This window comes from Oncorhynchus mykiss, chromosome 3 (assembly GCF_057628025.1).
Source record: "Oncorhynchus mykiss isolate SJ-2025 chromosome 3, ASM5762802v1, whole genome shotgun sequence".
In the NCBI taxonomy this organism is placed as follows: Eukaryota; Metazoa; Chordata; class Actinopteri; order Salmoniformes; family Salmonidae; genus Oncorhynchus; species Oncorhynchus mykiss.
The window spans coordinates 61,242,386-61,360,480 of record NC_143024.1 but is presented as its reverse complement, the minus strand read 5'-3'; the positions used below and the strand labels follow the sequence as shown (position 1 = coordinate 61,360,480).

Below are 118,095 nucleotides of genomic sequence, written 5' to 3'. Positions count from 1 at the left end.
CAGTAGTAGTAGGAAATATTGATCTGTAAAGGGACGATCCCATGTGACCATCGTGGCGAGACCTGCCGTATCAGTCATAAATATAGTACGATCATTCAACACTCAATGACTGATATTTCCATCTAAATCATTTACCCAGTAGTGCTCCCTAGTCACTCAGCAGACTTCACGGAGTGCACAAACAGTGGGGACCTTAGCAGTTTGTAAAACTGGTTCTGGTCGATCTCCTTGTGACATTTGATGTAAACTACTGATATTTGGGAGGTGTTTTCTAAAATCAAAATATTTATAGGATACTTTTTTGGCTATGAATTACAACTGGACATTTGGCAGGTTTCCAAAAACAATACAGACCTGGGAGTTTTTGCTAGTAAACAAACACTGTATAGTCCATAGCATCAAAACATGATTAAAACTATAATCTTTATATGATGGATGGTCAGTCCTTGCATCCGAAGCTCTGTCTATGAATTTGAGAATGTTTATATATCTGCAGAACCATCCCTCAACTGTTATCCAAAAGTAATGGGGAACGACCACATTTTAAAGCCAGACATTTGTGGTGTGCAACCTTGCCTGATGACCAAGGTTGGATGGAAATCGGCTACAGTGGTGCCTTGACTCCTGTCACCAGAGAGCTGGTATCAGTCAGCTGTTGGGGTTGATAGGGAGAGGAGGTCAACCAAAGGGGAATATAAGTGTGAATGTAACAGAGGTCATGCTCTGGATTGTCTGTCACCTTAATGACGATGAAAAACCTTACCTGAGACCTAAAGGCAGCTATTTCCTCTGGAAAGGAAGCTACTGTAGCTCGGATATGCGCAGACTTTGGAATAGGCTACAAAGCCATTATGACTATGGGGGTTCGATTGCAGTAGATTATACAAACACACAAAATACAAAGCAATGCAGACAAGCGATAAACAGCACAGGAGCTGTGAAGGCCAGTCACTACAGTGACAGCACTGCAGCAAAATGAGTGGGAGGAAACAGTCAAATGCTTTTATATCCACTTTAAGAATATACCTGCAGTCTGCCCATGGGAGTGGAATAGTCGGGGTTGGAATTGCACACTGGTAGCTGTGGATCACAGGACAATTATGGTGCTATTCAATTGGCAACCCGAGAGAGATTCCGGGTTTTGTAATTTTGCAAAAATCACTCATTAACATTGATTTGAGTGAACCAGAGCACTCTGGTTGCCAACCATCTCTCTGATTGATTTGGAGAACCTCTTGCACTCTGTGCTCAGACATTCAGATGGAAATGAGCCATAGGAGCCCTACGGTAGCTAGCTGCGGGCTCTGTCACTCTCATTCAACACACTGACTACAACACCGAAAAAGCAACTCAAGCCCAATTGGGTCTATGGTTTGGCAGCAGGGGAACGTTCCACACTCCTGCAGATTTCTCCCATATACAATATGCAAAGTCCAGACGGTGTGTGTGTGTGTGTGCTATACCCAGGGAGTCAAGAGGCAGCAGCTGCTGGAGACAGATGTGCCAAACAGCATGATTTAAATGGCCAGTCAGCACATCAGGGGAATTCTGTGCTGCAGGATATTGGTTTGTTATGCAGGGAGGGGTATAGTGTGACATTTGAAGCTCCATACGTTGAAGTCATGTAACAGGAAGCGAAGACAGATTGGGAATAACATTCACTTATGCCTGCTCTAGTGTACTTTGGCTGCTATATTGGCCACAGAATGTATTTTTTTTCCAGTTCAAATACAGTTAAACTTTTATTACATAGATTGTTTCTTGTCTTTCCCTTTAGAGTTTTCTTTCCCTTTAGAGACATGGGAATGTAAAAGTAATGGCTATCTTATCTTGCCTCACTAGCTGTGGCAGTATTTTCCTGAATCCACTATGTGTTTGTTAACAAGACTGTAATACATGTTTGAAAGTGCCATCCGATTACTGCTTTTAGTCCATAATGACCTCACTGAATTGGGAATAAAAACAATGTAGGAAACACAGTATACATTGTTTAAAAGCTACTATTTTGACATGCGATTATCATCACAGTGCTGATTTTATTTAGGAAAATGTCTGCTCTCACCTTTTGTTCACAGCCATTTACTTTTCTGTCAGAAGATGGCAGCATTCAGCGCGCATCCTGTCCAGTAGCATCATGACATCCTTTCATTTCCAACTTTTGAATACTGTATACTTATCCAACTGCGCACAGGCCACAGCTCACATACCACTGTCAAGTTTGATCCACTGTTATAGAGATTGGGTCTATCTGCGGTGGTGACAAACCACAGTTTGTGTTTGTAAACTGTAATTGCCATCATCTGAAGAGAAGTCTGCTGCCATCACCATAGTTACACCCTCTCTTCTGGAGGTGGAATTTGGAATTGGTCAGCAGGATGGGGTCATATGAGCTTCTCCTGCTCAGGCTCAGGCATGCAGTGCCTGGACACAGCACACATTCCGCTAATACTGCATACCGCCAGCTGCAACATGCCACCATATGAAAGACACACCCTGCCAATTAACACTACGCCACACTCCCTATAGGCTAAGAATTAGTGGCCACTGTCGACAAGTTTTTTTATTTTCAATAAGACATTTATCCACATTGTTACATATTATATAGTATGTTTACAATACAGTATAGACAGAGTCATGTAAACAATGGCTTAATGAAAAACCCATGGATAACATAGTGAACTGCTGAGGACATACTGCGTTCAGAATTAATAGAATATATGATTTGATTAATGGAATGTAACATTAAAGTCTCAAAATATGGTACATATTTCCAGTCATGGAGTCAAAAATGGAAATCTGGATGAGGTCTGTGAAGTTTGACTGATGGAATATAATATACTTTCGGGCAGATATGAAACATTGAGGAAAATAATCAGTAAACACTTCAGAGATTTGATCTGTGAAGACCTCAGAGATTTGTATTACATGACTAGGAACTTTAACAGAAAACAGGCCATTTCAAAAATCGGTGGTGCTGGCATGGAAAGTAGTTAACTCAAGAGGGCCTCTGCTCAATGGGCTACGTTTACACAGGCAGTCCAATTGTGATTTTTTTTTTTTACTAATTTGTCTTTTGACCAATCAGATCAGCTCTGAAAAATATCTGAAGTGATTGGTCAAAAGACCAATTAGTTGAAAAAATATCAGAAATGGGCTGCCTGTGTAAATGGCACCAAAGACAAGGATTGAGGCATATCTGGTTTCTTTTTTTTGCCATAAGACTACATTATTGGCCTCCAGAGTGGCACAGTGATCTAAGGCAGTGCAAGCTGTGCCACTAGAGATCCTGGTTCGAGTCCAGGCTCTGTCGTAGCTGGCCGCGACCGGGCAACCCATGGGGTGGAGCACAATTGGCCCAGCGTCGTTTAGGTTAGGGGTGGGTTTGGCCGGCAGGTATGTTCTTGTCCCATCGTGCACTAGCGACTCCTGTGGCAGGCCGGGCGCAATGCATGCCATCATGGTCGCCAAGTGAATGGTGTTTCCTCCGACACATTGGTGCGGCTGGTTAAGCGGGCATTGTGTCAAGAAGCAGTGTGTCTTGGCTGGGTTGTGTTTCGGGGTACGCATGGCTCTCGACCTTCGCCTCTCCGGAGTCCGTACGGGAGTTGCAGCGATGGGACAAGACTGTAACTACCAATAGGATACCACGAAATTGGGAAGAGCAATTGTCAATTTTTTAAAACAAAATAAACAACAAATATATATATTTTTAAAGGGTCTCTGGATTAACTATCTAATGTTAAATTTGTGCAAGTTTTAAATTGACACAAACTATTCTTTGTTTTCTTTATTAATTTGGTTAGGTCAGGGTGTGACATGGGTGATGTATGTGTTTTTGTACTGTCTAGAGGTTTTGTATGTTTATGGGGGTGTATACTATCTAGGTGTTTATGTATGTCTATGGTTGCCTAGATTGGTTCTTAATTAGAGGCAGCTGTTTATCGTTGTCTCTGATTGGGAACCATATTTAGGCAGCCATCTTCTTTGGGTATTTCGTGGGTTATTGTCTATGTGTTAGTTGCCTGTGTCAGCACTATATATTTAGCTTCAGTTTCTCAGTCACTTTGGATTTTATTTTTTCCTTGTTTTGGAAGAGAACGTGAGCCGGGTGCGCCATTCTCCTTGCGGAGATGGTGCAAAATCCACCAACACGGTCGGTCCCTGGGATTGGGTTGGCCAACACGATTCGGTTTGCTTGGAAGAGAAAAGGAGTTGGAGCCTTTAGGACGGGAAACTTTTGGAAGGATAATATTGATGGGGATTCTAAAGCTGACGGTGAAGGACGTGTTTTGCTTCCAAGGCAACTCGTTGGAGGGAGCATACGACGTGGCACTACATACAGAGGAGAAACACGATGATATCCTGAGAAGAACAAGAGCAGTGGGAGGTGGGAGGCCGATGTGCCACTATGAAATAACAAGCCTGGCGAGGAACAACTTTAGGGTTGTAACTGTCAACATTTACAACCCATACGTTAAGGACGAAGAGGTGAGGGCCTTTCTGGGGAGATACATGGATAACATCTCCTCAGCAAGGCACCTCAAAGACTCCCTTGGGTTTTGGAATGGGAGGAGAGGCTTCCAGGCCCTCCTCAGGGAGGACCCAAAGGGACATGGTGGCTACCTCCATCCTCCTGCTATGTTCTACCTGGGGGCTGACGGGGACGTTGTTTTATGCACGTCAGCCCCCATTTTGCAGGCGCTGTATGGCCTGCGGCCACATCTTCGCCTCGTGCAGCACAAGAAAATGCAGATTTTGTGGATCTGGGGAGCACGAGGCAAACAATTGTGACGAGCCTAAGGCGTGCCACGGATGTGGCTCATCAGCACACCTGTGGCGGGGGTGCCTGGCTCGTCAGAGGTCATACACGTCTGTGGCTGGGGGGGGGAGCAGGAGCGGGGATGGGGGAAGAAGAGGAGGGGGAGGAAACACGCCTCATGACCAAAGTACAGGCCCAGAGGGCTACTAGTATAGTTAGAAAACCAGAGGAAATGGTCAGGGTGACAACTGATCATTTCCAAGGTTTATTTAAGGAAAGGGAAATAGATGTAGAGCAGGGAAATGTGTTTTTAGAACACTTGTCCAGGCGGTTGCCGGAGGACATTAGAGAAGTGATGGAGGCCCAGATCTCACTAATAGAGGTTGAGCGCGCTCTTAGGAGGATGGGAAAAGGGAAGGTGCCTGGGATGGATGGGCTGCCGGCTGAGTTTTAGCTCAAGTTTTGGGGTATACTTGGACCAGTGGTCCTCGAAGTCTTGAAGGCCATCCTTGAGACGGGGGTCCCGGGGGGATCAATGGCTGTTGGTGTGCTGTCACTTTTATATAAGAAGGGGGAAGTAACAGACCTTGGCAACTGGCGGCCGTTGACCATGCTGTGCGTAGATTACAAGCTACTTGCAAAGGTTTTAGCAGACCGGTTGCGCACAGCCCTTCCCTACGTCGTCCATGAGGATCAAACGTGCGGGGTAGAGGGTCACTCTATTAGATGGAACCTACAGTTAATCAGGGACTCCATCGCTTGGGTTGAAGATAGAGGCCTGCCTTTAATGGTAGCAGCGCTAGATCAGGCCTTTGATCGCGTGAATAGATCTTTTCTATTCAGAGTGTTAGGTTGATTAGGATTTGGGGAGAAGTTCATAGGATGGATTCGTACATTATATGTCGGAGCGGGGTGCCGAGTTAGTGTAAATAGTCACTTGGGTGACGTTTTTGACCTCTCTTCTGGGGTCAGGCAGGGGTGCCCACTCTCGGTTCTTCTCTTCGTTCTGTACATGGAGCCTCTGGGGGCTGCCATTAGGGCAGACACAGGGGTGGAAGGCTTGTTGATCCCTGGAAGTGGTGGGCTGCGTGTTAAGATGACGCAGTACGCCGACGACACTTCCTTGCTGCTGTGCAAGGACTCGTGCCTGACAAGGTCCCTTGCCATCATTGGGGATTTCACCCGAGCGTCTGGAGTGGTTCTGAACCATGCAAAGTCTTCCATTAAGTTTTTCGGAAGATGGCGCGGTAGAACGGATGTGCCCGGGGGTTATCTCTCTGTGAGGGGGCCCTGAGGATTCTCAGGGTCCATTTTGAGACCTCCGGCTCAGCGACGCTAAACTGGAACATGGGTATCGCAGTGGTACAGAAGAAGCTAGCGATGTGGAAGGCTAGGTATGTGTCTTTTATGGGCAAGGTCCTGCTCCTAAAGGTGGATGTGTTGCCGTCTCTTTTGTATTTTGCGTACATCTACCCATTGCCGGCTTGTCTGAGGAGGCCTCTAGTGAGGCTTGTGTTTCAGTTCATGTGGGGTGGCAGGTACGAGTGGGTCGCCAGGGCACGCATGCTCTGTCCCATCGGGGAGGGAGGTAGGGGGGTACGACATCTCCCCCTCAAGCTGGACGCAATTTTTGTTTCTTTCTTGTTAACGGAGCTTGCTCATCCAGTGATACACCCGTCCGGTTACCTCCTGCGGGTGTTCTTCTCGTATCAGGCGAGAAGAGTAATGGTGTGGTCTAACACGGGTCCTCGGGCGGAACAGCTGCCGTGGCACTTTGGCCATGCGGCCAAGTGGCTGCGTTCGCACCCTGAGGTTGAAGTTGCCCGAGTAGGTTTAGATCACAGGCACCTGTACGAGGAGGTCAGACAGGCAGGGAGTCCGGCGCCTGTAGTGGGCATCTCGGCAGTGGTCTGGGAGGGAGTGCAGGCGCGGGGCCTGGACAACAGGCTCAAGGACCTGAATTGGTTGAGCCTCCACAAGTGCTTGCCGGTACGTTCCATCATGTACCGGCATAGTTTGGCGCGATCCCCCACCTGTCCAAGATCCTCTTGTGGCAGGGAGGAGACTGTGCGCCATGCCTTTTGGGACTGTGCCTTTGCCGGAGTAGTATGGGCTACGGCACGGGTGTTGTTAGGTTTGGTAAGAGGGGATTTTGTATTGACATGGGCCAGGTTAGAGAGAGGTGTAGGGAGAGCGAGAGGGACGGATAGGGACGGGTTTCTGCTCTGGCTTCTCATGAGTCTCTTCAAACAGGGGCTGTGGGAAGCCAGGCAGAACATGGTGAAGACAGGGAGAGATTGGGGGGTGGAAGGGATAGTGAGGAGGGTGGAAGGAGATTTGAGGGGGAGGATGAAGAGGGAGGAGAGGAAGTGGGGGCAGCATGCTGCCCGGGAGAGGTGGAAGGGGGGTTTAGGGCTGGGTTTCATTTAGATTTGTAAGGGGATAGATTAGGGATGGGTGTCACACCCTGGTCAAAGTATTTTGTGTTTATCTTTATTTATTTGGTCAGGCCAGGGTGTGGCATGGGTTTTTGTATGTGGTGTGTATGTATGGGGATTGTAGCTAGTGGGGTGTTCTAGCTAAGTCTATGGCTGTCTGAAGTGGTTCTCAATCAGAGGCAGGTGTTTATCGTTGTCTCTGATTGGGAACCATATTTAGGCAGCCATATTCTTTGAGTTTGTCGTGGGTGATTGTCCTTAGTGTCCTTGTTCCTGTCTATGTGTTTCCACCAGATAGGCTGTTTAGGTTTTCGTTACGTTCATTACGTCCTTTATTTTGTAGTGTTTGTATTGATTCGTGTTTTACGTTTGTTTATTAAAACATGGATTGCAATCGACACGCTGCATTTTGGTCCGATCCTTGTTCTACCTCTTCATCAGAGGAGGAGATAGAAGAAAACCATTAAAGAATCACCCACCACCAACGGACCAAGCAGCGTGTCAACAGGCAGCAACAGCAGCGTAAAGAGGAATGGACATGGGAGGACGTTTTGGATGGCAAGGGCTGTTACACTTGGGAGGAGATACTGGCTGGAAGAGATCGCCTCCCATGGGAACAGGTGGAGGCACTTAGGAGAGCAGAGGCAGCCGGAGAGAGGAGCCGGCGATATGAGGGAACACGGCTGGCAAGGAAGCCCGAGAGGCAGCCCCAAAAATTTCTTGGGGGGGGGGGCTAACAGGGAGTATGGCTACGCCAGGTAGGAGACCTGGGCAGACTCCCTGTGCTTACCGGGGGACTAGAGAGACCGGACAGGCACCGTGTTATGCAGTGGTGCGCACGGTGTCTCCAGTGCGGGTGCATAGCCCAGTGCGGTATATTCCAGCTCCGCGTGTCGGCCGGGCTAGATTGAGCGTCGAGCCTAATGCCAATGATCCGGCTCTACGCAGCTGGTCCCCAGTGCGTCTCCTTGGGCCGGCTTACATGGCACCAGCCTTGCGCTCGGTGTCTCCGGTTCGCCTGCATAGCCCAGTGCGGGCTATTCCACCTCGCCGCACTGGCAGGGCGACCGTGAGCATTCAACCAGGTAAGGTTGGGCAGGCTCGGTGCTCAAGAGCTCCAGTGCGCCTGCACGGTCCGGTTTTTCCAGTACCACCTCCACACCCCAGCCCTCCGGTAGCAGCTCCCCGCACCAGGCTTCCTGTGCGTGTCCTCGGCCCAGTACCACCAGTGCCAGCACCACGCATCAGGCCTACAGTGCGTCTCGCCTGTCCAGCGCTGCCAGAGCCTTCCTCCTCTTCAGCGCTGTCGGAGTCTCCCGCCTGTTTAGCGCTGTCAGAGCTTTCCGCCTCTACAGCGCTGCCGGAGTCTCCCGCCTGTTTGGAACTGCCAGTCTGCAAGGAGCTGCCAGTCTGCATAGAGCTGCCAGTCTGCATAGAGCTGCCAGTCTGCAAGGAGCTGCCAGTCTGCAAGGAGCTGCCAGTCTGCAAGGAGCCGCCAGAGCTGCCAGTCTGCAGGATGCCGCCAAAGCTGCCAGTTTGCAAGGAGCTGCCAGTCTGCAAGGAGCCGCCAGAGCTGCCAGTTAGCATGGAGCAGCCAGAGCCGCCAGTCAGCATGGAGCAGCCAGGGCCGCCAGTCAGCATGGAGCAGCCAGGGCCGCCAGTCAGCATGGAGCAGCCAGGGCCGCCAGTCAGCATGGAGCAGCCAGGGCCGCCAGTCAGCATGGAGCAGCCAGGGCCGCCAGTCAGCATGGAGCAGCCAGTCAGCATGGAGCAGCCAGAGCTGCCAGTCAGCATGGAGCAGCCAGAGCTGCCAGTCAGCAGGGAGCAGCCAGAGCTGTCAGTCAGCATGGAGCAGCCAGTCAGCATGGAGCAGCCAGAGCTGCCAGTCAGCATGGGGCAGTCAGTCAGCATGGAGCAGCCAGAGCTGCCAGTCAACCAGACTCTTCCAGATCTGCCAGTCGACCAGACTCTTCCAGATCTGCCAGTCGACCAGACTCTTCCAGATCTGCCAGTCGACCAGACTCTTCCAGATCTGCCAGTCGACCAGACTCTTCCAGATCTGCCAGTCGACCAGACTCTTCCAGATCTGCCAGTCGACCAGACTCTTCCAGATTCTCCAGTCAGCCAGGATCTGCTAGATCCAACTACCTGCCTGGGCTTCCTCTCAGTGCTGAGCTTCCTCTCAGTGCTGAGCTTCCTCTCACTCCTGAGCTTCCCCTCAGTCCCGAGCTGCCTCAGTCCCGAGCTGCCCCTCAGTCCCAATCTGCTCCTCAGTCCAGTGGGGTTCTGGGTGAGGACTACTAGGCCATGGTCGGCGGCGAGGGTGGACTATCCAAGGACGCGAGGAGAAGGGACTAAGACATTGATTGAGTGGGGTCCACGTCCCGCGCCGGAGCCGCCACCATGGACAGACGCCCACCCGGACCCTTCCTATTGTTTTGAGGTGCGTTCGGGAGTCCGCACCTTAGGGGGGGGGGGGGGTTCTGTCACACCCTGGTCGAAGTATTTTGTGTTTATCTTTATTTATTTGGTCAGGCCAGGGTGTGGCATGGGTTTTTGTATGTGGTGTGTATTTATGGGGATTGTAGCTAGTGGGGTGTTCTAGCTAAGTCTATGGTTGTCTGAAGTGGTTCTCAATCAGAGGCAGGTGTTTATCGTTGTCTCTGATTGGGAACCATATTTAGGCAGCCATATTCTTTGAGTTTGTCGTGGGTGATTGTCCTTAGTGTCCTTGTTCCTGTCTATGTGTTTCCACCAGATAGGCTGTTTAGGTTTTCGTTACGTTCATTACGTCCTTTATTTTGTAGTGTTTGTATTGATTTGTGTTTTACGTTTGTTTATTAAAACATGGATAGCAATCGACACGCTGCATTTTGGTCCGATCCTTGTTCTACCTCTTCATCAGAGGAGGAGATAGAAGAAAACCATTACAATGGGGAGATAGGGAAAGGTAGTTTGTAGGATGACGGGGGGGCAGGTGATGCTCCCCTGAGGTTTTGTTTTGGGTTTTTTGTTAAGTTAAATTAACATACCATTATTGAAGTATGAATGAAAATTATGAGTTATAAAGAATGAATGGTATTGAACGTAATAAATAATATTTTTTATTTTTAGAAAAAATAAAGCTTTACGTTCGTTTTGTTATTTTGTATAGTTTGTTTAGTGTTCGTCTTCATTAATAAATAGAAGATGTATTCATATCACGCTGCGCCTTGGTCTCCTCCATTCAACGACCATGACACAAAGGTATAAACTAGAGGTGACATGCAGGGATTTGTAGTCTATTATTGTCTAATTAGCATTTTCAAATCTGAGCATAAATAGACTAATATATTGATAAAAGTCACCTTGCCCAAGAGAGATTTGCATGCCCTTATTTGAAGTATTTCTAAAATTCCCTATGGGGAAAATAATTGGTGGAAAAACAATTGGAACCATTTCCCTGTTTGACCGCTAGGTTTTATGGGCATTATGACACCTCTAATACGGTGTATCAAGACTAAGTGGGATGCTTTTTACATTGACGATCTTCTGTAACCTCTTTAGACATCTATCCAACATATTATCCCAACGAATTATACATTTCTGAAATCCTCAAGATGTTTCCTAATCACACAAAAAAAACAAATGTTGATATCATATTCACAGGAGGCATGACACACCCATTTGCGTGCACTGAGTAAAAAACATGTTTTCAGTTTGGATTTGGTAGACAGCAGGATAGATAAACTGGGACACCATTATAGTCCTAATTGTACCCCAATGACAAATCAATTTGTTTGATTAGGAAGCATTGAGGATTTCAGAAATGCATCATGAGTTGGGCTAATATGTTGGATGCAAAAAGTCTCCCACATTTTCTGAATTCACGTTCTTAACTGACTTGCCTAGTTAAATAAAGGTTAAATAAAACTTTTTTTTTTTTTTTAATCCTGTTCCACTTTAGCTACTCCATCATGCTGTTCTATTGAAACATAATATTGGCAACTTCATGTATTTTGATGCACCAATACACAGTATGCACATTTACATCACAATTTCGCACAGTGCATTATTTAATCTGACCTTCTTTTCTTCCTGTTTTGATGTTATGTCACTGATCTTACCATGTGCTTTGCGGGGTGAGCTCCCTGTTTGAAGCTTACTTGGACTGCAACCCTCTTTGATGTCACACAAATGAATGGATGTGATTTTTACAATGTGGTTTCTCTGCAAGGACTTCACAATAGTTGTGATTGCCTCGTCAGACCAAGCTGTCCCCGTTTGTATGATGTTCAAAAGCTCTGACAAAGGCCAAGATAACAATAAACACTTTTCAATGAGAAAACAAAAATCCACTTTGGTTAAGAACATTTAAAAAAACGTTTTTCAAAGATGTAGACTCAGATGCAACAGGCCGACTCGTGATCAAAAACGACCTACCTTTGTAAGTGGTTTGAAATCCGATACAAATCTGATTTAATTAGCACTCAAGTGGTTTTTAGACTGTTATTTGCCTTGTTGCCTACTAGCTACTCTGTTGACAGTTTGACAAAAAAATGTGGTAGCTAACTAGCTTGTTAATTGTTTACAAACAAATTAGTGAATTTGTTATGAAGATAAACTGCTACCTAGCTAGCCAGTTGACTGCTGTGGCTAGCCAAAAAGGACTTGAAAGTTGGATCATCTTATTCTTAGAGGCTTTAAAAGTGTTCTTACACTATTGTTTTCAACATTCAAGGTTTAACTGACGGGGCCACAGTGTCTCAACCCCTCCTGTCTCAGCCTCCAGTTTTTATGCTGCAATAGTTTGTGTCGGGGGGCTAGGGTGAGTCTGTTATATCTGGAGTATTTCTCCTCTCTTTTCCGGTGTCCCGTGTGAATTTAAGTATGCTCTCTCTAATTCTCTCTTTTTCTCTCTCTCTCTCCTTTCTTTCTTTCTTTCTTTCTTTCTTTCTCTCTTTCTCTCAGAGGACCTGAGCCCTAGGACCATGCCTCAGGACTACCTGGCCTGATGACTCCTTGCTGTCCCCAGTCCACCTGGTCGTGCTGCTACACCAGTTTCAACTGGTGCTGCGGCTATGGAACCTGTTCACCAGACGTGCTACCTTGTCCCAAACCTGCTGTTTTCAACTCTCTCTAGAGACAGTAGGAGCGGTAGAGATACTCTGAATGATCGGCTATGAAAAGCCAGCTGACATTTACTCCTGAGGTGCTGACCTGTTGCACCCTCTACAACCACTGTGATTATTATTATTTGACCCTGCTGGTCATCTATGAACATTTGAACATCTTGGCCATGTTCTGTTATAATCTCCACCCGGCACAGCCAACAGTTGACTGGCCACCCCTCATAGACTGCTTCCTCTCTAGGTTTCTCCCTAGGTTCTGGCCTTTCTAGGGAGTTTTTCCTAGCCACCGTGCTTCTACATCTGCATTGCTTGCTGTTTGGGGTTTTAGGCTGGGTTTTCTGTACAGCACTTTGTGATATCAGCTAATGTAAGAAGAGTTTTATAAATTTGATTGATTGAACTGGGAAAAATCCATGGTGGGCAATTGTTGTCACCTTACCTTGCCACATAACTTCTGAGTGATAGGAAGCATGAGCACCACCACCAATCAGCCTACACCACTGCACACATACAGTTGAAGTTGGAAGTTTACATACACTTAGGTTGCAGTCATTAAAACTCATTTTTCAACCACTCCACAAATTTCTTGTTAACAAACTATAGTTTTGGCAAGTCGATTAGGACATCTACTTTGTGCATGACACAAGTAATTTTTACAACATTTGTTTACAGACAGATTATTTCACTGTATCATAATTCCAGTGGGTCGGAAGTTTACATACACTAAGTTGACTGTGCCTTTAAACATCTTGGAAAATTCTTGGAAAACTCCAGAAACAATGTAATGGCTTTAGAACCTTCTGATAGGCTAACTGACAAAATTTGAGTCAATTGGAGGTGTACCTGTGGATGTATTTCAAGGCCTACCTTCAAACTCAGTGCCTCTTTGCTTGACATCATGGGAAAATCAAAAGAAATCAACCAAGACCTCAGAAAAAAATTGTAGACCTTCACAAGTCTGGTTCATCCTTGAGAGCAATTTCCAAACGCCTGACGGTACCGGCCGCCATACCGCTCAGGAAGGAGATGCGTTCTGTCTCCTAGAGATGAACATACTTTGGTGTGAAAAGTGCAAATCAATCCCAGAACAACAGCAAAGGACCTTGTGAAGATGCTGTAGGAAACAGGTACAAAAGTATCTTTATCCACAGTAAAACTAGTCTTATATCGACAACCTGAAAGGCCACTCAGCAAGGAAGAAGCCACTGCTCCAAAACCGCCATAAAAAAGCCAGACTACGGTTTGTAACTGCACATGGGGACAAAGATCGTACTTTTTGGAGAAATGTCCTCTGGTCTGATGAAACAAAAATAGAACTGTTTGGCCATAATGACCATCGTTATGTTTGGAGGAAAAAGGGGGAGGTGTCACACCCTGACCTTAGAGAGCCTGTTTATTTCTCTATATGGTTAGGTCAGGGTGTGATTTGGGTGGGCATTCTAGTTTGTCTGTTCTTTGTTGGCCAGGTATGGTTCCCAATCAGAGGCAGCTGTCTATCGTTGACTCTGATTGGGAATCATACTTAGGCAGCATTTTTTCCACATGTGTTTGTAGGTAATTATTTATGTTCTGTGAGTGTTTGTGTGCCACGGTTGCGTCACGTTCGGTTTACCTGTTTTTTGTGAAGGTGTCACTCCGATTAAAGATGTGGAATTACATGCACATGGAGCAACATCTCAAGACATCAGTCAGGAAGTTAAAGCTAGGTAGCAAATGGGTCTTCCAATGACCCCAAGCATACTTCCAAAGTTGTGGCAAAATGGTTTAAGGACAGCAAAGTCAAAGTATTGGAGTGGCCATCACAAAGACCTGACCTCAATCCTTTTTGAAAATGTGTGGGCAAAACTGAAAAAGCGTGTGCGAGCAAGGAGGCCTACAAACCTGACACAGTTACACCAGCTCTGTCAGGAGGAATGGGCCAAAATTCACCCAACTTATTGTGGGAAGCTTGTGGAAGGCTATCCGAAACATTTGACCCAAGTTAAACAATTTAAAGGCAATGGTAACAAATACTAATTGAGTGTATGTAAACTTCTGACCCACTGGGAATGTGATGAAAGAAATAAAAGATGAAAGAAATCATTCTCTCTACTATTATCCTAACATTTCACATTCTTAAAATAAAGTGGTGATCCTAAATGACCTAAGACAGGGAATTTTTACTAGGATTAAATGTCAGGAATTGTGAAAAACTGAGTTTAAATGTATTTGGCTAAGGTGTATGTAAACTTCTGACCTCAACTGTACCCGTTGTTACAATGACAACTAGCGTAGCCTTGTCAGAAAGTGACTGCCTGTCTGAACACACTCACATCCGATTTGGTCACTTATTTGGTCACTTGTAATTTGGGCAGTCAGCTGTTTGGGCAGTCAGTAGTCCAAAACGGATTTGAGCATTAATGCCTGCAGTATGAACAAGGCTTTAGCCTATAGGAGATTCTGGAGCGGTGCCAAAGACAGTTTTCCACCACCATCAACAAAACATCAAATTATGGAATTTCTTGTGGAAGAACGATGTCGCATTCCTCCAATATAGTTCCAGACACTTGTAGAATCTATTCTAAGGCGCATTGAAGCTGTTCTGGCGGCTTGTGATAGCCCAACTCCCTAATAAGAAACTTTACGTTGGTGTTTATTTTGGCAGTTCCCTGTATATAGGCCTAGTGAAAATTGTGTTGCAGCTGTGCTATGATTCAAACATATATGTTGTGATTCCTGGCCCCTCAGAGGGCTGAACATCTTCATGATATAATGTAAGCTGTTCACATTGTAGTATGATGTTAGAATGTTTTGTTGCCTGTACAATGTCCTGTCTTCTCTTGATTTGGGCCATTGGCCTGTGTGGGCCATTGGCCTGCTGGGATTTTACCCCTGGGAGGTATGCTGTCCCACTGACTGCCTGTATGCCTTTCAGGGCCTAATGGCCCACTGTTGCTCGGAGATAATCCAGTGAGTTTGTAATAGTAAACACGCATGCAGAACACAGGTGCACACACAGCATCATTTCAGATGCTAACTAGCATTCAGGCAGCTGCTTTGTTGCAGCTGGTATGTAGATGCCTTTCAAAGTTTCCTACTACTGAAAAAGGGCTACAACAAAGAGTATTTTTTTTACATGTTTTAAAGGCTCCACACACAGTGGATCTAGACATGAGTTTTCACTGAAAAATAAGCCGAGCGCTAAATGTCAAGGGAAATCAAGTCAGTCATCAATCTGTTTCATAATTCCGATCATTGAAACCTTTAACCCTTCACCTGGTTGAACCCACAACAAATCTCTTGACCACAGTATAATGTATTTATAGAAATCAAATTAACTATTAAACTAGAAGCACATGTGAGTTTCTGCGAGAAGATTCATAAACCCTCATACATCAGATAACTATGTCCCAAATGGAATGTGAGAGCAGATTACTCCCCAGGAAATGCCTGAGGAGCAGAATTTCTCCAGTTAGACTGCAGAGATTGCTTCCCTAAATGTAGCTACTGCTAAACTGTTTGTGTTAATTTCTATTTATGAATATGCTCTGACATGTTGACTGTGATGTAGCCTACTTGAGTAGTTACACAAAGGCTGTATTGAAGTAAACTCAGTTGAATCTGTCTACACCATCAGCTACCTACCATTAGCCACACTCTTTTTATATATGAATAAAAAATATTTATGATTTGCGTAACTTAACATCTACGTTCAGTGCCTTCAGAAAGTATTCAGACCCCTTGACTTTTTCCACATTTTGTTACGTTACAGCCTTATTCCAAAATTGAGTTTTTTTTACATTCTCAGCAATCTACACACAATACCCCATAATGAGTCAGAACAGTTTGTTAGAAATTTTTGCACATTTATAAAAAATAATAATAATTACAACGTATTTACATAAGTATTCAGACCTTTTGCTATGAGACACGAAATTAAGCTCAGGTGCATCCTGTTTCCATTGATCACCCTTGAGATGTTTTTACAACTTGATTGGAGTCCACCTGTAGTAAATTCAATTGATTGGACATGATTTGGAAAGGCACACACCTGTCTATGTAAGGTTCCAACGTTCACAGCAGATACCAAACCATGAGGTCGAAGGAATTGTCCGTAGAGCACGAGACAGGATTGTGTCGAGGCACAAGTCTCGGGAAGGGTACCAAAACATTTCTGCAGCATTGAAGAACACTGTGGCCTCCATCATTCTTAAATGGAAGAAGTTTGGAACCACCAAGACTCTTCCTAGAGCTGGCCTCAACCGGGGGATAATTGTCTTGGTCAGGAGGTGACCAAGAACCCGATGATCACTCTGACAGAGCTCTAGAATTCCTCTGTGGAGATGGTAGAACCTTCCAGAAGGACAACCATCTCTGCAGCACTCCACCAATCAGGCCTTTATTGTAGAGTGACCAGACGGGAAGCCACTTCTCACTAAAAGGCACATGACAGCCCGCTTGGAGTTTTGCCAAATGGCACCTAAAGACACTGCCAAAAGGTGCTTCAACAAAGTACTGATTTAAAAGGTCTGAATACATATGTAAATGTGATATTTCAGTTATTTTATTTAAATTAGCCTGTTTTTGCTTCATCATTATGGGTTATTGTGTGTAGATTTGAGGGGGAAAAAAACGATTTAAAATATTTTAGAATAAGGCTGTAATGTAACAAAATGTTGAAAATTGGGGTCTGAGTACTTTCTGAAGGCACTGTAAGTCATAAAACGTTTGGAGTAGCTCTTCAATCCATTCAATTGGAGTTAAGACATGTTGTTAGACCTACACATTTTTGGAGGGCAATTTTTCTGCAATCTAATGTAGTCTTTGAGTCAGGTACATTTTTCATGTTTCAAACATTTTAAATATGTATGGGTTCACTCCTGGGGTGATTGAGAAAATAACAAAGCTCAACATATGACAAATAGATCGCCATCTGTTTATGCATTAGCTGCCAAGTTTATTTCATTAAATACTGATCAGTAACTTTTGTTTTACACAACGATTTTGGAATGATCACCTAACGAAGTGTCTTCTAAATGCGCTTTGTCCATTATTATCTATGCTTAGTGTGGTCTACTGGTACCGAGACGAGTGTAGGATAGGCAGAAGTTGATGCTCTACAAAGGAACTACTTCTGAATATATCTTGGCTCAGCACAGAAGCCTATTTGCTTTCATGAAAACATTTTCAAGAGGATTCAGATGTCATTAACTTCCACTTATGAACGTTAAGATATCTAGTTAGTCTAGTATATGTGTGGAGACTGCTGAAGGGAGGACGGCTCATAATAATGGCTGGAAGGGAGTCAATGAAATGGTATCATACACATCAAAGACGTGGTTTCCATGTGGTTGATCCGCTCCACTGACTCCATTCCAGCCATTATTATGAGCCGTCCTCCCTCCAGCAGCCTCCACTGTTGTACATTGACTTGCAAAGTGATCAGGGTTAACACATTTGATCAAGTCTGTTCTTTATTGGATTGAACATCTACTTAATCTATCCTATACAATGTATTGATGTCTGAGGGTGGAGTGCAAAGCACTTTTTTCTTAAATCCTATTCACCTCTTCTGTCCCCCTTTCTATTTGATTGGTTGGTATTTTTGAAATCTAGGTCCTCATGCCACCTGGGAAATGTCACTAAACTCTCTTCCAGTGAGTCTGGCTGATCTCAAGAACATCAACAAATCCTGTTAAGGCTATCTTGGTATTTTTAGATTAGAATTAACACATCAAATATGTCTGTCTATAGAGTAGAAGTTAACTATAACTTTTGTGCTACTTCGTGCAGGGCTACTGTCCCTAAAGGAGGGAACCAGTTTAAATGCTGCATGGTAAGTAATTGCTCCATTTTCCATATTAAATCATTACTGTATTCACTCTTATTCCTATAAAAGAATCCAGTCATTGCATTACAATATGTTGTAGTGTTAAATCATAAAATAATATGATTGCCATTGTTTGGATTGTGTGGAAACATTTGGCTGTATTAGCACAATTTACCATATACATTTTTACTCAGATCTCAATGATTAGTCAACTCTGAAGTAATATTCTCTATTTACTAAGTGTTATGGTGTGTTCTTTACAGAGAAGATGAGCTCTCCTTACCTGTGCAAACACCACCAGTGTTGATGTTCTCCTGTAAAACGGCACTCATCATTTTCAGTGTACTTTTCCATCCTCAGTAGGCAAACACTGTTTTCTGAGAGGCTGCATAGTCTGGCCACTACAGAATGACCGAGAGAATGGGACAAAAATCCAAGCAAGCTGGTCCTGGGGCTCTGTTCACAAACACAAACAGAGCCCCAGGACAGCAACACAATTAGACCCAACCAAATCATGAGAAAACAAAAAGATAATTACTTGACACATTTGGCCCTAAACAGAGTACACAGTGGCAGAATACGAGAGAGAGAATTTGCATTAGAGAAACTAGTTTGGCTTCTCTGCAAGGCAGCACCGTTCTTCAGTGAGGTAATATAGTGCCATTTATGTACCTTTTTGAGTTTCTTTACAGGTCAGCTATTCTGGAACAATGTTACACAATCGAATTATGACACATACATCACTGTTCTGCAGTTGTAGGATCGCTAAGATTGATTTATTTAACTAGGCAAATCAGTTAAGAACAAATTCTTATTCACAATGACAGCCAAACCCTCCCCTAACTCAGACGGGACAATGCTGGGCCAATTGTGCGCCGCCCTATGGGACTCCCAATCACGGCTGGTTGTGATACAGCCCAGGATCAAACTCAGGTCTGTAGTGATGCTTAGACCGCTGTGCCATTCGGGAGGCAAAATAGACCAAGTTAAGGTTGGTCGTAAGGTATCTGCGTTGCATCATGCCAAGCCTATTTCACACAAGCTCTTAGACTGTTCACCAAAATCACATCCACTTGTTGGAACATCATATAGCCAGCCATATTGCTGTTGAGACATTTACACCAAAACTATCACTATCAGATAGAGCAGCTGCTGAAGATACCTGTATGTATAGTGATAGCTACCTGATGGGATAGGTTTTGTTTGAGGACATTTGAAATGTTCTTCTTTCATATGCGGCAGAGCGGTGTGTGAGCTTCTCAAGGAAATCTATTCCTCAAATATTTCATGTGTCTGCGCAACCACGCACTCAAGAAGGGATGGGGGTTTGTCGTCCTGGAATGTTTTGGTGTGCGCGCCCCCGATTGTGTCTGATCGTGTGGCGCGCCAGAGGGCGAGGGTACGTACGCGCGGAAGCGCGATTTGTCTGTATCTGGAGTACAAGGAAGGAGGAAAACTGGAAAGGGGAGTGATGGCGGTAACGAAATGACAAGTTCGGGAGTATAAATTACACAAGAGTTGCATTATGAGGAGCCTTCAGCACCTAGGATGAAGAAACAAGTATCGTAAGAGGTAAAATACAACGGAAGTTAATTTGCGTGCGGTAAAGCTCTGAAATGTTTCGCTCACAGTTTACTTGTAATTGTTACAATGAAACTTATCACCACAAAAGACGTTTGGTATCTAACGTGTTTTGCACAGTTAGCTTATTTTTGTGTTTCATCTTTAGCTGACTTATATTGTCAGTGTTTGACCGGCTACGAATTATCATAGGCTCTTAAAAGCCCACTCACGTTCAATAATTAAAGAAGTTGGTGTACGACAATGTAGTGGTGAGGGAAAAGTAATTTGCTTTGAAGCAGCCGGAAGAATGCGATCGCAAGGTATATAGGAAGTTGCTTTGGATAGGCTCGAATAGTACTAACAGCTAGGTTTTGAAAGTGTATTTTCCTCTTGTCTCTGTAGATGACCACCACATTACGCATGATTTAGACTCCCTGACCAAGACGCCGAATAATCTGTGGGATCCATGGCACTGGTCGACTGAGAACAACAATAGGGGAACAAGACACACTCAGAAGTTTAACTTCTATCGCCTCTTCCCAAGATACTCCCAGTAAATATTTGAAAATGATAAAAGCCGAGAGCAAAGGAGAAAGGGCGCTGAGGAGTGCGTCCCCGCATAGAAATGCTTACAAGTCGGACTTCCACGCTATTAAGTGTACTTTTGATGGGACGAAATCGGACGGTGCTGCAAAGTCATATGCAAATGGCTCTAACGACACACAGGAGGACACGAGGGGGAGGCATTTAGGCAATCGGATAAACAAGATAAAGAATATTTTCCTCCAGATGGATGGCCAGCAACAAGAGATTCAAGAGGTGAAAACAACTTTGAAAGCTGATTTGTCCCTGGTCTCCCCACCAAATGTGCCATTTGCAGTCACCACACACAAAACAAGTTTGAGCTGTGCCACTAGCCCAGAATCTCCAAGTCTAGACAAAACCCCCAAGGGAGAAGATGTCGAAGTTGACAAAACAGCTTTGGCAGAGAAGTTCTCTTCGACCAGGAAACTCTTTGAGAAGACTATCAAAGAACAACCCGCAGCGGAGAAGTCTCCCAACAGAGTTGTAAGCCGGGTGCCCCTGGGCAGTGTGTCTGATGGGGGGAAAAGTACCAGGAGATTGTCAGGGTCCACTGAAACTAGCAACATCAAAACAGAGCCTGGTCCCACTCCAGTGACGAGAAGCCAGCCAGATGAGAGGAGCGATACTGAGGAGACTAAACATGTGTCCAGGGTGTCACTGAAAGCTGGACCCATGTCCAGACGGCTAGACAACTTCATTGTGGACAGTGACAACGAGGCAAAAGCCACAGAGATGTTGTCTAAAGTATGCAGTCTCTCAGATCGCTCAATGCCTACATCTCCGACAAGGGACAGTTTTAACAAATCCACCATTCCAACAAATGATGCCACTAACAAACCTACCTCCATAGTTACCGGTGTCATTCTCAAACCAACTTCCCCATTCAATAACACTACTCACAAAACATTCCCAACAACAGCCAATGCCACTCCAAAGCCCATCTCCCCAGAGCCCGTATCCCCAGGTGGCCAAAGCGCTTACAAGCGCTCCCCTTCAACCAGTGACGGTTTCAGTAGACCATCTGTGGGTAGCGATGGAGTAAAACCCTCCAGTCCACCCCCCAGGGATCAAAAACAGCCTACTGTGTTTGCCAATAGCTTTTACAGTAGCAACAGGGCCAAAACCTCCAACAGTGCCAAGAGTGATGGGCATGTGGCACGGAGTCCCACCAGGGAAAAGCCACCTACCCAGGCCTCGTCTCTGGCTGGCATGGTCCGGGCTGAGCTCGTAGTGGTACAGAATGAGTCATCAGAGAGCGAGGAGAACGAAGGGGATAATATTGAAGACGATGTTTTTGAGGAAGTGCATGTTCAACCCCCAAAAGAGATCAAAGTTGAGCTAAAAGAATCGCCACCAAAGGCGATCAGTCAGAAGGATGACCACCATCAGCCAATCTCAGAGAAAGATGACGGCAAGGAGACAGAGATTACACTGGAGAAGGAAGAAGGAAGTCGATTTGAGGAGTCACGGCATGAATTGAAAGAGGAGTGGAGAGAAGACACGAATCCTGTAAATCAAACCGCGGATTACGAGGAGGAAAATGCGGAGGAGGAGGTTGCTGAGGAGGAACAGGGCAGAAGGGGCAAGATTTCCCCAGTGGCATATGGTAGAGAGAACACAGCATTTGTGGATGATGGGGATACTGACCAGACCCTCGAGGAGGAGAATGAAGAGCAGCTCTGTGAGGAGGAGTATGAGGAGGCCCCTGGGCTTTCAGATGATGAGGAGGAACCGGAACCACTGAGGAAGATCAAGTTTTCAACGTCACCGATACGGGTAAGCATGGAGAAGAGGGAATGTTACATTGATAATCTGAAGTGAAGTGAAGTTGATGTTAATTGCTTTCATTTTGGGGTCTTAGAGAATGTGAACCTTACTATATGGTTTCTATTCATGGTAGCTAGCTAGCTTTTGTCTGGCCTAAAAGTTCTGAGAGAGGTCAATTGTACATGTGGTAATATACTGGACAATGTCACAGCTGGCGCCCTTTTGGATCAAATTTATTAACCAAGGAAGTCTGCTTTCGCTCAGGTTGTTGACTTATTTGTGGAGGGCATTCTTTGGTGCCTTGATTGACAGATCACACATAGGAAATGAGTGTCTTTGTTACACATGATGATGTTATGACTGCTGTGGCACTGTATCAGGTGAAGCGTGTCATGGATGAGAACCCAAACTATGGGGTGTTTAAGCTTCTGTAATTACTGAGGCATTGCCTAAAGCTGGTGTGTCTGACGGTCACATATTTCTCTTGTTAACAATGTTGTGGATCTAGGCTAGTAGTAGTGGAGACATTTCCGGATGTTAGTCCAGAATGCTCCACGCTGTATTTATGGAAACATTGTTGACATTACATAAGGGGTCTGTGTGAACCCCAGCTGAATGAGGACAGTCGGGAGGGAACTGGAGTGACGTGGTGGAACCCTGACTTAACTGTACTGTACAGTATAAACAACCTCATCATGGCTCTTCCAGTGACTTGTTGATGGTTGGTTGGAGGCCTATTCTTGGGGAATTATGATTTCCATTCACTGTGAATCAGCCTTTGAACATTAGGATTGGGCAGTATTCAGACTTTCATACTGTTTCTGTACCATACTATATATATACATATATATATATATATCTATAGTACCAGTCAAAAGTTTGGACACCTACTCATTCAAGGGTTTTTCTTTATTTTTATACATTGTAGAATAATAGTAAAGACATCAACACTATGAAATAACACATATGGAAGCATGTAGTAACCAAAAAAGTGTTAAACAAATCAAAATATATTTGATATTCTTCAAAGTAGCCACCCTTTGCCTTGATAACAACTTTGCACACTCTTGGCATTCTCTCAACCAGCTTCACCTGGAATGCTTTTCCAACAGTCTTGAAGGAGTTCCCACATATGCTGAGTACTTGTTGGCTTCTTTTCCTTCACTCTGTGGTCCAACTCATCCCAAACCATCTCAATTGGGTTGAGGTCATGTGATTGGAGGCCAGGTCATCTGATGGAGCAATCCATCACTCTCCTTCTTGGTCAAATAACCCTTACACAGCCTGGAGGTGTGTTGCGTCATTGTCCAGTTGAAAAACAAATGGCAGTCCCACTAAGCGCAAACCAGATGGGATGGCGTTTCGCTGCAGAATGCTGTGGTAGCCATGCTGGTTAAGTGTGCCTTGAATTTTAAATACCTCACAGACAGTGTCACCAGCAAAGCAACCCCACACCATCACACCTCCTCCTCCATGCTTCACGGTGGGAATCACACATGTAGAGATCATCCTGCGTCTCACAAAGACACGGCGGTTGGAAACAAAAATCCCAAATTTGGACTCAAAGGACAGATTTCCACCGGTCTAATGTCCTTTGCTCATGTTTCTTGGCCCAAGCAAGTCTCTTCTTATTGATGTTCTTTAGTAGTGGTTTCTTTGCAGCAGTTCAACCATGAAAGCTTGATTCACGCAGTCTCTGCTGAACAGTTGATGTTGAGATGTGTCTGTTACTTGAACTCTGAAGCATTTTTTTGGGCTGAAATTAACTTATCCTCTGCAGCAGAGGTAACTCTGTGTCTTCCTTTCCTGTGGTGGTCCTCATGAGAGCCAGTTTCATCATAGCGCTTGATGGTTTTTGCGACTGCACTTGAATAAACTTTCAAAGGTCTTGAAATTGACTGACCTCATTTCTTAAAGTAATGATGGACTGTAGTTTCTCTTTACTTATTTGAGCTGTTATTGCCATAATATGGACTATTTTACCAAATAGGGTTATCTTCTGTATACCACCCCTACCTTGTCACAACACAACTGATTGGCTCAAACGCATTAAGGAAAGATTAACTTTTAACAAGGCACACTTGTTAATTGAAATGCATTCCAGGTGACTAGCTCATGTAGCTGGCTGAGAGAATGCCAAGAGCGTGCAAAGCTGTCATCAAGGCAAAGGGTGGCTACTTTTTAAAGAATATAACATACATTTTGAGTTGTTTAACACTTTTTTTGGTTACTATATGTGTTATTTCATAGTTTTGATGTTTTCACTATTATTCTACGTTGTAGAAAATAGTATAAATAAAGAAAAACCCTGGAGTAGGTGTGTTACATTTTTGACTGGTACTGTATGTATGTATTTATTTTTTAATTTACGCACAAGAATTTAGACAATCCAGGAGGGGATTGAATGTCTCTGCTGTAACCAAGAAGCTTCATCTTGACATGTAGCCGCTTAACTAGCAAGTTAGCAAATCAAATGCAAAGCTGGAGCCCTGAGCTGGATATCATTTATTGACACGTGTTGGATTTTAAAAAATGGTTATACTTAACCTATATACCGTAAAAGCAGTGGCGTAGCCCTCGCCACCGCAAGGCGAGGGTGCCCTCAACCCAAATGGTATTGAAAATCATATCGTCAGTATTTCGAAATTCCCCGGTATACGCTATAAACAGTATATCACCCAAGCCTAGTCAACATGTAAGGACTCTTGACCAACAAGACGTGTAGATGTTAATTCAACTCGTATGATCTCATTTTACTGACCGGTGCCAAGTCATTTCATGATAATGGTGGGGATAGTAAAATCAAGAATTCCCTATTTACTCTACCTTTTACGAGCGAGCGGAACTTAAATCCTTTTGGGAACAAACACATTCCTGCCCTCAGAACTCCCTCCTATCTATTGTGTTAATGATCCGCCTGGTCAATATGCTCAGTTCACTGCTGGTGAGTGACTTGAAGATGGTAAGCTAGAGGCTATTCTTATCTGTGCATGGCATTCTCCTTTACCACTGGCACTCATGGGAATGTAGGGCTGGGCGATATATCAAGTTAATTTAAATTTATGTTCATTCCTAATGCCTGTATCGCAGAATAGTATTTTATTTTTATGAGCGTTTATGTACGCTTGTTCTCACGTTGTCTTTTTGGTCTTGTTCGCTCCTTCTGTGCTGTGCACCTTCCCATTTACACCAGAGATCTGTATATATTGACGAGATGCTCATGTCTCCGCCCTAACAATGGGAGTCGTTGTCCCAAAAGCGGGAAGGCAGGTGACAATCTTAGGTTCAAAATAAGAGCATAGAAATGCATTGGGCTTATTTTGGACAGATTTTGGCGAGAGTGAAACCTCTTGCTTCACCTCTTTCACCCAAGCCTCTTCTCCTACCACTCACAACAACAACAGATGGGATATCCCATCTTCCTCTCTGACAAACGGTTTCAACTTGCTATTTGCATTTGAGGTTTGGTCCAACAGAATGGGTCATATGGACACAAACACATGGGAGACATTATTTTTCTGTAATAGATGAAGTTTCGAACCATAACCTTTTTTTAAATGTTTCAACTCCTCATGATTTGAAACAGAGCAGACACTACTGAAACAGATGTACCAATGAACATTCTGGAAAATGAATGCTCAGTTAGTCGCACGCGCATTATGGTACCACGTATCGCTAGCAGATTTTTAGTCAAATAAAGATTGTTATACTAGCTGTGTAATCTGTGTTTTATAAATGTGCAATAAGCGTAAAACAATTTATGTGAGGAATTGGCAACTTGTTCTCATTCTTTAGAAACAAGGCAGGCCATTTGATTTCAACATTTGAACGAACTGGACAGGCTAGCATGCTGTTCAAACAGTTGGAGACAGACAGAAGGTTGTGTTCATAACAATACAACTGTTAGCTGAATTCAGATCCAAATTAGCCAAACTTGAAATATAAATATTAGCTGGCTACTCACTAGCACGTGGACTTGTTTATGAGAATGGTGTTAATTGTCTATAATGCCTGCTACGTTACGTTATTAGTGAATGGTAAAATTTCTAACAAAAAGGGTATTTTTTTATAGACCAACCTGAAAGCTATTTCAGTGATTGTTTGGGGGAAAAACAGCAGATACAACTATTTTGATAAATAATGACATTATTAGTGGGTCTTATGGTTGTGGAATGCGTACACTACCGTTCAAAAGTTTGGGGTCACTTAGAAATGTCCTTGTTTTTGAAAGAAAAGCACTTTTTCCCCCTCCATCCCTCCAAAATTGATCTGAAATATAGTGTAAACGTTGTTAATGTTGTAAATGACTATTGTAGCTGGAAACGGCTGATTTCTAATGGAGTATCTACAGGGGCGTATAGAGGCCCATTATCAGCAACCATCACTCCTGTGTTCTAATGACACGTTGTGTTAGCTAAGTACTATTTAATGAAGCTGCCAATTGAGGACTTGTGAGGTGTCTGTTTCTCAAACTAGACACTAATGTACTTGTCTTCTTGCTCAGTTGTGCACTGGGGCCTCCCACTATTTCTATTCTGAGCCTGTTAGCACTGTTTTGTGAAGGGAGTAGTACACAGTGTTGTACGAGATCTTCCGTTTCTTGGCAATTTCTCACATGGAATAGCCTTCATTTCTCAGAACAAGAATAGACTGACTAGTTTCAGAAGAAAGTTATTTGTTTCTGGCCATTTTGAGCCTGTAATCGAACCCCCAAACATTTGAACGTAGTGTACGTTCAGCCTAATTTCACAAGCTCCGAAATCATTAGATTATTGCTGACTGTTTTTAAATGAAGTGTATTTGACCTTTTAATTGTACAACAAAGCTTATTTAGAGAAAACAAATATATATACAAATCGTGAATTGCCCATAGGTTTGAAAAATATTGAGATAGGGCTGGGCTATATGGCCTAAAACTAATTTGTGAAATGCGTCAAAATGAAGTGGGCTGGGCATGGGGGGTGTTGGGTGATATCTCCCATCAACGCAGCTTATCAACAATTTTGACAGATCAGGGGGAAAAAAATCACTTCAGGGCATTCCACAGCCTATATATTGGACAATGTTTATCCAGGGCCTCATGTGTTATCTCAGGGTGTGGATGGCCCCAATTGGCCTGACATAGGGTCCTAGGGAGGGGGTCCTGTGAGAGGGGGCCAGTAGCTGACATGGAGGACGACACAAACAGTGTGCTGCATCTGTCCTAGGGACGACATAGCAGAGATTAGCCTAGCTTTACACTTCACGTCATTGGGTTACAGTAGCAGTTCACATATTGATAGAGCTCAGTAACAGTGTGAGTGAAGAGAGATACACAAATGTGTTCAGAAATTCAAGCCATTGCAAACTCCATTATCAAACACTGTTTCAGTGAAGAATGCATTACTTCTAAACTCCTGTACAAACGATGGATCGATTTATGATCACCAGTCTTTTTGTCCAGGTAACGCTAAGGTTAAAGGGCGTCTCCTTGTTAGGATGTGACATCTGTTGGTTGACAGTGTTCTTCCCGTGGTTGTGAAATGGTGGATTCTTCGTTTTGGTCTTGCCCTGGCATGTGCTGCTCATCATTCTTCCCTCCTTGTTTCTCAATTCTAACAGGCTGAAGGTAGATAGCATGTCATGTGTCTGGGACAAAGTGTTTACTAGTTATTAATGAAAGATTGTTTTCCGCAAGCTTTTTTGCACCCTTAATTTTTTTAGCCTTCTATACTCCTTAGGTAGGGTGCCATCTGTAAAATGGTGGGTGTCCTATTTTAGATGAGTCATGATTGAACTGCTTCCAGACAGTTTGAAGTGGGCACGGCACTTTAGGTTTTCCTCAAGCATGCACTTCCTGAAAACACTCCACCCTGGAGTATCTCTTAACAACACGAGGATGAGATGCGTCTTCTGCTATGTGTTGACTCGAAAGTGGAATGCTTCCTCTGGTCTTTCCTTTAAACGTCAACGATGATATTGCAAGCAGGGAGGGCTTCTGTTACAATACTTAACAATTTGTTTCCACAATTGTAGCATTACTTGCCTAGAGAGTAAAGTTATGTAAGCGGAGTTCTTTCCCTCTCAAACAGGCCTCTCAGGAGAAAAGACACTCTCCTTTTGCAATAGGAGTAATTTCGGTGACAGGTTGGCCCTTGCTGTTGGTGTTTGAATATCAGTTGAAAAAGGGGATTGACTGTCTAATCACAACTGTTGTCTTTTTCAATTATCTGGAAAGCAGAAAGATTTGCATTTGACAGTTTGGTCTTCAACCGAAGCGTCTTTCCATTTCATTTTCAACACCAGTCTGTCCTCACCTCTAGTGGCACAATACAGAATGATTCTAGTTTACCTCACTAGTAGTGCTTGACTAGGGTATTCAGTCGACAATGCCTCAGACAGTGTGCTGGTTTGAGCTGGCCCTGCCTGGCGTCGTATGGTGGGCCACTCTGGAGCCCTGGCCTGCTATCAGAGGAGAGTTGAAGTGCTTTGTGCTATAGCCTGCAGCAGGATTTAGGTCTTTGTGTGCAACCTGAGCCTGTACAGAGGGGACCTGTCGTCTGAGGAAGAAAGGTCTTCTTTGTCAAGCTGCTGTTGGAGACTCCCATTCTGAACATGTCCCTTGACCGAGGCTCAAAAGACAGTTTGCAGCTGCACATATGGAGAGTTACTGTTTGTTTTTTGCAAATGATGGATTGTAAATTCGTTGAGACTGATTTTCAGACACCTGTACTCCTATCCCATTAGCTCTGTACTTAATCTGCTTGTTCGGCTTTGATGCATCTTTAAAAATAGAGGTTGTGCTTTACGTAAGGAATCTCAACTTAAGTTGACACTTTGTACCCATCAGAGGCTGAGTATTCCGGGCCTCCCGAGTGGCGCAGCGGTCTAAGGCACTGCATCGCAGTGTTGCGGCGTCACTACAGTCTGGGGTCATAACCGTCCGTGACCGGGAATCCCATAGAGCGGCGCACAAATGGCCCTGCGTCGTCTGGGTTAGGGGAGGGTTTGCCCAGGGGTGCTTTACTTGGCTCATCTCGCTCTAGCGACTCCTTGTGTCGGGCCGGGCGCCTGCAGGCTGACCTCGGTCATCAGTTGATCTGTGTTTCCTCTGACCAGTGGTGGGAAAAGTACCTAATTGTCGTCCTTGAGTAACAGTATAGCTACATTTTTTTTTTAATAGAAAGTTACTCAAGTAAAAGTCAGCCAGTAAAATACTACATGAGTAAAAGTCAAAGTATTTGGTTTAAAATATACTTAAGTATCAAAAGTAAATATCAATAAGAAAGAAATTCCTTATATTAAGCAAAGCAGGCGGCAATGTTTTCTTGTTTTTAAAATGTATGGATAGCCAGGGGCACACTCCAGCGCTCAGAAGTTATTTACAAAAGATGCATTTGTGTTTAGTGAGTCCGCCAGGCCAGAGGCAGTAGGGATGACCAGGTGTTCTCTTGATAAGTGCTTGAATTTGACAATTTTCCTGTCCTGCTGAGCACTCAAAATGTAATGAGTACTTTTGGGTGTCAGGGAAAATGTATGGAGTAAAAAGTACAATATATTCTTTAGGAATGTAGTGAAGTAAAAGTTGTCAAAAATATAAATGGTAAGTCGTTTTTTGGGGTATCTGTACTTTAAGTAGTACTTTACACCACTGACTCCGACACATTGTTGTAGCTGGTTTCCGGGTTAAGCGAGTGGGTGTTAAGAAGTGTGGCTTGACGGGTCATGTTTCGGAGGACACATGACTCACCCTTCGCCTCTCCCACAGCCAGTTGTGGAGTTGCAGCGACGAGACCAGATCGCAATCACAAAATTGTGGAGAATAAAGGTGTAAAAAAATGACTAACTATAAAAACAACAACAAAGAAGCTGAGTATTCCAACCTGAAGTGCTATAATGGTTATTTGAAGGTTAGGCTTAATTACAAGGTGACAATTATGTCAAAGTTACGTTGGACCTTTTTTGTCTACTGCCTGCTATACTACCCGGAGACTACCCACTGGCTTGTTGACACGTGCACACTGTCATATTTCTGTATGCCAGATAATATAGGGCAGACCACTTCTGCTCCTTGATTTACTGTAGTCGAAATGTCTGTATTGCCGCAGGTTCCTCAGTCAGCCAATGCATTAATGCAATGGTGGGGGGGAAATATCTTCATGTTAATATTTGGATAACAGAGCACCTAGATGGGGTGTTGGATACGATGTACTGCATTCCCATAGCAGCTGAGTCGGTAGTAGTCTGTTGCTGCAGCAGTCTCAACCTTCTGTACAGGCCTCGTGATAAATGGTCAACATAAACACTGGGGTTATACCTTAGTCTTTTCCACACGTTTTATCTTCAAGATATCTCTTTGCGCAATCGTTTTCGTATCGTTTTATGTCATATTGCGTAGCTTTTATTCTTACTTCAAAGAATGGCTGGGTGATCAATCAAATGAATTTGAATGCATGTTTTGGTGCGCTGTTCCAAATGCCTGTATCGCAAGAATCCTTAACATTCTCATCTGTTGCATCAGACTAATTGCTTTTTAAGGTAACTGGTTGTATGAATTTGGACTCTATCATCTCACAACTGTTCCAGAGTCTGTTTGGAATAGGCTATTTCTTTCTTGACAAGCTGACCAATAGAATAGGTCAACTTTTCTACTACAGGGGATAGTAGGTTGACAAAGGCCAGTGATTTTGCTGTTCGTTACTCGTCTTGCTGGCTGAGAGTTAGCAGTTATTCTAACATCTTCAAAGTGCACATCAGAATTCGGTAAGAAGGACCGCACATCATTCATCCTCGACTTGCATGTTCTGATTATATGAATTGCCCTAATATAAATGTGATTTCTGTCATTCTGAGCACAGTAGGTGGAAGCCCTAATCAGGTTACACAACCTATGCATATGGGTACGGTCAATTTCTCAAATGTCCGGTAAATTAAAATGCTGTTGGTCAAATGTCCGGCGCCATGTTTTCCTAATTGAAACCCAGTCATAGACAGACTTGAAAGCCAGATCGGTGATTATTGCAAAAAAAGCAGGTTAAACTAATTTGATCAAATAAAATGATTAGTGGGTCTTATGGTTTTGGAAGGCATATTTAGCCTTAATATAATTTTACAAGCCATTAATTCATTTGATTATACCTGACTGTATACCTGACTGAAATGCAGTGCATTGACCTTTTTTTAATTGTGCAACAAAGCTTATTTAGATCTTGAATCGCCCATAAATTTAAAAAAAAAATGCAATATGATTTTCAGGACATATCTCCCAGCCCTATTTCAAAGGGCTTTTGAAACATTTGATTGTGTCATAGGCAGAGGTAAGGAAAGGGTTAACTCCTCTGTTCTCCGTACAGTTGGAATTGTGTTTTCTAGGTGTGGCCTAATCTGAAGAAAATTATGGAGTGGTGTGACACACAGAGCTATGTTCAAACTGTGAACCACAGGTCTAACAAACAGCACACCCGGCAATCTGTATCTGCTGACATTCACATTCACCTTGACACCAATGCTATGACCACATGTTGTAGAATTATAGTAGAGAGCGGTAACACTCCCCAGTTCCAGGTGTGTTATTATCCTGTTGTAGATACTGTGTGCAGTACCGAGGTAAGTACACTGTAGTTTATCCAGTTAATTCACTGTCCAGAGAGGCTGACTAAACTATTGTACTGTGCTGCTCATTGCTGTTGAAGTCTGGGTAGACATTTGGAGTTTAGTTTTAGTTTTATTTTTTTATTTTTACAGGGACAGTGCACATTAATCAACGTTTCAGTAAAAGTGCCGGTTTTAGCCAGCCGGCTAATTTTCAACCGCAGTCCCTGGGCAGGTTATTAAAAACAATTACAATATAGACAATAGCAGCATAGAACAAGCAAGACATAGCAACATAGGACAAGCAAGACATAGCATACAGACAGAGCAACATAGGACAAGCAAGACGTAGCATACAGACAGAGCAACATAAAACAAAAAGCAGCAAGACAAAATTCATAAAAGCAACAAAGTGTTTCCACACCTCACAAGCTACAGACAACAGACAACATGGAAAGCGGCAACACACAGCTAGGGAGTTGGGAATGAGTTAATCTTCAGAGAAAAGCAAATTGGCACTGAGTATGGATCAACAATATTGTAGTTACTCCACAATACTAACCTAATTGACATTGTGGAAAGAAGGAAACAATATGTATCCTGTTTGCAACAAGGCACTGAAGTAATACTGCAGTAAATGTGGCAGAGCAATTACCTTTTTGTCCTGAATACAAAGTGCTATGTTTGGGGCAAATCCAATACTATAAGGACAGACGCTGGAGATGAGAAGCAGGTACAGGGAGTGAACATTTAGCCAACGGACAGCGTAAACATAAACAAAAATAATGCTGACACGGGGAACAAACTGAGGAGCAGACAGATGCATAGGGACAATCATCAAAGTAAGGGAGTCCAGGTGAGTCTAATGAGCGCTGATGCGCGTAATGATGGTGACAGGTGTGCGTTATGAAGGGCAGCCTGGTGCTGGAGAGCGGTAGCAGGCATGACAGTACACCCCCACCCGGCGTCCTAACCTGGGCGAGCCTGACGGGCTGGCTGAAGCGTAGAAGCCCGACGAGCCAGCTGAATCGTGGAGCCCGATGAACTGGCTGAGGCATGACGTGGGTTGGGCGCCTGCCGAGCCAACCGAGGCAAGTAAACCGCTCAGGCCAACTGAGGCACCCCCAGTTCCATCGGCGACGGAACCCGGACCCAACTTCACCAACAAAAACAAAAACTCCCTGATGCTTCACATATTGGTGTCAGCATTCTGTAAGGACAGACGCTGGAGATGAGAAGCAGGTACAGGGAGTGAACATTTAATAACCAACAAACGGAACAGAATACGGACAGGGGAAACTTAAACGACAATGCTAACATGGGGAACAAACTGAGGAGCAGACAGATATAGAGGGGCAATCAATAAAGTAAGGGAGTCCAATGAGCGCTGATGCGTGTAGTGATGGTGACAGGTGTGCGTAATGAAGGGCAGCCTGGTGCCCTCGAGCGCTAGAGAGGGAGAGCGGGAATAGGTGTGACAAATACAACACATTACTGAATATGACTATCCATATTTTCAAGCTTAGTGGTGGCTGCATCATGTTATGGGTATTCTTGTAATCATTAAGGACCGGGGAGTTTTTCGGAATTTAAAAAAAAAAAAAATGGATTGGATTGGAGCTAAGCACAGGCAAAATCGTAGAGGAAAACCTGGTTGTCTGCTTTACACCAGACACTGGGAGATTAATTCACCTTTCAGCAGGACAATGAACTAAAACACAAGGCTAGAGTTGCTCTACACTAGAGTTGCTCACCAAGAAGACAGTGAATGTTTCTGAGGGGCCGAGTTAAATCTTGAATTGACTTAAATCCACTTGAAAATCTATGGCAATATCTGAAAATGGTTGTCTAGTAAATGATCAACAACCAATTTGATAGAGCTTGAAATTATTTGAAAATAATAATTGGCAAATGTTGCACAATCCAGCTGTGGAGAGCTCTTACAGATGTACCCAGAAAGACTCTTACAGATGTAATTGCTGCCGATGGTGCTTCTACAAAGTATTGACTCAGGGGTGTGACTCATTATGTAAATTAGATAGATCTGTATTTAATTCAAAATACATTTGCAAAAAGAAATGTAAACATCTTTTCACTTTGTCGTTATGGGGTATTGAGTGTAGCTGGTGAGAAAAACATAACTTTCATGTGTAGTAAGTAAAGGGTTATGAATGCTTTCTGAAGGCACTGTACAGTGTCAATGTTTAGGATCACTATGTTTGATGTACAGTTACCAGATGACATGTCGTCATACCCTGGGTTGTTATGAACAGAATGAATCTATGACTCAGATTGCCAATTATAATGGGCTGTTTTTGGATAGCGTGAACAACAATCGGAATTGTGTGATGGCAGGGATGCAGTGCTGTGTTCCAAATAAAACTACAAGTGTGCTTGCTGTAGTTCCTCAACGGCACAGCTAGGAGAGCTAAAAAAAACACCTTATAGTTGAAGACTCTTCTTTGAGTCATAAAAGTGCATTGAGATTACTGTGCACACTTTGAAAAGGTGTGTGGCCACTTGGAGACACCAGTTAGACCTCACTCAAGCCATGTCATTTTTTGTCTTATGTTGCACCAACCCCACATTTTCCAGGAATGTTCCTATGATTTTACTCAATGTATCCAGTATATTTTCTGACTTGGTTATCCTGTTAGAGCTCTAGGGGCGCTATTTCATTTTTGGATAAAAAACGTTCCCGTTTTAAGCGCGATATTTTGTCACGAAAAGATATTCTTGACAGTTTTGGAAAGAAAACACTCTAAAGTTTCAGAATCTGCAAAGATTTTGTCTGTAAGTGCCCCAGAACTCATTCTACAGGCGAAACCAAGATGATGCATCAACCAGGAATTAGCAGAATTTCTGAAGCTCTGTTTTCCATTGTCTCCTTATATGGCTGTGATTGCGCAAGGAATGAGCCTACACTTTCTGTCGTTCGCCCAAGGTCTTAGCAGCATTGTGACGTATTTGTAGGCATATCATTGGAAGATTGACCATAAGAGACTACATTTTCCAAGTGTCCGCCTGGTGTCCTGCGTCGAATTCGGTGCGCAATTGCCAGCTGCTTCTACTTTACCATTTGATTCAGGGGAGAAAGCATGAGTCCAAGAACGATGTATCAATGAAGAGATATGTGAAAAACACCTTGATGATTGATTCTAAACAACGTTTGCCATGTTTTCAGTCGATATTATGGAGTTAATTTGGAAAAAAGTTCGCGTTTTGAGGACTGAATTTTCAGATTTTTTTTGGTAGCCAAATGTGATGTATAAAACGGAGCTATTTCTAATACACAAGGAATCTTTTTGGAAAAACTGAGCATCTGCTATCTGAGAGTATCCTCATTGAAAACATCAGAAGTTCTTCAAAGGTAAATTATTTTATTTGAAGGCTTTTATGTTTTTGTTAATGTTGCGTGCTGGATGCTAACGCTAATGCTAACGCTAAATGCTAACGCTAAATGCTAACGCTAAATGCTAACGCTAGCTAGCTACTTTTACACAAATGATTGTTTTCCTATGGTTGAGAAGCATATTTTGAAAATCTGAGATGACAGTGTTGTTTACAAAAGGCTAAGCTTGAGAGATGGCATATTTATTTCATTTCATTTGCGATTTTCATAAATAGTTAACGTTGTGTTATGCTAATGAGCTTGCTGATAGATTTACACAATCCTGGATACAGGGTTTTTTTCATAGCTAAACGTGACGCAGAAAACGGAGCGATTTGTCCTAAACAAATAATCTTTCAGGAAAAACTGAACATTTGCTATCTGAGAGTCTCCTCATTGAAAACATCTGAAGTTCTTCAAAGGTAAATGATTTTATTTGAATGCTTTTCTGTTTTTTTGTGTAAATGTTGCCAGCTGAATGCTAATGCTAAATGCTACGTTAGCCATCAATACTGTTACACAAATGCTTGTTTTGCAATGGTTGAGAAGCATATTTTGAGAATCTGAGATGACAGTGTTGTTAACAAAAGGCTAAGCTTGAGAGCTAGCATATTTATTTCATTTCATTTGCGATTTTCATGAATAGTTAACGTTGCGTTATGGTAATGAGCTTGAGTCTGTATTCACGATCCCGGATCCAGGATGGGGAGATCAGAAAGGTTATCAACAAATGCGGCAAAAAGTAGAGTAAATGTAAAATTCTCAAATCAACAGTGTAATGTTTGGATCCAGTCTTCTGTCAGGTGAACTGTCCCCAAACAATTTGATTTGTTGGTTCTAAGCATTAAACTTTCAGGTAGTTCTTTGTTGACTGTTGCTGGGTGCTATCGTCCTCCATCCTCACCGGCCCTAAGAGCTCTCCTAGCCCCTTACACTGTCTGAATTTGTCCTGCTAGGTGACCTAAACTGGGACATGCTTAAACCATCTGACCAAGTCCTAAAGCAATGGGACTCCCTAAATCTTTCTCAGATTATTACCAATCCCACAAGGTATGACTCCAAATACCCAGAAAAGGCTACTCTCCTCAATGTTATCCTCACAAATAATTCTGATAGGTATCAGTCCAGTGGTTTCTCTAATGACCTTAGTGATAACTATTTAACAGCCTGTGTTTGTAATGGCTGCTCAGTGAAACAACCTGTCCTGATTTGTCATTGACACTTGCTAAAAAACGTAATGAACTGGCCTCTGTAAAATGGTATAGAATCAGCTTGAAGACTGTCGTCTGTCGAAGACGCTTGGATCTTCTTTTTTAAATATTTTCAGTGGTATTATTAACAAATACTTACCATAAAGAAAATTCGAATTAAAAACAGGTTCAGCCCCTGATTCGACTGTGATCTTGCAGAGTTACTCCACCTCAACAATTGCATTTGGTGAAAATGCTCAGGCAAATGAGAAATAAGTGCACTCAGGCTATCCGGAAGGCCAAAGTTAGTTACTTTAACTTCTCTGGGATATGTGGGACGTTGGCGTCCCACCTCGCCAACAGCCAGTGAAATTGTAGGGCGCCAAATTCAAAACAAGAGAAATCCCATAATTAAAATTCCTCAAACATACCAGTACTTTACACAATTTTAAAGATAAACTTCTTGTAAAGTTTACTTGATTTCAAGTAGGCTTTATGGCGAAAGCACACAAAGTCAGGTCAGCACCTAGTTACAGAAAACCATATAGTCATTTTCCAGCCAAGGAGAGGGCTCACAAAAATCAGAAATAGCGATTTAAATTAATCACTAACCTTTTGATGATCTTCATCAGATGGCACTCACAGGACTTCATGTTACACAATAAATGTGTGTTTTGTTCGATAAAGTTAAACTTTATGTCCAAAAACCTAATTTGAAATTGGTGTGTTATGATCAGAAATGCATTGTCTCAAACAAACATCCGCTGAAAGTGCAGAGAGCCACATCAAATTACAGAATGACTCATAATAAACATTGATAAAAGATACAAGTGTTATACATGGAAATAACTTTAACTTCTCCTTAATGCAACCGCTATGTCAGATTTCAAAATGGTTTTACGGCGAAAGCACACCTTGCGATTATGTTTGGTCAGCGCTAGTCACAGAAAAACATCCAGCCATTTCCCAAAAAAGGAGAGGTGTCAGAAATGGCGTTATTCACTTACCTATATATTCACTTACTTTTGATGATCTTGATCGGAATACACTCCCAGGAATCCCAGTTCCACAATAAATGTTTGTTTTGTTTGATAAAGTCCTTAATTTATGTCCAAATACCTCCTTTTTGTTAGCGCGTTTAGCCCAGTAATCCAAATGCATAATGCGCGATCACTTGTTCAGACAAAATGTCTATTACAGTTTGTAGAAACATGTCAAGGGATGTATAGAATCAATCTTTAGGATGTTTTTAACATAAATCTTCCAATAATGTTCCAACCGGAGAATTCCTTTGTCTTTAGAAATGCAATGGAATGCAGCAACCTTTCACGGGAACGCGTGTGATCAGCTCATGGCACTCTGCCAGACACCTGGTTGAAACGGCTCTCATTCGCCCCCACTTCACAGTAGAAGCCTCAAACAAGGTTCTAAAGACTGTTGACATCTAGTGGAAGCCTTAGGAAGTGCAATATGATCCCATAGACACTGTATATTCAATAGGCAATGACTTGAAAAACTACAAACCCCAGACTTCCCATTTCCTGGTTGGATTTTTTTCTCAGGTTTTTGCCTGCCATGTGAGTTCTGTTATACTCACAGACATCATCAAACAGTTTTAGAAACTTCAGAGTGTTTTTTATCCAAATTTACTAATTATATGCTTTTGGGCCTGAGTAGCAGGCAGTTTACTCTTGGCACCTTTTTTATCCAAGCTACTCAATACTGTCCCCCAGTCCCAAATAAGTTAAGGAGCAGTGCTCTATCTCTGGGTCCTAACCCCAAGAAGTTCTGGAAAACGGTTCAAGACCTGGAGAATAAACCCTCCTCCTCACAGCTGCCCATGCCCCTTAATGTTGATGACGTGGTTGTTACTGACAAGCACATGGCTGAGCTCTTTAATCACCACTTCATTAAGTCAGGATTCCTATTTGACTCAGCTATGCCTCCTTGCCCGTCCAACATTTAATCTCCCACCCCTTCTAATGCAACTATCGACACTCCTCCCTCTTTTTCCCCTGCCCCGCTACAAAGTTTCTCCCTGCAGGCAGTCAATGAGTCCGAGGTGCTAAAGGAGCTCCTTAACCTCTTGAAACTAACGTACCCAAAGTAAACGGGCTATTTTTCAGGACCAGATAATAGAAAATGCATATAATTGACAGCTTAGGATAGAAAACACTCAAGTTTCCAAAACTGTAAAAATATTGCCTGTGAGTATAACAGAACTGATATTGCAGGCGAAAGCCTGAGAAAAATCCAATCAGGAAGTGACTCTTATTTAGAAACCCCTGCGTTCCTATGCGTCCCTATTGAGCAGTGAAAGGGATATCAACCAGATTCCTTTTTCTATGGCTTCCCTAATGTGTCTAGTGTCACAAGACATAGTTTCACAGTGCAGGACGTTTGGCATTTGCCAGAGAACACCAAGATTGGCAAATTCGCCACTGGCGCCCTGTGCTCTTCACAGATGAAAGCAGGTTCACACTGAGCACGTGACAGACGTGACAGAGTCTGGAGACGCCGTGGAGAACGTTCTGCTGCCTGCAACATCCTCCAGCATGACCGGTTTGGCAGTCATGGTGTGGGGTGGCATTTCTTTGGGGGGCCGCACAGCCCTCCATGTGCTCGCCAGAGGTAGCCTGACTGCCATTAGGTACCGAGATGAGATCCTCAGACCCCTTGTGAGACCATATGCTGGTGCGATTGGCCCTGGGTTCCTCCTAATTTAAGACAATGCTAGACCTCATGTGGCTGGAGTGTGTCAGCAGTTCCTGCAAGAGGAAGGCATTGATGCTATGGACTGGCCCGCCCGTTCCCCAGACCTGAATCCAATTGAGCACATCTGGGACATCATGTCTCGCTCCATCCACCAACGCCACGTTGCACCACAGACTGTCCAGGAGTTGGCGGATGTTTTGGTCCAGGTCTGGGAGGAGATCCCTCAGAAGACCATCCGCCACCTCATTAGGAGCATGCCCAGGCGTTGTAGGGAGGTCATACAGGCACGTGGAGGCCACACACACTACCGAGCCTCATTTTGACTTGTTTTAAGGACATTACATCAGTTGGATCAGCCTGTAGTGTGGTTTTCCACTTTTAATTTTGAGTGTCACTCCAAATACAGACCTCCATGTGTTGATAAATTTGATTTCCATTGATAATTTTTGTGTGATTTTGTTGTCAGCACATTCAACTATGTAAAGAAAAAAGTATTTAATAAGAATATTTCATTCATTCAGATCTAGGATGTGTTATTTTAGTGTTCCCTTTATTTTTTTGAGCAGTGTATTATCGAATAGATATTTGAAAAACACCTTGGATTGATTATAAAAAAATGTTTGCCATGTTTCTGTCGATTTTTTTTATTATGGATCTAATTTGGAATATTTTTCGGCGTTGTCGTGACCGCAATTTCCGGTTGATTTCTCAGCCAAACGTGAAGAACAAACGGAGCTATTTCGGCTACAAAAATAATCTTTATGGAAAAAAGGAACATTTGCTATCTAACTGGGAGTTTTGTGAGTGAAAACATCCGAAGCTCATCAACGGTAAACAATTTAAATTGATTGCTTTTCTGATTTTCGTGACCAAGCAGCCTGCTGCTAGCTAGGCATAATGCTATGCTAGGCTATCGATAAACATACCCAAATGCTTGTCTTGCTTTTGCTGTAAAGCATCATTTCAAAATCTGAGATGACAGGGTGATTAACAAAAGGCTAAGCTGTGTTTCAATATATTTCACTTGTGATTTCATGAATATTAATATTTTCTAGTAATATTTTTTGTCCGTTGCGTTATGCTAATTAGTGTCAGTTGATGACAATTCTCCCGAATCGGGGAGCGGTAGTTCCAAGAGGTTAAACTTGACCCAAAAAAAAACATATTGGTCAGATGTTTTAAAAAAAAATGTATTTAACTTAACCTTTATTTAACTAGGCAAGTCAGTTAACCTTTCTAGCGCAGGCTCGACAACATTCCGCTGAAAAGGCAGTGCACGAAATTCAAAAATGTGACTTTCACACATTAACAAGTCCAATACAGCAAATGAAAGATAAACATCTTGTTAATCTACCCATCATGTCCGATTTCAAAAATGCTTTACAGCAAAAGCACAACATATGATTATGTTAGGTCAGAGTCAAGTCACAAAAACACACACAGCCATTTTCCAGCCAAAGATAGAAGTCACAAAAAGCAGAAATATAGATAAAATTAATTAATCACTAACCTTTGATCTTCATCAGATGACACTCATAGGACATCATGTTACACAATACATGTATGTTTTGTTCGATAATGTGCATATTTATATCCAAAACTCTGTGTACATTGGTGCGTTACGTGCAGTAATGTTTTGATTCCAAACCATCCAGTGATTTTGCAGAAATACTCATAATAAACATTGATAAAAGATGCAAGTATTATTCACAGAATAAAGATAGACTTCTCCTTAATGTAACCGCTGTGTCAGATTTAAAAAAAAACTTTACTGAAAAAGCATAATCTGAGAACGGCGCTCAGAACCCAATCCAGCCAAATAAAATTCTGCCATTTTGGAGTCAACATAAGTTTTTTTTAAACACTAAATATTCACTTACCTTTGATGATATTCATCAGAAGGCACTCCCAGGAATCCCAATTCGACAATAAATGACTGATTTGTTCCATAAAGCCCATCATTTAGCCACTTGTGGTTAGTGTGTTCAGCCCAGTAATCCATCTTCATGAGGTGCGAGCACTTCCTCCAGACAAAACCTCAAAGTTCCGTTACAGTCCGTAGAAACAAGTCAAATGATGTATGGAATCAATCTTTAGGATGTTTTTAACATGAATCATCAATAAGGTTCCAACCGGAGAATTTCATTGTCTGAAGAAAAGCATTGGAGCGAGAGCAAACTCTGTCGGGAGCACGCGTCATGAGACCGAGGCTCTCTGCCAGACCACTCACTCAAAGAGCTCTCATGGACCCCTCCTTTATAGTAGAATCTTCAAACCAGTTTCTAAAGATGGTGACATCTAGTGGAAGCCCTAGGAAGTACAACCTCATCCATATCTGACTTTGATTTCAATAGGCACTGTTTTGAAAATCGATTTCTCACTTCCTGTTTGGATTTCTTCTCAGGTATTTGCCTGCCATATGAGTTCTGTTATACTCACAGACATCATTCAAACAGTTTTAGAAACTTCCGAGTGTTTTCTATCCAATACTAATAATAATATGCATATATTAGCATCTGGGACAGAGTAGGAGGCAGTTCCGTCTGGGCACGCTATTCATCCAAAAGTGAAAATGCTGCTCCCTATCCCAAAAAGGTTAAGAACAAATTCTTATTTACAATGGTGTCCTACCCTGGCCAAACCCAGACGACACTGGACCAATTGTGCGCCACCCTATGGGGCGGCCTGGATTCGAACCAGGTGCTGCAGTGACACATCTTGCACTGAGATGCATTGTCTTAGACCACTGCGCCACTCGGGAGCCCACTTGTTTAGACCCTTTCTTCTTTAAGGTTGCTGCCCCTATCATCGCCAAGCCTATCTCAGACCTTTTTAACCTGTCTCTCCTTTCTGGGGAGATTCCCATTGCTTGGAAGGCAGCCACGTTTCCTCCTTTTATTTAACTGTTAGGCCTATTTCTATTTTGCCCTGTTTATCAAAAGTGTTGGGAAAAACTTGTCTGTAATCAACTGACTAGTTTACTTGATGTCTATAGTATTCTCTGGTATGCAATCTAGTTTCCTCTCAGGTTATGGATGTCACTGCAACGTTAAAGGTCCTCAATGATGTCACCATTGCCCTTAATTCAAACAATGTTCTGCTGCTATTTTTATTGACTTGGCCAAAACTTTTGATACAGTAGACCATTACATTCTTGTGGGCCGGCTAAGGAGTATTGGTGTCTCTAAGGGGTATTTGGCCTGGTTTGCTGACTACCTCAAGAGTGCAGTGTATAAAGTCAGAACATCTGCTGTCTCAGCCACTGCCTGTCACCAAGGGAGCACCCCAAGGCTCGATCCTAGGCCCTACGCTCTTCTCAATTTGCATCAACAACATAGCTCAGGTAGTAGGAAGCCCTCTTCCATTTACATGCAGATGATAGTCATACTCAGCTGGCCCGGACTTTGTGTTAAATGCTTTACAACAAAGCTTTGTAAGAGTTAAACAAGCTTTCTCTGCCCTTCAGAACACCTCCAAAACAATATGGTAAAAATAATTCCCTTCTCCCCACAGGTGTGATTACTACCTCTGAGGGGTTAGAGCTTGAGGTAGTCACCTCATACAAGTACTTGGGAGTATGGATAGACGGTACACTGTCCTTCTCTCAGCACAAATCAAAGCTCCAGGCTAAAGTTAAATGTAGACTTGGTTTCCTCTGTCGTAATCGCTCCTCCTTCACCCCAGCTGCCAAACTAACCCTGATTCAGATGACCATCCTACCCTTGCAAGATTTCGGAGATATAATTTATAGATCGGCAGGTAAGGGTGATCTCGAGCGGCTAGATGTTCTTTACTGTTCGGCCATTGGATTTGCCACCAATGTTCCTTATAGGACACATCACTGCACTCTATACTCCTCTGTAAGCTGGTCATCTTTGTATACTCGTCGCAAGATCCACTAGTTGATGCTTATTTCTAAAACCTGCTTAGGCCTCACTCCGCCCTATCTCAGATATCTACTGCACCCCTCATCCTTCACATACAACAGCCGTTCTGCCAGTCACATTCTGGTCCCAAAGCACACACATTCCTGGGTCGCTCGTCTTTTAAGTTGGCTGCAGCTTGCGACTGGAACGAGCTGCAACAAACACTCAAACTGGACAGTTTTATTTCAGTCTCTTCATTGAAAGACTCAATCATGGACACTCTCACTGACAGTTGTGGCTGCTTTTCATGATGTATTGTTGTCTCTACCTTCTTGCCCTCTGTGCTGTTGTCTGTGCCCAGTAATGTTTTGTGCTGCTACCATGTTGTTGTTGTGTTGCTACCATGCTGTGTTGTCATGTGTTGCTTGCTTGCTATGTTGCTAGGTCTATTATGTAGTGTTGTCGTGATGTGTGTGTTGTCCTATATTTATATTTTATTTTTGTAATTTTTAATCCCAGCCCCCGTTCCGCAGGAGGCCTTTTTGCCTTTTGGTAGTCCGTCATTGTAAAAAATAATTTGTTCTTAACTGGTCTAGTTAAATAAAAACAGTTTTGTCCTAAACTTTGGTCTAATAATTTTCCCATAATCTCCAAACTGTTGCCTTTCAATTACTACCATTATTTTCAGGTTTCTTCCTTAAGAAACATTTACATTTAGCCTATCCATATAGGCCAATTCCCACATGTGTAAAGGGTTCAAATAAATAATTGTTAAACATATACTTTTTTGCCCAGATGCACTTTTAAATTTAGATTTTGGCAAATAAGCCGTTTTTCTACTTACCCCGAATCAGATGAACTCATGGGTATCATTTTTATGTCTGCGCGCAGTTTGTAGGAAGTTGCTAACTAGTGTTAGCGCAATGACTGGAAGTCTATGCGAGCAGCTAGCAAGTCAATGGGAGCAGCTATTATAGATGTCAAGTCATTGCGCTAACGCTAGTTAGCAGTGGTTCACAAAACTCATTTTAACTTCCTTAATTCAAACTGCACACGGAGACAAATTGTATCAATGAGTTCATCTGACTCTGGGTAAGTATACGAAGGGCTTGATTGCCCAAATATTGCACTATCCCTTTAAATCAGTGACTAGTTACAATGTATATTTGTTGCCAACAGAATTAGCAGTGGCGCTAATGAGAGACTTGAATCAGTTATATCTCAGATGGCGTCAACATAAATAAGTTTACTTTTTTTTTAAGTCACCAGAAGTGACTTTCTCAGTCGTTCTACAGAAAGAAACATTATGTTGTGGCATGCCCTTTGTCCTGCTCGATTTCCTGTGTGTGAATCCTGGAAAGTGGAGAGAAGTGAACGTAGATACCATTCGGCCCCACTACTCTATAGTCATGGACACTCAAGGAGGGGCGGCTCCTGTACATCCCCCTCCACAAAATGTTATACTTTAATTTCCTGTCTCTGTTTCGTTCTCTTTGGTTGCCAGAGGAATGTGTCTGACACACTCCACCAACGTTCCCTCGAAGCTGTGCGCACAGTAGCCCTGAGACTGCCGCGCAAAGCTTACAAGAAATATCAGCCCACGGAGAGACGAACGAGATTGAACTTCACTCAACTTTCTCGGGTTTTCCCCGTTAACACTATCGACGTTTCCCTTTACTGTGGCAATTGGGATCGAATCAATGCAATATTACCCACTTTCAATGCGACATACCGAAACAAAACAAATTATGCAAGAGAGTTTGTTGTAGGCAGAACGAATCGGAGTAGGATTTTATTGGGCACGACAAGCTGCCGTAGGCCTAAATGCAAATCAACCATTGCCATATATGGATCTGTGCCATTTAATTTGAACTGGACTGTGTTTACAGCTGTGGTCGTGATAGAGATGAGCTTGTTTTGAGATCAAAGCAAGAGCTGCATGTAGCCACGTGTGGACATTTTGTTCATATATTTTGCTAGTTAGTGAGTTATTAGCCCAGTTATAGATAATTTGTAGTCAGCAATAAGGGAGTGATTGCTTCCTACAAGAGCTCAAAATGTGTACATCTCTAGACGTCTTTGAAAAGCGAGTCAAGTAAAGAGCTTTTTTGTCTTAAAGGCAGTGTTCTATTTTTAGACTGGCTTAAATAAGCTAAGTAGCCAATAGGCAGAGGGTAGCATAATTTGTCTGATTCTCTGTAATAATGGTATGGGAATAATAATGAATTTTATTTTGTAAAGTGGTTTCTTGTATCTAGCAACACAAATGTTTTCAGGCATCTCTTTGTCTGAAGGACAAGTGGATAAACAGGTTGTCAGGCCCTGCATGTTTTTTTTCCTTCTCCAAAGTCCCATGGAATGCCTACGTTGAACTCAACACATTCTCTGCTACTTTAGGCTGAGTGATAGAACAGCTATTTCCATGTTTAAAATGTTGTGGGATGCATCATTTTCTCCATTGTTTTTGATGGTCGGCAACTCTGGTAGGCCTACATTATGATCAAATAGCCACAGTAGCCTACTTGGCCACTGCTTAAACTGTAACTTAAAGCGGGTTCAGCCTCAGTGTTCACAGTAAACACATGCTGGAAGTTGCACAGAATTTTCATAATGTTCAAGTTTGCGCTCAGCAGACCTGAAATTTGCTTAGTGACGAAAATATTTTGAGGGAACATTGCACTCCACCCCTTACCCAGCCAGTAGAGAAGCCGGAGAGGTGAGGAGAAGGAGGCCCGGCCTGCCAGGATCTGTGCTCCCTCCAGACACCTGGGCTGGAGACTGGAGGGATGGGCCTGAATACTAATACAGCTGCCTCAATGCTGCCTTTTCGCTCTTTGGCACAGGGAGACGCCGACTAGTCTGGGGCTGATTGTGATTGCCTCATAATGCGTTTCATTGTGTGATTTTAAAAGTAAGTACATCAATAACTGTTGTTTTCACTTAGCTGGTTGACAGAAGATGAAGTGGTATCGGAGGGTTTTTGACAGCTGCCCATAGCAGGGCACGAGAGGTGCCTGTTAATCTGAGTCTGTGGGCCGTTTAGAAGCAAACCTGTTCAACCTGTCTTTACTCCACGCTCCTTTGAATATGATTCCAAAATGGAACCCAGCCGCATTCTATCCATCTTAATCCACGTCACCAAACACAAGGTTAGGGTATGGCCTCTTTGTCACAATTAAACAGTCAGTCACTTGCTTTTCCAGAGTGATTCATTGTTTATTTCTTCAAAGGTAGAGTTGAAAAGGAGGCCTATTTGACAGATATTTTTTGTTGTTGAACCAATGTCTATTTTTTTTTAAATCTGGTCTCATCTTTTTGTAGAGCGTGCTAGCAGGAAGTATTGAACCGATTCCGTGCTCTGTTTATTCAGGACTGAATAACTTGGCGGCATGCTTTCTTTCCTAATTACTGTATGATCTGCACCAGGCCCCTGCCCTGCTCCCACAGCATGTTTTCATTTGTTGTCTTTGTAGAGCTGCTTACATTATGTGCTCGTCCCGATCCTGCGCTCGGCGCTCGCTTTGGTGCCCTTGCGTAGCTCGGGCTTCTCTGGTTAGCTTCCCTCCCAGCTGCTGACTCATTTCCCACAGTGGTATGTTTTGGGGGGAAGGGATAACGGGAGAGGGGGAAAATATGTGTGTGTGTGTGTACAGCAGGCAGGCCTCTGTGGTGGTTGAAGGTGGATGAAGTGTAATTGTCAAGCCAGGCGTGCTGGGAGACAGGCTTTCACAAGCCATGGAGAAACAGAAAATATGAAGCAGATGGCACTACGGTTTACCAAGCCACATCATAGCTTCTGCCACTCTATTAAAGATTTAGTGGCACAAAATGTAAAAAAATAAAATGCTACATTAATTGCCCAGCTTTCAGCTCAGTAGTCAAAGAGAATACTATGCGCTTGACCGATTTTGATCTGAATCTGCTTGTCCTTGCCCTCCAGAATGGAACAAATTGTTACTCTTACCTGGCCAACCACCAGGCCTGCACACAGAGATAAAGGTAAATGGGTGTTTCACATGGTAACTGGAGATTGGTGATCACAACGTCAAGCTGTTTTTTAGGGGGGGGTTAATAAAGACATTGATTCCAGAGTCTCTATCTTGTGTGGAAGACGGTGCTTGAGTGATTAGGTTTCGGCAACAGAGAAAGGAACATTGTTCCGAATAGCTGGAATATTCCATGGCAACAGGAAAATGGAACAAAAGAAGTGAGAGGGGAGAAGCCAAGCAAAACCACTGCAGCGCTACTGCAGAGTCCAACTGAGGCCTGGGATGCATCAGTGTGTTCCCGCCGTTCTACAATTTACATTTTCTATTAACGTTTCTCCACTTAATTACTGTACACCCCCAAAACCAGGCCTTTTTTATCCTTAATGACTTTTGTCTGCTTCGGTTTTATTGATTCTTTTTGGGATTTTAACTGGCTATTAAATCTGTTCTCAGCCTTAGTAAATGTGTGCGTGTCAGATAATCCAAGGACTGGTGTGCTCCGACTAAACTATTTTCATTTGAAATGGCAGAGAGCACTTGTACTATACATCCTGTATTAATTGGCAGATTCAGTCATCTCAATACCAAGTGAGATGGCATTGCTTGTGTCCAAGCTTAAGCAATGTCTGTCCAGCTAGGAGAATAAAGCCAAAGCAGGGGATGCAGGCAGGGGAAATGGTGTTCAGCTATGAGATTATACCCACGGACACGGTCAAAATCTACATCTACCTCTAGTAAAATGAGGGCCATTCTTCACTTCCACAAAATTGCAATAGTGTGTACAAACCCTTTTGGATTGTAATCTGTTTACATGGGAATGTGCTTGTGAGAACCCATAGCGGTCTACACGGAGACGGACGGTTGGTCGTCTCCTACTCCCGCTGAGCTCCTGCCAGGTTCCTCAAGTCCTGACATGCTCCAGCACCCAGACCTCAGACTGGGCTTCTCAGAGTGGAAATGTTTACTGGATTACATCATGCAGCCTTCACACTACTCCTCCATCCAAGCTTCCATAGGGATCTACTTCTAATCATGTAGCTTTCCTCAGTCACTCTCTGCCTACCTCGGCAGACAGCAAACCTCTGCCTTTTTCTGAGGGCTGGCTTGTGTTGTCTCCTGGACCGTACTTCCTTACCACTCGCAACATTTGGGGAGGACTTGGAGATCACAACTGCCATGAACCGCCATGAAGGGAGAGGATTAGTCTCCCTCAGTTAGACAGCTATTTTCTACATTGTAGAATAATAGCGAAGACATCAATACCATGAAATAACACACATGGCATCATGAAATAACCAAACAAGTGTTAATAAACAAATCCAAAATATATTTTATATTTGAGATTCTTCAAAGTAGCCACCCTTTGCTTTGATGACAGCTTTGCACACTCTTGGCATTCTCTCAACCAGCTTCATGAGGTGGTATGCATTTCAATTAAATGTTAATTTGTGGAATTTCTTTCCTTAATGCGTTTGAGCCAATAATTTGTGTTGTGACAAGGTATGTGTGGTATACAGAAGAGCCCTATTTGGTTAAAGACCAAGTCCATTTTATGGCAAGAACAGCTCAAATAAGCAAAGAGAAACGACAGTCCATTCCTTTAAGACATGAAGGTCAGTCTGTCCGGAAAATGTCAAGAACTTTGAAAGTTTCTTCAAGTGCAGTCGCCAAAACCATCAAGTGCTATGATGAAACTGGCTCTCATGAGGACCTTCACAGGAAAGGAAGACCCAGAGACACCAATAAGAAGAAGAGTCTTACTTGGGCCAAAAAACACAAGTAATGGACATTAGACCGGTGGAAATCTGTCCTTTGATCTGATGAGTCCAAATTTAGATTTTTGGCTCCAACCTCCATGTCTTTGTGAGACGCAGAGTAGGTGAACGGATGATCTCTGCTAGAGGTCGACCGATTTATGATTTTTCAATGCCGATACCGATTATTGGAGGATACAAAAAAACGCAGATGCCGATAAATCGGACTATTTTTATATATATATTCGGAATAATGACAATTACAACAATACAGAATGAACAATGAACACTTATTTTTTACTTAATACATAAATAAAAACTGTTTAGTCTCATAAATAATAAAACATGTTCAATTCGGTTTAAATAATGGAAAAACAGTGTTGGAGAAGAAAGTAAAAGTGCAATATGTGCCATGTATAAAAAAGCTAACTTTTAAGTTCCTTGCTCAGAACATGAAAACATATGAAAGCTGGTGGTTCCTTTTAACATGAGTCTTCAATATTCCCAGTTAAGAAGTTTTAGGTTGTAGTTATTATAGAAATTATGACGCGTCAACTATTTCTCTCTATACCATTTGTATTTCATATCTTTGACTATTGCATGTTCTTATAGGCACTTTAGCATTGCTTAATCGCGGGAGTTGATATGCTTGAAGTCATAAACAGCGCTGTGCTTCAAGCATTGCTAAGAGTTGCTGGCAAACGCAGTAAAGTGCTGTTTGAATGATTGCTTACGAGCCTGCTGCTGCCTACCACCGCTCAGTCTGACTGGTCTATCAAATATCAAATCATAGACTTAATTATAATAAACACTCAGAAATACGAGCCTTTGGTCATCAATATGGTCAAATCAGGAAACTGATTTTAAGAAAGGCATTGATGTTTATGGTTAGGTACATTTTGTGCAACAGGTGTGCTTTTCTTGCGAGAAAATTCCCGTTAGTAGATAGCAGGTGAAGATACATCTATCCTCTGGAGAATGAGAGAGCCAGTTTTGTGTCTGTCTTTGGTGTTCGCTACTATACTGAACAAAAATATAAACGCAACATGTAAAGTGTTGGTCCCATGTTTCATGAGCTGAAATAAATGATCCCCGAAATGTTCCATAAGCACACAAAGCTTATTTCTTTCAAATTGTGTTCACAAATTTGTTTACATCCCTGTTAGTAAGCATTTCTCCTTTGCCAGGATAGTCCATCCATCTGACAGGTCAGGCATATCAAGAAGTTGATTAAACAGCATGATAATTACACAGATGCACCTTGTGCTGGAAGACAAAAGGCTACTCTAAAATGTGCAGTTTTGTCACACAACACAATGCCACAGATGTCTCGAGTTTTGAGGGAGCGCGCAATTGGCATGCTGACTGCAGGAACGTCCAAAGGAGCTGTTGCCCAGAGAATTTAATGTTCAATTCTCTACCATAAGCTGCCTCCAACTTCGTTTTAGAGAACGGCCTCACAACCGGGGGGGTGCTAAGAAGTATTTCTGTATGTAATAATGCCATTTTGTGAGGGGAAAAAACGTATTCTGATTGGCTAGGTCTGGCTCCCAAGTAGATGGGCCTGGCTCTCAAGTGGGTAGACCTATGCCCTTCCAGGCCCACCCATGGCTGCGCCCCTGCCCAGTTATGTGAAATCTATAGATTAGGACCTAATGAATGTATTTCAATTTACTTATTTCCTTCTATGAACTGTAACTCAGCAAAATCTTTGAAATTGTTGCATGTTGTGTTTTATATTTTTGTTCAATATAGTGCATGCTCTGACTAACATTGGGCCTCACTTTTCTGAGCTCGTCATTGGGTTGTAATAACACAGTGGGTCATGTCTAAGACTCTGTAGTGACATGAGGTAACAACTACCCTGTCCATGTATGGAGATTGCTGTTGTTACAGTGAGGTCACACATGAAGCTGACCCCATGCCTTAAAAATGAGGGAGAACAGAACAACTCTAGACTAGAGTTTGTTCCCTTGGCTTTGCAGTTGTAGACTCCGCATTCCAACTCTTTTAAACCTTGACATATCTTCCCTTTCCTCCGTTTCCTGTAGCTAGCAACACATTTCGTTTTGAGTGAGTTTCCTGCAGTTCTTGACATAGGATGTCCGAAGAATATCAAAGCTGAAGACTAATGTGTGGTCCGATCTATTCCATCCCCACCATCAGTAGAGCTCCCTTCTCTCGGAGCAGATCTGAGATCAATCTGAAAAAAGAAGCTTTGAAATGTCAGCTGGCTGTGCTGCTTGCTCTGGCTCTGTCTCTTTGGCTGGATATCACATTGTGACTGAGGAGAGGACACCATACAGACCTGGGAGCCCACAGCCCAAGCCGTTTTAGATAGATTCTTACTACATCCTGGTAAAGTAGTCACTGTAGATGGTTCTAAGAGTGTTTCACAAATTCGATTATGGAAGGTGGCCATGCCAGCTGACTAATACACGCGGTATGCCGGCTAAATGAACTGTGTGATGTTTGATTTAATCACAGATATGGCGGGATAACGCCCACCTGCAATGAAAGCTGGCAGAGGGCAGTAGATTGCTGACTGAATACAGGCTTTCTGTGAGCTATTCATTTTAGCGCTGAGGATTGCCACCTGTTGCCACAGAGCAATGATCTTTGCCACATCCACTCTTTTCCTTCCAGCTGTGGCCTGCTTTTTCTCGAGGCAGGGTGTGCTTTGCCTGCCACACTTTGTGCGACTAGGATCCTAACACGGAAACCGCTACATCGTCTCTGAACTGAACAGTGTCTGAACTAGTGCTCTGATGTTATGTCTGCTAAAATCGTAGGTTCTTTAAACCTTAATGGAATCCCTGTAACAGTGTGTCTTGGTGCATACTGGCATTTGCATGCCTCAGTGCTTTAGTTTGCTGTAAACTAGGGAGACTGCAAGTTACCTCACTGTCTGAAAACTAAGAGACAGAAGCCTCTTTCACTGGCAAAGGGTGAACAAGAGTTGATGGCACAGAGACTGCTTTTTTTAATTGATAATTAATGGAGGGTTAGAGTTCGAGACATCAAGGCCTAGTCTGCTTAATATTTATTGAAATGCATAACCACAGTAGAGACAAAAACAAATACAATAGTTCTGAGCAGAACAGACTTATTTTAGAGAATAACGTTAATTCTATGAGTACAGAGACAGAAAATGTGTCTGTCCCATATTAGGTCCATTGCTTGTTGTTGGAGTGTGGGGAGTGGTTTACCTAGTTGTAAGCCCCATGCTTGTTGTTCCCACACTGCAGGTGTTCAGCACCTACTCTAACGAGGATTACGACCGGCGCAACGATGAGGTGGACCCCGTGGCGGCGTCGGCTGAGTACGAGCTGGAGAAGAGGGTGGAGAAGATGGACGTGTTCCCTGTGGAAATTGAAAAGGGTCCGTCACCTTGTCTGTCTTTCATCTTTCCTTTATTAATCCATTTGAGTACCATTGGGCAGCCCTGGCCAATATACATCATCATCAACATCATCACAAGGGTCCAGAGAATGCAGTCCCATCCATCCATTCTAACTCCCCATCTGTCTTTGCCCCACAGGAGACAACGGCCTGGGCATCAGTATCATAGGGATGGGAGTGGGAGCTGACCAGGGCCTGGAGAAACTAGGAATCTTTGTGAAGACCATATCTGAGCGTGGAGCAGCTGAACGGGATGGCAGGTGATGCCCCTGCCTTTGGGGAAACGCGCTCCGCTCCACTGTGCTTAACCGAACAATTACAGTTTTAACCTTGGCATTTAAAATGTGTTGTGAATTATAGGCGTATCATGATGATCCACAACGCTGGAAGAATTTGTGCATTTCAAAGAAATTAAGGAAAAGCGTCACTATAACATAGTTACAGTATTTCTCAAATATCATCCCCTGTTGATTACACTCCCTCTTTCTAACATGCAGTATGTCTCAAATGTCTTGCCTTATGATTGCATTTTGTCCTTTCCAACTAGAATCCAGGTGAATGACCAGATAGTGGAGGTGGATGGGATCAGTCTGGTAGGAGTGACCCAGCTGTTTGCTGCTACAGTTCTGAAGAACACTAAAGGAAGAGTCAGGTGAGCTCAGAGTCCAGCTCTAATAGACCCTTTGATAGAATGGTGCCGGAGGAGATGGCACTCCACACCGTCCTTTCCCACCTGGACAAAAGGAACACCTATGTGAGAATACTATTCATTGACTACAGCTCAGAGTTCAACACCATAGTGCTCTCAAAGCGCATCACTTAGCTGACCCTGGGACTAAACACCTCCCTCTGCAACTGGATCCTGGACTTCCTGACCGGCCGCCCCCAGGTGGTAAGGCTAGGTAACAACACATCTGCCATGCTGATCCTCAACACAGGGGCCCCTCAGGGGTGTGTGCTCAGTCCCCTCCTGTACTCCCTGTTCACCCATGACTGCATGGTCAAGCACGACTCCAACACCATCATTAAGTTTGCCGATGACACAACAGTGGTAGCACTTATCACCCACAACGATGAGATAGCCTATAGGGAGGAGGTCAGAGACCTGCTGGTGTGGTGCCAGGATAACACCCTCTCCCTCAGCGTGACCAAAGGAGATGATCGTGGACCAGAGGAAAAGAGGGCCGAGCACGCCCCCCATTCTCATCGACAGGACTGTAGTGGAGCAGGTTGAGAGCTTCAAGTTCCTTGGTGTCCACATCACCAACGAACTCTCATGGTCCAAACACACAGTGACAGTTGTGACAGTTGTGAGGGCACGACAAAGCCTATTCCCCCTCAGGAGACTGCTCTGCCTCCGACCACAAGGCACTACAGAGAATGTGTACGGCCCAGTACATCACTGGGGCCAAGCTTCCTGCCATCCAGGACCTCTATACCAGGTGATATCAGAGGAAGGCCCTACAAATTGCCAAAGACTCTATCCACCCTAGTCGTAGATTGTTCTCTCTGCTACCGCACAGCAAGCAGTACCGGAGCGCCAAGTCTAGGTCCAAGAGGCTCCTTAACAGCTTCTACCCCCAAGCCATAATACTATATTATGCTGATGCTACTCTGTTTATTATCTATGCCTGGTTACTTTACCTCTGTACGTATTACCTCAATTACCTCGACTAACCGGTGCCCCCTCACATTGACTGTACCGGTACCCCTTGTATATAGCCTCGTTACTGTTATTTTATTGTTGCTTTTTATTTATTTGTTATTTTCTTCTTTTTTTTCTTTCTTTTTTGACTTATTTGTTTATACTTCAGTTTTATTTAGTAAATACTTAACACTTATTTTTCTTTAAACTGCATTGGTTAAGGGCTTGTAAGTAAGCATTTCACTTCAAGGTCTACACCTGTTGTATTCTACGCACGTGACAAATAAAACGTGAGCTGATTTGATTTTGAAATAAGTCGTAATCATCCTAGGTGTGGCTAGCCTCGCCCCCAGAGTTCTAGGTTGCCTGGCAACACGAGATTAAGGTGTGACAGTAATGGAACGTCCCACAAAATACCTCCATAGCTTTCTTCAAGTGATATGGTATGACTGGAGGAAAATAAATATCCTTAAGGAATGTCGAAATATTGAATAAATCGGTTGGTTTTTATTATTGTCTACTGCATGTGCCTCAGGCCTCCACACAGAGAGTAGCCCACATGGGACACTGGTGAATATGTTAATGATTTACTGTACACAATTGAAACGAGAGCACACACACACTCTAGGAAAAGTTCAATAAACAGGCTTCACCCGTTTGCCTTACATTACAACGACTCATATCAGTATGAGCCCGCTATTATACCAAACTACGCTGGTATGCCAAGACTTAGAGCAAAGGACATAAAATCGACTAGGCAAGGTGTCTGCCAGATACTAAGGCGTCTACTGGTACTACCACTCTCCACGCTGACCCACTGCACTCTCACACAAACAGCTTTCTGATTGGCCGGGAGAAGCCGGGGACGCAGAGCGAGGTGGCACGTTTGATCAGTGAGACCCTGGAGCAGGAGAAGAGCGAGCAGCAGCACCTGGACGACCCCTATGAACAGTCCACTGAGGAGGTGAGTCACCTGGCCCGTTGGTTAGCCCAATCCAGTTACACTCCATCTGGGAAGGGAGCAGTGAGTAACCCTGGTGCTGCGTGGGTGGGGTGGCTGCTGGAGCCTGCTGGAATTGTGCAATGTTTGCTTTTCAAAAGCACAGGCAACCACAGGCCTTTATTTGTAGAGGGAACTGGGCATGAAAAGGTAGGGCTCCTTGAAAAGAGACAAAGCTTAAACCTATTGGATCTGTTAAAAGGCGATATACACTGATTATACAAAACATTATGATCACCTGCCCTTTCCATGACATAGACTGACCAGGTGAAAGCTATGATCCCTTATTGATGTCACGTTAAATCCACTTCAATCAGTGTAGATGAAGGGGAGGAGACAGGCTAAAGAAGGATTTTTAAGCCTTGAGACAATTGAGACATGGATAGTGTATGTGTGCCATTCAGAGGCTGAATGGGCAAGACAAAAGATTTTAGTGCCTTTGAACGGGGTATGGTAGTAGGTGCCAGATGTTTGTTTTAAGAACTGCAATGCTGCTGGGTTTTTCACGCTCAACAGTTTCCCGTGTGTATCAAGAATGTTCCACCACCCAAAGGACATCCAGCCAGCTTGACACAACTGTGGGAAGCATTGGAGTCAACATCCAAGTGAAACGCTTCCGACACCTTGTAGAGGCCATTCCCAGACGAATTGAGGCTGTTGTGAGGGCAAAGGGGGGGGGGGGGGGGGGGGGGGGGGGGTGGTTGCAACTCAATATTAGGAAGGTGTTCTTAATGTTTTGTACACGCAGTGTACATGTCTCATTGTGGAGCATGTCATGTAGATACAGTGCATTTGGAAACTATTCAGACCCCTTGACTTTTTCCACATTTTGTTACGTTACAGCCTTATTAAGAAATGTATTCCATTGTTTTTTCCCCTCATCAATCTGCACACAATACACCATAATGACAAAGCAAAACAGGTTTTTAGAATTGTTTGCAAATGTAAGTATTCAGACCCTTTACTCTGTACTTTGAAGCACCTTTGGCAGTGATTACAGCCTCAAGCTACAAGCTTGGCACACCTGTATTTGGGGAGTTTCTCCCATTCTTCTCTACAGATCCTCTCAAGCTCTGTCAGGTTGGATGGAGAGCATCACTGCACAGCTATTTTCAGGTCTATCCAGAGATGTTAGATCGGGTTCAAGTCCAGGCTCTGGCTGGGCCACTCAAGGACATTCAAAGACTTGTCCCGAAGCTACTCCTGCGTTGTCTGGGCTGTGTGCATAGGGTAGTTGTCCTGTTGGAAGGTAAACTTTCGCCCTTTCATCAAGGATCTCTCTGTGCTTTTCTCCGTTCATCTTTCCCTCGATCCTGACTAGTCTCCCAGCCCCTGCTGCTGAAAAACATCCCCGCAGCATGATGTTGCCTCCACCATGCTTCACCGTAGGGACGGTGCCAGGTATCCTCCACCTCAACAACAGCCCCTTCACATTACACTCCATGCAGTTTGGCTTCAGAGCGAAACACTCCACAGAAACGGCCAACTGCTTTCTTCTGGAAAATGTGAAGTCCAAGATGGACAAAGGGGGTGCTGTTGGGGCTGTGTTTCTGGACCTAAGGAAGGCTTTTGATACTGTAACCATGAGATTCTCATCACAAAATTGTCCAAGTTCAACTTTTCCCCTGATGCCTTGAGATGGATGAAATCATACCTTGAAGGCAGAACTCAGTGTGTCAGAGTGAGCAATGAGCTGTCGCCCACTCGTAGCTATGATGTGGGCGTGCCCCAAGGGTCAATACTGGGGCCCCTCCTGTTCAGCCTGTACATTAATGATCTTCCTTCTGTCTGTACTGGGTCTGAAGTTCAAATGTATGCAGATGATACAGTGATATATGTGCATGCAAAGAGCAAACAACAAGCTGCACAAGAACTCACTACTGTAATGGTCCAGGTTACAAAGTGGCTCAGTGACTCGTGTTTGCATCTCAATGTGAAAAAAACTGTTTGCATGTTCTTCACAAAGAGGGCAACAGATGCTACTGAGCCAGATGTCTATGTGTCAGGGGAGAAGCTCCAGGTGGTATCCGATTTTAAGTACCTTGGCATCATACTTGATTCCAACCTCTCTTTTAAAAAGCATGTGAAAAAGGTAATTCAAATAACCAAATTCAACCTAGCTAATTTCTGATTTATACGAAATTGTTTGACTACAGAGGTAGCAAAACTGTACTTCAAATCTATGATACTCCCCCACTTAACATACTGCTTGACTAGTTGGGCCCAAGCTTGCTGTACAACATTAAAACCTATTCAGTCTGTCTACAAACAGGCTCTCAAAGTGCTTGATAGGAAGCCCAATAGCCATCATCATTGTCACATCATTAGAAAGCATGAGCTCTTGAGTTGGGAAAATCTTGTGCAATACACCGACGCATGTCTTGTATTCAATATCCTTAATGGCCTGGCTCCCCCTCCACTCAATATTTTTGTTAAACAGAAAACCCAGACATATGGCAGCAGATCCACAAGGTCTGCCATGAGAGGTGACTGTATAGTTCCCCTAAGGAAAAGCACCTTTAGTAAATCTGCATTCTCTGTGAGAGCTTCCCATGTCTGGAATACACTGCCATCAGACACACATAACTGCACCACATATCACACTTTCACAAAATGCTTGAAGACATGGCTAAAGGTCAATCAGATTTGTGAACATGGTCCCTAGCTGTGTGTTGCCGCTTTCCATGTTGTCTGTAGCTTGTGAGGTGTGGAAACACTTTGTTGCTTTTGTACATTTTGTCTTGCTGCTTTTTGTTTTCTGTTGCTCTGTCTGTATGCTACGTCTTGCTTGTCCTATGTTGCTCTGTCTGTATGCTATGTCTTGCTTGTCCTATGTTGCTACAGTGCCTTGCGAAAGTATTCGGCCCCCTTGAACTTTGCGACCGTTTGCCACATTTCAGGCTTCAAACATAAAGATATAAAACTGTATTTTTTTGTGAAGAATCAACAACAAGTGGGACACAGTTATGAAGTGGAACGACATTTATTGGATATTTCAAACTTTTTTAACAAATCAAAAACTGAAAAATTGGGCGTGCAAAATTATTCAGCCCCCTTAAGTTAATACTTTGTAGCGCCACCTTTTGCTGCGATTACAGCTGTAAGTCGCTTGGGGTATGTCTCTATCAGTTTTGCACATCGAGAGACTGAACTTTTTTCCCATTCCTCCTTGCAAAACAGCTCGAGCTCAGTGAGGTTGGATGGAGAGCATTTGTGAACAGCAGTTTTCAGTTCTTTCCACAGATTCTCGATTGGATTCAGGTCTGGACTTTGACTTGGCCATTCTAACACCTGGATATGTTTATTTTTGAACCATTCCATTGTAGATTTTGCTTTATGTTTTGGATCATTGTCTTGTTGGAAGACAAATCTCCGTCCCAGTCTCAGGTCTTTTGCAGGCTCCATCAGGTTTTCTTCCAGAATGGTCCTGTATTTGGCTCCATCCATCTTCCCATCAATTTTAACCATCTTCCCTGTCCCTGCTAAAGAAAAGCAGGCCCAAACCATGATGCTGCCACCACCATGTTTGACAGTGGGGATGGTGTGTTCAGCTGTGTTGCTTTTACGCCAAACATAACGTTTTGCATTGTTGCCAAAAAGTTCAATTTTGGTTTCATCTGACCAGAGCACCTTCTTCCACATGTTTGGTGTGTCTCCCAGGTGGCTTGTGGCAAACTTTAAACAACACTTTTTATGGATATCTTTAAGAAATGGCTTTCTTCTTGCCACTCTTCCATAAAGGCCAGATTTGTGCAATATACGACTGATTGTTGTCCTATGGACAGAGTCTCCCACCTCAGCTGTAGATCTCTGCAGTTCATCCAGAGTGATCATGGGCCTCTTGGCTGCATCTCTGATCAGTCTTCTCCTTGTATGAGCTGAAAGTTTAGAGGGACGGCCAGGTCTTGGTAGATTTACAGTGGTCTGATACTCCTTCCATTTCAATATTATCGCTTGCACAGTGCTCCTTGGGATGTTTAAAGCTTGGGAAATCTTTTTGTATCCAAATCCGGCTTTAAACTTCTTCACAACATTATCTCGGACCTGCCTGGTGTGTTCCTTGTTCTTCATGATGCTCTCTGCGCTTTTAACGGACCTCTGAGACTATCACAGTGCAGGTGCATTTATACGGAGACTTGATTACACACAGGTGGATTGTATTTATCATCATTAGTCATTTAGGTCAACATTGGATCATTCAGAGATCCTCACTGAACTTCTGGAGAGAGTTTGCTGCACTGAAAGTAAAGGGGCTGAATAATTTTGCACGCCCAATTTTTCAGTTTTTGATTTGTTAAAAAAGTTTGAAATATCCAATAAATGTCGTTCCACTTCATGATTGTGTCCCACTTGTTGTTGATTCTTCACAAAAAAATACAGTTTTATATCTTTATGTTTGAAGCCTGAAATGTGGCAAAAGGTCGCAAAGTTCAAGGGGGCCGAATACTTTCGCAAGGCACTGTATGTCTTGCTTGTTCTATGCTGCTATTGTCTATATTGTAATTGTTTTTAATAACCTGCCCAGGGACTGCGGTTGAAAATTAGCCGGCTGGCTAAAACCGGCACTTTTACTGAAATGTTGATTAATGTGCACTGTCCCTGTAAAAATAAAAAATAAACTCAAACTAAAACGTGACTCTTGGCAAAGAGTTCAATCTTGGTTTCATCAGACCAGAGCATCTTGTTTCTCATGGTCTGAGTCCTTTAGGTGCTGTTTGGCAAACTCCAATTGGGCTGTCATGTGTGTTTTACTGAGGAGTGGCATCTGTCTGGCCACTCTACCATAAAGGCCTGATTGGTGGAGTGCTGCAGAGATTGTTGTCCTTCTGGAAGATTCTCCCATCTCCACAGAGTAACTCTGGAGCTCTGTCAGAGTGACCATCGGGTTCTTGGTCACCTCTCTGACCAAGGCCCTTCTCCCCCGATTGCTCAGTTTGGCCTGGCGGAAGTGGCTCCAAACTTCTTCCATTTAAGAATGATGGAGGCCACTGTGTTCTTGGGGACCTTTAATGCTGCAGAAATGTTTTGGTACCCTTCCCCAGATCTGTGCCCCGACACAATCCTGTCATGGAATTGTCCTTCGACATCATGGCTTGGTTCTTGTCTGACATGCACTGTGAACTGTGATAGACAGGTGTGTGCCTTTCCAAATCATGTCCAATCAATTGAATTTACTACAGGTGGACTCCAATCAAGTTGTAGAAACATCTCAGGGATGATCAATGGAAACAGGATGCGCCTGAGCTCAATTTAAACTATCAAAGCAAAGGGTCTGAATACTTATGTAAATATGGTGTTTCTGTTTTTTTATTTTGAGTAAATGTGCAAACATTTCTAAAAACCTGTTTTTGTTTTGTCATTATGGGGTATTGTGTGTAGATTGAGGGAACAAACATATTTTAACCCATTTTAGAATATGGCTGTAACGTAACAAAATCTGGAAAAAGTAAAGTGGTCTGAATACATTCCGAATGCCGGACTACTCCTGTCCAAGGAGCTGTTGGTAGTGGTGAACAAATTTGGCCATTTCAATGTGGGTATGCAATTAATCTGTGCAGTAGTGTGATGGGGCTTTTTGTGTTGTTTTTTTCTAAGTGTGTGGTGGCTCATGTTTGGGGTTGTGTGTGTGTGTGTGATGGAACATGTTGATGAGCAGAAGATATGAATTTCCTGCTGATACAGGCCTCCTGCTGAGCTCTCTGCAGGCTACCACGGTAACACTGAGATATGATGTAGTGATTACCCATACCTCTCCCCTAGGCTCCGAGCTGAGCTGCTGGGCGCCACGTGGGCAGGTGATTGGCTGCGTGATTGTGTGGTTGTGGTTGTTTTGTGTTTCAGGAGGAGCACTATGAGGAAGAGGAGGGAGAGGAGGGAGGTATCCTAGGGTCTAGTTTCTCCGGCGGAAGGACAGTGGAGGTGTTTGACCTGCCGAAGACCGAGGCCATGTTCATGCCCTCCAACGTGGACTCCACACAGATGGGCTTCAAATTCAAGGAGGTATTTCTAATGTTAGAATTATCACAAGTTTACAGTTTGGTGGCTGTGTAATTATGTGTGTGATATGTGCTTGTTTTTGTTGCTTAAATTGTTTCTTTCTTTACCCTAGCTCCAGCTGAAACACAACACAGCAACAGCTGAAATAAACCAACTGAAGGAAAAGGTAAGTCAATCTGAAGAACAAACGTTTGTTTTATAAACACGAGAACTTATGGATAAATGCTTGGAGCGTAAGCCGACGCCAGCCCGGTGACTAACCATAAATGTCATCAGTCACACTGTCTGTTTCTGCCTGTCAGTCACCTGACTGACCGTAATGATTTGAATATGTTGATTGTACTAGTAGACGAGAAGCCCTTACGTTTAGGTAGTAAAAATACCTTTCACTCTTCCTTCACAGCTACGGGTGTCTGAGGAGGACAAAGCATCCAGGGAGTCCATGGAGGTTGAGTTGGAGCAGAAGATTGAGGAGAATAACGAGAAGATGTTGAAGCTGGAGAAGTACTGGCTGGAGGCCCAGGCTCTGTGTAAAACTGTCAACAAGCAACTGTCGGAGACCCAGAGCCAGTACGGGACGCTGGACAAGAAATACAACAAGGCCAAGAAACTGCTCAAAGACTACCAGCAGAAGTGAGTTTTTTACTGTTTTTATTTCACTTTTATTTAACCAGGTAGGCCAGTTGAGAACAAGTTCTCATTTACAACTGCGACCTGGCCAAGATAAAGCACAGCAGTCCGACACATACAACAACACAGAGTTACACATGGAGTAAACAAACATACAGTAAATAATACAGTAGAAAAAAGAAGTGTGTATATATACAGTGTGTGCAAATGAGGTAAGATAAGGGAGGTAAGGCAAGAAATAGGCCATGGTGGCGAAGTAATTACAATATAGCAATTAAACACTGGAATGGTAGATGTGCAGAAGATGAATGTGCAAGTAGAGATCCTGGGGTGCAAAGGAGCAAGATGAAAAAATAAATACAGTATGGGGATGAGGTAGTTGGATGGGCTGTTTACAGATGAACTATGTACATGTGCAGTGATCTGTGAGCTGCTCTGACAGCTGGTGCTTAAAGCTAGTGAGGGAGACATGAGTCATCAGTTTCAGTGATTTTTGCCGTTCGTTTTGCAGTTCGAGTTGAGTTCACTAAGTTAGATTCACTAAGTTAGATTTTTACATTTTTTCATTATTTAGAAGTCGCTACTTCAGCTAAGTAAGTTTCTGTGTTGACCAGGCCGAAGGCTTCCTTCCACTATGCTGAGTCACGTTGTGTAGAAAGTACAATATGTTTATACGTCAGTGGAATGATTTCTGAAGTTTAATGCTCTGATTCCTTTCCAGGGAGATTGACTTTGTGAAGAAGGAGGAGGAGATGAGGAAAGTTCTAGACGAGAAGGATCGATGGTACAAGGGGCAGCTTGAAAGCCTGCAGGACAGGGTAAGAGGGACATATTGGAATAAAGAGACTTCAACATTAGAACAGACCGAGTGGAGAAGAAGTTGACTGGCCATTCGGTGGTTCTCTCCTCAGATAGCGGTCCTGGAGGGCAGCGGTCCACCTTCTGTCCGTGAAGAGACCCAGGCGGGTCAGGACTCTGCTGTGGAGAGGAGACGGAGCAGCCAGGGGAGTGAAGGCCCTCTCATCAACACACAGTCAGTGGACTCTCTAGCGCTAGGTAGGGTTCCAACGTACACTTGACGAACAGGATAGAAGCCACCCATTATTTACTACCACTGGAAAGCGTGACTGTCTCTGTGACTGTCTCTGTGACTGTCTCTGTGACTGTCTCTGTGACTGTCTCTGTGACTGCCTCTGTGACTGCCTCTGTGACTGCCTCTGTGACTGTCTCCGAACACCAGTATGTCTGAGAATAGGGTACAGTTTGCCTTATGTTGTGTTTACTGAGCTGTTTTGTCTCTCTTCCACAGATACAGACTGGAGCGAGCTGGTTCCGGAGACTGAGCGCTTGGACACCAGTGCACACAAAGCCAAGTGCCTACTGGCCCCAAGGAGGAATCGTCCGTCTCGCAACAAACGGAAGGAGAACCTCATGTCCCCTTGCCACTCACAGGTCAGCTCAGAAAGTTCTCTCGTTCATTTTGAAAACAATTTCAGGGTTCAATAGTACTATCTATTTCAAAGATTTCTTCTTCCGCAATCTCTTTCTATGGATGCATGTTCAATTTCAATATTCACATGTTTCAGTTCCATCTCCGAGCCACTGTTTGTCTGCTCAATTCACTGCTAACTGTTTTTCCCCTCCAGGAGAACGAGGAGGAGGAGGAGGACTCTGCCAGCAGGAAGAGGTGCATCCAGGAGAGCCTGTCCCTGCCCGGGCCCATCTGCTGTCCTAGGAACGGCCAGAGGGACGACACCCCCGAGGCTGCGGAGAGGTCCAGGAGCAGGTTGAAGCTCTCCAGCAGCCCCTCCCTGCCTCCATCCCAGAGAGATAGTGTCGAAAGCGGGGGCAGTCCTTCCCTGTCCCCGCCGAAAGACACCTCTTCGCCCTCGCCACACTCCCCTTCAGGGTTCCTTCGCAACGTCAAGAAGAGGGAGTCCAAGGGGAAGGGCAAGGAGCTCAAAGGTACCGCCATTAATCTGCTACCCAAAATATGCTGTTTACACAGTACATTTATAAAACAAGTTGTTGCTGCTACCTCCACTGACTGTCACCATATTGATATGCCTCTTACTGGCTCTCTGCTTGTGGCAGTTCATTACTTTGTAAAAAAAAGAATTACAAAAAATTGACTCTGTTACAGATGAGACAAATGAGAGTTCTTCCGTCGGAAAACCCAAAAAGACCATTTTTGGGTAAGTGCCTGTAATAAAGATTAGTTTCCAGTTTGAAAGTCCTGTTAGTCCCTGTGCAATCTAAAGCTTTTGAATAACCAACAGTGGCCTTCGGAAGTCTGGTGGCAAAGGGAAGAAACATGACAAGGAGGCGATGCGAGCATCTCTGGACAGCAGGTATGTCACATGTCATGTTACCAGGCTGACTGTTTCACCACATCCTAGATACGTCACCACAGTACACTCACAACTCACAGCAGAGGAGCTTTTTCCTATTAAAGGGACAATATGTAACTTGGAGACTTTTATTTTTCTTCATTTTCCTAATGTCCAGGGGTTCTGCCGAGCTCCTGGAGGAATCTGGGGGAAACTTGTCCCCTTCTGAGTCCATGACCTCTATTCCCACATGTATGCCCTTCTCCTGGTTTGGGGACCGAGATAGGGACAAGGAGCCTTCGTCCACCAGCAGCAGCATACCATACGCAGCCACTGAGACCAGCAGTGAGCAGAGCCAGGACCGCAAGAACAAAGTGAGCACACACACACACACACACACAGTGCCAACTCCATCAAAAGACAGAACGAAAAAGCTCTCATCATCTAGACATCTTTATCCAAGAGGTAGAGATTTTCAGTCACTTCAGAATCACCAGAAACAAACGGAAGCAGAACATATAAAGGAATGATTGCATTAGGCCATTTTACTGTAATGAAAAATATAGCCGGGATTCGAATTACATTTAATTTGCTACTACTAAGTGGAATAAAAGAAGTCCTGTGTCACTGAACTGACCCCACTCAGTCATTTCCTGACCGTTTCATGGTGAGTTGGCCAGTAATAAGCCAGTGATTCATTGGTCAGTAATCCACTGTTTAAAGCAGGTTTTTGCTTTGCGTGGAAATACCACATTCAGTCAAGAGATGTGTAGCAGCCGGCCGGTAACGTTTATCCCAGAGCGTGACGATGACATTGCTGTGGAGTGGCTGTTCTGTCTCCTATAGCTCCTCCCATTCAGGAAGAGAGCAGAACAGGGTTGCACTGCTGCTGCTCCTGCTGCCGCCTGTGGAACCATATGGGGGCCGTGGCTGCGTCCCAAATGGCACCCTATTCCTCTATGGGTCCTGGTCAAAAGTAGTGCACTATATAGGGAACAGGTTGCCATTTGAGACGGTACCCCGTCATTAATCTGAGAGCAAGAGGAGGAGGAGGAGGATTCACTGGCATTTCAATGGCTTAGCAACCAGATAATTATCCCCATTAAATGCATCTGCACAAATAGGCCTGAGTAATTCCCAACCAGGCTGCCTGGGGAGTAGACGGAGGCCAACAGCACAAGGGCTGTGGGGAGTGGGCGATGTGTGCCACAAACAGGGCCTCCCCTGGTTCCTCTGGCTGGAATTCTACTCTGTGTGGTCCCGTGGCAGCTAGAGGTGGGTGTCAACCCCAGTGTACAGTACGGAGAACGACATGACAATCTCTCCAACCGTTCTTCTTTTAAACAGACAAATCTCTCCTGGTCCTCTTTATTCAGTCGCTCGTTAGATTTGGTACAGTATGATTTCCTTTTTACAACCCCAGTCTTAGAGCTGGTAGATTAGAACTAACCAGTCATCTAGTTTAGTGTTGTGATAGTTCATTTCACATCTAGATTGTACTAATAACCCAACATTGATTTGTGGTGTTGTAGTGGAATTGGGTTTTGTGGTAGTGTGTCAAGCACTTTACAGTGCCCCCAGAAAGTATTCACACCCCTTGACTTTTCCCCTCGTTTTGTTGTGTTACAGCCTGGATTTAAAAGGGATTTACATTTAGATGTTTGTGTCTACACACAATACACCAGAATGTCAAAGTGGAATTATGTTTTTCAAAATGTTTACAAAATATGTAAAAATGAGAAGCTGAAATGTCTTGAGTCAATAAGTATTCAACCCCTTTGTTATGACAAGCCTAAATAGGTTCCGGAGTAAAAATGTGCTTAACAAGTCACAGAGTAAGTTGCATGGACTTAGTCTGTGTGCAATAATAGTGTTTGAACATGATTTTTGAATGTCTACTTCATCTCTATACCTCACACATAGAATTATCTCTAGGGCACTTCAGTCAAACAGTGAATTTCAAACACAGATTCAACCAATGGCCAAAGGCCAATGGTGACTTTAAAACAAGTTACAGAGTTTAATGGCTGGGATAGGAGAGAACTGAGGATGGATCAACAACATTGTAGTTACTCCACAATACTAACCTAATTGACAAAGTGAAAAGAAGGAAGCCTGTACATAATGAAAAAATATTCAAAAACATGCATCCTGTTTGCAACAAGGCACTAAAGTAATACTGTAAAAAATGTGGCAAAGCAATTCACTTTTTTGTCCTGAATAAAACGTGTTATGTTTGGGGCAAATCCAATACAACACATTACTGAGTACCACTATCCATATTTTCAAGCAGGCCTCATCATGTTATCGGTACGCTTGTGATCGTTAAGGACTGGGGAGTTTTTCAGGATAAAAATAAATGGAATGGCGCTAAGCATAGGTAAAATCATAGAGGAAAATCTGGTTCAGTCTGCTTTCCATCAGACACTGGGAGATGAATTCACCTTTCAGCAGGACAATAACCTAAAATACAAGGTCAAATCTACGCTGGAGTTGCTTACCAAGAAGACTGTGAATGTACCTGAGTGTCCTAATTAAGTAGATTATCTTATACTTACATCTAAGGCAAGACCTGAAAATGGTTGTCTAGTAATGATCAGCAACCAATTTGACAGAGCTGGAAGAAATGGGCAAATGTTGCACAATCCGGGTTGTGGAAAGCTCTTAGATACTTACGCAGAACGACTCACAGCTGTAATCGATGCCAAAGGTGCTTCCTTCTACAAAGTATTGACTCAGGGGTGTGAATACTTATGTAAATGAGATATTTCTGCATTTAATTTTCAAGAAATGTGCAACAAAAAAAAATGTATGGGGTATTTTCTCAGATGAGTGAGAAAATGTTGAATTTGAATTCAGGCTGTGACACAACAAAATGTGTGAATACTTTCTGAAGGCAATGTAAATCTAACTTCACATTTATGCTCCCTCGCCGTACATTTCATATCACACATGATATGATGAATATTATCAGTTCGGAATTCATCACAAATGATTGAAAAACGTACTCTTGATACAGTACCACAAAGGCTTTTCGAGTGCTGCTGTTAGTGCTGTACCAATAGAAATTGTGTGTCATCATTGTCGTAGTAGAAGTCGTTTTGTCATGATAGCAATTCTGTCGAGTTATGTTTGCCTTGAGCTCAGTTGGTAATCCAGTTTGATTTATGAATGTGAAATCATTGACCTGATATCTTCTTCTTCCTGTCTGTTATGATGCAGATGCATTTTGACACAGTATTCCCAGTGTTCATATCACCACAGACCAAATCATGTCAATGATAATCCCTATTTAATTCTCAACATCAATATCCACGTTTACAGTACAACTGCTGATTGTCTTCCTCCCTAGAGCTTTAGGCCACTGAACTGTCGTTTACCCACCCATGTGTTTGTCTAGTTAATGCGTTCTTCCTTGTTTCCTCCTTGTTCCACTGCTCTAGAGTTTGTCAGTCATAGATGATTCGAACCTTGGCAGCCCCAGTTCAGACATCTCAGGCTTAGTTGCAGAGCCCAATCTGCCTGGGCGCTCACATACTTTAGTCTTCTCGTCCAATGAGGTGAGTGCTCTCTCTCTTTGTTCCACAAACCCCTGTGCGGGATGGTGCTGCTCTCAGATTTCTCTGAAAGGGGACAGTCTCAAGCATGCTTTTTGAGTTTACCCCCCTTGCGGCTGTGATGATGGAGTCGTGAATGACCACCGGAGAAGGAAGTTGCATGTGTGTGCTGAAGTTGTCTGTGTGGCGTTAAAACAAGTGTCTTTAGCTTTGGGTCCTTGTTGTGCTACTACCAGCTGAACTAGCAGTAGAGGCTATTTAGTTACTCCAGTGGTCTTCTGTTTTTCTCATCGACCTTAGAACAGGGATCATCAACTAGATACAGCCACAAGCCATTTTTTTTTTTACTTGAGCGGATGGTCGGTGGGGCGGAACATAATTACAAATCATTTGTAGAAGCCCAAACAGAAATCACATTTGACTAAAACATGAATCATTTCAAACCTCGCTTACATTTGTATATGATCACGTGTATTTCTAATATGCGTGGAGATACTTGGGAACAGATTTCCCAAATTAAAATCACTTGGAGCTGATTTCCTGGTGTTTTTACAGTCTTATGTCCAACAATAATCCTTTTAAAATTCACAACAACAACAAAAGATATGTTTGGGGGCCAAATACAACCACACCGCAGGCCGTCCGCCAGTTGGGGAACCCTGCCATAAAATGATCTGTGCCGCTCCTGTGTCTGTTTAGTGGAGCTCAACTTACATTCCTTTTCATATGGTTCTGGATTGTGTGTATAATTGTGTTTTATGACTGTTTGGCTTATCTTGTTGGGTGTTTCAGTGATAGGATTTTACTCTGATAAACACTACACCTAAGCCCTGCCGACTATACTCAAACAAGCAGACGTATGCCAGGTAGAACAAAACAGACATGCTCCCGCTGCATGTTCTGGCCTGTTCCACTTAATAGAGTTGTGATAAACTCTGAATGGACCATTGGACACAGATTTTTTTTTAAAATGTGATTTCAGTCACTGGATGTGCAATGCATGTACCAAATGCTTTGCACTGTGCCTTAGAGTTTTGATATTGTGCTTAAAACATGAATTTGTTATTTCATCCATTATACTGTGCTGTAGGTGAGTTTTTTTTCGTTTGTTTTCTTGGGATGTCATGTGCTTCTTGGCGTTCCGTAGAACCTGGATGACGAGCCAGTGCCCACGGGGAAGGAATATCAATGGCAGAACCGCCCTGTCTCCGAGTGGACCAATCAGCAAGTCTGTCACTGGTTGATGGGCATGAACATGGACCAATACACGCCCGAGTTCACCGCCAAGGGTGTGGATGGCCATCAGCTCATGCACCTGGACAGTGACAAGTTGAAGGTACGAGGGCATCACAAGCAACAAGACCACAGTTCAGAACTCATATGTAGGCCACACAGTTTCAGTCAGAAGGAAGAAACTACAATTGAAGTGATTTTTCATATCATCCAAATGCAAGCGCTTCCATTTACAGCAGCGGTCAGGTTTATAAGCCATAGACTTCCACCTTATAGCCCCAAATAAACCGGCTGAATTCCACAATGATTTATACTAAAATGGTACATATGGAAAACGACACAATAAATGAGAGGATATTGTCCGAAGTGTATATACATTTCATAGAGGTGTGTTCTAAAATGTGACCAGTGATGTTTGTCCCCTCAGGCCCTAGGTGTGTCCAGCCAAAGTGACCGGGCCACCATCAAGAAGAAGCTGAAGGACATGAGGAAGGCCCAGGAGAAGATGGAGAAACAGAGGGAGAAAAGGGAGAAGGAATCACGGCGCAGCGGGAGACTGCCTCCCATCACTGACTCTGTCTGCTGAACTGCCCCAGAGGTGACCCACTGTCTCTCTCTCTTCTCTCTGAACATAACCCAAAACATTCTCCCTCAAGTGAGGCAGGACATTCAACGACCCTTGTATCTGTTCTGTTTCACATATAGGTCTACGTAAGTGCCATCCACCTCAGTTCCCCGCAGTTACTAAGAGAGCACTAAAGCAGTCACTCATCATGTGAGTTTATAATGACAGCACACCCAGTGTTGATTTACCATGCCAATTGGAAGAATCATCTGAAAATAGCCCGATTTGTCGTTGGCTATTGATACTTTTCCTAGTTTCCTAGTTTTGGGTTATTCACAAGAACACACGAGCTGGCTCTGCTTTATAATCAAATCAAACACGCTGACAGTCCTGTCGCCAGCAGTATCTGTTGTCACATCATTGTGGTAGATTTGGGGGGGGGGGGGTTGAAAGTGAAAGTGATACTGTAATGACAAGTGTTGGGGACATGACCAAAGGCTAAACCCAACATGTTTTTTTTTACCTTTATAAATCTATAGAAGCAGTCATTTTATCTCTTTTTGAGTTTCCAGATATGTAGTTGCAGGATTTGTGTACATTTACCCATACAACAAGTGGAATGAGTTCAGTACTACTTTTTACATGTTTTATAGTGTATTTTTGCTAGCGTAACTTTCCTGTAGCCATGTACAGATATTTTGTTGCAGGAACTTTGTACAGTTGAGATAAAAGTACTATACAATCTTTTAAGCTTAAAAGGGTGACAAGGTTTTAGGTGTATAAATTAACTTTTCTACATATCAATTAACTGCATAACTTTTTTAAATCAAATTATTAAAGGTTCCATCATTTATAATACTTTTTCTACTAAGTAGAATAGCCACTAGGATGAAAACATCTCTGCTAAAGGCAAAAGAATCAAGTAACGACAACGTAAATGCTGTTTATATATAACCCGTTCCCAACTGTGCCTGTTTTGAGAATGGATGTACTACTCCGTGGTCCTATTGAGCCGGAGAATTTGACGTGTTGCTGAAATGGTACCAAGACATGCAATATTATTCTACAGTGCATGCACTCCTTGCTGACAGGGTGTGGGGTCCATGAGAACACGAGGTGTGTGTGTGCCTATGACAGTAAATCTGTTGAATAGCTTGCTGTCTTGTCAACATGAATGTGCATGTTAAGCAGCATAAAATAAACAAATTCTCACATCAGATTCTTTTGTGGGTGTATTTTGTGCTTTATTGGAAGGTCTAATGGTTTCTGCAATCATGAGATGGAAGTTCCACTAAGGTCAGTAACACTTGACAGATATAACACACATCAGTTAGAACAAGTACTATATTTTTATTTCTCTGTCATGTATCACTGGAGGACAAAGAAAACATGTACTTCTATACTGTCGATAAAATAACATTCCTTCAGCGATAGCGGAGGACATGGAAAAAGACCTCGCAGCTGCACAACTTTAACAAACATCTTCAGCCAGTGGAGAACACTCAGTATAAATAACAAGCAACATTCACCCTTTTTCCCCTTTCAGCAAAATGCTAGAAACCAAGCAATCCTTTCACATAATAAACATGTCAGTTTTGAAAAAGCAACACAAACGTATGGCACTAGAACTTCGCTAGTTATGTATCCATACAACCAGTAAAGGTGCAAAGGGTTTTGACCTATTGCTTCCCACAGTGGAACAGCTATAGCGTCACTCACACAAAGCAATTCATGTACAGTAAGTCATCTAGCAAATGACACTAGTCTAACCAGGAGGCATCTAGGCCTAAAAACTACGGAACGTTGTCATGTCCTTGGGCTCCTTGCTTGGAACACACCAGTCGTCTGCCTCGTGCAAGGTCTTGTAGTGCTTCCAGACTGACTTGTTGTAAACAGGAAGCCTCTCGATGGACTCCGTGGACAATGCCTGCACACAATTGTAGAGGGAATAATGGGAGAAATGAGTTTCAAGTTACTCTGAAAAATATCAGCACTTGTATACAACGCTTTTAACGTCTCGTTTTTGTGACTTACCCGGATATATATCACAGCATCGGTGCCATAGCCCTCCAGAGAGTACAGCTTCAAATCACCTTGGAAGTATCTGGCATATAATCGAGAGATGGGCAGGCCATACCCATATCCAGCCTACAACAGAACAGATAAGAGAATGCTTACAATACTGTAATTAATATTAATACTATGTGCTCCTTGTTATAAAGTGGAAAGTCTCACCAGAGGGCTGCGTTGGCCGTCCATGCTGGGCGGGGGGGCGGTGGAGTAGGTGTAGGTGAACAGCCTCTCAATCTTCCTCAGAGGGACCCCACCTCCGCGATCACTCACCTGGAAGAGTAAATAGCATCGACTAGAGATGCACTGATAAGCCTGATATGATATGGCGTCTTTCTAGCCATATAAGAGAGGACAAATGAGAAGCAGCACTGCAGAGTAGTTGTACCTTGACTGTCAGGTCTTCACTCCCCAGGGCCACCTGGGCATGTACAGGAGGATAGTCCATAGAGTCGCCATACAACTCCATGGTGGCTCTCATGGCATTCTGGAGAGATCGAATCCACATTTAAGGTTACATTTTTTTTCTCAGAACTTAAAAAAACGGAAGCTCATACGTCATGAATTTTGAAGTTTAAAAAATAAGGCATACCTTGAAAAGTTCAAATACCATGTGGTAGAGATGGGATGGCACATACACTACAGTCAGTGGCTTTCCATCTTTCACTGTAGGGACAATTGGAAAATGTAGGAACTGTCATGCAATAATTTCAGAAAATACATGTAAATGCAGTCTAATATCATAAAAACGTCCACCAAGTTTATTATTATGCATAAGTCAGGAATGAAAACCAAACATTTACCATTGAATTGTTCCAGTACCAACTCAGGAGAGTTCATGTAATACCGATCACAAAGGTTTCTTGCATTTTCATACGCATCTGGGGTAAAGGCAAAGCAGTTAGGAAAGTAATACTAAATTGTTACCATCAATTTAGGCCTATTTCAGTTGTTTAAAATTGTGCAGCACTTACCCCTAACTACTTCAGTAACACTGCAGTGCGGATCAATACTGCCAATCTGTTTAGGATGCGCTGGGTTTACCCTCACCTTCCCACCAAAGAGCAGGGCTAAAATAGAAGACGCGCAAAACCGTCACCACTAACATTTCACAGATGTTTATATAACGAGTTTGACACCTGTGCCCTTATTTGTACATTTCTTTCAGATATTCTGGTCGTAGGATGTAAGCTATTTTTCGCCTTAAAACAGAATGTCTTTAAACTGCCAGAAACAGTTTCCATTTCAAATGTTCCTTTGCTGAGCAATGCTGTAGCTTTTGATGTCAGTGTGGGTGCTATAACAGGTGACATGCTCACTGTGCTGGTTAAGTAGCATCCTGATGGATATTCTGCTCATGTAGAAGCGATCCAGGAAATACTGAACGTTCTGGCTGACGATGGGGTCTGTGCCATAGGTCTCCTTGTACTCCACAACTCCCTGGGCCATTGTCGGGATGACGTCATTGTGACGGTTTCGGATCTTTATAACAGCATCAGTGAAACTGTGTGAAGACAGACACCAAAAGGAATTATGATCCACAATGGGCCCCGTTTATATCAGTGATATGTCAGCATGAATAACGAAACGGGATTATAATCTTACTCATATGTTACTTTCTCATCATCGGCATCTTTCTCCTTGAACTCAATAATGTCTTGAAGACTTTGCATGTACCTAAAAAAAGAGAAATGACCCAATACATTGGTTAAGCTATTCATAGGCCTGATGAAAATGCATAACAGGAGAAGATGGGAATTAGCCTGGTAGAATTGATTTCTGCATTCACCATCCTGCTTTACTGAAGTGAAATGCAATGGAATGGTAAAAGCAGCATTGAGGCTGGTTCCACAAGGCTAGATGGGGGTCCGTTGACAATACTCACCAACTCTGTACCAACCGGACTGATGGAGTCTTTAGCAGATTATCAGGTAACAAGTTGATCTCCTTCATTATGTTTGCCAACCTCACAGGTAGCTCCTGTCTGAGGAATGCAAACGATGTTTTCTCGCATGCATTTTCACCAGACCCTGAATGTGGAACAAAACAAACATGACTGTTGGTTAGTTCGATGAAAGATATGAAACAGGTGAAGCAGCCATTTAAAGCATATGTGCCACATATCTCAATAAAGCTAGTCAACAGTTGGCTAAATACATTGAAAATCAAGTACACTTACCGAAGTCCAAGAACTGTTTCATTGAGAGGGGAGAAGGGGAGAACCTGGAGTAGTAATCAATATGCTTTCCCATTGAAGCGGCGTTACTCATCAAGGCCCGTAGAATCCTCATTTTGATCGATTTAGCGCACAGTTGATAAATGGGCGTGGATAGAAATTATTCAGTTGACGGTGTTGAACAGCCGATTGCCCATGGCATTGTTGACATCTGATGAACGCAGCGAGATATGTAGCTAAGCTAGCTTTTAACAGCTAGCTAGTTAGCTTTTGTGAAGTTCGTTTGCAGCCATCACGGTCCACAAGTAAACAATTAGGCTAGGTAACAGTTACAGTTTACAATAAATGACAAAAGCTCAGTGGAGATAGCCAGCTTATTTAGCTAGCTAACGTTAGTACTCCAGCATGTCATTCATTCAAGTCGACTGGAACTGTTCGCAAAAGTTCCTAGAAAGTGAGCTATTTACATTATCTTAAAACATGTATTTATACGTATTCGTTTAGCGTATTATAACGTTACTTTCTACATTGAACAACCCATATATCGCTTCAAGAATCATGCATTGGTTCTGTTGTGCTAGCTAACTTCCAGCAGCATGCTAGCAATCAAAACAAACACGAACGAGCTTCATCTTCTTCTTCGGTGGGGTTTTTGTCGGTGGTTGGCATCCAACGTTATGGTGTATTACCGCCTCCTACTGTACTAGAGTTTGGTCCATGAGACAGGGAAAAACGAAATCCTACCTGCCAGCCCTTTTTCTCTTAAAAAATATAACAAAATATTTGAGACTGTAACTAATGAATTCCTCCACCCACTGCAAGGCCAACAGCATGGCCATCACACTTTTTTTTTTGAAAATGTATAAAAATGTCAAACTGAAATACCTTATTTACAGAAGTATTCAGACCCTTTGCTATCCGACTCGAAATTGAGCTCAGATGCATCCTGTTTCCATTGATTGTCCTTGAGATGTTTCTACAACTTGATTGGGGTCCACCTGTGGTAAAATCAATTGATTGGACATGATTTTGAAAGGCCTGTCTATATAGGTTCCACAGTTGATAGTGCATGTCAGAGCCAAAATCAAGCCATGAGGTTGAAGGAATTGTCTGTAGAACGCTGAGGCGAGATTGTGGCAAGGCACAGATCTGGGGAACGGTACCAAAAATTTTTTGCAGCATTGAAGGTCCCGAAAAATCCAGTGGCCTCCATCATTCATTTTTTTAAATTTTATTTATTTTTTTTTTTTTTTACCCCGTTTTCTCCCCAATCTCGTGGTATCCAATTGTTTTTAGTAGCTACTATCGTGTCTCATCGCTACAACTCCCGTACGGGCTCGGGAGAGATGAAGGTTGAAAGTCATGCCTCCTCTGATACACAACCCAACCAAGCCGCACTGCTTCTTAACACAGCGCCATCCAACCCGGAAGCCAGCCGCACCAATGTGTCGGAGGAAACACCGTGCACCTGGCAACCTTGGTTAGAGCGCACTGCGCCCGGCCTGCCACAGGAGTCACTGGTGCGCGATGCGACAAGGATATCCCTACCGGCCAACCCCTCCCTAACCCGGACGACGCTAGGCCAATTGTACGTTGCCCCACGGACCTCCCGGTCGCGTCCATTTACGACAGAGCCTGGGTGCGAACCCAGTACAGCGCCCTTAACCACTGCGCTACCCGGGAGGCCGGCCTCCATCATTCTTAAATGGATGAAGTCTGAAACCACCAAGACTCTTCTTAGAGCTGGCCGCCCGGCAAAACTGAGCAATTGGGGGAGAATGTTCTTGGTCACCTCCCTGACCAAGGCCCTTCTCCCCCAATTGCTCAGCTTTGCCGGGCGGCTAGTTGAATATCACTTTGACAGAGCTCCAGAGTTCCTTTGTGGAGATGGGAGAACCTTCCAGAAGGTTAACCATCTCCGCAGCACCCCAGCAATCAGGCCTTTATGGTTGAGTGTCCAGATGGAAGCCACTCTTCAGTAAAAGGCATATGACAGCCCACTTGGAGTTTACCAAAAGGCACCTAAAGACTCTCAGACCAACAAGATTCTCTGGTCAGATGAAACCAAGATTGATCTCTTTGCCTGAATGCTAAGCGTCACATCTGGAGGAAACATGGCACCATACCTACGGCGAAGCATGGTGATGGCAGCATCCTGCTGTGGGGGATGTTTTTCAGCAGCAGTGACTGACACCAGTCAGGATCGAGGGAAAGATGAACGGAGCAAAGTACAGAGCGATCCTTGATGAAAACCTGCTCCAGAGTGCTCAGGACCTCAGACTGGGGCGAAGGTTCACCTTACAACAGGAAAACAACCCTAAGCAAACAGCCAAGACAACGCAGGAGTGGCTTCGGGACAAGTCTCTGAATGTCCTTGAGTGGTCCAGCCAGAGCCCGGACTTGAACCTGATCAAACATCTCTGGAGAGACCTGAAAATAGCTGTGCAGCAACACTCCACATCCAACCTGACAGAGCTTGAGAGGATCTGCAGAAAAGAATGGGAGAAACTCTCCAAATACAGGTGTGTCAAGCTTTTAGCGTGATACCCAAGAAGACTTGAGGCTGTAATTGCTGCCAAAGGTGCTTCAAAAAAAGTACAGAGTAAAGGGTCTGAATACTTACGTAGATGTGATATTCCATTTGTGTTTTTCATGAGCAGAAATGTCTAAACCCGTTTTTGCTTTGTCATTACAGGGTATTGTGTAGATCTCGGGGGGGTAATTAAGTTAGCAAAAAGGCTGTACCACGACAAAATGTGGAAAAGTCAAGGGGTCTGAATACTTTCCGAAGGCACGGTACATGGTCCTCAATGAGGAACTCTCAGCCCCCCACTCTTTCTCCATCAGACAGCGCATGACATTTAGCTCATTACTTTCCCACCACTCTCTCAATGTGTTCTGCCCAGGTCAGCCTAGTGTTAAAGTACACCCCAAGAGTGAGCTTCCTCTTTGGTTCTGTCACGTTCTGACCTCTATTTCTGTTGTTTTGTATTTATTTAGTATGGTCAGGGCGTGAGTTGGGTGGGCAGTCTGTTTGTTTTTCTATGTTTTGGGGCATTTCTATGTTTTCGGCCTAGTATGGTTCTCAATCAGAGGCAGGTGTCATTAGTTGTCTCTGATTGAGAATCATACTTAGGTAGCCTGGGTTTCACTGTGTGTTTGTGGGTGATTGTTCCTGTCACTGTGTTTGGTGTCACAGGATAGGACTGTTTTGCGTTTTCACATTTCTTGTTTTTGTTAGTTTGTTCATGTGTAGTGATTTAGTAAAACATGAATAACCACCACGCTGCGCTTTGGTCCGCTTCTCTTCCTCCTACAGACGAACGCCCTTACAGAATCACCCACCGCAACAGGACCAAGCGGCGTGGTAACGGGCAACAGCGTCACAAGGAGGAATGGACTTGGGATGATGTGTTGGACGGCAAGGGTTGCTACACATGGGAGGAGATCTTGGCGGGAAAGGATCGCCTTCCATGGGAACAGGTGGAGGCAGCGAGGAGAGCAGAGGCAGCCGGAGAGAGGAGCCGGCGATATGAGGGAACACGGTTGGCAAGGAAGCCCGGGAGTCAGCCCCAAAAATTTATTGGGGGGGGGCTAACAGGGAGTATGGCTACGCCAGGTAGGAGACCTGAGCCAACTTCCTGTGGTTACCGGGGGGCTAGAGAGACCGGGCAGGCACCGTGTTATGCTGTGGAGCGCACGGTGTCCCCAGTGCGGGTGCACAGCCCGGTGCGGTACATTCCAGCTCCGCGTATCGGCCGGGCTAGAGTGGGCATCGAGCCAAGTGCCATGAAGCCGGCTCTACGCATCTGGTCTCCAGTGCGTCTCCTTGGGCCGGCTTACATGGCACCAGCCTTGCGCACGGTGTCCCCGGTTCGCCTGCATAGCCCAGTGCGGGCTATTCCACCTCGCCACACTGGCAGGGCGACCGGGACCATTCAACCGGGTAAGGTTGGGCAGGCTCGGTGCTCAAGAGCTCCAGTGCGCCTGCACGGCCCGGTCTATCCGTCACCACCTCCACGCATCAGCCCTCCGGTGGCAGCCCCCCGTACCAGGCTGTCTCTCCGGCCCATCCTTGCAGGGGCTTGCTCCTCTCCAGCGCTGCCGGAGTCTCCCGCCTCTCCGGCGCTACCAGAGCCTTCCTCCTCTCCAGCGCTGCCGGAGCCTCCCGCCTGTCCGGCGCCTCTGCCGGAGCCTCCCGCCTGTCCGGCGCCTCTGCCGGAGCCTCCCGCCTGTCCGGCGCCTCTGCCGGAGCCTCGCGCCTGTCCGGCGCCTCTGCCGGAGCCTCCCGCCTGTCCGGCGCCTCTGCCGGAGCCTCCCGCCTGTCCGGCGCCTCTGCCGGAGCTTCCCGTCTGCCCAACGCTGCCAGCGCCGCCCGTCTGCCCAGCGCCGCCAGCGCCGCCCGTCTGCCCAGCGCCGCCAGCGCCGCCCGTCTGGCCAGCGCCGCCCGTCTGCCCAGCGCCGCCAGCGCCGCCCGTCTGCCCAGCGCCGCCAGCGCCGCCCGTCTGCCCAGCGCCGCCCGTCTGCCCAGCGCCGCCCGTCTGCCCAGCGCCGCCAGTGCCGCCCGTCTGCCCAGCGCCGCCAGTGCCGCCCGTCTGCCAGGAGCCGCCAGTGCCGCCCGTCAGCCAGGGGCCGCCAGTGCCGCCCGTCAGCCAGGGGCCGCCAGTGCCGCCCGTCAGCCAGGGGCCGCCAGTGCCGCCAGTCAGCCAGGGGCCGCCAGTGCCGCCAGTCAGCCCAGCGCCAGCGCCGCCAGTCAACCAGGGGCCGCCAGCGCCGCCAGTCAGCCAGGGGCCGCCAGTCAGCCAGGGACCGCCAGTGCCGCCAGTCAGCCAGGGGCCGCCAGTCAGCCAGGGGCCGCCAGTGTCGCCAGTAAGCCAGGGGCCGCCAGTAAGCCAGGGGCCGCCAGTGCCGTCAGTCAGCCAGGGGCCGCCCGAGCAGCTGTCCCTCTGTCCAGAGCAGCTGTCGCCCCTCTGTCCCAAGCTGCTGCCGCCCCTCTGTCCCGAGCAGCTGTCCCTCTGTCCCGAGCAGCTGTCCCTCTGTCCCGAGCAGCTGCCCCTCTGTCCCGAGCAGCTGCCGCCCCTCTGTCCCGAGCTGCTATCGCCCCTCTGTCCCGAGCTGCTATCGCCCCTCTGTCCTGAGCAGCTGCCCCTCTGTCCCGAGCAGTTGTCCCTCTGTCCCGAGCAGCTGCTTCACCTCTGTCCCGAGCTGCCCCTCTGTCCCGAGCAGCCCCTCTGTCCAGTGGGGTCATTGAGAGGGGTGGCCATGGTGAGTAAGCCAGGGAGGCGGACAATAAGGTGGACTAAGACAATGGTGAAGTGGGGTCCGCGTCCCGCGCCAGAGCCGCCCCCGCGGCGAGACGCCCACCCAGACCCTCCCCTATAGGTCAAGGTTTTGCGGCCGGAGTCCGCACCTTTGGGGGGGGGGTACTGTCACGTTCTGACCTCTATTTCTGTTGTTTTGTATTTATTTAGTATGGTCAGGGCGTGAGTTGGGTGGGCAGTCTGTTTGTTTTTCTATGTTTTGGGGCATTTCTATGTTTTCGGCCTAGTATGGTTCTCAATCAGAGGCAGGTGTCATTAGTTGTCTCTGATTGAGAATCATACTTAGGTAGCCTGGGTTTCACTGTGTGTTTGTGGGTGATTGTTCCTGTCACTGTGTTTGGTGTCACAGGATAGGACTGTTTTGCGTTTTCACATTTCTTGTTTTTGTTAGTTTGTTCATGTGTAGTGATTTAGTAAAACATGAATAACCACCACGCTGCGCTTTGGTCCGCTTCTCTTCCTCCTACAGACGAACGCCCTTACAGGTTCAGGGTCCTTGATGTCACACATGGCACTTTAGTAGACTCAGAAGTGCCTGTTTCCTTAGTCTATATACTTTTTAAGCATTTATTTAATCAAAACAAGCACACAGTGTTCGGCCAGTAGCCAAAATGTCGCTAGTTCGAATCCCAAGCCGACAAGGTAAAAAATCAGTCGACGTGCCGTTGAGCAAAGCAGTTAAACCTTATGCACCTGGGTTGCTGTTGAAAATGGCAGACACTGGCTGTCACCCCATTCTCAGAGGTTGTCTCAGGGAGACTAAAGTATGCAAAAAAACACATTCCCCCCCCCCCCCCCCCCCCAAAAAAAAAAAAAAAAAACTTTGAGCCATTTATTCTGATTTTATTGCAATTTGTCACAAAACACAGTATTCAAAACATCTGACTAGAGGAATGAATGAAGAGCCAGTGATGAGACTTACATTTTTTTTTTCTTCAAAGCATGTTTTAGGTAGGCCTAGTACAAAATAGGCCTTTTCACACTGCATTGTTCTTAGCCCCAGGCTAGACTGGCTCTGGGCTAGCTTAGTCGGTGTTCACACAAACATTTGTTAACCCTGAGCTAAGGTGCAGTGTGAAAGCACCTAATGCTTCTCATTGATCACCATTCCACAGCAATTACCCTTTGAATAGCTTCCGTATCAAATGAAGTCTGTTAGGCCTACAGACAGCATTCATCAAGAAGATCACTTTCCGAAGTCGGCATTTTGGGGGTTTGTATTATAAATCTTATGTCAGGTGGCATCTCAACCTTCAAGACACACATAACAAATACCATTACTGAGTGCCTTCCTTCTTACTCAGGAATGCTCAAATAAAATTAGCGAAACAATAAACTGCATTTTACTGCTTCTTTCGAGCTCCAGTTTTCCCAGCTGCATGCTACTGAAGTATCACCCAGTACAGTATTTGCGTATATGAAATGGCTTTGACAGGGGCACTGTATTGGATAAACAGAGGTTTGGTGGGAATCAGTTAAATATCTCAAACTCATAACTGACATAACTGTCTTAGAAATATTCATAAAGGTGCTATTATTTTCTAATTCGGGAATTGAGAGGCATTGCATAAACTTTGTACCTGTTTGACTTGTGTAGAAATGACATACCTTTTTTTGAATAATCAAAGTGCAAAGAATGAGTCCCAATTACAATATTATTCACATAATACCTGTAGCTACTTTTAAGTCTGTGCAGCACTAGAACATCAGCAGTACCATTTACCCTTACTTATTATAGTGAAAAGTAACTTGGGATAAAAAAAAATGTAAAAAGACTTTGGCCAATGCATATCTGTTTTTTTTTTATACAGATAATGACAAAAATAAATATACAGTGTGCTAAAGTATTTAAATATATACAAAACATACAGAATGTTCCAGTCAATTCATTGCAGGGATTATACAATATGGAGATTGGATAAAACTGACTGCAAAAGAACACAGCAGAAAGATTATCTACAGCTAAACATTGGAGATTGAAACTCAATTCATCATGTCATTAAAAAAATGAATCAGTGGCAGATAATGGATTTCAAAGTCCCAATTTCCTTTTTCTACCCAAATGTAAGACGCGATGCTTCTAATTTCCTCAGATGCAACACAGGATAGATTTCCATCTGAGAGTCCTTGGGGAGAATAGAAAACGTTTCTTTTGTAGTTTGCTTCCCAAAATGCAGTCATTGGATGTTTAGAAAAATAGGAGATTATTGTATCTGACCGTATCCCAACAGTCAAGTGTCTCATGAGTAGCTCTCGTTCTCATTCCAGCTTGTCATCCACTGCTTTTTCTCAAAGGAATCCAGCTTGGCTTTTCCGTCTTTAAACTGACAAGCCTCCTTCTTGATCCGTACGGCATGGTATCTTGGAACGCTGTCATCATGCTTTGAGCGTTTGAAAAATCCACACTGGCAAGAGAAAATATACAGTGGGGCAAAAAAGTATTTAGTCAGCCACCAATTGTGCAAGTTCTCCCACTTAAAAAGATGAGAGAGGCCTGTAATTAACTATGACAGACAAAATGTGGGGAAAAAAATACAGAAAATCACATTGTAGGATTTTTAATGAATTTATTTGCAAATTATGGTGGAAAATAAGTATTTGGTCAATAACAAAAGTTTATCTCAATACTTTGTTTTATACCCTTTGTTGGCAATTACAGGTCAAACGTTTTCTGTAAGTCTTCACAAGGTTTTCACACACTGTTGCTGGTATTTTGGCCCATTCCTCCATGCAGATCTCCTCTAGAGCAGTGATGTTTTGGGGCTGTTGCTGGGCAATACGGACTTTCAACTCCCTCCAAAGATTTTCTATGGGGTTGAGATCTGGAGACTGGCTAGGCCACTCCAGGACCTTGAAATGCTTCTTATGAAGCCACTCCTCCGTTGCCCGGGCGGTGTGTTTAGGATCATTGTCATGCTGAAAGACCCAGCTACGTTTCATCTTCAATGCCCTTGCTGATGGAAGGAGGTTTCCACTCAAAATCTCACGATACATGGCCCCATTCATTCTTTCCTTTACACGGATTAGTCGTCCTGGTCCCTTTGCAGAAAAACAGCCCCAAAGCATGATGTTTCCACCCCCATGCTTCACAGTAGGTATGGTGTTCTTTGGATGCAACTCAGCATTCTTTGTCCTCCAAACACGACGAGTTGAGTTTTTACCAAAAAGTTATATTTTGGTTTCATCTGACCATATGACATTCTCCCAATCTTCTTCTGGATCATCCAAATGCTCTCTAGCAAACTTCAGACGGGCCTGGACATGTACTGGCTTAAGCAGGATTTGAGTCCCTGGCGGCGTAGTGTGTTACTGATGATAGGCTTTGTTACTTTGGTCCCAGCTCTCTGCAGGTCATTCACTAGGTCCTCCCGTGTGGTTCTGGGATTTTTGCTCACCGTTCTTGTGATCATTTTGACCCCACGGGGTGAGATCTTGCTTGGAGCCCCAGATCGAGGGAGATTATCAGTGGTCTTGTATGTCTTCCATTTCCTAATAATTGCTCCCACAGTTGATTTCTTCAAACCAAGCTGCTTACCTATTGCAGATTCAGTCTTCCCAGCCTGGTGCAGGTCTACAATTTTGTTTCTGGTGTCCTTTGACAGCTCTTTGGTCTTGGCCATAGTGGAGTTTGGAGTGTGACTGTTTGAGGCTGTGGACAGGTGTCTTTTATACTGATAACAAGTTCAAACAGGTGCCATTAATACAGGTAACGAGTGGAGGACAGAGGAGCCTCTTGAAGAAGAAGTTACAGGTCTGTGAGAGCCAGAAATATTGCTTGTTTGTAGGTGACCAAATACTTATTTTCCACCATAATTTGCAAATAAATTCATTAAAAATCCTACAATGTGATTTTCTGGATTTTTTTTCTCATTTTGTCTGTCATAGTTGAAGTGTACCTATGATGAAAATTACAGGCCTCTCTCATCTTTTTAAGTGGGAGAACTTGCACAATTGGTGGCTGACTAAATACTTTTTTGCCCCACTGTACATTATTATAAATGAGACGTGTATCAACCTGCACATATAAATACAACACTTATAAAATATAATGCTCAAGCAAATCAGAGGCAATGCAAAGAGAGTGATTTGTGAGAGAGCATGCTTCCCTTGGAAAGAGTAATATTCAAAATAGCATTTCCAAACAGCCAGGCGGGCAAAGCAGAAACCTATAAAAATAAAGAAGCTGGGATAAAAAGTTAAATAGGTTTGAAAATTAAGGGAAATCGAATATCTGCTCATTCGGGGGAAAAAACTTGAAATGCTGACCAAATTCAAACACACAGATACTGTATCTGAATAGTGCATACTCTTTGCACATATTCAAATTAGATCGATTCCAATGACCAGATATAGTACACTCCCATACGTATTTATTTGGACAGTGAAGCTAAAACTTTTAATTTGGTGTCACACTCCATCATTATGGTTTTGAGATCAAATGTTTTATATGAGGTGACAGTACAGATTTTCCCCTTTTTTTTAGGGTGTTTTCATTCATATCTGTTTTACAGTTTAGAAATAAAATCCCTTTATGTATCTAGTCCCCCCCATTTGAAGGTATCATAAGTATTTTGACAAATTCACTTATCGTGTATTCAATTTAGTCAAAAGTTTTAGTGAGAAAGTTACAGAGGCATAAATATCATGCTTTTTTTGGGGGGGGGGGGGGGGGGGGTGTATGATATTTATGCCTCTAACTTTCTCACCAAATTGTTTTGGGGGCATGATCTTTGTGCATCTGTAACTTTCTCACTCATCATTATTCACAATTCATTCATGATTATCCGTAATCATGGTGGCGTTCAAATTAATGTAGAGGTGTTCAGAAACACACTATTCTTATTGACAATAAACATGACTCCAAAATGATATAATGCATTATTTACCATTCATTTCTATTGGGCACAACATAATCCGAAACACAACCAAAACAAACTGCAAATGCATCCAACAAGTTTGTAGAGTCACAAGCTTGGTATAGTCATTGCGTGCTAGGAATATGGGACCAAATACTAAACTTTTGACTACTTAATATATAATAAGCGAATTTGTCCAAGACTTATGACACCTTCAAATGGGGGGGGGGACTAGATACATAAAGTGCATTCACTTAGGGAGTATGGGAGTGTGTCCCTTCAAATATTTTCACACGAGACGTTCGGAAGTAGCTTCGGAAGTAAGCATTTCCTTTAAAGCCAAAGTGAGTTAGTCTTTGTTAAGCCCACACTCCATGCTGTCTGCAATGTCCATTTTACCCCAGGTCTGAGTGCAGAGATCAGGCACTATGCCTCAGTAGTGAGTTCCTCTTTGTCAGAGGGCTGAACATGGATCTGTGCCTTGTGATACGCTGCATCATACTGTGGGGCTCTCTTGAAGAAACCACACTTAAGGAGAGCAAGGGTGATGAGAATCAATATGAGAATGGAAATATACTGTAACACCGCAAGTGTGAATAAAATCAATTTTTATCAGAAAGGTACGTTCTAATCACTGTATGTTATGATTACCACCTGAATGAATAATGATTCACTGTTACATGCATCTACTAATAGCAGAGTACAACACAGTGAATATATTAGTAAATGTGTTGCAGCTAGACTGTCCTTACCTTCCAGAGTAGAAACACTAGCAACGCCAACATCAGAATACCAGCCAGGACAGCCACGAGGATGATCCACCATGGGACTCCACCAAACTGGGCTACTGCCTTCTCCGGAAACACTGTGACTCTCACCTGCATGGACACAAGAAGAAACCAAATGTTTATTTTGATTTGTTACATAGAAACTCTTAGTTGTATTGATCAGTGAAGGAGTCATTGTGTGAGTGGACTGTGCAACTCACCTGAGTCTCAGCATTCCTGAGGACCATATTCTTTGCAGGAGCATCAAGGCTGATGGAAGCTTTCACAATTATATCAAGATAGTTCAAAGACGCGTAATTCTGTTTCAAAATAAAGGTTTTCAATGTTAGAGAATGTCCGAATCAATCGTATCGGCTATTTAGGACTATTTTGAAAAGCAAATAGCAACAGACATGTTGTTTCTCACCTCAAGGAAGGTAGCATTCCACAGACGGGACCTTAGAGAAATCACTGCACTACTGTCCAAGCCCAGTAGAGGGCACTTGATCACCACACATCTAGAGTCATAGCCATTGCCACACATCTGAGAGGAAAATACTTTTTGTCAGACAACCTAGCTGTCATTATTGATAAACATTTTTTTTTAAATGCAAATGAAAGTGTGTTTACCAAAATCTTGTGCTTTCTTTGGTCTGATACCAAAGAGATTTTGCCTCCAGATGTTTTGCCTCCAGCTTCACGCTTTTTCCTAGATGTGCTAGACTCCTAAAAAAAAAAAACATCACAAGTTAGTATTTCAAACTAGAATTTCATTAAGTGTTTTAAAACCTCATCTCTGGACATTTTTTGCTTCTACAAAAATGCATAGAGTACAGTGAAACTGCATTAGGAAAGTATTACCTGAATGTGTTTGAGAGAGTTGATCTCAGTTTCTGGGGAGCAGGGGATCTCTTCCAGGCCAGTGGTGCTGATCTTAACCAGATATAACAGCCACTTCCCATCCACATTCTCTTTGGGCCACTGAATGTTCAACGAGGCTGTGCCAAAGGACTTCAACGGCTTACCCAAATTGATTATCTGGAGGTATTAACATTTTCAACATCACAGTCCTCAGATCAGTCCTCTAACCTCAGATCAAGTTATATTGAGAAACTCAGTGAGATAAGCAGACAACGATAATTACCCTAAATTCATAATCGATCAAACTGCCGATCTCCTCTTCTGTCTTGATGGCACTCTCTCCTTGCACATCGCCCCCAAAATACACCTGGGAAGGTCTCGCAACTCTGTTGATAAACAAACCACATGTTAGAGGACCACATTGCTCACAATAGCTTTCAAAACTAATTGATGCAGTAGTCAAAAAGTGTCAATGTTTGAATACTTACCCTGCAACAGAAAGTAACATCTCAATCACTACTTTTGCCCTTGCTTTCAGACTGCCCGTTCTTTCCTGTGTACTGGTCCTGAAAGAAGAGAAATGACACAAAAAAAAGTGTTTTACAAGGCCACCAAGTCAGTCATCAGTCACGTTTGTGCGAAAACTATAGTGCTACTTACGTTTGAAGCTCAAGGTCAATGTCGATTTCGGTGGTATTGAGAGAGATACCAGCAGTGCTCAAGATTATGTAGAAAGTAACCTGGAAACACGTTGCATCCAAATATTAAATAACCTTCACCATGAGTGAGCCACACAATGACAGAATAAGAAAAATACTGTAAAGAAAACTGCTTCATAGCCTACCTCTGAATCTCTTTTGAATGGATTCCCCAGTTCACACTCTGTCTGGGAGCCATTCTGATTGGCTAAACAAAGCACCGGTTTATCCCTCTGGAGAACAAGAGCCCATTACAATGTTGTTACTTGACTGATAGCAAATCTATGCTGAAATAATCCAGTGTCCCTCCACTTACCGTAGTTTTCTGAGAGCGAAAGCCGGAGAATGAGAGAGCATTAGGGAACATCCCCACCAGCTTAGCCTCATGGGCATCATCCCCATTTCTGTTCTTCACTGTCACCTCCAGAGCTATGTCCTTCTGATCACTGAGGGAGATCACTGGTAGCCCATTCTGCCTGGATAAAAACAAAACATTGCCTTATACCTCTTCCTCAGATTCATGGTTTTCTTTTTCCAAATCTTAGCATGAACATCCCAGAATGTACAGTGCCTTGTGAAAGTATTCGGCCCCCTTGAACTTTGCGACCTTTTGCCACATTTCAGGCTTCAAACATAAAGATATAAAACTGTATTTTTTTGTGAAGAATCAACAACAAGTGGGACACAATCATGAAGTGGAACGACATTTATTGGATATTTCAAACTTTTTTAACAAATCAAAAACTGAAAAATTGGGCGTGCAAAATTATTCAGCCCCTTTACTTTCAGTGCAGCAAACTCTCTCCAGAAGTTCAGTGACGATCTCTGAATGATCCAATGTTGACCTAAATGACTAATGATGATAAATACAATCCACCTGTGTGTAATCAAGTCTCCGTATAAATGCACCTGCACTGTGATAGTCTCGGAGGTCCGTTAAAAGCGCAGAGAGCATCATGAAGAACAAGGAACACACCAGGCAGGTCCGAGATACTGTTGTGAAGAAGTTTATAGCCGGATTTGGATACAAAAAGATTTCCCAAGCTTTAAACATCCCAAGGAGCACTGTGCAAGCGATAATATTGAAATGGAAGGAGTATCAGACCACTGCAAATCTACCAAGACCTGGCCGTCCCTGTAAACTTTCAGCTCATACAAGGAGAAGACTGATCAGAGATGCAACCAAGAGGCCCATGATCACTCTGGATGAACTGCAGAGATCTACAGCTGAGGTGGGAGACTCTGTCCATAGGACAACAATCAGTCGTATATTGCACAAATCTGGCCTTTATGGAAGAGTGGCAGGAAGAAAGCCATTTCTTAAAGATATCCATAAAAAGTGTCGTTTAAAGTTTGCCACAAGCCACCTGGGAGACACACCAAACATGTGGAAGAAGGTGCTCTGGTCAGATGAAACCAAAATTGAACTTTTTGGCAACAATGCAAAACGTTATGTTTGGCGTAAAAGCAACACAGCTGAACACACCATCCCCACTGTCAAACATGGTGGTGGCAGCATCATGGTTTGGGCCTGCTTTTCTTCAGCAGGGACAGGGAAGATGGTTAAAATTGATGGGAAGATGGATGGAGCCAAATACAGGACCATTCTGGAAGAAAACCTGATGGAGTCTGCAAAAGACCTGAGACTGGGACGGAGATTTGTCTTCCAACAAGACAATGATCCAAAACATAAAGCAAAATCTACAATGGAATGGTTAAAAAATAAACATATCCAGGTGTTAGAATGGCCAAGTCAAAGTCCAGACCTGAATCCAATCAAGAATCTGTGGAAAGAACTGAAAACTGCTGTTTACAAATGCTCTCCATCCAACCTCACTGAGCTCGAGCTGTTTTGCAAGGAGGAATGGGAAAAAGTGTCAGTCTCTCGATGTGCAAAACTGATAGAGACATACCCCAAGCGACTTACAGCTGTAATCGCAGCAAAAGGTGGCGCTACAAAGTATTAACTTAAGGGGGCTGAATAATTTTGCACGCCCAATTTTTCAGTTTTTGATTTGTTAAAAAAGTTTGAAATATCCAATAAATGTCGTTCCACTTCATGATTGTGTCCCACTTGTTGTTGATTCTTCACAAAAGAATACAGTTTTATATCTTTATGTTTGAAGCCTGAAATGTGGCAAAAGGTCGCAAAGTTCAAGGGGGCCGAATACTTTCGCAAGGCACTGTATATGCACTAAGAATGTTTGTTCATACTCACATCTGTAACGGGGGGAACACCTCTTGGTTGGGCTCTTTGGAGCAGAATCTGTACTCCAGTTGTAAATTACTCTGGCAAATATTATCAGTTCCACATCCTTCCTTTAAGAAGTTAACCTGTAGTGAAGCACAATACATAAAAAGCATATTTCTAATGCATCTGACAGTAAGTCCATTCTAAACGTTACTGAATTCCATTCGCCCTGAGACATTCAATGGCATCGTGAAGTATATGCAACAATGGGGACATGGAGATCCTCTCTCAGCTCTGAAGCAGTATGATTACCTCAGTGACAACCTTGCTTGGCTGGGAGTGGTCAAGAATAGGTACAAGCTGGGGGAGAGCGTTCTGCCTCTTCTGACGCTTGGTACCCTGGATTCCCACTGACACCTCAATGGGAATACCACGCAGCTTGTCCCTAATGTTATCCTACAGACAGAGAACACAACCATGATGAGTACACCGTCTCCCTCGCCACATTCTAGGTGTTATTCTAAAATCTCAAGAGGGTTACACGTCAGACAACTATACGCCAGCAGTGACTCTATACGCTGGCTACATTGATGGACACGTTGTAGACCACTTATGAATAGTTATTTGAAAGGTCGTATTAATACATAGATATTTCACTTGTGCATCATTTTCTGTTGGAAATGTTGAGTAAGTGGTTCTTTTTAGTTTTTCACAATTTAGTTGTGCATCAACTCCTCTGTACCTGCAGTCTGATTTTTGTCTTGGTACACGCTCTTTTGTTTTGTCCCCGGAGGTCCAGAAATCCGGTGGACTGGAAGTCCTGGTCGGTGCGAGACTTGTTCAGAAACAGGACCCTAGAGATCAGCCCTTGCTTCCTGCGATCTGCTTCAGCCTCAAATGCATAGCGGATAGCTGTAAGGAAACATTCCAGGACAACAGTATGTATTATGTAAGGACAAATGGATTCAGTCATTTCGGGACTACGACAAATGATCCCAATTGGGGTGGGGTTACTGGAGAGAGAGAAGCTTTGCTTACTTAGTTTTGGGCTGTAGGATGCAGGGTTTGCTTTATAGGTGAAGCATGCTTCCACGGTCAAACTATAGACAACAAATGGATGTCAATTCAATTAAATTAGCAAACAAATGTACAGAAGTATAAAGATGTCAGACAGATATTCAAACATGAGTAGTCATCAAATCCCATCAACACCTTACCAGATACTGTTGCCACAGGTTTTCTTTGTGAAGTCAATTTCCTTCGGAGTAATTTTGACATCCTTCTTGATACTAATAATTGGCCTTGCCCTAAAAAAAAAAATGTTGTTATGTGTTATCTTGAAATGGATTTGTGAGGTCGAAACTAGACTGCTATAGATGGCCTAACAAGATCATCACCTGTAAACGAGTACTGTATCTGAGAGCGACCCAATGGCTATATCAGGATAGGAATTCTTATCTAAGTCCATGTTCCCAGCCAGAGAATATCCAAATAATCTGATGTTGTTGGGCTTTCCCTCAAGGATCTGAAATGACAAATACAAATAGGATGCAGCAGAGATGTCATTTCACTATGTCAACAAGGATATTCACAACCAATAAAACACTGCAAAACCAACCTGTGCAGGCATGGTGTTGATTCCATTAGCAGAACCATGGTAAATGTACACTTTTCCTGCACCAGCGTCAGCGTAGGGCGCTCCAACAGCAATGTCTGTAAAAGAGAAGCCATTTAGCTATGTGATTTGGTGGAAAAAGCACAGAAAAGGCCAGAAACAAGAACAGATACCAGGTTCCCACCTTGATAGGAGTCCTGATTGATGTCACCGATGTTCTCCACTGCCAGCCCAAACATTGAGTCTTTGGTTCCATTGAGGCGGATTGGGGTGATCTTGGCCCACTTTCCTGCCTGGTTGATGTAGACATAAACAGCTCCTCCAATGTCTCCCTCTTTCATGAAGAACTGAGGGGCTCCCACAACAATATCCTGCCACCTGGGATGCAAAAAAAAAAAAAACATTTAAAAAAAGATTGAATCATAACTTACAATGTCCATGTAGGTTTGATTACATCATGTATGGATAAGCCACAACTGGGAAAGTAGAAGTGAACTTGTGCCACATACCCATCTCCATTCAGGTCGACCACAGCTACATCATATCCAAAAGACGATGCCAGTCCAGGCCCTTCTAGAATGTACTCTGGGGAGAGTCTTGCTGACGCTTCATTCTCTTTTCGCAACAGGACCACAGCCCCACAGTGATTGGCTCGTGGTGCTCCAGACACAATAGTTAGGCCATGCCCCTTGGTGATGCTAAAGCCAGAATCAAGGGAAAATCCTGCAACGTGAAATAACAGGAATCAAGGTATATCTCTTACACGGTCTATAATACAGATCATGCATATTTCATGGATAAATGAGTGAATTTGGGATGTAAAGAAAAACACAAATAAATATACTAGTCATGTTATCTTGACGCAACCTAGAAAACATATGTTGATGCACACATAATTATACCAGTAATAATAACTGCAGTGCATTCAAGCATTATGTTAAAATAATGACATGCTAAATATTCACACTATAAACCATTCACTAGTTAGCCATCATGGAGATGGAATGGTTAATGTTTTAGGCACCTCGAGGGTCACAAACCTAAGTAAGTATTGGTCGTCACATCTAGAGTTCTCTCAAAGCTGACCTGCAGAGAAGGCGACTTATACACAAACTGATCAGGGTTGGCAGCAGACAAACTGGTCAAGAACAGGATACCTAAGCACACAAAACACATGATTCCCACAATCAAGGTTCAGACCTACTGTACCCACCTAGGTAGCTGTTAGCAGGCACAGGCACCAGGTCAGGATCCAAGCGGTTCTCATCTCCAACTTCATAAGGTCCGTCATCATAAAATCCCTTTTCCAACAAAGTGTTGTTCTTTTGCTCTACACGTACAATGCCTAGAGTGGTTGAGAGTGTGGGGTGAAGATGTCAATGGAATGCTGCTGGCTTAAATATGACCCTCAACAAAACAATAATGACACAAGCTAAATCTAATTGGGTGAATTTATTCTACAAGTGAAATAAAAATTCAATTAAAGCACAGTATGGAAATGTCAAATGAAGCATGTTGCAATGCCTTTCTTTACCTCTAGAGGGCAATGTAAGTCACAATTACTACATGGTTCATTCAGCTGACATTCAAATCAAAACATTGAACACCCATTTTCAAAGTAAATAGGTTTGGCAACTACAACTTAAGTTCTTGCCTTATGAACAGACTCCTACCTTTCCAGTTGTAGGCGCCAGGCGCTCCAAACACCACGTAATGGTAGTCCTTGGTGAACGTGGCAGCAAGACCCTGCTGACATGAGCCAAACCTCTCATGGCCTCTGGCACGTCCCTCACAGAACTTCCAGTTCCCTCCGTCTTCATCAGAGGACGTATCAATAGTGAGGTCCTGACTCAGGACGTAGCAGCGGCCTGTGATGTCACGGGACTCCTGAGCAGTGTCCACAAACAGACGTCTCTGGTAGCGATGAGCACAGGTCTGCAATGACAAGACAGTGGAATCAGGTTAATCTGGAGGCGAGAGAAATGCACACCTGTTTAGGCGAGATGCTGGCTAGCGGAGGAGAACACTTGAAAAAGAAAAAGAGAGCCGCACACTCTAGGAGCTCCGATGCAATAATTGAACAACCTAAATAACCAACGTTTTGACAGACAAGCTGTCTTCATCAGGGTATAATGAAATCAGGTTAACATCCACCAAGTAAGACAGATCCTCAGCTAATGAATACTGTAGATCTAACGCGAAGTTTCACATGTGAGATATACAAAGCAAAATGAACCTGGTCAGGAAACCAACCAGTATATCCTCGGACACTGACTTACCACAATCTTCCCTCCGGGGCCCTGGCTGTTAACTGTCACCCCCATCCACTGGTTCTCCTTGTTCTCAACTCTCACATCCTCTGTGGAAATTCATCAGAAGGAATCAGGATGTTTATTTTATTCTTGCTTTAGAATAATTTATTACAATTACAGTATATTGTGAATAATAAAGCATCGTGTTAATTCATATGTTGTGTAGGAGAGAGAAACAGAGAGAGAAACAGATATGAGTAACACCTCACCTTCATTGTCAAAATCGATGCGATCACAGTCATCGGATTCTGTGGTGATGTCACAACTGTACAGGCCTCCGGTTATGTTGGCTCTCTGGTTGGCCAGAGCTTTGGCTCTTGGTGCTCCAATCAACAGTCTAAGAAAAATCCAATGACTGTATCTTTAAGATATGTATGGTCTGTAGATTAATGTACTGTGACAATAGCAGATGTCAGAGATGTTTGGTAATCCTATACTGCAGCTGTTCTATTCAATAATTCATACTGACCATTTTTAGACATGGGATTAGATGCAGTCAATTTAGTACCCAGGACTGCACTGAATGACATAAACCATGTCAAACTGGCAAACACATGTCCATTACTGTGTGCCTATACAAATTGCCAGACAAACATCCAGCATTCATAATACTGTCTCAAGCGTTTTAAAATAATTGGGAACATGCCCTTTGAGACACAAATACAAACAATTTGTATATCAACTGGCTGTCAGTCCTCAAAATAATTATTTTGGTGGCTAGGGACAAAAAAAAAGAGATTCTCATGATCTATTTAGTCGGAAGTTTACATACACCTCAGCCAAATACATTTAAAGTCAGTTTTTCACAATTCCTGACATTTAATCATTGTAAAACATTCCCTGTCTTAGGTCAGTTAAGATCACCACTTTATTTTAAGGATGTGAAATGTCAGAATAATAGTAGAGAGAATTATTTATTTCAGCTTGTATTTCTTTCACCATATTCCCAGTGGGTCAGAAGTTTACATACACTCAATTAGTATTTGGTAGCAGTGCCTTTAAATTGTTTAACTTGGGTCAAACATTTCGGGTAGCCTTCCACAAGTGTCCCACAATAAGTATGGTGAATTATGGCCCATTCCTCCTGAGCTGGTGTAATTGAGTCAGGTTTGTAGGCCTCCTTGCTTGCACATGCTTTTTCAGTTCTGCCCACAAATGTTCTTTGTGATGGCAACTCAAATACCTTGACTTTGTTGTCCTTAAGCCATTTTGACACAAATTTGGAAGTATGCTTGGGGTCATTGTCCATTTGGAAGACCCATTTGCGACCAAGCTTTAACTTCCTGACTGATGTCTTGAGATGTTGCCTCAATACATCCACATAATTCCCCTGCCTCGTGATGCCATCTATTTTGTGAAGTGCACTAGTCCCTCCTGCAGCAAAGCACCCCCACAACATGATGCTGCCATCCCCGTGCGACACGGTTGGGATGGTGTTCTTCAGCTTGAAAGCATCCCCCTTTTTCTTCCAAACATAACGATGGTCATTATGGCCAAACAGTTCTATTTTTGTTTCATCAGACCAGAAGACATTTCTCCAAAAAGTACGATCTTTGTCCCCATATGCAGTTGCAAACCGTAGTCTGGCTTTTTTATGGCAGTTTTGGAGCAGTGGCTTCTTCCTTGCTGAGCTGCCTTTCAGGTTATGTCGATATAGGACTCGTTTCACTGTGGAATTAGATACTTTTGTACCTGTTTCCACCAGTATCTTCACAAGGTCCTTTGCTGTTGTTCTGGGATTGATTTGCACTTTTCACACCAAAGTACGTTCCTCTCTAGGAGACAGAACGCTCTCCTTCCTGAGCGGTATGACAGCTGTGTGGTCCCATGGTGTTTATACTTAGGTAATATTGTTTGTACAGATGAACGTCGTACCTTCAGTCGTTTGGAAATTGCTCCCAAGGATGAACCAGACTTGTGGAGGTCTACAATTTTTTTTATGAGGACTTGACTGATTTCTTTTGATTTCCCCACGATGTCAAGCAAAGAGGCACTGAGTTTGAAGGTAGGCCTTGAAATTCATCCACAGGTACACACCTCCAATTGACTCAAATTATGTCAATTGGCCTATCAGAAGCTTCTAAAGCCCTGACATCATTTTCTGGCATTTTCCAAGTTGTTTAAAGGCACAGTCAACTTAGTGTATGTAGACTTATGACCCACTGGAATTGTGATACAGTGAATTATAAGTGAAATAATCTGTCTGTAAACAATTGTTGGTAAAATTACTTGTGTCATGCACAAAGTAGACGTCCTAACCGACTTGCCAAAACTATGGTTTATTAACAAGAAATTTGTGGAGTGGTTGAAAAACAAGTTTCAATGACTCCAACCTAAGTGTATGTAAAAGTCCGACTTCAACTGTATGTAGTAGAGTAGACTATTGTGCAATATAATGAGCAATAGGCAGAGCAACAGTAGAGCCGACAATCTAATTTGCAACATATTCAATAATGTGATTGTCCTGTACAACATTAGCTCACTGACAACAACTTATCCAAATCATCTCCCAGTCCCTCAGAGAATCCTAACAACCGCCGGGGGACAATAGGCCTGTGTGAATACGTTAAAGGCTTGAATAATTTGTAGAGCCATTCACATTTGTATTTACTTATTTATCTGGGCAAGTCAGTTAAGAACAAATTCGGCCTACACCGGCCAAACCCTAACCACGCTGGGCCAATTGTGCGCCGCCCTGTGGGCCTCCCAATCACGGCCGGTTGTGATACAGCCTGGAATCAAACCAGGGTGTGTGTAGGTATGAGATTCAGTGCCTTAGACCGCTGCCCACTCAGGAGCCCATATATTTATGCACAATGCTTTATAAGACCTGTGACTGAATGAGATATTGGAATGAAACATTTCAAGTAATATCTTAGCAGGGCTTTTAGGAATTGGCTGTACTTGCACTTCACTAAATGAAAAAAGTGTTCCTGTTAGACTAACACTATAGAGGGAAACACACAGGCAGCTTGCGCATTGTTGAACAACCACAGTGAGAGAAACACCTCAGCAGGACCACTCTGGGTCACATTTTCCAGCCTGAACAGTGAGTGAGAACCACAGCCCATACCAGGGAGCACTGAGAAAAATGTGAGCAGAAGCATCAATATGAGAATGGCTCACTCTGGGAGAAAATATTGCATAGGCCTATTGCATATTAACTAGAGGAAGTCGTTTTGTAATGCAATTAGGGAAATGTACTACAGTCCATACAGTACAAGTCCTCTGTTCAACTGCTTAGGGACCGATCTAATGGAGAACACATTTGGGTGATCGTGGACCACAGTGTGAATCCAATGGAAACATTGTAAGAATTTCCTCAAAGGGGGTCAGGGAATCCTCTTCACCCTCTTCCTCCACTCTGCATGATTCCACAGGCTCTTCCGTAAACCCCCTATTGATTCATTGGATAGTGTCATAGACCTCCAATTAACAAACAAGAACTCCCAAGAGGAAGCCTGTTGGGAAAGAGGAAGATAGAAGCCCAAATTCTGTCCCCTCCCTTCTATCAACAGCCAGTGAAATGCAAATAAGAGCTTAGTCAATACAAAGATCGTAACTACAATTTCACAGTGCAGCTGAGCTTCAGTGCTAGGCACAGTTAGAATGTATATAGTTGAGGGCTTTCAGAATCCTAATTTATTTATTGTAATGTTACTCTTGCACATCACACTTTCACTTAACCCTGGAGAAAACAACCCCATACACTTGTAGAAAAAAAGGTTCCAAAAGGTTTCTGCGGCTGTCCCCATAGGATAAGTATTTTTGGTTCCGGGTAGAACCATAGGGTTCTCCTATGGGGACAAGCGAAGAACCATTTTTGGTTCTAGATATAACCTTTTTTCCCAGAGTATAGAGCTATATTAGGTGGGAAACAACACATCAATGCAGAGATAGTAACACAGAGACAGTAACACAGAGATAGGGATTTGTATCTGCAAGAAAAGGTTTTCAGCATGGCTCCTCAGTGATAATTTGGCAAATCACTGAAGAGTAATATTGACATTAACACGCAACACTTCAGCCTTTGCATCCAAAGTCTGGTGCACACATGTAAACAAGCTGCTAATTTCTGATGACTTATGGACAAGCACCTTATCCACCCTGTCATATTGACTACTAAACAGCTTCTGATGTAGATAAACTCATTCGGAATGACAAAGCAATTAGAAACAAAAGGTCAAAACTGCTACTTGGAGCTTCTGAAACTTTCTTCCCTCTGGTCTTCATAGATCTGAATGCCCTAGAGAAGTAATGGGAACACTGTGATGTGATATAAGCTACCGCTAAGCTACCTTCTTCGTAGCGAACTGCCAACAAGTTACATTTGCGGGAAATTAGACATTTTCGGACATACATGGGAAGCCATATCCCTATCCCTGTCAAGAAGTCTAAAAGACAATAGGAAGAGCAAAGAAAGTCAAAACAGAGACCATGTCAAAGCATGGCAGATCAACCAACAGAATGGTTGGTTACAGACTAACAGGAAATGAATAGCGGTGACCAAATTATGGGTGCATCCTTTGTTCACATGTGTGACGCTACCCCCACCACCACACACTCACAGTCCCCAGGACCCCTGCAGCTGTTCTAACTGTATCCGTTTACCCACACCAACACTTGGCACTGGCCTGGAGTTGGCTTGTTATATCAGCCAGGCCATTACAAGAATTAGGCGTGCTGGATTTAAGCAGAGATCCTGCTCAGTGAAAGCTCAGATAGGAACAAAACCCCTGTTAGATCTGGTGCAAAGAGTTCATATACATACTACTGTACAGTGTGTTCCAAGAAAAGCCACGATTTCTACTTGGTTTTGAGTGTCTTGTCTGAGAGAAAACTGCTGCAAGCGGTCTATTGGGTTACATGTGCACAGATGGCCTGGCATGTACAATTCAATGGCCTTTTCTCTGGTTTCACTGTGGAGATATCCTAACCAAATCATCGACGTACATAGCTATTCACGGCGGTATCCAATTCATTGTTTTGAAAAGGATGCATTAACATGTTCAATATATACACTACCTTTCAAAAGTTTGGGGTCACTTAGAAATGTCCTTGTTTTTTAAAGAAAATCACCTTTTTTGTCCATTAAAATAACGTCAAATCGATCAGAAATACAGTGTAGACATTGTTAATGTTGTAAATGACTATTGTAGCTGTAAAACGGCAGATTTTTTATGGAATATCTACACAAGCGTACAGAGGCCCATTATCAGCAACCATCACTCCTGTGTTCCAATGGCATGTTAGCTAATCTAAGTTTATATTTTTAAAAGGCTAATTGATCACTAGAAAACCATTTTGCAATTATGTTAGCACAGCTGAAAACTGTTCTGCTGATTAAAGAAGCAATAAAACTGGCCTGCTTTAGACTAGTTGAGTATCTGGAGCATCAGCATTTGTGGGTTCGATTACAGGCTCAAAATGTCTAGAAACAAAGCACTTTCTTTTGAAACTGGTCAGTCTATTCTTGTTCGGAGAAATGAAGGCTATTCCATGCGAGAAATTGCCAAGAAACTGAAGATCTCGTACAACGCTGTGTACTACTCCCTTCACAGATCAGCGCAAACTCGCTCTAACCAGAATAGAAAGAGGAGTGGGAGGCCCCGGTGCACAACTGAGAAAGAGGATAAGTACATTAGAGTGTTTGAGAAACAGACGCCTCTCAAGTCCTCAATTGGCAACTTCATTAAATAGTACCCGCAAAACACCAGTCTCAACTAGAAGTCGACCGATTAATTGGCATTGGCCGATTTATTAGGGCCGATTTCAAGTTTTCATAACAATCGGTAAATCAACCTTTTTGGACGCCGATTATGGCCGATAACATTGCAATCCACGAGGAAACTGCGTGGCAGGCTGACCACCTGTTGCACGAGTGCAACGTCAAAAGGACCTTGTGGCTGCAAGGAGCCAAGGTAAGTTGCTAGCTAGCATTTAACTTATCTTGTAAAAAACAATCAATCTTCGCATAATCACTAGTTAACTACACATGGTTGATGATATTACTAGGTTAACTAGCTTGTCCTGAGTTGCATATAATCAATGTGGTGCCTGTTAATTTATCATCGAATCACAGCCTACTTCAACTTCGCCAAAAGGGTGATGATTTAACAAAAGCGCATTCCCGAAAAAAGCACAATCTTTGCACAAATGTACCTAACCATAAACACTAATGTCTTTCTTAAAATCAATACACAGAAGTATATTTTTTAAAACCTGCATATTTAGTTAAAAGAAATTCATATTAGCAGGCAATATTAACTAGGGAAATTGCTTCACTTCTCTTGCTTTCACTGCAAGCAGAGTCAGGGTATATGCAACAGTTTGGGCCGCCTGGCTCGTTTCGAAATAATTTACCAGACTTTTACATAATTATGACATGACATTGAAGCAATATTTAGACTTAGGGTTGCCACCCGTTCAATCAAATATGGAACGGTTCCGTATTTCACTGAAAGAATAAACATTTTGTTTTAGAAATGATTGTTTCCGGATTTGACCATATTAACGACCTAAGGCTCGTATTTCTGTGTTTATTATATTATAATTAAGTCTATGATTTGATATTTGATAAAGCAGTCTGACTGAGAAGCGGTAGGTAGCAGCAGGCTTGTAGGAATTCATTCAAACAGCACTTTACTGTGTATGCCAGCAGCTCTTAGCAATGCTTGATGCACAGCGCTCTTCATGCCAATCAACTCCCGAGATTAGGCTGGCAATGCTAAAGTGCCTATAAGAACATCCAATAGTCAAAGATATATGAAATACGGGCCTCCCGGGTGGTGCAGTGGTCTAGGGCACTGCATCGCAGCGCTAGCTGTGCTACCAGAGACTCTGGTTTCATAATTCCTATAATAACTTCAACCTAAAACTTCTTAACTGGGAATATTGAACAACCAGCATTCATATGTTCTCATGTTCTGAGCAAGGAGCTTAAACGTTAGCTTTTTTACATGGCACATATTGCACGTTTACTTTCTTCTCCAACACTGTGTTTTTGCATTATTTAAACTACATTGAACATGTTTCATTCTTTATTTGAGACTAAATAGATTTTATTTATGTATTATATTAAGTTAAAATAAAAGTGTTCATTGTTCATTCATTATTGTTGTAATTGTCATTTTAACAAATATATATATATAAACTGTCTGATTAATCGATATCGGCTTTTTTTGGTCCTCCAATAATCGGTATTGGTATTGGCATTGATAAATCATACTCGTTCGACCTCTAGTCTCAAAATCAACAGTGAAGACGTGACTCCGGGATGCTGGCCTTCTAGGCAGAGTTGCAAAGAAAAAGCCATATCTCAGACTGGCCAATAAAAATAAAATATTAAGATGGGCAAAAGAACACAGACACTGGACAGAGGAACTCTGCCTAGAAGGCCAGCATCCTGGAGTTGCTTCTTCACTGTTGACGTTAAGACTGGTGTTTTGCGGGGACTATTTAATGAAGTTGCCAGTTGAGGACTGGCCAGTTGAAGAGATCTTCAGTTTCTTGGCAATTTCTCGCATGGAATAGCATTCATTTCTCAGAACAAGAATAGACTGACGAGTTTCAGAAGAAAGTTCTTTGTTTCTGGTCATTTTGAGTCTGTAATCGAACGCACAAATGCTGATTGTCATGTGTGCTCCCTCTCCGACCTCTAGGTCACCAGGCTGCTCATTATGCCGCACACCTGTCACCATCGTTACGCACACCTGCGTGTCATCAGACTCACCTGGAATCCATCACTTCCCTGATTACCTTCCCTATATATGTCACTCCCTTTCCCAGTCATCATTGTTTACATTTCTGTTTCATGTCTGTGCGTGTTTCTTGTTCTGTATTATTTTGCGTTTATTTATAAAAACACTCACTCCCTGAACTTGCTTCCTGACTTTCAGTGCACATCATTACACTGATGCTCCAGATACTCATCTTGTCACGTTCTGACCTTAGTTCCTTTGTTTTAGTATTGTCAGGGCGTGAGTTGGGTGGGTTGTCTATGTTAGTTTTTCTATGATTTTCTATTTCTGTGTTTGGTCTGATATGGTTCTCAATCAGAGGCAGCTGTCAATCGTTGTCCCTGATTGAGAACCATATTTAGGTAGCCTGTTTTCCTTTGTGTTTTGTGGGTGGTTATTTTCAGTCTTTGTGTGTCTGCACCAGATAGAACTGTTTCGGTTGTCACTTTGTTGTTATCTATTTTTGAAGTGTTCCGATTCTTATTAAAAAGATGAACACTAACCACACTGCGTTTTGGTCCTCTCCTTCTTCCACCTCTGAATGCCATTACAGAACCACCCACCAAAAAAGGACCAAGCAGCGTGGTAACGGGCAGCAGCAGCAGCGGTCGCAGGACTCCTGGACATGGGAGCGAGATCCGAACTATGTCACAACTTGGGAGGAGATAGACAGGTGGTCGGTCGACCCAGGGAGAGTGCCGGAGCCCGCCTGGGATTCTCTGGAGCAGTGTGAGGAGGGATACCGGCGAATGGAGTCAGCACGGCGGCGCGGAAGGAATCCCGAGAGGCAGCCCCAAAAATGTCTTGGGGGGAGGCACACGGGGAGTGTGGCGAGTTCAGGTAGGAGACCTGCGCCAACTTCCAGTACTTACCGGAGAGAGAGAGGGACCGGGCAGGCACCGTGTTATGCCGTGAGGCGCACGGTGTCCCCGGTGCGTGTGCATAGCCCGGAGCGGTACATCCCAGCTCCTCGTATCGGCCGGGCTAGAGTGGGCATCGAGCCAGGTGCCATGAAGCTGGCTCAGCGCATCTGGTCTCCAGTGCGTCTCCTCGGGCCGGTGTACATGGCACCAGCTCTACGCATGGTGTCCCCGGTTCGCCAGCACAGCCCAGTGCGGGCTATTCCACCTAGCCGCACTAGCCTGGCTACGGGGAGCATTCAACCAGGTAGGGTTGGGCAGGCTCGGTGCTCGAGACCTCCTGTGCGCCTTCATGATCCGGTCTATCCGGTGCTACCTCCACACACCAGCACTCCGGTAGCAGCCCCCCGCACCAGGCTGTCTCTCCGTCTTCTGCCTACAGGTGCTCCCTCCTCTCCAGCGCTGCCAGAGTCTCCCTCCTCTCCAGCGCTGCCAGAGTCTCCCTCCTCTCCAGCGCTGCCAGAGTCTCCCGTTTGTCCTGAGCCGCCAGAGCCTCCGGTCTGTCCTGAGCCGCCAAAGCCTCCGGTCTGTCCTGAGCCGCCAGAGCCTCCGGTCTGTCCTGAGCCGCCAGAGCCTCCGGTCTGTCCTGAGCCGCCAGAGCCTCGGGTCTGTCCTGAGCCGCCAGAGCCGACGGTCTGTCCTGAGCCGCCAGTCTGTCCTGAGCCGTCAGTCAGCCAGGAGCTGCCAGAGCCGTCAGTCAGCCAGGAGCTGCCAGAGCCATCAGTCAGCCAGGAGCTGCCAGAGCCGTCAGTCAGCCAGGAGCTGCCAGAGCCGTCAGTCAGCCAGGAGCTGCCAGAGCCGCCAGTCAGCCAGGAGCTGCCAGAGCCGTCAGTCAGCCAGGAGCTGCCAGAGCCGTCAGTCAGCCAGGAGCTGCCAGAGCCGTCAGTCAGCCAGGAGCTGCCAGAGCCGTCAGTCAGCCAGGAGCTGCCAGAGCCGTCAGTCAGCCAGGTGCTGCCAGAGCCGTCAGTCAGTCAGGAGCTGCCAGAGCTGCCTGTCACGCCGGCGATGCCAGAATCGCCCTTCACTCCGGAGCTGCCGGAGTCTCCCGCCTGTCCGGCGCTGCCAGAATCTCCCGTCTATTCGGGACCCATGGCTAGGGTCCCCAGTAGGAGGTTGGCGGCAAGGATCGCCGCTCGTAAGAGGCCACGAGGGCGGTTGAGGAGGCGGACAAAAACTGTGGGAAGTGTGGTCCCCGTCCCGCGCCAGAGCCGCCACCGCGGACAGACACCCACCCAGACCCTCCCCTATAGGTTTAGGTTTTGCGGCCGGAGTCCGCACCTTTGGGGGAGGGGTACTGTCACGTTCTGACCTTAGTTCCTTTGTTTTGTCTTTTGTTTTAGTATTGTCAGGGCGTGACTTGGGTGGGTTGTCTATGTTAGTATTTCTATGATTTTCTATTTCTGTGTTTGGCCTGATATGGTTCTCAATCAGAGGCAGCTGTCAATCGTTGTCCCTGATTGAGAACCATATTTAGGTAGCCTGTTTTCCTTTGTGTTTTGTGGGTGGTTATTTTCAGTCTTTGTGTGTCTGCACCAGATAGAACTGTTTCGGTTGTCACTTTGTTGTTATCTATTTTTGAAGTGTTCCGTTTCTTATTAAAAAGATAAACACTAACCACACTGCGCTTTGGTCCTCTCCTTCTTCCACCTCTGAATGCCGTTACACATCTAGTCTAAAGAAGGCCAGTTTTATTGTTTCTTTAATCAGCACAACAGTTTTCAGCTGTGCTAACATAATTGCAAAAGGGTTTTCTAATGATCAATTAGCCTTTAAAATGATAAACTTGGATTAGCTAACACAATGTGCTATTGGAACACAGAAGTGATGGTTGCTGATAATGGGCTTCTGTACGCCTATTTAGATATTCCATTAAAAAAACAGCCGGTTCCAGCTACAATAGTCATTTACAACATTAACAATGTCTATACTGTATTTCTGATCAATTTGATGTTATTGTAATGGACAACAAACATGTGTTTTTTGTTCAAAAACAAGGACATTTCTAAGTACCCCCAAAATTTGAAAGGTAGTGTATATTATTATTTTACTAGGCAAGTCAACTAAGAACAAATTATTATTTACAATGGCGGCCTACACCAGCCAAACACAGACCACACTGGGCACCACCCTATGGGACTCCCAATCATGGCCGCTTGTAATAAAGCCTGGATTTGAACCAGGGTGTCTGTAGTGACGCCCTTTGCACTGAAATGCAGTGCCTTAGACCACTGCGCTACTTGGGAGCCCTAATATACAGTGTCAAATGGAAAAGGGTAGAGCTCTACTTATCACTTCCACTCCACAGGAAACTACATAATTAGAAGGAAGGAAAATACTCTAGTGTATCACACTTAAAACGAGGTTGTGCTTTCAATGCAACCATTGGGGAGTTGCAGTGCACAGAGACTGGTGTTGTAGTGCACAGAGACATTGGCAATAAGACCCTGAAGGGCTTGAGGTTGTTTTGAGTTCAAATCAGTTTAACACAATCGGTGCTAGACACCGAAGGTTATCTAACTAGAGTGGAAGGGTAAGTGAGTTAATCACTTTGGTTGAGTTGAGTTCAGACAGTGAGGATATTAGTCTGTTATATAGACACACCCGCTGCTCCAATAAGTATGGCCAGCTCATCATAATAGACTACAATATGCTCCTTTAAAAAAATTGTTCCAAGCCCCAATGTACTAAAAAGGAAGTGGTCACTCAGTACAAGCAATAGCCAATAAATGAGTTGCTAACATTATTAATTAATTCATGTTCCCAAATAAATGTTGCTGATAATTTGGCCAGATTTGCATTTTCCATTAACGCCACTGACTGTGAATATCAGATGCTCTAGGTGGGGGAAAATATAAATAAGAGTCAATTGTCGATTGGTTTCACAAATATTTGCGTTGACATTTGGTTTTCTGAGCTGTGTAAAGACATAGCGGGTTAATGAGCATCACAGCTGTTAGCCAGGGCTACACATTAACTATCTTTGTGATCAACTCTGCTTTCACTTGGTTTGTTCATTATCTAAGGTCACATGAGGATTTACATTTGAGATCACAGCCAGTTCTTGACTTGGGCAGGAGCTCACCAGAGCTGAGTACCGGTGCCTCAAATGTTCTACTGCTTGAGCTCCTGTTCCTAGAATATTACATCAAAAGTATTGTGGAGCTCCTGCACCTAAAGATAAACTGTACCGGCACCCAAAATGAGTACCGGCACCTATTTCAGTTCAAGTAAAGCACTGATTACAGACAAAATGTTTACAAGACACTGTGTTTCCCTTCTGGTCTCAATGACCTAAAACGGATAGGCCTACACATTTTTTTTATGATACTATCTTCTTTGTAACAACCAACCAAGGACAAGAACCCAACAGGGAGGGGAAACTGTCATAAAGGCAAATGGCTCATTTTCCACACGTCTTCTTAGCCTTCATTGGAGTTCTGTAGAAGACAGGGACAGATTTACTAGAATGTTTGTCATTCTCCTAACATTGACTTGACTTTTTGTTTGAATTGTTATTCTTCCGAAATGACATTGCTTCGTAAATCTGATCCCAATGTGTGTGGCTTTTCAAAACACCAAGGCTTGAGCTCTTCTATCGTTGTTAATAAATCAGTGGCTCTCTCTCTACCCAACCAAGGAACTCTAGCTTCCCTTTGAAATTGACTGGGACACAGCCAACTGCCAGGCTCCTGAGAAATACCAAGCTTCTGTTTGTCCAACAAATACCATGAAATGCACTATATATTTTAGAGACTGCTGCTTTGGGCCATCAGCAGGCTTCTCTTGAACTTATTTCTTGGACAAGCAGAGAGATACACACACTTGTAAAACATTAACATACAAGTAGGACATTCAACTTTTTTTAACTAGTAATTTACAGCAGCCATTACGGTGAAAATGTGCTTTGAAAATAGCATTAAAAAACGTTTTAAAGTTGTGTTGTTCATCTGTTTCCACTCCCTATCCATTTATGGGCACAAAGGCATGATTTTGTCTAAGATGAGCATTTTAACTGTCTTATTCTAACCTTTATTCAAAGCACTTAACCTCAAGCGTGTTCCCTTTCAAATGACACTATGGTTATGCTTAACTGCATCCTCTTACTGTATATGCTAATTATAATAATTTAACTGTGGGTCCATATTGCTTAACCTAAAAATCTCTGGTCTTGTAGGTGATAAACATGTAGTAAATGTGTTAATAGTGATACCAAGAACTGCCGTACCTGGAGAGGTTCACATTGCATTCCTCAAAGCAGGATCTAAGTCAGGATCTAAGCAAAAGAAGGGCAATCTGAGTGATCTAAGGAATCCTGGCCAAAATGTTGTTATCAGTGCATTGCAGACTGGGCCTTTGCATCTCTAATGTACTGCAGCAAGTGCCCTCTGGCTGCCACCAAATGTGTGCTTGCTTGTTGGAGCTCAGCTAAGCTCACCCTGGCTACAGTATGTGTGTGGATATGACATGCAGCAGAGCCCATCCCCCTGCCCTGTTCTTCTGGTGGGTATCTGGAACACACACCTGTGAGGCATGGTTTTGTCCCGCACTGGATCAGTGCACTCACCCCTAACTTTCCTGGCACCTCAGGGTTTGCTAAATGAAATGAATCACAGGTTACACACAGATGGTGCCCATCCTATCTATCATTACCATTACTAATCATTATTAAATGTCAGGTATGTCAAAATATTTTGCTATTTCGGTAATAAAGCAATGCTGACCATAGTTAAAATACATCTTTATTTGATAAAGTTAGACTTCATGGATTGTTCTTTATCTAAATATATTCAATGTTCATGGCTGCAATGTTTTTAAATTATGCACAGTGTGTTCTGTCTGGGCCACTGCCCTTAGCACCCTGTCCTAAACCAATAATTCACCCCGACCCATGCCACACTCATCCACTCTCAGTTGGGACAATTACATCAGGTCACCAATCATTCCTCTTTTCAGAGGAATTAATCTAAACTATCAGAGAATGGATTACAGGTGAATAGATAAAACCATGGTTGCACCACTGCAGATGCCTGAGTTGCTATTTAGTAGAATGACAACCATTTGTTATAAACTCGGGTTTATATATAATATAAAGGTAAAATAAATAACCATGTTATGAACTCATTAAATAAGTGCACAATAATGGAGTTGCTGGCAGATCTATTTGTAAGAATTAAAAACAGCAGAAGTGATGCTGTTGGTTACTTGACACCAAAATTCTTCTGAAATGATAACAGTGATAATATACTTTTCAATAAACATCTGGGTGCGCAATACAGTGTCTCATACTATGAAAAAAAACGTATGATATCCCGTGTGTATTCACTTTTTAATGTCCTTACATATTTCCTATTCATATTCAGATGTCCCCATCTCAACCTCTCATTTGGGGGATAGAGTCACTTTCTTTTGAACAAATGTCATTAACATGCATGATTTCTCCAGTGACAAAGCTCGTTACCTCTGGTTTTCCATTGTTAATTTGTAGCAAGGACCCTGTCAAAGGGTATTCTGAAACACACAATGACTGGACCCACGCACTACTGAATATAAATACTCATTGTGCTTCTAGCCTATTAACACGCATTCAACACGTAGGTCTCCAAAACATAGAGTAAAAAAAAAAGTTTAAATGTTTCACTTTAAAATATTTAAAAACCATGTACGAATAGAAATAGTTAATTTCTCTCCATAACGAAACAATTGTGGAACGTTGCGTTAATAGGAAACGTTTTTAAATGCACAGTATCGTTTTAAATGCACAATATTCTCCTCCCTTGACAAGAAAACGGTCCCACCGGAATTTGGTCAATGGACCTGCTACCATACATCAAGTGATGAACGCTCCAACTAACGTTACTGTAAAATGGAGACCGGAGACGCACAATAAGTAGCCTAACCTACCCACACGAAGTGTAAGCCTAATAAATGTTACATAACTAATTCAACAACAATATCAACAACAACAAAAAACTAAACTTACATTCTCTTATCTGAAGGAATAAGTTGCCGGTGCATGGCTAGAGAGAATCCAAATAAACTGCCCGGTTCCCCGTCTTTCCTCAGGACATTCAAGGTATCCAGGTTGAAGGCTGATATAGGAGTCCATTCTAGCAAACAAAAAAGTGCCACATGAATTGGAAAATATCTTATTGGGAGAACCATTGCGCTAGAAGCAAATGGTACCACTATAGTCCAATGTTGTGCCGCTGTCTCCACGTTCCACTACACCTCGCTCAGGATTCTCTGCTGAATGGTTCTGTTGTTTTCCCGGGGTTATGGATAAAGTTCGTGTAGTACAGCGCCCCTCCCTCCTCTGCTTGGTTGTCACTAGTTAACACATCGACAAAGTCTAAATTGGCTATGGTAAACATTCTTGAAAACAAAACAAAAAATCAGCTTTTTGCTTTTAATTTAAGGTTAGAGTTAGGTTTAGAATTAGCAGTGTGGTTACGATTAGAAGTTAAGGTTAGGGTTATGTTTAAATCACATTTTAAGAAGAGAAATTGTAGAAATAAACGGGGTTTAGCCATTTGTGGCTGTGTTGACTAGTGACACTCCTCTGCTGCCCTCCACCCTTTACTTACGTCAACTTGCAAATCCCCACAACAGTTTTCTGGGGTTTGATTTTATTTAGATTTGCCCTGCAATGGCCATTCAGTAGTCGTCATTCATTCCAGTTTCCATTTAAGGTTTATTAGTGTGTAACTTACCATTATTTTTAGACATTTTTTCCCCTTGACATGGTCAAATAACTATGGAAGCCCATTCCCACCACCAAAAACAATATAAAGTGTAGATACTATCTCAGAATGTCGAGATACTTAAGTCAAAAATTCGACATACTAAATCGAAATTTCGAGATACTAACAAAAAAATGTAGATGCCCCAACACTTTTATTCCGTTAAAAAAATATGGACACAAAAGCAAGTATTGTTGTTTAGACTGATTTTCCTCATTGTCAACTCACGCGCAATTAATCTGTGCTTCAGTCTGATCAACTGTAGTTTACTGATAACCACCACAGCTGCAGGTAGCCTAGAGCTCTGATCCCTCTGGCCAGGGGAAATGAAGCAGTAATGTCATGTATTTATAGCCCAAGCTATGCATTTATAGCCTAAAAAAATGCCTATTTATTTGTGTTAAGAAAAATGGGAATGTGATAAAATGTTGTTTATATTCAAATTTCAGGTGGCTTAACTACCTCGACCTTTTCAATCCAAAATTATTGACTGGAATTAATTAATCAACACAATAGTGATGACATACTATGTGAGTAACTTTTTAATTACAGATGCCCTGATAATTCTATTGTCCAATCGCATTAGTTGTTTAGTCAAAAAAATACATATGACTTGTATATATAGCCCATATAAAACCATTTTACAGCTGGGTCCGGAGTTTTAACTGGTTAGGTTAGCCCAGTGGTTCTCAAACCTCTCCTCGGGGACACCCAGATGTTTCACTATTTTGTTTTAGCCTTTAACTAGTTCACTTGATTGACCTAATCAAGGGCTTGATGGTTAGTTGACCATTTGAATCAGGTGTGCTAGTTCTGCAATAGATCAAATACATGAACCGGCTGGGGGTCCCCGAGGAGAGGTTTGAGAACCACTGGATCAGCCTAACCAAAAATAATGTCACTGATTGGCCTATAGGTGGCGCTGTTATAAGCAGTCTCACTTAAATCCTCATATCCGCCACCCTGTTTGACCAAGAGACTGCAAACTTTGTAGGTAGAGGTCTTTCTTCATGCTGAACACATTTGTCTCTGAAAAAACTGCTGACTTATTAATAAATCAGGAAATCCGGCCTCCCAAGTGGCACAGTGGTCTAAGGCAATGCATCGCAATGGCATCACTACAGACCCAGGTTCGATCCCAGGCTGTAACACAACCGGCCGTGATCAGGAATCCCATAGGGCGGCGCACAATTGGCCCAGCATCGTACGGGTTAGGGGAGGGTTGGGCCGGGGGACCTTTAGTTGGCTCATTGCGCTCTAGAGACTCTTTGTGGCGGGCTGGGCAACTTCAGGCTGACCTTGGTTGTCAGTTGAATGGTGTTTCCTCCGACACATTTGTGCGGCTGGATTCCAGGTTAAGCAGGCGTGGTTTGGCGGGTCATGTTTCGGAGGAAGCGTCTCGAGCCTGTTGGGGAGTTGGAGCGATGAGACAAGATGAGACACGATCGAAATTGGGGAGAAATCTGATTTTACACGTCCATTTAAATCCTTTGTAAATACACTTCACAGTGGCCTATCAACGTGAAACGAATGTGACGATAAAGCACCCCCCCCCCCACCCCCCCCCCCCACCCCCCGTGTTTCACAGTTGGGATGGTGTTCTTCGGCTTGAAAGCATCCCCCTTTTTCCTCCAAACATAACGATGGTCATTATTGCCAAACAGTTCTATTTTTGTTTCATCAGACCAGAGGACATTTCTCCAAAAAGTATGATATTTGTCCCCATGTGCAGTTGCAAACTGTAGTCTGGCTTTTTTATGGCGGTTTTGGAGCAGTGGCTTCTTCCTTGCGGAGCGGGCTTTCAGGTTATGTCAATATAGGGCTAGTTTTATTGTGGATATAGATACTTTTGTACCTGTTTCCTCCAGCATCTTCACAAGGTCCTTTGCTGTTGTTCTGGGATTGATTTGCACGTTTCGCACCAAAGTACGCTCATCTCTAGGAGACAGAATGCGTCTCCTTCCTTAGCGGTATGACAGCTGCGTGGTCCCATTGTGTTTATACTTGCGTACTATTGTTTGTACAGATGAACGTGGTACCTACCTTAAGGCATTTGGAAATTGCTCCCAAGGATGAACCAGACTTGTGGAGGTCTACAATTGTTTGGAGTTATTTTGATTTTTCCATGATGTCAAGCAAAGAGGCACTGAGTTTGAAGGTAGGCCTTGAAATGCATCCACAGGTACACCTCCAATTGACTCAAATTATGTCAATTAGCCTATCAGAAGCTTCTAAAGCATAATTTTCTGGAATTTTCCAAGCTGTTTAAAGGTACAGTCAACTTAGTGTATGTAAACTTCTGACCTACTGAAATTGTGATAGAGTCAAATAATCTGTCTGTAAACAATTTTTCTAAAAATTACTTGTGTCATGCACAAAGTAGATGTCTTAACCGACTTGCCAAAACTATAGTTTGTTAACAATAAATGTGTGGAGTGTTTGAAAAATTAGTTTTAATGTGTACCTAAGTGTATGTAAACTTCCAACTTCAAACTGTAGGTAGAATTGGCACACTGACTTGTCCAGTCTTTGCCTCAAGCCTTTTTTGTTCTTCATTAAGCTGCAAGGAATGGAGCTTCTCAAATTCAGGCTCCATAAGAAAACTTAAAGATTTTCATTTTAAAAGCTTCTTAAAACAAGGAATACTTTTGATAGACAATGGTCAATTTGATAGGCTCCTAAATCCTTCATCAACAAGAGAATGGCTTCTAAAATATGTATGACCATTCTGACTCATAACACCTGGTGGACACAATGTTCATGAATAAGTAATTATTCCTAAATGTTGTGTTCTCTACACTTACAGTATGTCTCAAATGAAATGGCATCCTTCTCTCCCAGGGAACCATGCCAGCTCCTTGGCACATCCCCTTACAGGAAGAACACAGCTAATGTGCCAGCTATGCCCTGCTATCTTCTCAATACATTTTGGGAACATAAAACAATTGAATGATGTATGTAGTGCTGTCCTTGAGCTGATCTGTCCTTGAGCTGTTCTTGTCTAATGATGTTCTGTATTATGTCATTCTGTATTATGTTTCATGTTTTGTGTGGACCCTAGGAAGACTAGCTGCTGCTTTTACAACAGTAAATAGGGATCCTAATAAAATACCAAATACCAAAAATACCAAAATGAGTCAAAGCCACTCTGGGTCAGAGCTGAGGACATCCTAAAATGCTGACAACACTGCCCACGTAGCGTGCGCGAGCGATGCAAAATAAATGTACACATTTTTGTTATTCAATCATTGCTCCCACACTGCTTGAGCGCATCAACGAGAGTCTGCGTAGTCAGACACTAAAATAGAACTTGGTTCTATTTGTGTCGCTTGACGCGCAACATGTCCTGCCTCTCCCATTGGGGGATTGTGGGTGATTGAAAGATGAACTGAGGTCCACACTCCAGTCCAGTTGGTGGTGGTAAAATGCACCTTAAAGTTGGTTGCCAACCGCCATATAAAGTCCAAAGAAGAAGAAGAAGATTCCTGAAGGAGGAGAGATTACTAGAAACGAACTGGTTTATCCTTTTATCTGTGGATTCATTGTCGGAGTAGAGGACCATTTCAGGTAAAATAACAGCCCAATATTTATATTGGTTCAGAGTTCGTTTTGATATTTCAACCTTCAAAATCAACATGCGCACGATGGTGCATACACATGCGCGAGCGGTGTGGTCAGCATGTAAGGGGCATTCTGCCCACAGCCTTGTCTGATGAACTAGAGAACAACACTGTGCATAACACTCTTGTTGGGAGACTTCTGACTCAAAGTGTGAGCATTAGTCTTCTCTCTGTTGGACAAAGGCGTGAAAACAGTTTGTTGGCATGTCCTGCAAGAAAAGATTATTGATGAGTAGAGTGTACTTTAGCCTCAAGGAATACTTAATTTTAAAAAAATTGATAACCCAACCCTGTGTACATTTGTTCACACATATCAAATACACATGGTCTTAACATGTTTCAATGGAATGTTTGCCGCCTATTTCTCATTCACAAAATATTGTGTTTGATCATGCCTTTAAGATGGTTTACAGATTGAACTGACCTGAGCCTTATTCTCACTGCAGAGAACAAAACAATGTGGGCATTGTAGAGACCTCAAAGCTAAATTTGTTCCCATTTCAGCTAGTCAAAGATTATAGGGAGAGAGAGTGAGTGAGAAAGAGAGAGAGAGAGAGAAATTCCATCTAGACACAATTGCTTTAGAGCACACAAAAAACGACACATACCTCGGCCTACACATCAGCGCCACATGTAACTTCCAAAAGCAGTGAACGATCTGAGAGATGCCATCAAACGGAACATAAAATTTGACATACCAATTATGATCTGACAAAAAATACTTGAATCAGTTATAGAACCCATTGCCCTTTATTGTTGTGAGGTCTGGGATCCGCTCACCAACCAGGAATTCACAAAATGGGACAAATACCAAATTGAGACTCTGCATGCAGAAATATGCAAAAATGTCCTACAACGTAAAGCACAAAATAATCCACGCAGAGCAGAATTAGGCCGATACCCGCTGATTATCAAACTCAAGCTGGTCCTTGGGTAAACTGGTCCTTGGCCTCTGTTCACAAACACAAACAGAGCCCCAGGACAGCAACACAACCAAATCATGTGAAAACAAAAAGATAATTACTTGACACATTGGAAAGAATTAACAAAAAAAACAACGCAAACTAGAATGCTCTTTGGCCATAAACAGAGAGTACACAGTGGAAGAATGCCTGGCCACTGTGACTGCCCCAAAATTAAGGAAAGCTTTGACTATGTACAGATTCAGTGAGCATAGCCTTGCTATTGAGAGAGGCCGCCATTGGCAGACCTGGCTCCAAAGAGAAGACAGGCTGTGTGCACACTGCCCACAAAATCAGGTGAAAACTGAGATGCACTTCCTAACCTCCTGCCAAATGTATAACTATATTAGAGACACATATTTCCCTCAGATTACACAGAGCCACAAATAATTTGAAAACAAATCCAATTTTGATAAACTCCCATATCTTTTGGGTGAAATACCACAGTGTGACATCACAGCAGCAAGATTTGTGACCTGTTGCCACAAGAAAAGAGCAACCAGTGAAGAACAAAGACCATTGTAAATACAACCTGTTTATGTTTATTTATTTTCCCTTTTGTACGTTAGCTATTTGCACATCGTTACAACACTGTACTGTAGCCATATTATGACATTTGAAATGTCTCTATTCCTTTGGAACTTTGAGTGTAATGCTTCCTGTTCATTTTTTGTTTATTTCACTTTTGTTTATCATCTATATCACTTGCTTTGGCAGTTTCCCAATCCAATAAAGCTCTTTGAATTTGATTGAGGGGGGGGGGGGGGGGCTATGACTGGGAGGTGCCTATGCCAGGTCATTATAATATAAGCATTACTGGTTACAGCAAAGATGTGTCAGAACACAAGGATTACAATAATGGAGATCACAAGACCAAAGCAAGATACCATTAGGCAAGTCTCTTTACTAATGTAATCCAGTTATCTCATGAGGTAGAACAAATAGTACAGTGCATGTATGTACAGTATGTAACGTTATGCTCAGCATTTCCTCAACAAAAATATTAAAATAGTTTCCATCAAGTCAATGTATGCTTTATAATTGCAATAAAGCAGGATATTGAGTTGCAATACTAAGGAACTTGATTATCTATTCTCTCAAACTACAATCTTGTGGAACACAAAGTCAATTACATGACCATTCTAAGTCAGGAACGAGAATTCCAGATTACTTGTTGAATAGCTTCTGAGTCAAATTGTCCCTATTATGAACAACAATTATGAACTCTTAAGTCCAAGCGTCTTGGTGCCCGCCTATCTCTCATAGGGTAACCGCGGTAAATCTGACTATCAATAACAATGTCTTTAGACGGTGGCATTGTCACAGGTGTAGGCATGCAAGTAGCCTGTATCACAGTCTCGTTACACACTTGCGTGGATGCAGCTGAGTCAGTGTCCTGAGAATTTGACTGTGAGCCCCCAGGTGATGACTGCTGGGTCAGAGGGTCACCCAGTAACAGTTCTGGACCACTCACGACTGGTGGTTCTCTCGGTGTGACAGTAACTGATTTGTGTGCCTTCTCCAGATGACGTACTCTGCAGGTTGAACAGTGTAGGATACAGGACCAGTCTGAGCAATGACTGTAGCAGGAACCCACATTTGTCCATTGAGGCAGTTCCTAGCTAGACCATTTCTCCAGGATTGAAAGCTCTGTCCTTTGCTCTCTGTTTACAATGTATGGCTTGACTCTTCTGTTGACTTCACACTTCGTCTCTTTTGCGTTCTGAGGTTTGAGTAGGTTGAAGCTTGTGCGTAGCTCTCTTTTCATGAGTAGAGATGCAGGCGAAGCCTTGGTGGTTGCGTGCAGCTTGTTCCTGTAGGATAGCATAAAGCTGTTCAAGCGTCCCTTGACCCTAAGACACTTTCAAGGCATGTTTCATGGTCTGTAGGAACCTCTCCATCAGCCTATTGGTAGATGGATGATACATTTCAGACCTGATGTGCTGTCTCACATTCACCTGTAGGAACATGGACATTTCTTGGGACACTAACTGTGGTCCGCTGTCGCTAACAAGTTGGAGTGGCGATCCTAACCGACTAAACACTTCTCCAATCTTCTTAATGGTCTTCTCAGTAGTAGTAGACCTCATGATTGCAACTTCTGGCCACTTGCTATAAGCATCCATGACCACGACAAACATTCTGTCTTTGATTGGACCTGCAAAGTCAATGCTTTCTCCTCAATGCTTCCATCCAATCTAGGCCACCAGAAGTAGCTTCGTGTGATTTCCTTCATGTGAACCATTCCACAATGACCTGAGTGTAGCTGTTGCAACACTGGTTTCTTTAGTGAAAACGGAATGATAACTCTCCTCCCCACAGCAGACAAACCGACAGCTCAGGTTTCAGGTCCGGAGCATCTCCTGCAGCTTTACCTTTGATGATAATGTCCATCACATCAGATAACACAGGTAATTTCTGGCGTTTCTCCACACTTATGTTGAAGTGAATGGTGCGTTTTCCACTTGTCTGAAGTAGAAGATGTCCACTTGGTGTGACTCTGGTTTGACCACAGGTAGTGGTAATCTGGAAAGTCCATCTGTGTTGCAGTGCAGTACTTACTTGCGGTACTTGATGTCGTAGGTGTGTGCTGACAACAACAAAGCCCAACTTTGCATATTCCTTGCAGGAAGTGACAGAATCCCAGTATACGGTCCAAAGATGCTCCTCAGTGGACGATGATCTGTAAGAAGGGTGAACTTCCTCCCATACTGATACTGGTGAAACTTCCGCACTCCAAAAATTATGCCTTGGGCTTCTCGTTCTATCGGTGCATAACTAGTTACTTTTCTGCTTCGTTCAATGTCCTCAATGCGAAAGTGATCGGCTTCTCTTTACCGGAAGGCATGATATGGGACAAGATTGCTACCACACCATATGGACTACTATCATCAGCTAGTTGGATGGATGGGCAATGACAGGTCAAAGTGTGTCAGTGCCTGAGGTTTCAGGAGTGCATCCTTGGTTTTCATGAATGCTTCCTCGCATTGTTTAGTACATTACCATGTTTTGTCCTGACAAAGCAACTGATGCAGTGGCTTCAGCTTTGTTGCTAAGCTTGGGATAAAGCGTCCATAGTAATTCAGTAACCCCAGGAAAGAAAGTAGTTGGCTCCCGTTCTGAGAAGCTAGGGCGTCCAAGATAGCCTTGACCTTAGATGGCGTGATGACATGTCTGGAGTATTCAACCCATGATTGGAAGAATGCACGTATGTCCTTACAAACTCACTGTCCATAGTCTGTCAATCTCTGTAAGGTCTCATCCAAGTTCTTATCGATGGTCTTCTTTGTCCTTCTCACTAACGAGGATGTTATCCAGGTCGCACTGTACTCCTAGCAATCCACACAAGATCTGGTTCACCGCCCTCTGGAACAGTGCTAGAGCACTTGTGATTCCAAATGGTAGACGACAGTACCTGAAGAGCCAGTCCCTTGTGTACGACGACGGTCAGCAGCTCCTTTGACTTTTCATCCACGTCCATCTGCAAATAGGCTTGGCAGAACTTTTGACCCCCAGCTAAATTCTCAAAAGGATTGTTGATATGTAGTAGTGGATACTGCTCAGCGGACAACTCAGGGTTAATTGTGACTTTAAAGACTCCACATATCCTGATACCACCGTCCTTCTTGAGGACTGGTATGATAAGTGTCGCCCATTTACTCATGCTGACCGGCTCCAGTACTTTGTTCTTGACTAAAGCATCCAAGTCAGCCTCAACTTTTGGTCTGATAGCATAAGGAAACTTTGGTTTGCTGTCTGGCTTAATGCTAATCTTCACTTTAATATATTTCATACTACCCAGTTCTCCATTAAAGACTCCTCAATCTTTCTTTAACATGGAGGGTAGGTCTGTGTCTCCATGTGTCGTTGTAGTGATGGCCAGTCCAGTATGATGTTCTCCAACCACGAACGTCCCAATAGTGATGGATAGTCTCCTTGTACGACGTAGAGGGGTAGCAGTTTGTCCGTTCAACTGAACTGTGACGTCAGTGAGGACTCTCACAGTGATAGTTCACCACAGGCTCTGCAATCCTTGTCCTTACACCAGCATGTAGACAGACGCCGGATGTCCCACTTTGCCACAGCGGAAGCATGTGCCTTGATTTCCCTGTCTCTGATTTTCAGTTGCAAGTCTATGCACTTTTCCTGATGAACTTAACTGCTGAGCCTCTTTAGCTGCTAGTTCCATGGACACACTGACTTCAGTGGTCTTTGTCAAGGTCATATTACTTCTGCGTAGCTTTACTCCGTACCCCACATACTCGTTTGTCTCTAATGGTGTCATTTAGAACATCATTAACTTCACAGTGCACTGATAGTTTCTTTAACGCAGCAGCATTTTTTTCTGTGGAACCTAAACCTTTCAGCAATAACTAGTGGTTTCGGGGAAAAGTGCCATTTCAGTATTTCCACAATATCCCCATACATCTTATTACTGGGCCTCTCTGGCTGTATCAGGCTGCGAGGTGAATTGTTAACACAATTTTGTCCTCATTAATGTAATTTGCAAAAACAAAATACTCTAACCATTCTGTATATGAGCTCCACTGCTCGATACTTTCATCAAACTGTCAAATGTTTCCAACAATTCCAGACATTTTTTTTTTCAATAGGCTCCTGATTGTCACTCACTTCAATATTGTCCTCAACCACAGCAAGAGTTTCCTTAGTCACGTGATCTTCATTCACTTCACTAACTAACGTTTCATCTTCAAATTCGCTAATTCGCAGTTTTCTTCCCATGTTCGTCTTCACAGTTGAATACATTTTCCTTTCCTTTACTCACTGAATGTTCCTCCCTTTTTAACCACATTGTTTTCCCGCTCCGATGTCCATAGTGAATCATTTTCTGCCATCCATGCTAACTCTCTCTTAGCTAGCTTGACGATGCACTTGCCACTGCTATCAATACACTGTCCTAACATTAGCCTAGACAGTACCACGGAAAACTTGTAAAAACGGACTCCTCCCGGGCAGAATTGTCACTGCACTGTAGGTTCAGACTTACTCGTCGCCAATCTTTTGTTATGTCTCATTCAACAATGATGAAACAGGAGACAGGAATTCAGTTCAAACATTTTTCTAGAACGTGATCATATCAACACACACGACTCTGTTGATGCTCTGCTGCACAACCCCAATACACCACAACTGCGGCTACGCTACATTACCTGGGAGAATGTGATTTGGCTCAGTGGCAGTGAAGCATGAGTCAAATAAGTTTTCAGTGTAGGTATTTCTAAGATTCCATTGATCCGTCATGGTCTGTGCATCTTCACCTCAGGCATACAATGAGTGTACAAAACATTCAGGACACCTGCTCTTTCCATGACGTAGACTGACCAGGTGAATCTAGGTGAAAGCTAGGATCCCTTATTGATGCCACTTGTTAAATCCACTTCACTCAGTGTAGATGAAGGGGAGGAGACAGGTTAAATAATCATTTTTAAGCCTAGAAACAATTTAGACATGGATAGTGTATGTGTGCCATTCAGATGGTAAATGGGCAAGACAAAATATTTAAGTGCCTTTGAACAGGGTATGGTAGTAGGTGCCAGGCGCACTGGTTTGGGTTAAGAACTGCGACGTTACTGGGTTTCCCACGTGTATCAAGAATGGTCCACCACCCAAAGGACGTCCATCCAACTTGACACAACTGTGGGAAGCATTGGAGTCAACATGAGCCAGCATCTCTGTGGAACGCATTCAACACCTTGTAGAGTCCATGCCCCGACAAATTGAGGCTGTTACGAGGGCAATACAGAGGGGTGCAACTTAATATTAGGAAGGTGTTCTTAATGTTTTGTACACTCAGTGTACAGTACTACCCTTTACGGTGATACTTTCTGAGCAGTGATTAATAACTGTACAGTATAAATATGTAATGTCACAGAATTGACAGGCCAGTTGAATAGAATTACTGATAATGCTTAGAATTGATAATGATAATTGGTTTAAGAACAATACAGGTTGTGCCGTGGCGGAGATCTTTGTGGGCTATACTCGGCCTTGTCTCAGGATGGTAAGTTGGTGGTTGAAGATATCCCTCTAGTGGTTTGGGGGCTGTGCTTTGCAAAGTGGGTGAGGTTATATCCTGCCTGTTTGGCCCTGTCCGGGGGTATCATCGGATGGGGCCACAGTGTCTCCTGACCCCTCCTGTCTCAGCCTCCAGTATTTATGCTGCAGTAGTTTATGTGTCGGGGGGCTAGGGTCAGTCTGTTATATCTGGAGTACTTCTGCTGTCTTATCCGGTGTCCTGTGTGAATTTAAGTATGCTCTCTCTAATTCTCTCTTTCTTTCTCTCTCTCGGAGGACCTGAGCCCTAGGACCATACCTCAGGACTACCTTGCATGATGACTCCTTGCTGTCCCCAGTCCACCT

At 43.4% G+C, this 118,095-nt stretch overlaps 3 protein-coding genes across 8 annotated transcripts; 1 reads left to right on the top strand and 2 right to left on the bottom strand.

Annotated features, from left to right (window-relative positions):
• Positions 1 to 19,483: 19,483 nt before the first annotated feature.
• Positions 19,484 to 70,083, top strand: ppp1r9ala (protein phosphatase 1 regulatory subunit 9A-like A). 5 transcript variants are annotated; one of them, XM_021597167.3, is made up of 21 exons: positions 19,484 to 19,689; positions 20,083 to 22,041; positions 51,756 to 51,888; positions 52,049 to 52,169; positions 52,457 to 52,561; positions 54,392 to 54,518; positions 60,396 to 60,554; positions 60,664 to 60,717; positions 60,955 to 61,184; positions 61,903 to 61,999; positions 62,093 to 62,237; positions 62,491 to 62,633; positions 62,828 to 63,146; positions 63,325 to 63,376; positions 63,461 to 63,532; positions 63,690 to 63,885; positions 64,859 to 64,903; positions 66,955 to 67,071; positions 68,216 to 68,404; positions 68,729 to 68,899; positions 69,007 to 70,083. In XM_021597167.3, exons 2-20 carry the CDS (start codon positions 20,248 to 20,250, stop codon positions 68,885 to 68,887), a joined length of 4,257 nt encoding a protein of 1,418 aa, XP_021452842.3. In that variant the 5' UTR covers positions 19,484 to 19,689; positions 20,083 to 20,247; the 3' UTR covers positions 68,888 to 68,899; positions 69,007 to 70,083. The 5 variants fall into 5 exon arrangements, with proteins under 5 accessions (XP_021452842.3, XP_090085890.1, XP_021452841.3 ...); XM_090229764.1 differs by lacking the exon at positions 64,859 to 64,903; XM_021597166.3 differs by having other exon boundaries at positions 68,729 to 70,083.
• Positions 70,084 to 70,088: 5 nt separating this feature from the next.
• Positions 70,089 to 73,363, bottom strand: pdk1 (pyruvate dehydrogenase kinase, isozyme 1). Its single transcript, XM_021597164.3, has 11 exons — positions 73,116 to 73,363; positions 72,822 to 72,966; positions 72,542 to 72,613; positions 72,256 to 72,440; positions 71,911 to 72,006; positions 71,740 to 71,817; positions 71,529 to 71,602; positions 71,325 to 71,423; positions 71,102 to 71,209; positions 70,901 to 71,014; positions 70,089 to 70,793 (listed from the first exon to the last, which is right to left on the bottom strand). Exons 1-11 carry the CDS (start codon positions 73,225 to 73,227, stop codon positions 70,653 to 70,655), a joined length of 1,224 nt encoding a protein of 407 aa, XP_021452839.3. The 5' UTR covers positions 73,228 to 73,363; the 3' UTR covers positions 70,089 to 70,652.
• Positions 73,364 to 79,255: 5,892 nt separating this feature from the next.
• On the bottom strand, positions 79,256 to 106,967 carry itga6a (integrin subunit alpha 6a). Of its 2 annotated transcripts, XM_021597163.3 has the most exons (26): positions 106,373 to 106,967; positions 91,943 to 92,070; positions 91,701 to 91,780; positions 91,095 to 91,356; positions 90,635 to 90,766; positions 89,931 to 90,144; positions 89,606 to 89,799; positions 89,425 to 89,519; positions 89,204 to 89,331; positions 89,024 to 89,113; positions 88,845 to 88,906; positions 88,549 to 88,718; positions 88,119 to 88,262; positions 87,834 to 87,949; positions 85,932 to 86,091; positions 85,762 to 85,848; positions 85,578 to 85,657; positions 85,406 to 85,483; positions 85,201 to 85,303; positions 84,918 to 85,094; positions 84,687 to 84,782; positions 84,484 to 84,600; positions 84,278 to 84,376; positions 84,042 to 84,167; positions 83,689 to 83,817; positions 79,256 to 80,838 (listed from the first exon to the last, which is right to left on the bottom strand). In XM_021597163.3, the coding sequence occupies exons 1-25, from the start codon at positions 106,552 to 106,554 to the stop codon at positions 83,716 to 83,718; spliced, it is 3,222 nt and encodes a 1,073-aa protein (XP_021452838.3). In that variant the 5' UTR covers positions 106,555 to 106,967; the 3' UTR covers positions 79,256 to 80,838; positions 83,689 to 83,715. The 2 variants fall into 2 exon arrangements, with proteins under 2 accessions (XP_021452838.3, XP_021452837.3); XM_021597162.3 differs by lacking the exon at positions 83,689 to 83,817.
• Between the last annotated feature and the right edge of the window lie 11,128 nt (positions 106,968 to 118,095).

What these genes read in the sequence shown, in the direction of transcription:
- pdk1 (XM_021597164.3), bottom strand. Translation starts at nt 73,227, where the DNA reads ATGAGGATTCTACGGGCCTTGATGAGTAACGCCGCTTCAATGGGAAAG. An exon ending in GAAACAGTTCTTGGACTTCG is followed by an intron (nt 72,967 to 73,115) that starts GTAAGTGTACTT and finishes TTCCACATTCAG; the next exon opens with GGTCTGGTGAAAATGCATGC. An exon ending in GATGCTACTTAACCAGCACA is followed by an intron (nt 72,007 to 72,255) that starts GTGAGCATGTCA and finishes CTTCTATTTTAG; the next exon opens with CCCTGCTCTTTGGTGGGAAG.
- ppp1r9ala (XM_021597167.3), top strand. Translation starts at nt 20,248, where the DNA reads ATGATAAAAGCCGAGAGCAAAGGAGAAAGGGCGCTGAGGAGTGCGTCC. An exon ending in TGGGCTTCAAATTCAAGGAG is followed by an intron (nt 60,555 to 60,663) that starts GTATTTCTAATG and finishes TCTTTACCCTAG; the next exon opens with CTCCAGCTGAAACACAACAC. An exon ending in CCCAAAAAGACCATTTTTGG is followed by an intron (nt 63,377 to 63,460) that starts GTAAGTGCCTGT and finishes AATAACCAACAG; the next exon opens with TGGCCTTCGGAAGTCTGGTG.
- itga6a (XM_021597162.3), bottom strand. Translation starts at nt 106,554, where the DNA reads ATGGTTCTCCCAATAAGATATTTTCCAATTCATGTGGCACTTTTTTGT. An exon ending in TGATCGATTATGAATTTAGG is followed by an intron (nt 85,095 to 85,200) that starts GTAATTATCGTT and finishes TAATACCTCCAG; the next exon opens with ATAATCAATTTGGGTAAGCC. An exon ending in GGAATGCTACCTTCCTTGAG is followed by an intron (nt 84,377 to 84,483) that starts GTGAGAAACAAC and finishes ATTTTGAAACAG; the next exon opens with AATTACGCGTCTTTGAACTA.